This window comes from Rhineura floridana, chromosome 3, assembly GCF_030035675.1.
Source record: "Rhineura floridana isolate rRhiFlo1 chromosome 3, rRhiFlo1.hap2, whole genome shotgun sequence".
In the NCBI taxonomy this organism is placed as follows: domain Eukaryota; kingdom Metazoa; phylum Chordata; class Lepidosauria; order Squamata; family Rhineuridae; genus Rhineura; species Rhineura floridana.
In genome coordinates this window covers 229,313,946-229,457,274 of record NC_084482.1, presented here as the reverse complement: position 1 = coordinate 229,457,274, position 143,329 = coordinate 229,313,946, and the positions used below count along the sequence as shown (strand labels likewise).

Here is a 143,329-nt window from a genome sequence, read left to right as displayed (position 1 = left end):
AGCACATGTCTTCTTTCTATTATTTGGGCTGATTGCAGGTGTTGCCACCACTCCCCATATGCTCAGAGGCACATGTTTCCAAATTCGTTCAAGCTACACAGGAAGTGGATTGGACTGTGAAAGACCAACCCAAATGGTGTTTGCATTTTGACCAATTTGTAGGGCAGTCCAATATCTCAGAGAAGAGTTCAGGTCTCCTGCTCCCCTGGTGCATTCACTATAGCTGCCCAATTTCCCTGCTTTTGAAAGTTTGATAGAAATCGCTGTGCGCTATAGGTACGTTCTTAAACCACAAGGTTTTTTTGCCAACTAGTGAATTTCCCTGCTTTTTAATCTGGGAGGTAATTAATGGGATCCTGTGCAAGTTTGCTGAAAATGGATTGATCATTTGCATGCTTATTGAGTTCAGTGGGATTTACTCCCCTGCAATTATGCTTAGGATAGGTGAAACTGACCACAGGGGATGGGGAAGGGAGGGGGAGGAGGGAGGGGAAGAAAGGCAGAGGGGAGGACTGGGATGGGAGCAGGCAGGAGGGGGAGGGGAGAAGGACAGATGTGATCATTTGCATATTTATTGAGTTCAGTGCGATTTACTCCCATGCAATCATGCTTAGGGTAGGTAAAACTGACCGGGGGGAGGGATGGAGGGCTGAAGTGGGCAGGGGAGGAGGAAGAAGGAAGAGGGGAGGGGAGGAGGAAGGGAGAGGAAAGGGAAGGAGGGGAAAGGCAGGTCTGATCATTTGCATGATTATTGAGTTCAATTGGATTTACTCCTATGCAATCATGATTAGGATAGATAAAACTGACCATTGGGGAGGGGGAGGGGAAAGAGAAGGAGCATATTGGAGGGGGGCAAAGGAAGGGGGAGTGGAGGGCAGGTTTGATCATTTGTATGCTTATGGAGTTCAATGGTATTCACTTCCGTGCAATCATATTAAGATAGGTAAAAAGGAAGGGGAGGGAAGGGGCAAGAGGGAGGGGATAGGAGGGAGAAGGGAGGGAGGGTTTGGTCATTTGCATACTTTTTGAGTTTAGTGGGATTTATTTCTGTGCAATCATGTCTGAAAATGGAAATGTACTGTCTTCCAGTCAACTGGAGTTATGGCAACCCTTTGAATAGGGTTTTCATGGTAAATGGTATTCAGAGGTGGTTTTACAATTGCATTCCTCTGAGGCTGAGAAGCAGTGACTGGCCCAAGGTCACCCAGTGAGCTTCATAGCTGTGTGGGGATTCAAACCCTGGTCTCCCAGGTCATAGTCCAACACTGACTTGGGGGATGAGCAGGCAGGGGGTACGCGATTGGGTGGGTGGGTACCAGGCAGAAGGGAAGGCTAACCAAGAGGTCTCTTGTTGCAAGAACACCTGCACTTGGCTGACTTTCTCTTCTCCTAAAGATACAGGATCAGTCTCAGGCCCCGAACCTGGCAACCCTACCTCCCACCCAAATTTAAACCAAAGCTGTCCCTCGCCACATCCACACCAGGCCTCCATTACACTTGGGCAGTCATGGCTCCTCTCACAGAGTCCTGGGAATTGTAGCTAGTAAAGGGTGCTGAGAGTTGCTAGGAGACTGGAGCTCTGTCAGGGGATTGGAGTCTCCTCTCAGCACCCCTCACAAACTACATTTCCCAGGATCCTCTGGGGGAAGCCATGACTGTCTTACATGAAATCAAAGTCTGGAGTGGCTGTGGCCCCCTGATTAGCCAAGCCCAGCAGCTGTGAGTCTGGGTTTTAGAACTCTGACAGTTGGTTCTTACTGAGCATGCCTGACACTATCATAGGGCTCCAGCCAAAATTTATTAAATTAATTAAAAATCAGCCAGGCATTTTTTCAACTTTTCAACTGCACTAGATGAAGGTCAGAGTATGGGGCAAGGTCAGTATTAGGATTACAGGTACTCCGTGAACATGGCTGATTTTTTAATGAAATTCAACATATTTTGAGAACTCTGAGAGAAAAAAGTCCAAAAGGGCTCTGGGTTTTTTTTCTCTCTCTTTAGCCTTTCAACTCTTGATTCTCTCTGACTGTTTTATGTATCACCATGAAAATGGGGAGTACTGTTAAGCAAGCGTTTCTGAGTTCAGGACTATAAGATTTGTAAGGTTTTGTTTTGAAATGAGCTCATGGGAAGCATCAGAATGGCTTGGGGTGTATTTTCAATTTAACATTGTGGAAGGTGAAAAATCCACACTGGCTATAGTATACAGCCACTCTCGTGGCTGTATAATACAAGGAAGATGGAAGCAATACACTGAAGAACTGTATAAAAGAGATGCAAGGATGACAGATTCATTCACGGAGGAACCATATGATGAAGAACCAGAAATTGTAGAATGTGAGGTAAAAGCTACTCTTAAAATACGTGGAAGAAACAATCACCAGGAACAGATGGCATACCAATAGAGTTGCTACAAGCTACTGAGATGGTATCTGTCCAAATGTTGAGAAAAATCTGTCAAGAAATATGGAAAAGAAAACAATGGCCCACAGACTGGAAGCGTTCAATATATATAACCAACTCTAAAGAAAGATGATCTCAGGTAATGCAGTAATTTTTGAATGATTACCATAATATCCCATGCAAGTAAAGTAATGCTCAAGATTCTACAACAAACACTACCGTATATGGAGCAAGAAATGCCAGATGTCCAAGCTGGATTAGAAAGCGAAGAGGTACCACATATCGTATCGCAAACATACATTGGATAATGGAACAGAGCAAGGAATTTCAGAAGGAAATCACCCTGTGCTTTATAGATGATAGCAAAGCCTCTAACTGTGTAGATCATGAAAAACTATGGAATGCTTTAAAAGAAATGGGGGTGCGACAGCATCTGACTGTCCTGATGTGCAACCTATACTCTGGACAAGAGGCTACTGCAAGGACAGAATATGGAGAGACCCATTGGTTCCCAATAGAAAAGGGTGTGAGACGGGGGTGTATTTTATAACTCTATCTATCTATCTATCTATCTATCTATCTATCTATCTATCTATCTATCTATCTATCTATCTATCTATCTTATATTAGATCTATATACCCCCCTTCCTCCCAGTAGGAGCCCAGGGATGCAAGGAAAAATGCTAAAGACACTTTAAAACATCGTAAAAACAGACCTTAGATTATATTAAAACAAAACAACGTTAAAAATTTAACAACGTTAAAACATCTTTTAAAAAGGGTTAAAACATATTGTTAAAACAAATATTAAAAAGCATTTCTAACACAGACACAGACTGGGATAGGTCTCAACGGAAAAGGCTTGTTGGAAGAGTAAAGTCTTCAATAGGCAACCTTAAAAAGGTGGCAGAGCAGCTTTTAAACTGACTGAGGGGGGAAACCCGACAGGAGCTAAGGAAGGTCCGGTTTGGAATAAACCTCCCCCCTGGGATAAAGACCAAAGAAATGATGAGATTTTAAAAGGGGTAGGCCTAGAAGTAGGCATTGTGAGAGCAGGGGCACAGGATATCAATTCAGAACGGCAAAATTACCACAGGCCAAACCACAAGTGCCAAAGACACTTGAAGAGAGACACTGCTTACAAGTGCCTGTACGCTAATGCTAGGAGCCTCTGACAAAGATGGGAGAACTGGAGTGCTTGGTCTTAGAGGAGAGCATTGATATAGTGAGCATAACAGAGACCTGGAGGAATGGAGAAAACCAGTGGGATACGGTTATCCCTGGATATAAACTATATCGGAAGGACAGAGAAGGACGTATTGGTGGCGGAGTCGCTCTATATGTGAAAGAAGGCATTGAATGCAGCAAGCTCGAAACCCCAAAGGAGGCAGACTCCTCCACAGAATCATTGTGGGTGGTGATATCATGCCCCAGGAGGGATTTAATACTGGGAACAATCTATCGTCCCCCTGATCAAAATGCTCAGGGAGACCTGGAGATGAGATATGAAATTGAGGAAGCATCCAAACTAGGAAATGTGGTAGTAATGGGTGACTTCAACTACCCAGACACAGAATGGCCGCATATGTGTTCCAGTCATGACAAAGAAGCAAAGTTTCTAGATAGTCTAAATGACTATTCCCTAGACCAGTTGGTCATGGAACCGACCAGAGGGACGGCAACCCTGGACTTAATCCTCAGTGGGGACTGGGACCTGGTGCGAGATGTAAGTGTTGTTGAACCGATTGGGAGCAGTGACCATAGTGCTATTAAATTAAACATACATGTAACTGGCCAATTGCCAAGAAAATCCAACATGGTCACATTTGACTTCAAAAGAGGAAACTTCACAAAAATGAGGGGATTGGTAAAAAGTAAGCTGAAAAACAAAGTCCAGAGGGTCACATCACTCGAAAATGCTTGGAAGTTGTTTAAAAACACTATATTAGAAGCTCAACTGGAGTGCATACCGCAGATAAGAAAAGGTACCGCCAGGGCCAAGAAGATGCCAGCATGGTTAACGAGCAAAGTCAAGGAAGCTCTTAGAGGCAAAAAGTCCTCCTTCAGAAAATGGAAGTCTTGTCCGAATGAAGAAAATAAAAAAGAACACAAACTCTGGCAAAAGAAATGCAAGAAGACAATAAGGGATGCTAAAAAAGAATTTGAGGAGCACATTGCTAAGAACATAAAAACCAACAACAAAAAGTTCTATAAATACATTCAAAGCAGGAGACCATCTAGGGAGGCGATTGGACTCTTGGATGAGAAGGGACTCAAAGGTGTACTAAAGAATGATAAGGAGATTGCAGAGAAGCTAAATGAATTCTTTGCATCTGTCTTCACAGTGGAAGATATAGGGCAAATCCCTGAACCTGAACTAACATTTGCAGGAAGGGATTCTGAGGAACTGAGACAAATAGTGGTAACGAGATAGGAAGTTCTAGGCTTAATAGACAATATAAAAACTGACAAATCACAGGGCCTGGATGGCATCCAACTGAGAGTTCTCAAAGAACTCAAATGTGAAATTGCTGATCTGCTAACTAAAATATGTACCTTGTTCCTCAGGTCCTCCTCCGTGCCTGAGGACTGGAAAGTGGCAAATGTAACACCAATCTTCAAAAAGGGATCCAGGGGGGATCCCGGAAATTACAGGCCAGTTAGCTTAACTTCTGTCCCTGGAAAACTGGTAGAAAGTATTATTAAAGCTAGATTAACTAAGCACATAGAAGAACAAGCCTTGCTGAAGCAGAGCCGGCAAGGCTTCTGCAAAGGAATGTCCTGTTTCAGTAACCTATTAGAATTCTTTGAGAGTGTCAACAAGCATATAGATAGAGGTGATCCAGTGGACATAGTGTACTTAGACTTTCAAAAAGCTTCCGACAAGGTACCTCACCAAAGACTTCTGAGGAAGCTGAGCAGTCATGGAATAAGAGACCTCTTGTGGATAAAGAATCGGTTAAGAAGCAGAAAGCAGAGAGTAGGAATCAACGGACAGTTCTCCCAATGGAGGGCTGTAGAAAGTGGAGTCCCTCAAGGATCGGTATTGGGACCTGTACTTTTCAACTTGTTCATTAATGACCTAGAATTAGGAATGAACAGTGAAGTGGTCAAGTTTGCTGACGATACTAAATTGTTCAGGGTCGTTAAAACAAAGAGACATTGCGAAGAGCTCCAAAAAGACCTCTCCAAACTGAGTGAATGGGCAGAAAAATGGCAAATGCAATTCAATCTAAACAAGTGTAATATTATGCATATTGGAGCCAAAAATCTGAATTTCACATATACACTCATGGGGTCTGAACTGGCGGTGACCGACAAGGAGAGAGACGTCGGGGTTGTAGCGGGCAGCCCGATGAAAATGTCGACCCAGTGTGCGGCAGCTGTGAAAAAGGCAAATTCTATGCTAGCGATAATTAGGAATGGGATTGAAAATAAAACAGCTGACATTATAATGGCATGATATAAATCTATGGTGCAGCCACATTTGGAATACTGTGCACAGTTCTGGTCGCCTCATCTCAAAAAGGATATTATAGAGTTGGAAAAGGTTCAGAAGAGGGCAACCAGAATGATCAAGGGGATGGAGCGACTCCCTTACGAGGAAAGGTTGCAGCATTTGGGGCTTTTTAGTTTAGAGAAAAGGCGGGTCAGAGGAGACATGATAGAAGTGTATAAAATTATGCATGGCGTTGAGAAAGTGGATAGAGAAAAGTTCTTCTCCCTCTCTCATAATACTAGAACTCGTGGACATTCAAAGAAGCTGAATGTTGGAAGATTCAGGACAGACAAAAGGAAGTACTTCTTTACTCAGCGCATAGTTAAACTATGGAATTTGCTCCCACAAGACGAAGTAATGGCCACCAGCTTGGATGGCTTTAAAAGAAGATTAGACAAATTCATGGAGGACAGGGCTGTCAATGGCTACTGGCCATGATGGCTGTGCTCTGCCACCCTAGTCAGAGGCAGCATGCTTCTGAAAACCAGTTGCCGGAAGCCTCAGGAGGGGAGAGTGTTCTTGCACTCAGGTCCTGCTTGCGGGTTTCCCCCAGGCACCTGGTTGGCCACTGTAAGAACAGGATGCTGGACTAGATAGGCCACTGGCCTGATCCAGCAGGCTCTTCTTATGTTTTTATGGAAAGATAGCAGAGATGGGGCCTGCCTAATATCTAAGGGGAGGGAATTCCACAGGGAGGTGCCGCCGCACTAAAGGTCCATTTCCTATATTGTGCAGAATGAACCTCCTGATAAGATGGTATCTGCAGGAGGCCCTCTCCTGCAGATCGCAGCGATCGACTGGCTATATAAGGGATAAGGCGGTCTTTCAAGTATCCTGGTCCCCAGCTGTATATGTACACCAAAACTAGAACCTTGAACTTGGCCCGGTAGCAAATGGGCAGCCAGTGCAATTCTTTCAGCAGCGGGGTGACATGTTGGAGATACCCTGCCCCAGTGAGCTGTCTCACCGCTGCATTTTGCACCAGCTGCAGCTTCCGTGCCAATCTCAAGGGCAGCCCCACATAGAGTGCATTACAGTAATCCAGCCTGGAAGTTACCAGTTCTAGGACAACAGTGGTCAGGCTATCCCGGTCCAGAAACGGCCACAGCTGTCTCACCAACCAAAGGTGGTAAAAGGCACTCCTAGCCATGGGAGTCACCTGGGCCTCTAGCGACAAAGATGGATCCAGGAGCACCCCCAGACTACGGACCCACTCTTTCAGAGGGAGTACAACCCCATCCGAAACAGGCAACTGACCAGTTACCCAAACTCAGGAACCACCAACCTACAGTGCCTCCGCCTTGCTAGGATTTATACTCAGTTTACTGACCCTCATCCAGCCCACCACCGAGTCCAGGCAGCAGTCCAGGGCTTGCACGGCCTCTCCCAGTTCAAATGTTACAGAGAAATAGAGCTGGGTATCATCAGCATACTGCTGACACCTCACCCCAAATCTCCTGATGACTGCTCCCAAGGGCTTCATATAGATGTTAAACAGCATGGGGGACAAGATGGTACCCTGCGGCACCCCACAGCACAACTGCCAGGGGGCCAAAAGACAGTCACCCAATGCTATTCTCTGAGAGCGACCCTGGAGATAGGACTGAAACCACTGTAAAACAGTGCCTCCAATACCCATCTCACCAAGTCGGCCCAAAAGGATACCATGGTCAATGGTATGAAAAGCTGCTGAGAGATCAAGTAAGAATGACAGGGTCGCACTCCCCCTGTCCTTCTCCCGATAAACGTCATCCATCAGGGTGACCAAGGCCGATTCAGTCCCATAACCAGGCCTGAACCCAGACTGGGATGGGACAAGAGAATCTGTTTCATCCAAGAGTACTTGCAGTTGCTGTGCCACAACCCTCTCAATCCCCTTCCCTAAAAAGGGGGTATTTGCACTGGCCAGTAGTTGTCATAAACCAATGGGTCCAGGGTGGGCTTTTTCAGGAGCAGTTAGATCACCGCCTCTTTCAGGGGGGCTGGAACGACTCCCTCCTGCAATGAGGCGTTGACCACACCCTGGATCCACTTGGTCAGATCCGTTTGGCAAGCTTTAATAAGCCAAGAAGGGCAAGGGTCAAGAAGACACGTTGCTGACCACATCATCGCAAGCACCTTGTCTGTGTCCTCAGGCCGCATCAACCGAAACCGTTCCGAAGAAGTTCCAGCAGACGTTGCACTGGACACCTCATTGGGGACTACAGTTGATGTGGAGGGGGCATCAAGATTGCTATGGTGGAGAGCAACTTTACCCTCAGAGTGCGTAATTGGATGTGCCATAAAGGTGTGCTGTGTGGAGAAAGTGGATAATGCCCTCTGATTTAGTAGGGAACTTACACCTGGCGTGTAGGAAGAGGGAGGGAAGTAGCTCCCACCACTTTGCACCCGTTTCAGGATGAACATCACTCGCTAAACAGATTGTCTGCCGGGCTACCCTAAAAAAAGGAGGGCAGGGCCACGTTTATGCTTTCCTAAATTAAATGGTGACCTTAATTCTAACAGAAAAGGAAACTGGGAGGGCTGGCAGAATGGTATTGAAAGAATAACCTCACTATTCAACTATCATTACCATAAAAAACACAGATTTTCCCACAATGCTGAAGTTGGTTATCATAAATGCATGTTGTTGTTGTTATGTGCCTCCAAGTCGACTACGACTTATGGCGAACATTTTGAACGAGAGCAAAGGGGTGAAGCCTTGCCAACAGCACGCAACTCGGGCCACGTGCTTTGAGCTCTGTGGAGCCAGTTCTGTGGAGTTCTCTTCCCTTTGAAGTGAAACAAGCCCAGACATTATTACGCTTTCCAAGTTTGTTGGAAGGTTTTTGTCCCCCCCCCCGAACAAAGAATTCTTAATTACTGTTTTTATGATCCTTATTAGGTCTTATATTCTGTTTTTTTATACATATAACTGCTGGTTTATAATTCAGTTATATCTTTTTTATATTTTTTTTTTATTTTTCCAGTGAAGTTTGGCTTTTATTGGAAATGGTAAGTTGTTCTGAGGAGAAAGCTCCTCGAAAAGTGAGCTATCATTTTTTAATAAACCAATAAATATGCTGTAGAATGAGTCTTGGGTAAAAAAGGGTTCATATAAAAACCTGTGCAAAACCTGAGCTATTTTCCGAGGAGGGAATATTGTGAGATGTTGGATGAAGGGAAGGAAATTGTGCCCTGATGGGTCCGTCTGTTCCGGATGACATTACACAGGAACGGGGCGGGCGAGGGGAGCGAAGCTTCAGCTCCTCAAAGGGCCCCAACACACAGCTAAGCATGTGAGCATGTGAGGAAGGGCGGGATATAAATTAAATAATAAATAAGTAAATCTACCTGCTGAGGTCTCCTCCTCTTCTTTGGGTTCCTGCATCACCGGATCTTCTCCTTCTTCCCAACAGGAAATGAGGTCTGGTTCTTTAAAAAAAGGAAATCAGGCAAGATTAGTTATTTTTTACCATAAAATATTTGGGCGTTCCAAATCAAATGCGAATGCTCAAAACATTTTGAACGAGAGCAAAGGGGTGAAGCCTTGCCAACAGCACATGACTCGGGCCACATGCTTTGAGCTCTGTGGAGCCAGTTCTGTGGACTAGATGGGCCACTGGCCTGATCCAGCAGGCTCTTCTTATGTTCTTATGTTCTTATGAGTTCCCTTTGAAGCCCAGACGTTGTTATGCTTTCCAAGCAGCTTACCGTTTCCAATAAAAGGGGGTGGAAAAAGGTGGATGTCATTCAATATAACAAGCGGTTGGAGGGAGGTCCCCAGAATGACAAAAGAAAAAGATAAAAAGTCACAATTTTATTCCGTTTATGCAATTAAAATGTGTAAAAAGCCCAACGCGTTTTGGCTAATCAAATCTAGCCTTCATCAGGGGCTGAAAGAGATGGATATACATTGAAATTACTTAACATGCTATTCAAAATTGTAACTTAGAGTTTTAGTTTCCTTTGGAAGGAAGCGTGTATATTAAATCCAACATTAAAAGCGGTTACAATTATTAAGCGATTTTGAACTCTATCAGAGACCAATAAATATGCTGTAGAAACCAATCAATATGCTGTAGAATGAGTCTTGGGTAAAAAAGGGTTCATATAAAAACCTGTGCAAAACCTGAGCTATTTTCCGAGGAGGGAATATTGTGAGATGTTGGATGAAGGGAAGGAAATTGTGCCCTGATGGGTCCGTCTGTTCCGGATGATATTACACAGGAACGGGGCGGGCGAGGGGAGCGAAGCTTCAGCTCCTCAAAGGGCTCCAACACACAGCTAAGCATGTGGGCTCCTGCTGGGAGGAAGGGCGGGATATAAATTAAATAATAAATAAGTAAATCTACCTGCTGAGGTCTCCTCCTCTTCTTTGGGTTCCTGCATCACCGGATCTTCTCCTTCTTCCCAACAGGAAATGAGGTCTGGTTCTTTAAAAAAAAAGGAAATCAGGCAAGATTAGTTATTTTTGACCATAAAATATTTGGGTGTTCCAAATCAAATGTGAATGCTCAAAACATTTTGAACGAGAGCAAAGGGGTGAAGCCTTGCCAACAGCACATGACTCGGGCCACATGCTTTGAGCTCTGTGGAGCCAGTTCTGTGGAGTTCCCTTTGAAGCCCAGATGTTGTTATGCTTTCCAAGTTTGTTGAAAGCTTTTTGTCCCCCCCAAAAGAATTCTTAATTACTGTTTTTATGACCCCTACGATTAGGTCTTATATTCTGTTTTTTATATATATATAATTTTTCTGGTGAAGTTTGGCTTTTATTGGAAACGAACGGTTGGAGGGAGGTGCCCAGAATGACAAAACAAAAAGATAAAAAGTCACAATTTTATTCCGTTTATGCAATTAAAATGTGTAAAAAGCCCAACGCGTTTTGGCTAATCAAATCTAGCCTTCATCAGGGGCTGAAAGAGATGGATATACATTGAAATTACTTAACATGCTATTCAAAATTGTAACTTAGAGTTTTAGTTTCCTTTGGAAGGAAGCGTGTATATTAAATCCAACATTAAAAGCGGTTACAATTATTAAGCGATTTTGAACTCTATCAGAGACCAATAAATATGCTGTAGAAACCAATCAATATGCTGTAGAATGAGTCTTGGGTAAAAAAGGGTTCATATAAAAACCTGTGCAAAACCTGAGCTATTTTCCGAGGAGGGAATATTGTGAGATGTTGGATGAAGGGAAGGAAATTGTGCCCTGATGGGTCCGTCTGTTCCGGATGATATTACACAGGAACAGGGCGGGCGAGGGGAGCGAAGCTTCAGCTCCTCAAAGGGCTCCAACACACAGCTAAGCATGTGGGCTCCTGCTGGGAGGAAGGGCGGGATATAAATTAAATAATAAATAAGTAAATCTACCTGCTGAGGTCTCCTCCTCTTCTTTGGGTTCCTGCATCACCGGATCTTCTCCTTCTTCCCAACAGGAAATGAGGTCTGGTTCTTTAAAAAAAAGGAAATCAGGCAAGATTAGTTATTTTTGACCATAAAATATTTGGGTGTTCCAAATCAAATGTGAATGCTCAAAACATTTTGAACGAGAGCAAAGGGGTGAAGCCTTGCCAACAGCACATGACTCGGGCCACATGCTTTGAGCTCTGTGGAGCCAGTTCTGTGGAGTTCCCTTTGAAGCCCAGATGTTGTTATGCTTTCCAAGTTTGTTGAAAGCTTTTTGTCCCCCCCAAAAAAAATTCTTAATTACTGTTTTTATGATCCCTACGATTAGGTCTTATATTCTGTTTTTTATATATATATAATTTTTCTGGTGAAGTTTGGCTTTTATTGGAAACGAACGGTTGGAGGGAGGTGCCCAGAATGACAAAAGAAAAAGATAAAAAGTCACAATTTTATTCCGTTTATGCAATTAAAATGTGTAAAAAGCCCAACGCGTTTTGGCTAATCAAATCTAGCCTTCATCAGGGGCTGAAAGAGATGGATATACATTGAAATTACTTAACATGCTATTCAAAATTGTAACGTACAGTTTTAGTTTCCTTTGGAAGGAAGCGTGTATATTAAATCCAACATTAAAAGTGATTACAATTATTAAGCGATTTTGAACTCTATCAGAGACCATTTAAGACATATTATTTTTCACTCTGCAAACCTATACGTAATTGAAACAGGATCCCTAAGGAATGAGAGTCAGCAATTACTCCACAACCACGAATTCCAGCTGAAAGTAGTTGAGATAAACTATATTTTTCTCGGCAGCTCTCAATAAACACACTTACCAGAATCAGCCTGATGAACGCGTTACTGACTACTTGTATTCCTTTGAACAAGACCAACGTTATCATCATTTTGAAAAAAATTGAAACAAGCATGTAATAACAACATAATGACAGAAAAACGTTTGTTCTCCCCCCAAAAAATAAAACTGTATGTTACAATTTTGAATAGCATGTTAAGTAATTTCAATGTATATCCATCTCTTTCAGCCCCTGATGAAGGCTAGATTTGATTAGCCAAAACGCGTTGGGCTTTTTACACATTTTAATTGCATAAACGGAATAAAATTGTGACTTTTTATCTTTTTCTTTTGTCATTCTGGGGACCTCCCTCCAACCGCTTGTTATATTGAATGACATCCACCTTTTTCCACCCCCTTTTATTGGAAACAGTAAGCTGCTGTGTGGAAGAAGCTCCTCGAAAAGAAAATGGAAATGGACTGCCTTCAAGTCGATCCCCACTTATGGCAACCCTATGAATACGGTTTTCATGTTAAGCGGTATTCAGAGGTGGTTTACCATTGCCTTCCTTGAAAAGTGAGCTACACATTTTCAAATAAACCAATAAATATGCTGTAGAATGTGTCTTGGGTTTAAAAAGGGTTCATATAAAAACCTGTGCAAAACCTGAGCTGTGTGGCTTTGCCAGATAATATCTGTGCTGATGAGCTTCTAGCTCCCTTTGATGCAGGGCTTAATGAGAAGCAAGGCCCACTTTTCTTCAGAGGGGCTCATTTTTACAACTAATGCTGAATTTGGCTTCAGGCAGGTGCAGCTTTGCAAGATCTCAGCTGCATGACTGCGAGACAGGGACACTCTTGCAGAGCATGCATGGCCTCGCTTTTACTTTGGGCTTCAAGGAAATAAAATCCAAGAGCTGGAGAGGTATGAAGAAGCCCTCTTCGACTGTCTGCCCCCTTTCTTAAAGGAAGGACCAGCCATCAAGTAGTCTGCAGGATCCACAACCAGAAAAAGGAGTCTGTGGTACAAATAGTCCCTGACAACGCAAGCAAGTAACCAAAAGTACACACACCACAGAGAATGGGAAGAAGAATCCGGTGCTGCTGCAACTATTAGCTATTCAAATTTTAATAGTCTTTAACTTGGAAATTAAGTGACAAATATACATGTTTGGGACAGAAGCTTTAGGTTTGAATGTTTGGGGCTCCTGCATTCCAAAATTCTTCTTAAGATCAATGGTCCACAGCCCTGCCCAGAATCCTTGGAGGGATGGGACCATTTCATCCTTCGCAACCGAAGGTCTGTGGATAAAGAGAAACTCTGAGGAATGAGATGTTGTGTGATTTTTAGGTGCAGAGGAATGGAGAGAGAAAAACCATGAGAAAAACTGGTAGCCTAATGGGTCAGTCTGCCCTGGATGACATTATTCAGGAACAAGAGGGGTGGGGGGGGGAATCTTCAGTTCCACAAAGGGCCCCTCAGCACTACCTGCTGATGTCTCTGCCTCCTCTTCTTTGAGACCCTGGATAAGTGGATCTTCTTCTTCTCCTCCTTCCCAACAGGAAATGAGGCCTAGCTCTTTCAAGGAAACACACAAGTTACTTTCGGCTACAAAACTAGCTGGGTCTCCTTCAGACTGTCAGGATCCGGAAGCCAAGCAGATATTTTAATTTGGGGAATCTCTCAGTGGACGGAAGGGGAACTTCCACCTGATGGCCAACCTTCCTCTTTACAACATGAGATGAGCTTGATCAAACCAAAGTTCTATCTAGTCCAGCATCTCCACAGGGCCTGAATCGATGTGTATGGGAATCCCACAATCAGTCCTAATAATACTAATACAATTTATATCCTGCCCTTCCTTCCAAAGGGAATCCAGGGGGGCAAATAAATGATGAAGCACCAAAATCACTTTTAAAACAAAACATCTTAAAGAAACAAGGAGGACAGAAGGCCACAGACATCCTGACTTGTAGCCCTTGAGAGCCTTCTCTTCCATGCATTTCTCCAGCTCCCATTCAAGCCATCCGAGATGTCCACCAGGAGAACTCACCGCCTGATGGGCGACTCTCCCCTGTATGACATTACTCAGGAACAGAAAAATGCTTCCATCCCCAAACCAAAAGAGACTCCACAGCACAGCTAAGCACCAACCTGCTGAGGTCTCCTCTTCTTCTTTGACGACGTGGATAAACAAACTTTCTCCTTCTTCCTTACAGGAAGCGAGATCTCGTTCTTTCAAGGAAACAGACAAGAGAAGTTACTTTTAACCACAACATAAAAAGTCAGGGATTCCATATCAAACAATTTCTACAAACTTAAAGCTAAGAGGAGGAAGAATTTTGAATTTCAACATTTTGATTTTTAATTCTGGGAGCGGGACAGGAAGAACCCCACTTAGAATCGAGGTAAAAGGATGAGATCCCTTGCCACTGTGGATGTAAATAACCCCAATAAATGCCACACCCATTCAGAAGTAAGCCCCACTGAGTCCAATGGGACACCCTCCCTGGTAAGTACATTTGGGCTTGCAGATTAAATTATACCAGGTGTAGGGATCCTGCGGCTCTCCAGATGTTATTGTACTCCCATCACCCATAATCATTGGCTATCCTTGCAGGAGCCGATGAAATTTGCAGTTTATCAACATCTGGAGGGCCAAAGGTTCCCCTCCACTTTTTAGGGGGTCACCATATTATTTTATATTAAAGGGCTGGGGCCAAGGGTAAGGAGGGGTGCAGTCCGAGGAAGAAAGGGAGGGAATAAGGGCCTCATTGATACCCTGTCCTCAAGACCCCCCCCAAAAAAGCCTGGAGCCAGCCTGGCCCATAGGGGCCAACTAGACACACATGGGAGGCCCTCAAGGCAGAGAGCAAGGCAAGAGTGCATCTCCTGCTGCTGTCCCCGATTCTGGAGGTGGCCCATAAACATCAGGACTGGTGGCGCTTGAGAGCTTTCCCTTCCATTTATTCATTTATTCATTTAGATTTATATCCCACCCTTCCTCCCAGTAGGAGCCCAGGGTGGCAAACAAAAACACTAAAAACATTCTGAAACACATAATTAAAAACAGGCTTCAAAATATATTAAAACAAAAACATCTTAAAAAGTAATTCCAACAGACACAGACTGGGCATGAAGCCATTTTTCTTAGCCCCTTTTAAAACCATCCGAGATGTCCACCAGGAGAACTCACAGCCTGATGGGTGACTCTCCCCTGGATGATATTACTCAGGAATGGAAAAATGCTTCATTTCCGAGACTAAAAGAGGCTCTCCAGCACAGCTTAGCACCAACCTGCTGAGGTCTCCTCCTCTTTGGGAACTTGGATAAGAAGATCCTCTCTGTCTTCCAAACAGGAATTGAGCTCCGATTCTTCCAAGGAAACAGACAGGACAATTACTTTTGACCACAAAATATTCAGCCATTCCAAGTCAAGCCATTTGCAGCTAAGAGGAGGGATTGTTTGTTAACTCCTGCACCCCCTGAAGAGGACAGGGCTGTGTGGTCCCAGCAGGGTCAGCCTGGCACTTGGGAACATGCGCTCACTGGATATGACACCCAACCTGAACTGCCTGTTGGGGACGGCACGGTGGACCTTAGCCAGCCCAGCTGTTTTCATTTGAACAACATCATCTCGTCACAAAGAGAGTGAAAACCAGCCCTGGGAGCTTCGCCCTCCTCCTCCTCCTCCAAAAGGGAGCCAAGGCTGTGCTTCCCATTTACACTTCTGGAGGAAACCTTTCTCCATGCAGATTAAGAGTGAAGCCACCGCAAGATATTCGAGTAGCCAGAAATGCTCCCATAAGCTTTTCAGTGTCGTGGCTTGAGAATGTATATGCAAATATCAATGCTGGCTTCAGGAAGAGACAGAAAAGGGCCAGAGTATATGGTTTGGATCTCTGGAAGGGAAATGATGGTGTGTTGCATATAAATAAATGCTCCCTTCCTAAATACATTTTCTCTGAAAAACGTCCTGTTGATTTTGATGGAGTCAACTTTGACGCGAGCATGTTCGGGATGGCAGCTTAATTTTAACTTCCAGTTTATGATTCAGTTATAATTTGCATATCGAAAGGGCTCCAGCAATCGGGGTGGTGCCTTGGGGTGTGAGAAATTTGTCAGAGAGTGTTTCTCCCCCCACCCCCTACTCCCCATAATCCATCTCTGGTACCAACCATGCAAATGCTGAATTAGACAAGATAGGCAAAGGCACATAAAGTGAAGGTCTAAGTCAGTGGTTCCCAACCAAGGGGCCGTGAACAGTAAAGAAATGAATTATTTTTTTTAAAAAAAGTCTTCACTCCCTTGACACTGTCTGCTTCCTGCTACCGCTGCAGACAACACCTCCCCCTTGCTCCAAATGAGAGGGGATGCCTTTTCCTGAAGTGCCAGAGCATCTTCCACACGCACTAAGGGCAGGCATCTGCCTATAAAATACAAGCAGATGCAAAAGGACGCTGTGGGTGGAGCTATCAGGAAGAAGAGGGGACTACTATCACTGATTCATGTCTCCTTGCACTGCCGCTACTGGCAACGCCCTTGCTTAGAATGAGAGGAGAGGGCTTTTTGTGAAGCAAAAAGAAGCAAGCCTGCAAAGAAAGGCTGCTTTCCCCCTTCCTTCCTGGCAGCCAGCCTGCCCCGTGGGGTGAGGGGGTCACAATTTTTTTTCAGCTCATAAAGGGGGTCCCATGCTCATAAAGGTTGGGAACCACTGGTCTAAGTCATAGTATGATTCTGAAAAATATATGTAGAAAGGAATGATGGAAAGTATAGTCTATGGCTGAGTACAGAATAATGTCCAATTTCCAATGCACCTGCAATTTTCCACACAGAGTGTGATGTGAACTGCTAGCTCTGTAGACATGATGCACATACACTCCCAATGACAACACAGCAATAAAAGGCAGAGGTGTGCTAATACAGAAATGTAAAATGCAAGGATAAAATGCACAACACATCTCAAATAATTTGCCAAACGCGTTTCGACTTGAAGCAAGTCTTTTTCAGTGGAATCTATTTGGAGAGCTTCTCCAGAGAATCTTCCTCAACCGAAACACACAACAATATGCGGAATGCAGCAACATTCTTGAAGGAACTGCACTAGGGCTGTCTTGAGAACTGGCAAGGACTTCAACTCCAACGCATGAGGGCAGGATCCAGGCGGGCACCAGTCCTGCTCACAGACTTGATTCTGCAAGCTGCCACCTCCACCTCTTCCTAGGCCCCAAAGACATAAACTGGGCAGAGGGAGGGAGGGAGAGAGGACTCTCCCAAGCTCCAACAGAGCAACAATTCCCACTGTAGAGTTTGGACTACAGCTCCCAGAATCCCTGATAGGGAACTGACTTTCCACTCCACGCATCATTGGCGAAAATGCCCTTCAACATCTGTCAGTCATGAAAACGTGTCTCCTTACTGAAAGAGGCTCCAATCTCATAATTCTCCTCCATGGCTTTCCTGTGCGGAGCGCTGTGGCCCGGATCCAGGAGATCCACTCCTCCTCCGTGAAATGCACAGCTGCCGCCTCCTCCTCCTCCTCCTCCAAGGTCACCGGACCCTGCAAGAAGAAAATGCCCTCTGCTCAAGAGACGGCCTCTTCCACACAGACCATTGCATCCAGCTTGAAAGGGGAAGGGGCAACAGGGTGTGCTTGAATCATTCACAGCATTCAAAGAGCTCCTCCCATGTGTCAGAGTTGGATACTGAGGCAAGGGCCCAGTAAGGATCCGGCCTGCACAGCCAGAAAGGTTTCCCACAGCTGGTTTTGAAACTGGAGGGCTGTGGACGCCGTAAGCAGAAAGGGCATTTACCTTGACCCATTCCCCAAAAGAGCAAAACTTTAGCCTTAAATCCAGAACTTCTCTACACAGCCATTTAGGTAAAGGACATTTGCCTTGGGTTCAATTCTCAGCAGCATCTCAAGGCAGGGTTAGGAAAGGCTCCCTGCTTGAAAACCGGGACAGCAGCAGGAAGGCAAAGAGATGATTGTCCTAAGAGAGAGAGAGAGAGAGAGAGAGAGAGAGAGAGAGAGAGAGAGAGAGAGAGAGAGTCTACAATGGGGGGGTAAGGTTTAAGGAGATCCCAAGAAGAGGCAAAGTTCATTTGAGGGAAAGGGTAAGCACTGAGCTGGGGGTTCGACTGGATGGTCTTTTAGGCCCCTTCAACTCTATGATTCTAAAAAAAGTGTGTTTCCTCCTAGGAACTACCGCAGTGCAGAAATGGGCTCACAGGAACACACTGTGGACAGAATGAACAATAAAACAGGCCCCGTTTGTATGTGGGGAAAATATTGCTCACTTATTTGCTTGCTTACTCTTTTTTTTTTGGTCTGCTTTCTTCTCCAAGGCGTTTGGGGGGAGGGGAACACCTGCTCCTGCTCCCATTTTGTCCTCACACAGCAGCCCAGTGAGGTAGGCCGCCTTTCCTAGCCCAGACACCCGGGGGTTTCCTCTGCCCCAGAGCGTCTCTTCCCACTCTCACTCCTGGGGAGAGGGCGCTTCAAAGGGGATCATGCAATGGAAGCGCTGCAGCTGTTCGGCCCCCAATGTTGCAGCTGGGTTGCATGCATGCGACTCCCCCCCATGAATTCCCGGGGGAGATGTAGGGGGAGGATCTCCCCCTCTTTCCAGCCCCCAAATGCAAACTCCTGACCCTTTCTCAGCCCCACTGCTGCACCTCTTTCTTTGTCTTGTCCTCTCCGCGATCCAGCCTCCTTCCTCCTCCTCCTCCTCGGAAATCAATCAAGCCTGTTTGCTTCCCTGCTTCACTCCCTCCCATTGTCAAGACAACATCCTGCCTCTCTAGGAAACAGAGCTCACTTCCTTTCCCCGCTGGAGGACTGAATCCCAGCGGCGCTCTGGGCAAACGTCTTGCAGGCTCTGCCCCTTGCCCAAATCCAGGGCGCAGGCGCGGAGGCTCCTACTACGCCCTGTCGCCAAAGCGCTTTTTGCGAATAGCGTTTCCATGGTTTCTCCCCTGCATGCATCCTTTGATGTGACCGTAGCAGGCTTGAAACAGGATTACTTATATCTGTAAACACACACGAGAATAGGGAAGGTGCCCTCCAACTGTTAAAGTACCTGCGGAGGGTAAATGAACATCTTGCAATAATATACAGTGAAGTGAACGCTGTAAGTCCTTTAAGACAAATTATATTTATTTTTCTTGGTTTTTATTATGGATCAATAAACAAAGCAAGTCAAGTCAATTTATTGCTGTCTGGCCATAGGCCTCAGACCAAAAATACACTTTAAAAACAAGTAAAATCATGAATGTTACTGTTATTACATACAATACCTTTATAAATAAAACCTAGGTGGCGAACCCTAAATCGACTATATATTTCCTTCGCAACTTCTGCGCTGCTAAGGCAAATAGAGCAACCCTATAAGTGATGCCTGGGTCTCTGAAAGAAGAAAGATAATGCGTGAAGGTATATCATCAGGCACATGAATCAGTACCTCGTCCAGGAATTTGGCTCGGGGCTGTTTGTAGAGGGAGCATTTTAACAGGTAATGTGGTAGATCCTTCACCTTGGGAGCTTTACAAATGCAAAGTCTTTGGGCTCGGGGGATCCCATTGTAGCGGCCGGCCAGATAAACTGTGGGCATTGACTGGAATCTCAGGGCTGTGTAGGCGTGAGGCAGGTTTACTGAAGTGAGAAAATCTAAGTAGTTTGCTTTTGTTTGGTCAGTTTTAAAGAGGTTATACCATGGTGAGAAGTTGGAATTTGCTAATGTTAGTCTGTCTAGCCAGGCTGTGTGAAAAAGGATGGCCTCCTTGAAACTGATTTTATTAAAGGACTTCCCGGAAGTGAGTGCTCAGCTGGTGACTGTCTCTGAGAGATCTCTGCCTCAGAGGAAGCTTTTTTCAGGTTAAAAGCCAGTTAAAAGGAAACTTTGACTCGCTTAAATGTTCTCCAAGGTATAGGAGAACCGATCAGATTTTCCACAAGACTTCGTTGAGCTGTCGGCGGCTGGAATTGATCAGGAAATCCCTGAGATAAGAAGGCATGCCGAGCGGCTGAAGACGGAGTCAGGATTTCCATGCAAGCTGTACTGGAAAAAAGCGAAGCGGTTTTTTTCCTCTTAAAAAAACGTCCTTAACCAGCGAGCCTACTTCTGTCTAAATCTTATCATTTGGCTTAAATTACTACAATAAAAGGGATTTGTTTACGAATCAGCAACTGAGAAACCTGGGTGAGTCATACTTTTTCTCTTTTAAATATAATTAAGGAAGAAAGAAAATGTAAACAACTTATATATTTTTTTTATGACAAAAAGCTGGCCTGAATTTGGAGTTTTAAAGTTTAAAAACGGATGAGAGGTAATTATTATTTGATGGAAATATATTTTGGACTATTTTTCTCCTTGGACTATTTCTTTTTGGACGAATCTGCTGTTCGTATATGTTACTAATTGCTTGGTGTTGGGAACCAGAATTGTTTTGCATTCTTGGACGTAGATAAGAACTGTGCTGTGCTGGCTGGACTATAATAACAGGCCTGGAATATTAACTCTTTTGTTGGTGGAGGAAAAAAAAAAAAAGAAATAGACTGCCTCTAGGTTTTGGAACAGTGGTTAATATCAGAAATTAAAGGCTTCTTTTGAAAATGACAACTAAAAAAGCAACTAAGGCCCAGGAGTGAAGAGGTTCTATTGACCCACAGGAAGGGGCTATACCCCCAGATATGTTTCAAAAAATAATGGAAGGGATTAATGATATAAAACAGGAAATGAAAACTGAATTGATAGATATAAAAGACTATATTAAAACACAAGTGGATGAGATTAAAGGGACAATTGGGCAAATAAAGGAGGATGCAAAAAATACTAAAGAAAAGGTACAAATCTTGGAGAATAGAACAGATATATTAAATCTGGAATTAGAAAAAAACTTGGACTATTTGGCTGTGACTGAAATGAGAAATAAAGAACATTGTTTGAGACTCCGTGCAATCCCTGAGGAAACAGGTGAAGACATCAGAGATAAAATTGTTAATGCTTTAGTAAAATTTCTGGATTTGAATGAAGATCGGATGGAATTTGAAATAGACAAAGTTTATAGAATTAATTCCAGATATGCAACAATGAAAAAAATTCCAAGAGATGTGCTTGTTCATTTTATAAAGAAGACGACCAGAGATATGGTATTACAGCAACACTTTAAAAATACCTTTAAAATTGATGGTAAGGAAATACTGGTGATGAAAGAAATTCCTATTAGACTTTTACGTAAGAGAAAAGAATATGCTTTCCTTACAGAAAAACTTAAGCAATGCAAAATTCAATTTAGATGGGATGTTCCAGAAGGAGTGATCTTTACATTCAGACAACAGAAATATAGATTGAATACTGTTCAAAAAGCAAGGGACTTCTTGAGAAAAGCTTCAAAAGACAGGGAAGAAGATAAACTCAAAGATATGGATATAATTCCTGGGAAACAAAGTCAACAAGGATATGCAGAGGAGGGGAAGGAAGATGATGGATTAAAAGGAGCATCAGGCACATTTTAAAATACACGCTTAAAGATGGATTACAAATATCTAACTTGGAATATAAATGGAGCCAACACGGCGCAGAAGAGAAAGAAAGTGTTTCATTATTTGAAAAAATTAAAATTGGATATAATTTGTTTACAAGAAACTCATATTAAGAAGAAAGATTCCAAATATTTGATTTGTAAAAATTTGGGTGAAGAATTTATTTCAGCTGGACCAAAAAAAAAAAAACGGAGTTGTTCTTTACATTAACCCACAATTGCTTCCTAAATTGGTATTACTGGATGATAGTGGTAGATTTGTGGGGGTTGAAATTACTTTACAGGGTACAAACATTTTGATAGTGGGTATTTATGCCCCCAATGAAGATAAAACAAGGTTTTACACAGGACTTATGGAAAAATTGTCAGAGTTTTCATATGATCATTGGTGCGTCATGGGTGATTGGAATGGGGTAATCTCACCAAAAATTGATAGGCTTTCTGAAAAAAATATCAAAGAGACACAGGGTAAATTACCGAAGATTTGCTTTGAACTGATGGAACATTTAGAATTGGTGGATACCTGGAGATATATAAATGATAACGCAAAGGAATTTACTTATTTTTCAGAAAGACACAAAACATTCTCGAGGATTGATATGATTTGGATGTCTAAAATTCTAGCGAAGGATATTTTTAAAATGGATATATTACCAAAAACTTTTTCGGACCACAATCCTGTGATATTAACTTTAAAAAAAAAAAATCTTGGATTTAGATGGAGACTAAATGAATCTTTATTACAGAATGAGAAAGTAGTACAAGAATGTATGAAGAAATTAAAAGTTTTTTGAACATAATTTACATAAAGGAACAAGTGAAAATATCGTTTGGGATACAAGTAAGGCATTTATGAGGGGATATTTTATTAAATGTAACTCTGAATTAAAAAAAAAGAAACAACAGAAAATGCAATTAATTTTGGAAGAAATAAAACAAAAAGAGGAAGAATTGAAAAAGAATCCAACTAAAGTTTCTATTGTAAATCAAATTAAAATGTTACAGAAACAAGTGTCAATGTTGACAGTTAGAGAAATTGAAAGGAAACTAAATTTTGCTAAACAAAGGACTTTTGAATTTGCAAATAAACCTGGGAAATGGTTAGCATATAAATTAAGAAAAGAACGTCAAAAAATATTATTTTAAAGATACAAGAAGGAGATGAGACGCTGACAGATAATGTAAAAATCAAAAAGATTTTTCATCAATATTATTCAACATTGTACAAGTGTCAGGAAATTCCATCTGAAAAAATAGAAGAGTATATATCTAAACAGAATTTGCCTAAAATTACAGACTTTCAGAGACAAGCTATTAATGGCCCTATTACGTCAAGAGAGATATCTGAAGCTATAAACAAAATTAAATTAGGAAAGGCGCCAGGACCAGATGGGTTATCTGCAATGTATTATAAATGTTTGGAGGAAGAACTCTTGCTACCTTTACAGTCTACAATGAATTTTATTCTGCAAGAGGGAAAGATACCGGATAGTTGGAAAAATGCTAATATAACATTAATACCTAAAGAGGAGCAAGATTTAACTAAAACAAAAAATTATCGGCCAATATCTCTATTGAATAATGACTATAAATTTTTTACAATGATCTTGGCAGAAAGATTGAAAATAATATTGCAACAATTTATTCAGGAAGATCAATCAGGGTTTTTACCTAAAAGACAATTACGTGACAACGTCAGGAATGTCTTGAATGTGTTGGAATATTTAGAACAACGAAATGATAAACAAGCAGCTTTGATTTTTTTAGATGCTGAAAAAGCATTTGATAATTTGAATTGGAAATTTATGTTTCAGGTTTTGGAGCAAATGGATTTTGGAGACAATTTTATAAAATGGATTAGATCGATTTATACATCTCAGAAGGCTCAGATAATTGTTAACGGAGATTTAACGGATTCATGTGAAATACAAAAGGGTACAAGACAGGGATGTCCATTATCTCCCCTTTTATTTATTCTGGTCTTAGAAGTGCTGCTTAGAGATATAAGGCAAGATAAAAGGATTTTGGGATTAAAGATAAAAAAAGAAGAATATAAATTGAGAGCATTTGCTGATGATTTGATAATTGTACTAGAAAACCCTTTGGAAGGAATTAATATATTGATGGACAAATTAAAAGAATTTGGACCGTTAGCAGGATTTAAGATCAACAATCAAAAAACAAAGATGTTGGTGAAAAATTTAACTTTAAGGGAACAGAAAGAGTTAATGGAGAGATTTTACAATAGAGAAAAAGTTGAAATATTTAGGTATCATTATGACAAATAAAAACTCAAAGTTGTTTCATAATAATTATGAAAAATTATGGACAGAGATTAAGAAAGATTTGCTAAAATGGGATAAATTACAATTGTCATTAATGGGTAGAATATCTGTGATAAAAATGAATGTATTACCGAGAATGATGTTTTTGTTTCAAACAATACCTGTAATATCCTCTGATTTACCTTTTAAACAATGGCAAAAAGATATCTCTAAATTTGTATGGCAAGGAAAAAAACCAAGAGTTAAATTTAAATTACTACAAGATGCCAAAGAAAGAGGAGGACTGGGATTACCAAATCTGAGACTTTATTTTGCTGCCTGCTGTCTAGTCTGGATAAAGGAATGGATCTTATTGAGGAATAAAAGAATATTGGATTTGGAGGGCCATAATTTGAAGTGGGGATGGCATGGATATCTATGGTATGACAAAGTAAAAGTAAATGTAGACTTTAACAATCATTTTATAAGACGTCCTCTGTTGAAAATATGGAATAGATATAAACCAAGGTTTTATTCGAAAATACCATTATGTGTCTCAAGTCAAGAAGCGTTTTACAGAAGAGAAATGGCTGGAAAAGAGAAATGGTTAACTTATCAAGAACTATTAGAAAATGTACATGGAGAATATATAATGAAAGAGAGAGAACAACTGACAAAGGAAGGATATAGTTTTCAATGGTTTGCCTATTTACAATTGTTAGAAAGATATAAAATGGACAAGAAAATGTATGGGTTTGAAATAAGTAAATCTGATTTTGAAATAGGATTGTGTACAAATGATGAAAATATAATTGCGAAAATGTATAAACTCTTACTGAAAATGGATATGGAGGAAGAACAAGTAAAAGAGTGTATGGTAAAGTGGGCAAAAAAATTTGGTTATAACATACAAATGGATCAATGGGAAAATATGTGGAAAAAAGGCTTGAAATTTACATTATGCTATAATCTTAAAGAAAATTTCTATAAAATGATGTACCGTTGGTACATGACTCCAGAAAAGTTGTCAAAAATGTATAGTAATGTTTCTAATGGTTGTTGGAAATGTAAACAACAAGAAGGATCATTTTATCATATGTGGTGGCTGTGTAAAAAGGGAAAATCATTTTGGGCACAGATAGGTAGGAAGATGCAAAAAATTCTAAAGATAAATATTCAGTCAAAACCAGAATTTTTTTTATTGGGTTTTATGGATAAACAAATAGAAAAGAAATATGGAAGAATAATATTATATATGATTACGGCAGCAAGATTATTATATGCACAAAAGTGGAAAATGGAATCAACACCAACAACGGAAGAATGGCTATTGAAATTAATGGACTTAGTAGAAATGGATAAATTGACATGTCTACTTAGAGAAAAATCGACAGATACATTTCTTAAGGAATGGAAGCCTCTCTTAGACTTTTTGTTGAAAGATCAAAATAAAATGATATTGGGATTTGACGATTAACTAAGACAGCCTATGGAGAAAAGTGATCCTGTATGTATACATTAAGGGACAGGTTTGATGTATATTATATACTTATAGCTGATCTGCGACAAATCGGAAGTCAACTATTTTATTTTATTTTTTTGTTGTATTATGTTTTTTGACTTTGTTTTGTTTGTCTTTTGAAAAATTTGAATAAAAATTATTAAAAAAAAAAAAAGAAACTGATTTTATTAAAAAGGTCTTTTATCGCTTTGCTGTCAATATGGTAAAGTTGACAAATTTTCGTGAGTTGGGCAGACCAAAATTTGTCCGACCATATTTCTGGTGTACTGATTTTTAAAGTTTGAGATGGGGGGGGGGGTTGGATATCCGCTTTCCAAAAATTTATCAAGGTGGAGTGGATCATTGCTCTGACTGATGGGATCCCAGTTTCTGACCGGATTAGGGCCACTGGGGTGGATGAGGGGAGAAGCAAGATTTTTTTAAGAAATTTGTTTTGTGCTGTCTCTAGGAGATCAAGAAGTGGATTTTCCCATCCCCAGATTGGGGCTCCATATTGGATCATCGGTATGACTTTAGACTGGAATAGTTTTAGGGCGGGGGAAACTAGATTGCCCCCTGTTGTTCGATAGAAATTCAGGATAGATCCACTTACTCTAAGTGCGGCCAGGTTTGTGTGTTCAATGTGTTTCTTCCAAGAGAGGGTGTCGGAAAAAAAAATACCTAGGTATTTAAAGGTCCGACATTGCTCAATTGGATGACCATTTATTGTCCATTTATGTATTGGTGACCTTTTGCCAAATACCATGATTTTTGTTTTGGCACAGTTTATTTGTAGATTTTCAGTGGCGCAGTAAGATGAAAGCCTTGCCACGGCCCTCCTGAGCCCATTGCGGGTTATTGATAATAGGGCCATGTCATCTGCGTATAAAAGTAGGGAAACTTTCCTTGGGCCCAGGGAAGGAGGAAAAATATCCATTCCTGATACTGCCGTTACTACGTCATTTAGATAAAAATTAAATAGAAAAGGTGCCAAAGGGCAGCCCTGTTTGACTCCTTTTGTTATTGGGAAAGGATCTGTTTGGGAACCTGTGGGGCCCACTCTGACTCTGGCATTGGTGTTGGTGTATAATGATCTATCAGAAATAGTAAACGTTCGTCTATGTTTGATTATTTGAGTTTTACCCATAGTCTGGTTCTGTCAATTAAGAACATAAGAACATAAGAAGAGCCTGCTGGATCAGGCCAGTGGCCCATCTAGTCCAGCATCCTGTTCTCACAGTGGCCAACCAGGTGCCTGGGGGAAGCCCGCAAGCAGGACCTGAGTGCAAGAACACTCTCACCTCCTGAGGCTTCCGGCAACTCGTTTTCAGAAGCATGCTGCCTCTGATTAGGGTGGCAGAGCACAGCCATCATGGCTAGTAGCCATTGATAGCCCTGTCCTCCATGAATTGGTCTAATCTTCTTTTAAAGCCGTCCAAGCTGGTGGCTACTACTGCATCTTGTGGGAGCAAATTCCATAGTTTAATTATGCGCTGAGTAAAGAAGTACTTCCTTTTGTCTGTCCTGAATCTTCCAACATTCAGCTTCTTTGAATGTCCACGAGTTCTAGTGTTATGAGAGAGGGAGAAGAACTTTTCTCTATCCACTTTCTCAATGCCATGCATAATTTTATACACTTCTATCATGTCTCCTCTGACCCGCCTTTTCTCTAAACTAAAAAGCCCCAAATGCTGCAACCTTTCCTCGTAAGGGAGTCGTTCTATCCCCTTGATCATTCTGGTTGCCCTCTTCTGAACCTTTTCCAACTCTATAATATCCTTTTTGAGATGAGGCGACCAGAACTGTACACAGTATTCCAAATGCGGCTGCACCATAGATTTATACAACGGCATTATGATATCGGCTGTTTTATTTTCAATACCTTTCCTAATTATCCCTAGCATGGATTTTGCCTTTTTCACAGCTGCCACACACTGGGTCGACATTTTCATCGTGCTGTCCACTACAACCCCGAGGTCTCTCTCCTGGTTGTTCACCGCCAGTTCAGACCCCATGAGCGTATATGTGAAATTAAGATTTTTTGCTCCAATATGCATAATTTTACACTTGTTTATATTGAATTGCATTTGCCATTTTCCCGACCATTCACTCAGTTTGGAGAGATCTTTTTGGAGCTCTTCACAATCCCTTTTTGTTTTAACAACCCTGAACAATTTAGTGTCATCAGAAAACTTGACCACTTCACTGCTCACTCCTAATTCTAGGTCATTAATGAACAAGTTGAAAAGTACAGGTCCCAATACCGATCCTTGAGGGACTCCACTTTCTACAGCCCTCCATTGGGAGAACTGTCCGTTGATTCCTACTCTCTGCTTTCTGCTTCTTAAACAATTCCTTATCCACAAGAGGACCTCTCCTCTGTTTCCATGACTGCTAAGCTTCCTCAGAAGTCTTTGGTGAGGTACCTTGTCAAACGCTTTTTGAAAGTCTAAGTACACTATGTCCACTGGATCACCTCTATCTATATGCTTGTTGACACTCTCAAAGAATTCTAATAGGTTACTGAGACAGGACTTTCCCTTGCAGAAGCCATGCTGGCTCTGCTTCAGCAAGGCTTGTTCTTCTATGTGCTTAGTTAATCGAGCTTTAATAATACTTTCTACCGTTTTCCAGGGACAGAAGTTAAGCTAACTGGCCTGTAATTTCCGGGATCCCCTCTGGATCCCTTTTTGAAGATTGGCGTTACATTGGCCACTTTCCAGTCCTCAGGCACGGAGGAGGACCCGAGGGACAAGTTACATATTTTAGTTAGCAGATCAGCAATTTCACCTTTGAGTTCTTTGAGAACTCTCGGGTGGATGCCATCCGGGCCCGGTGATTTGTCAGTTTTTATATTGTCCATTAAGCCTAGAACTTCCTCTCTCGTTACCACTATTTGTCTCAGTTCCTCAGAATCCCTTCCTGCAAATGTTAGTTCAGGTTCAGGGATCTGCCCTAGATCTTCCACTGTGAAGACAGATGCAAAGAATTCATTTAGCTTCTCTGCAATCTCCTTATCGTTCTTTAGTACACCTTTGAGTCCCTTCTCATCCAAGGGTCCAATCGCCTCCCTAGATGGTCTCCTGCTTTGAATGTATTTATAGAATTTTTTGTTGTTGGTTTTTATGTTCTTAGCAATGTGCTCCTCAAATTCTTTTTTAGCATCCCTTATTGTCTTCTTGCATTTCTTTTGCCAGAGTTTGTGTTCTTTTTTATTTTCTTCATTCGGACAAGACTTCCATTTTCTGAAGGAAGACTTTTTGCCTCTAAGAGCTTCCTTGACTTTGCTCGTTAACCATGCTGGCATCTTCTTGGCCCTGGCGGTACCTTTTCTGATCTGCGGTATGCACTCCAGTTGAGCTTCTAATATAGTGTTTTGAAACAACTTCCAAGCATTTTCGGGTGATGTGACCCTCTGGACTTTGTTTTTCAGCTTACTTTTTACCAATCCCCTCAATTTTGTGAAGTTTCCTCTTTTGAAGTCAAATGTGACCGTGTTGGATTTTCTTGGCAATTGGCCAGTTACATGTATGTTTAATTTAATAGCACTGTGGTCACTGCTCCCAATCGGTTCAACAACACTTACATCTCGCACCAGGTCCCAGTCCCCACTGAGGATTAAGTCCAGGGTTGCCGTCCCTCTGGTCAGTTCCATGACCAACTGGTCTAGGGCATAGTCATTTAGAATATCTAGAAACTTTGCTTCTTTGTCATGACTGGAACACATATGTGGCCAGTCTATGTCCGGGTAGTTGAAGTCACCCATTACTACCACTAGAATGCTGCCGCTAAGTCTACAAAGGCTACATATAGACGCTTTGTCGGGCCATGCATTGACCTTTTTGCTAGGAAGGAGAGGGTGGCACAGTGGTCTATTGTGCTATGTCCTTTCCTAAATCCAGCTTGTTCTGGATGGATAATTCAATTGGCCTCCTCCCATTCTTCTAATTTCATCATTAAGAACTTTGCGTAAAGTTTGGCTCCGATGTCTATTAAACTTATTGGACGGTAGTTATGCAGATCTGCATGATTGCCCTTTTTATAGATTGGGATTATTATACTAAGATTCCATCCAGCAGGAAGTTCGCCAGTGTCATTTATTTGGGCAAAAAGTTTTGCTAGAATCGGTGCCCACCAGTCTGGAAAGTTTTTAAAAATGTCTGGGGGTAACATGTCTTCGCCAGGCGCCTTCCCTTGTTTGAGGGAAGAAATTAATTCTTTCACTAAGGATGCTGCGACTGGGGGCCAAGGAGGCGATAGTGGCTTCTGCCACGGGAGAAGGGAAAAGTAAGGGCATTTTTGTTTGTGATTTTGGGAAGCGTAATGGTCGAGCCATTGTAATGCTGTGATCTGACAAGGCTCCTGTGGGTGGTTTACTCCCCTAGTTACAAGTTCCCAAAATCTCCCCTCATTTTTGTCTTTGACAGTTTGGGCAAGGGATAACCAGCCAGCTCTTGCAAATGCGTGCTTTTTCTGTTTTAGTAACTGCTTGTAGTTTGATCTTAGACTCACGAGTGTTGCCCGAGGATGGTTTGTCGGGTCTCTTAGTGCCCCCCTCAATAAACAAAGCAGTACAGAAAACAAAAGAAAAAAACAAAAAAGAACGGAAGAGATAAGAAATACAGAAATACCCCAGACAACCGTTGCCCCAACCCCCTCCCTCTGCATTATACTAGAATTTCAGCCATCAAATATATTCAAGAGAAATCAATTAAACTATTTCAAGGAAACCATTATCTGTTGAGCTGCTGCTGACAATTAACAGTGTAAATCATGTTCTGAAGCATACACAATACATGTGAGAAGGATCCTGGAACTGTCGTTGATCACAAGCTGAATATGAGCCAACAGTGCAATGTCGCTGCAAAAAGGGCAAATGCTATTTTAGGCTGCATTAACAGAAGTATAGTTTCCAAACCATGTGAAGTATTAGTTCCCCTCTATTCAGCACTGGTTAGGTCTCATCTTGGGTACTGTGTCCAGTTCTGGTCTCCGCACTTCAAGAAGGATGCAGACAAACTGGAACGGGTTCAGAGCAGGGCAACAAACATGATGAGGGGACTGGAAACAAAGGCCTATGAGGAGACACTGAAAGAACTGGGCATGTTCAGCCTGGAGAAGAGAAGACTGAGGGGAGATACGATAGCACTCTTCAAGTACATGAAAGGTTGTTACACCGAGGAGGGCCGGGATCTCTTCTCAATCATCCCAGAGTGCAGGACACGGAATAATGGGCTCAAGTTGCAGGAAGCCAGATTTCGACTGGACATCAGGTAAAACATCCTAACTGTTAGAGCCATATGACAATGGAGCCAATGACCTAGAATGGTAGTGGGCTCTCCTACCCTGGAGGCCTTCAAGAGGCAGTTGGACAGCCATCTGTCGGGAATGCTTTGATTTGGATTCCTGCATTGAGCAGGGGGTTGGACTTGATGGCCTTAGAGGCCCCTTCCAACTCTACTATTCTATGATTCTATACATTTGCACCAAATGGCACTGGATGTCTCTGACTGCTCTCCTCCTTGTAGAAAACGCAGGTCGTGGGTATTCTTCTTCATCAGAGCAACAGTGTGGATATTCCTTCGCCAGCTTGCAAAGTCCAACCCTTCCAGGTCTCTCCATCGTTGAACAACTGTTTGCCTCGCAGCAATCAGTAATAAAGATACTAAGTCCTTAAAGGTAACAGTCCGATTTCGCCCCTCGTATAACGATAACCAAAACAGTTCCCCTGAAAATGCAACACTTTCCTTGTGGACCATCATCCTGAAAGACTCAATGCGCGGTCACGTCCTCCAAAGGTGGAAAGAGGTACCCTTAAGTCAGCATCCCCTCTGACAGTGTGAGCTAAAAGTTGATACCATTCAACAGAGCTGTACTGGAATACAATATCACCTATAACAAATTTAGGCGGGAGGGGGGAAAGTCTCCTGTAAAGCCACTGATACTGACTTAAGAGGTTTAGCAGACCAAAGGGCACCCCATTGCTAATCCTCTATTTGTATTTATTTATTTATTTATTAAACTTATATACCGCGCCATAGCCAAAGCTCTGTGGGCGGTGCACAAGACTAACATCAAAATACAATAAACACATATTAACAATTTAAACACATTAAAAGATTTAAAATGTTTTTTAAAAAATAAAACAATTCCAACACATACTAAAACATATTAAAATGCCTGGGCGAAGAGGAAAGTTTTAACCTGGCGCCGGAAGAAGTGTTGGCGCCAGGCGTATCTGCTTAGGGAGACTGTTTCATAAGTCAGGGGCCACCACTGAAAAAGCCCTTTTTCTTGTTGCCACCCTCCAAGCTTCCCTATGAGTATCTGTAGATCATCCCCCCAAAGTCTTTTAGTCGCACACGGGGACCCCATTTGGGGTTCTAGCATTATTTTATAGTTTTGTAACGCTATCCTCTTCCCACTAAGACCACTGTCCATTATTACTCGTTCAAATTGGGTGATTTAAGTAAATGTATATACTCAGGTTAAACAAATATCAGAACGTAAGTACATGAGAGCCCTGCTAGAACAGGCCAGTGGCCCTTCTAGTGCAGCATCCTGGTCTCACAGAGGCCACCAGAGGCCTCAATGGGAAGCCCACAAGCAGGACCGGAAGGCTAGACCACTCTCCCCTTCTGCAGTTTCCAACAACTGGTATTGGGAAGCATACTGCCTTGCCTATAGAGGCAGAACAGAGCCATTATGGCTAGTAGCCACTGATAGCCTTATTCTCCATGAAGTTTGTCTCATTCTCTTTATTTAATTAGTATTTGTTAAATCTATATCTCACCCTTCTTCTCAAAGAGAGCCCAGGGCAGCAAAAAAATTATAAAACACTAAAAACCTCTTGAAAATTGTTGCTACGTGCCTTGAAGGCGACTACAACTTATAGCCACCCTATGAATCAGCGACCTCCAAGAGCATCTGCCGTGAACCACCCTGTTCAGAACTTGTAAGTTCAGGTCTGTGGCTTCCTTGATGGAATCAATCCATCTCTTGTTTGGCCTTCCTCTTTTGTCTTAATATTGTTGCTTCCTCCCTGCTAAAACAAGATGAGCACAGCACATGCCTTGTTTCTTTTATTTGGGCTGATTGCAGGTGTTGCCACCAATCACCATATGCTCACAGGCAACAAAAGGTTTTGCTTTTGCAAAACTGAAGACTTGTGATTGTCATAGAACATCCCAGGCTGCTTCAGGCTAGGAGGGGCATTTCTCCAGGGAAGAGGGAGTCCAAAACTTCTTCAGAACTGGGTCATCCAGACGTTCCATGTTCAGGGGCCCTCTTGATCGACCTGGTCTTCTGCAGGGCCCTCCTGGGCACTTCTACTGAGTGGACATTTGGCCGTCCGGATGTTGTTGAACTAAAACTCCCATCAGCCCCAGGAAGTATGGCCAACGGCCAGGGAGGAGGAGGATTGGAGTTGTAGTTCAGCAACGCTTGGGGCTTCCCCCACCTGCTTCTAATCAGTTAGTACCCATGTGGCATTTCCTATTTCCAGTTGCCCCTCCCACTCTGAGGTCTGGTCTCTCTCTAACACCCACCCCCAGCCCCCACTTAATGCCATGATATGGCCCTCCCCCATCTCACCACTTTGGAGGGAGGCCATCTCAGTGTCAATCTTGTTCCCTCACCGCTACGCAGCCCCTTGCAAGTCTGTGTCCTTTGCAAAGAGTTTCCTCTCCTTTTGTTCTCCTGAAGTTGAAAGAGGATATTGAACAGCACCAGACCCAGGAACAATCCCTGGGAAGCCACACTTGATGCATGATACGGACACATGACATGCACCTTGCTGGCACCCATTGACCCGCTCCCCTGCCTCAGTTTTATACCCATCCTCTCTCAGCCTTACCCTGACTGATTCAAATTGTCCCAAATGTTCTTGCTTTGTCATGTGTGATATGAGTCCAGCCTGGAAACCTCCGTTTGGTTCAGGAACTTGCATGGTTTGCAAGGCAGGCTTCCTCCCTGAACGGTTTGCCTTTATAATGTGCAATATGTATTCAGAGCTTCACAGAAGATTAAAACCACTGAAGACACATCCTCAAAATCTGAATTTTATTCATTGTTTTTGGAAACATGGCGCATGTCTATGAACAACAGAGTTTGGATTGTGCAGATGCCACCTGGAATATTTTGCAGGAGAAAAGAGAGCCTTCTCTTCAGACAGACATTTCTGTACCTGGATGAATATGATATTGGGGCCTGTAGACAGCGATGGATCAAGCACCTGAGGTCACTGCAGTGTAGCTCACAGAACTGAGCAAACCTCTCTCCAAAAACTGGAGATGGGGGTGATTGTGGTGTGGATGAATTGCCACACTTTGTTGCAAATGTGGCTGTTGGCACAGGGTCTCCTTGTGCCCTGCAGATGCCCTCAATGCAAGGCAAGAAGCCCCCTCCCCTCCAACTCTCCAGAATATGACATACCCGCCTCTGACAGGGCCAGGAGGAGACCTGCACCCCTGGGCATCAGATGGGGAGAGCCCATGACTGGGGAGTGTTAGCACCCCAAGTCCAAGCCAAGGAATCTGCCCTGGACACTGTGCAGCCTCATCACCCGAGCAGAGGGTCTCGCTTGCATCGTCCTGCAGATGGAAAGAGCGGGAATTAACCCTCCTAGGTCAGGGTTCTCACAGGGGTGTGCATTCTGTACCTGATATTGCATAGACAAGATAGCATCCTAAAACGTTTAATCTTTGGTTGTAGAAACTAATACATTTCTGCTCTAATAAATGTGGCATGAGGCTTTAAAAAGTGGAAGTGCCCACTAAAATCTGAGACGTTGCAGGGGGGGTTGTGAATGGGAACAGTACAATGCCCCTCAGAGGCCCTCATCCTGTCCTATGGCAAGCAGAAACCATCTTTTTAAAAGTATGGCATATCTGAGTTCTTTGGCTGATGCTGAAATACACCAGCGTGGAGTTCCCCAGATGCACTGATGCCACATCAGCCTTCGACTCTCTGTTGCTCTTTTGATGCCAGTGGGGTGCTTTGGGGAGGGCAGAGCAGGCCAGGTGAGCACATGGGCAAGCAAGTAGCAGGTCCTTCCAGCTGACTGAAGAAACAAAGTCTTGGGAGATGCATTTCAGGGCACTGCAGAGAAACCGTCAGGAAAGGGCTACCTGTCTCCTTCTTGGTTATCTGGAAGGGAACGAGAGGGGCTGGTTAGCTGGGAGCCATTTCCTCCTTTGGGTGCCCCTCTGCAGTCTTGCTCTAGTGGGATCAGGTGTCTGGTGTAGCATGTGGCACCCAGAGAATAGAATATGTCTCTCTCTTTTTTTAAAAAACAATGTTTAAGATAAGTTTCTAGACCTTGTGGCTGCAGAGATCCCTTTTCTCCTCCAGTTTTTATGGCTAACATTCCCCACCCTGTCTTTCTAGTGGATAGACATCCCTCCACCACTGACTATCTCTGTATAAAATCTCCCTTTTCAGTCACATGGCACGTCTGAAAAAGCAAAATTCTTTGAAGCAGAAAAAGGTGTGTAAAAAAAGTAAAGTCTCCTTCCTCCCCCTACAGCTGGCAAAAACAGAGTAAATTGTGCAAAAGAGGAAACATGTTGAAGTTGCTCAGATCTTTAGAATGTATTTCTTATGAGTTCAGAATCTAGATTTCTGATTTTCAAAGCAGGGAGAAGGTCAGATCTAGCTTACGCCAGATCTTCTCCGTCCTCCTCTCGGGGAGGCCCCAGTGCTCTACCTGGCAGACGTAGAAGTCCCCCTGCTCCAGGACAAAGGTGAGGTAGGAGAACTTGTGGAAGGTGTTGTCCAAGCTGGGGTAGAACTCCGTCTCCTCCATGCCCTGCGAGACCACCTCATTGTTCTTCAGCCAGGTGATGTTCAGCACCGGGGGAGAGAACCGGTCCACGGAGCAGATGAGGATGTTGGGGTCCCCCAGTTCCACCGGATTTCTAGGGCACACCACTGTTGATGAAGGAGCGACTGTGGAAGAAGATGGATAGTGGACATCAGTGAGCCTGGAACTGTTTTCAAGGTGGCGGGGCTCTAGACTAGTGGGCAGGTCATGTCATGATGACCTACTTTCAGGTCCATTTTTACATCTGCTTATTTAATGGGTTAAATAAATAATAAATCTGTCATATTCTAGCACTGTCACAATGATAAATACACTTGAAGATCTTTTGTAAAACATTATAACTTTTCCATTTCTTACTTTAAAATAAAGATGTATGAAATGAAAAATGAAATGGACTGCCTTCAAGTTGATTCCGACTTATGGTGATGCTACAAATAGGGTTTTCCTGGCAAGCGGTGTTCAGAGGGGGTTCACCATTGCCTCCCTCTCAGGCTGAGAGGCAGTGACTGGCCCAAGGTCACCCAGGGAGCTTCATGGCTGGGTGGGGATTCGAAAGCTGGTCTTATTTTATTTTATCTTAAAATTAATTAAAAGTACAATAAATTAAAATAAATAAATAAATATATCAGAGAATACATTTTAAAGAACGATAAAATAAATGAAAACATCTTAAAATATGCAATAAATAAATAAAATAAAGATTTTAAAATAAATAGTATAGTTGTGTTTCTTGTATTCTGTTATTTATTATATTTAATAACAACTCTGTCCCCTTGACAGATATTCCCACTATTCTACTGTCATACGTAACTGGTGGCTTTGTACCATACATTCCAGTCCATCGTGGCTCCTGATCAGCCAAGCTGGCCAGGGACATCCCAGGATGTGACAACACGTTCCTTTAACTATCACCATGATGCAAGGCCAAGTTTGGTTCCCCTTAGAGTGACTGGAAGTTCTGTATGAAATTCCACTTATAAGTACACTGCTATAGAGAAAAGGTTACTTTTAAATCACCATATTGGTGAAAGCCACACAGTATAGACAGTGATTAGGGACCACAGTTAGGGAAAGGGTAATTCTGAGCCAGCCACTCTCCATCAAACACAGAGGGATGAAGAAAGGCAGACCACCCCAGAATACCTCTCACCTCGAGAACACAGTTACATCGATGAAGTAAAATTACACACATCATGCTATTCTAAAAATCAGTATCAAACCCAGATTTTATGTCCCTTCCACTTTGATTCTGTTATGAAGACTTGCCATATCTCTACAGCATTCCAAACCAGGAATCTCTAATAATCTGTTTTCCCAAGACCAAATAGTGAAAAATACATTAATGAAAAGATTATACACACAAAATACTCATTAAGGGTAGTCACTCACAGTGAGGTGAACGTGACCCTTGCCTGATAACCAGGTTTCACCCACAGGATTCTAGGATGTTATGATCCTCTGGATATATTTTCTTAATTTTATATATCTACATAAAAGCAAACGTATAAACTAAAAGGGTATGTGAATTCTCCATAATCTTAACTAAACCCCTCATTTTTACCATGGGAAGAGCTAATCAGCTCCCCCAGCACTAGTCACTTTCCTCACTTGCTCATCAACAATATGACATTAATCGTACGCACATACTTCCTTCGCTGTCATGATTTGGCCAGTGCAACTGAATTCCTTTTCTGTGATCGGAAAGCCTGTGGCCTTCTTTGTTTGATTCCTTAGCTCCTTGTGATCTTATTATATTTCATAAAGCTGTACCTTTCACATCAATGTTTATATGTGTGAATATATAAAAATCCATTTCCCCTCCTCACTCTCCAGGGCCCAAATTGCTTGGGACCAGGATGCTTGAGGGGTCCTCCATCAAGAGCAACTCCAGTTTGGGTTCCTTCTGGAATACAAACAAAAGACCCCGAACTGGAGTTGCTCTTGCCCCACTTCCAACAGGTTCAACAATCCATCCCTCTGCGCAAGGAGCTAGAGAGAGTGAGGGTCCCCCAGCCAGCTAGGCTTGCCTACTTTTACCTGTGCTGTTCTCTGCCTGACTTCCTTCCATGGCAAACTAATATGCTCAGGGAAGCTGACCCGTCCCTCCTTCGTCTTCTTCTTCGACTGTCTGAGAGAGAGGAGACGCCTTTGTCTCTGGTCTCTCTCTCCTGAGCCACGAGGGCAACTCCCACGTCTGGGCGTTGAGCCTCCAACTTAGTTAGAACTAGGTATGCCTTTCCTATCTACTACGTATTTCTAGAAATAAAGGAGCCTTTCTTGTTTTACTGAGTCTTAAGTCTCAGTGATCCATAAACCTTCTTTATACTTTTTACCTAAGAAGACTGTCTGTTGTTTATTTAACTAGTGTACATAAGATGAAGGTGGGCCTGGCTATTCTCAGTTCCGCTCCTGCGTCTACACTTTGCTAAGAAATAGGACTACAAACCGTTCCTATTCCACTGAAACCAAACAGATGGTGCCCGCGATGATGCCCAGAATGCCAACGGCCAAGCCCAGGGCACAGAGCACATTCTCCATCATCTCAGGGATGGGAGATGGCGCCTTGGAATCTGGGGGTGGGTGGCGGTACAAAGAGACAGGAGAGGGGGAAGGATGGGCTCTGTGCATCTCCCCACCACCTGATCCCCAGCTGAGGGGTGGTTGTCCCACCAATCCCAAAGTGCCATTCATTACTCAAGTTCCTGCCAAAGAAAGGCGTCCCAAAAGCTGCCCATAAGCAAATCCCATGTTATTTTTTAAAAAACAAAAAAATTACAAGTTTCTAAGCCTTCAGAAACACTAGGAAAATTCAAACGAGAGGCACTATCTACCTCCTGAAACCCCAGAAGGGGGCTGAGCACCTTACCGTGCCCCACAGCTGGCAGGAAAAGTGCAAGGGTCCTTAATTTCCATAAATTACTCTGATTTTTTAAATTTTTTTTTACATCCAGAGAGAAGCCCAAAGAGGCTCCTGTGCGCTTACGCCAGATCTTCTCCGTGCTCCCCTTGGGGAGGCCCCAGTGCTCCACTTGGCAGACGTAGAAGCCCCCTTCCCTTACCTTCCCTAAGGGAAGGTAGGAGAAATAAGAAAAGGTACTTTATTTATAGAAATACATAGTAGATAGGAAAGCCATACCTACTTTGTTTCACTTGCATCAGGTACCGAATCAGTCGGTAGAGGTTCAGAAGGTAGGCCTCTGGGTTCAGCTCCAACTTTCTTGCGCTGTGACACATGTCCAATTGTGTGCACCTTGATGGCAGAACGGGCCATCAGAGTCACTAGATATGGACTTTGCCACCAAGAGTGGGATGACCAGGCTCCGTGAGGGGCTCTGAAAAGGCCTCTTTGACCTATGAATGCAATGTTCTAACAGCATCCATTAATACATAGCAGTACTTCAACAAGGCTCCATCCGCTAACTTTAACGTGGAAGGATGAGAGAGAAAAGGTGGTGAAAAGGGCATGCACGTGGGCCATGCCTCAAAATCTCTTCTGGAGACAATCCATGCTCACAGTTAGCAGTGTTGGGAGTGTGGCAAGAGCCACTGATGAGTTGTTCTTGCTGATGTTAATATAAGGGAGAGAGCGTGAGGGTCCTCCAGCTGGCTAGGCTTGGCTACCTTCACCTGTGCTGTGCTCTGACTTGTCTTCCTTCCGTTGCAGACTGATTTGTCTCAGGGAAGCTTATCTGCCCCTCCTCCTTCCTCCCTCTCTTCTCCAACTATCTGGAAGAGCAGAGACGTTCCTCTCTCCCTCCTGAGCCACGAGGGCAACTCCCACGTCTGGGCGTTGCGCCTCCAACTTGGTTAGTTAGAAGTAGGTATGCCTTTCCTATCTACTATGTATTTCTAAAAATAAAGTAGCTTTTCTTATTTTACTAAGTCTGAAGTCCCAGTGATCTAAATGCAGGGTAAAAGCCATCTCGTTGTCCTGAGGCGCAACCTATACTCTGGACAAGAGGCTACTGTAAGGACAGAATATGGAGAAACTGATTGACTTGAAGGCACATAACAACAACAACTGCTTCTTGTTATGTAAAATAACTTTGTATCTAAATAATAAAGCAGAGTTTAACAGCGGTCTGAAATGCTTGTCTCTCTCTCTCTTTTACCTTTTATGATTGGCAACTATTTCACTAATAATTAATTTCCCAGCATCAAACAGTTTAAAATATCAATCATGGGTTACATGCTCATTTGCTTCCGAACAATATACCCATTAATTAAAGTTAATCACACACACAGTCCTGTTTGCTTCATTTCATGAGTTGAGAAGTTCAAGCTGAACTTGCTTCTCTATGAGACTAGATTTTAGGGTCTCATAGGACTGGGCCTTTTTGCTTAGTTCCTTGTGATTTTATTATATTTCATAAACATATGCCTTCTAATCTCTATGTTTATATGTGTGGATATATAAAATTCTCCATTATAACCACACGCAGAATATCACTTTCTGCCAACATGATCATGATTTTCATGCTTCCTGTAACTATTCTATTGATAACATGATCCATTCTTCTGCCTTTGCCAATTCTGCTGGTCATCAGGTATGGGATTGGAAATACCTGAATGATTGGGGAGTCTGTTTTCGGAACAGAACTAGCAACCCTCATGATCCAGGTGGTGGTGTTCCTTGGCAGGAAATGGCTGGTCCCTACTACCAAAGGTTCCATAAGTTCAACCATCGAAAACATAGTCTTTCCCCCTTCAACAAAGGCCCATGGGAAGCTCTAGTAGGACATGATTGGGTCTGTGGAAATAAAGCCTATGAAGTATTGCCAAAATATTGGATTGGCTCCTGCTATGTTGCCTGGCTTATACCAGCTGTCAGAATCACTCAGGTACCCCCCAGGTGGTAGAATCAGGAACAAGAGAGCCTCACCAATCAGAGAAAAAAGAGAGAAATCAAACCCTGCTCACCAATCTGCACAATGGAACATAGAAAACCGCAGGCACTTAAAGATGGGCTGAGTAATAGAGTGGTCTTTCCTGCCCTTGGCTGGCACGGCCGCCATAGGTTCTGGAGTATTGAGACTTCAATCTGGTGGAAATTCTTGCAAATGAGATCAAAGAAGCTCTTCCTGTGGCCTCTAAGGCTATAAAGACCCCTCTGGCAACCCAAACCCAAGTAAGGAAAACGGTTCTCCAAAACAGGATGGAGGTGGACTATTTCCTCGCTACGGACTGAGGAACTTGTGCCATCCTTGGGAGCAAATGTTGTTCCTACATAAACAGTTCAGCTGGAGAGATTGAATCCCATGCCAACTCCATAATAGATCATGCTGAGCAAATAGCAGCAGTAGCTTATGTTGACCGGAGTAGCGATTTTGATTGGTGGGGATGGCTACCAAATCCAGGTGGATGGCTAGGAGGCCTAGGAAAAAATCTGCTAAAATATGTTATAATGGGATAATGTTTGCTTGTGCTCATATATGTAATAATCCAGTTGGTGTTATGTTGTATTAGATGCTGTGTGGCAAAGACTACTAAGTCCATCACAAAAACTGATGTTCGAATGATGCACATGGAGGTAACAATGACAGAGGATCTAGAGGAAGTAGATAAAGTAATACATGAAATGTCCTTAATTGAATATTGAATCTGGCAGCTAGAAACTGCCAGAGAGGGAGATATGATGGGGAAAAAGTGGACAACTGAGAGGCCATTTTGGCTTCTGCAGCCACCTTGGACTCAGCATCCATCTTGGGTGCTCACCCAACTCTGTAAAAGCAAAAATGTCTCTGTCTCTGCAAAGGAAAAACTGACAGGCCACAAAGATACAGGTGAAGGGAAGAGGAACAGTGTGTGGTTAAGCTAAGAGAAGAAGACTCCCCATAAAGATCCTGTTGGTAGCCCAGCTTCCCCGTATGGATACTCTGATGCAAAGAAAGAGTTGAACTCTGTTTAAAGCTTTTTCCACAATCAAAGCATTTATACATCTCTTCCCTTGTACAGATCCTTTGATGTGCCTAAAGATAGCCATTCTGACGAAAGGTCTTTCAACACTCCAAGCATGTAAAATGTTTGTTGCCTGTATGCATTCTGTGATGCAAAGTAAGGTGGCCACTCTGACTGAACATAAGAACATAAGAACATAAGAAGAGCCTGCTGGATCAGGCCAGTGGCCCATCTAGTCCAGCATCCTGTTCTCACAGTGGCCAACCAGGTGCCTGGGGGAAGCCCGCAAGCAGGACCCAAGTGCAAGAACACTCTCCCCTCCTGAGGCTTCCGGCAACTGGTTTTCAGAAGCATGCTGCCTCTGACTAGGGTGGCACAGCACAGCCATCATGGCTAGTAGCCATTGATAGCCCTGTCCTCCATGAATTGGTCTAATCTTCTTTTAAAGCCATCCAAGTTGGTGGCCATTACTGCATCTTGTGGGAGCAAATTCCATAGTTTAACTATGTGCTGAGTAAAGAAGTACTTCCTTTTGTCTGTCCTGAATCTTCCAACATTCAGCTTCTTTGACTGAAGCTCTTTCCACAATCCAAGCATTTATAAGGTTTGTCCCGTGTGAGTTCTTTGATGTGAAGTACGGTGGCTACTCCGACTGAAGCTCTTTCCACACTCTAAACATTTATAAGGTTTGTCCCCTGTATGAGTTCTGTGATGCAAAGTAAGGGTGCTACTCCGACTGAAGCTCTTTCCACACTCTAAGCATTTATAAGGTTTGTCCCCTGTATGAGTTCTTTGATGCGAAGTAAGGTTGCTTCTCCACCTGAAGCTCTTTCCACACTGCAAGCATTTGTAAGGTTTTTCCCCTGTGTGAGTGCTTTGATGCACCAGAAGGGTGCTACTGTCACTGAAGCTCTTTCCACACTCCAAGCATTTATAAGGTTTTTCCCCTGTATGAGTTCTGTGGTGTGAAGTAAGATGGCTACTCCACCTGAAGCTCTTTCCACACTCCAAGCATGCATAAGGTTTGTCCCCTGTGTGAACTCTTTGATGCACCGTAAGGGAGCATCTCTCAATGAAGCTTTTTCCACACTCGAAGCATTTATAAGGTTTGTCCCCCATGTGAGTTCTTTGATGTGAAGTAAGGTGGCTACTCTGACTGAAGCTCTTTCCACACTCCAAGCATGCATAAGGTTTGTCCCCTGTGTGAGTTCTTTGATGCGAAGTAAGGTGGCCACTCTGACTGAAGCTCTTTCCACACTCCATGCATTTATAAGGTTTGTCTCCTGTGTGAGTTCTTTGATGTGAAGTAAGGTGGCTACTCCACCTGAAGCTCTTTCCACACTCCAAGCATTTATAAGGTTTTTCCCCTGTGTGAGTACTTTCATGTTTAGTAAGGGTGCTCCTGTCACTGAAGCTTTTCCCACAATCGAAGCATTTATAAGGTTTGTCCCCTGTATGAGTTCTTTGATGTGAAGTAAGGTGGCTACTCCACCTGAAGCTCTTTCCACACTCCAAGCATGCATAAGGTTTGTCCCCGGTGTGAACTCTTTGATGCACCGTAAGGGAGCATCTCTCACTGAAGCTTTTTCCACACTCCAAGCATTTATAAGGTTTTTCCCCTGTGTGAGTTCTTTGATGTTTAGTAAGGGTGCTCCTGTCACTGAAGCTTTTCCCACAATCAAAGCATTTATAAGGTTTGTCCCCTGTGTGAGTTCTTTGATGCGAAGTAAGGTTGCTTCTCCACCTGAAGGTCTTTCCACACTGCAAGCATTTATAAGGTTTGTCCCCTGTGTGAGTTCTGTGGTGTGAAGTAAGGTGGCTACTCCACCTGAAGCTCTTTCCACACTGCAAGCATTTATAAGGTTTGTCCCCCGTGTGAGTTCTTTGATGTGAAGTAAGGTGGCTACTCTGACTGAAGCTCTTTCCACACTCCAAGCATGCATAAGGTTTGTCCCCTGTATGAGTTCTTTGATGCGAATTAAGGTGGCTACTGTCACTGAAGCTCTTTCCACACTCCATGCATTTATAAGGTTTGTCTCCTGTGTGAGTTCTTTGATGTGAGGTAAGGTTGCTACTGTCACCGAAGCTTTTTCCACACTCAAAGCATTTATAAGGTTTGTCCCCTGTGTGAGTTCTTTGATGTGAAGTAAGGTGGCCAGTGCACCTGAAGCTCTTTCCACACTCCAAGCATTTATAAGGTATGTCCCCTGTATGAGTTCTTTGATGCGAAGTAAGGTGGCTACTGTCACTGAAGCTCTTTCCACACTCCATGCATTTATAAGGTTTATCTCCTGTATGAGTTCTTTGATGTGAGGTAAGGTTGCTACTGTCACTGAAGCTTTTTCCACACTCAAAACATTTATAAGGTTTCTCTCCAGTGTGAGTTCTTTGATGATGAGTAAAGGTGCTACTGCACCTGAAGCTCTTTCCACACATGAAGCATTTATAGGGTTTATGCCCTGTGTGAGTTCTTTGATGCACTGTAAGGGCGTTTCTCCACCTGAAGCTCTTTCCACACTCCAAGCATTGATAAGGTTTGTCGCCGGTGTGAGTTTGTCTCTCCTCTTGTCTCTTTGCTCCATCTTGACTCCTCAGTTTCTGCCCCTGCAGCTGCTCATCTTTTTCCAGTGATACTTCAGATGTTTCTCCCTCAGCCTTGACACCCCAGATGTATCCTGAGGGAATGAAAAGAAAAGGAGATAAAATGCTGTGGAGAAATCCTGTGAATATATCATGATTTGTGCTATGAAAACATATCTCTTGGAGCTCTGTTGATATCATGTTTGACTGTCAAAGGTCGAGGCCTTGTATGGAGTTATTTTAGCAGTGCTTGGTAACAGGTTGTGAGAAGAGATGTAGAGAGAGACAATTTTAACAAAAATCTGTGCTCTTGTTCCTCCACGTAAGGTGGACAGTCCAGTACTTATGCACAGCTAGAATGTCCAAACCTAGGATGGATCCTATCTGAGAGGAACTGTTGAGTGTTGTTGCAGAATCATTCCCCGAGGTTGAAAGGGGTTAACAATGTAAGGCCACACAGCTGCAGCATATCAGTTGGCTGGGCATAAAGCCCAGAAGCACTGAACAGTTTGTGTGGGGGGTAATAGGAGATAAGCTGTGTTCGTTGGTGTGTTGGATAAAGGTATTTGTTATTTGCAAACAACTCTGGACTGTGATTCTTTTGCTGAAGGGCGTGGTACTCCGCACTGTGTCCTGTGCAACAAGGGCAGCTGGCCAGTTGGTTCAGGGCATTAGAGCGCAACAAGGGTTATGGGCCCAGCTTACTACAAGCTCTGAAGCTCCACAGGTTCCAGAGGAAGCAAGAACCAAAGGAACAAGGTCTGCGTTACCTACAGCTGAACAGAGGCGAAATGGCAACGTCTGGAAGCTCGTCAATACCCTTGGAGAGACTGAACAACTCCAACTACGCTTATTGGCGAGTAAAGGCAGAGATGCTTCTCGTGAAAGAGGGTGTGTGGAAAACCGTGTCTGAAGACAGTCCCTCAAGACCCCCACCAGAGTGGATAAGAGCAGAGGAAAAGGCAAGAGCTTTGCTCATATTATCTTTAGAAGACTCTCAGTTAATTAATGTGAGAGGACTAACTACTGCAAAAGATGTTTGGGAAGCCCTTAGACGTGCAAACACAAGGGATACAGCAGGCAGCAGAGTTTTACTCGCGAGGAGGCTGTATCAAGCTCGTTATAAAGAGGGCGAGGCAATGCAAACACTCCTACAGAAAATGCTGAGGTTATTTGCAGAGTTAGAGGACTTAGATGTGCACCACACGCCACAACAAAAGATGTACATAATTCTTTCAACTTTGAATGAGTCATGGGATGCAGTCATAAGTGCGATTGAAACCTTACCCGACCGAGAGCTGGATGTAAATTACTTGACTACAAAGCTGCTACAAGAGGCTGAGCGGAGACAAGAGAGAAGCAAGCAAGGCAGCAAAGAAAAGAAGGAACAGACTGAAGAAGGTAGCAGGGCGTATGGGCAGAGACGGTGTTACAAGTGTGGTTCCCCTTCCCACCTACGCAGACAAGAAAAGCAGAAAGAGTTCTGAACCATTTGCAGTGCATGTCGTGAGTGGAAGAAAGACGCAAGAAGAAAACAGCACGTTGTGGGTCCTTGATTCAGGATCAACAGCCTTTCTCTCAAAAGACGCTGAACTGTTTCAAAAACTTACCCCTGCAAAACAGCAGAACGTTTTCCTAGCAGATGGAAGCAGCAGGAAAATTAAAGGGATAGGGGCAGTGTATTTTGCTTGTCTGAATACTTTAGTTACAAATGTACTGTATGTGCCAAGTTTGGAACGAAATATTATGTCAGTAATGAGATTGAATGACATGGGGTACAATGTATGTTTCAATAGCAGAGAGTGTGAAATCAGAAAGGAAAATATATGTGTAAAGGGAAAGGTGCACAACGCATTATTCATGATTGAAAACAAGGAAGTGAAAAAGGTTAATGTAATTGAAAACAAATACCCATATGAGCAATGTATTCACAATTACCATAGCAGGTTTGGGCATGTAAGTTTTGGAGCATTGGTTAAAACACAAAAACACAGTGCAGACTTGCAATTTAAAAGCTGCCCTGCATATATAAGCTGTGAAATCTGTAATGAATGGAAAGCCACAGCTGCTCCAATAAACAAGGAAAGGAGAAGTAACACCCAAAGACCATTTCAATTGATGCATATGGATTTAGCAAGACCATTTAAACAAACAAAGGAACAAGCCAAATTTTACTTTGTCCTGGTGGACGACTTTACAAGGTTCTCATTTGTTTATTTGTTAAAGAACAAAGCTGAGGCTGCTGAAACGCTTAAACACCATATAGCATGGGTGGAGGCAAAGTATAAAACACGGATAGCAGGAATTAGATCAGACAGAGGAGGAGAGTTTCTGTCTGAGCAACTGCAGAGGTTTTTCTTTGCGAAAAGAATTAAGTATGAAATCACAGCACCTCAGCAGAACAGAGTAGCTGTAAGAAAGAGTGAGTATTTGCAGAATACGGTTACCAAATTCTTCCAAGCTACACAGGAAGTGGATTGGACTGTGAAAGACCAACCCAAATGGTGTTTGCATTTTGACCAATTTGTAGGGCAGTCCAATATCTCAGAGAGGAGTTCAGGTCTCCAGCTCCCCTGCTGCATTCACTATAGCTGCCCAATTTCCCTGCTTTTGAAAGTTTGACAGAAATAGCTGTGCGCTATAGGTACGTTCTTAAACCACAAGGTTTTTTTTGCCAATTAGTGAATTTCCCTGCTTTTTAATCTGGGAGGTAATTAACGGGATCCTGTGCAAGTTTGCTGAGAATGGATTGATCATTTGCATGCTTATTGAGTTCAGTGGGATTTACTCCCCTGCAATTATGCTTAGGATAGGTGAAACTGACCACAGGGGATGGGGAAGCGAGGGGGAGGAGGGAGGGGAAGAAAGGCAGAGGGGAGGACTGGGATGGGAGCAGGCAGGAGGGGGAGGGGAGAAGGACAGATGTGATCATTTGCATATTTATTGAGTTCAGTGCGATTTACTCCCATGCAATCATGCTTAGGGTAGGTAAAACTGACCGGGGGGAGGGATGGGGGGCTGAAGTGGGCAGGGGAGGAGGAAGAAGGAAGAGGGGAGGGGAGGAGGAAGGGAGAGGAAAGGGAAGGAGGGGAAAGGCAGGTCTGATCATTTGCATGATTATTGAGTTCAATCGGATTTACTCCTATGCAATCATGATTAGGATAGATAAAACTGACCATTGGGGAGGAGGAGGGGAAAGAGAAGGAGCATATTGGGGGGGGGCAAAGGAAGGGGGAGTGGAGGGCAGGTTTGATCATTTGTATGCTTATGGAGTTCAATGGTATTCACTTCCGTGCAATCATATTAAGATAGGTAAAACTGACCATGGGGACGAGGAAGGGGATGGGGAGGGAGGGGCAAACGAAGGGGAGGGAAGGGGCAAGAGGGAGGGGATAGGAGGGAGAAGGGAGGGAGGGTTTGGTCATTTGCATACTTTTTGAGTTCAGTGGGATTTATTTCTGTACAATCATGTTTGAAAATGGAAATGTACTGTCTTCCAGTCAACTGGAGTTATGGCAACCCTTTGAATAGGGTTTTCATGGTAAATGGTATTCAGAGGTGGTTTTACAATTGCATTCCTCTGAGGCTGAGAAGCAGTGACTGGCCCAAGGTCACCCAGTGAGCTTCATAGCTGTGTGGGGATTCAAACCCTGGTCTCCCAGGTCATAGTCCAACACTGACCTGGGGGATGAGCAGGCAGGGGGTACGCGATTGGGTGGGTGGGTACCAGGCAGAAGGGAAGGCTAACCAAGAGGTCTCTTGTTGCAAGAACACCTGCACTTGGCTGACTTTCTCTTCTCCTAAAGATACAGGATCAGTCTCAGGCCCCGAACCTGGCAACCCTACCTCCCACCCAAATTTAAACCAAAGCTGTCCCTCGCCACATCCACACCAGGCCTCTATTACACTTGGGCAGTCATGGCTCCTCTCACAGAGTCCTGGGAATTGTAGCTAGTAAAGCGTGCTGAGAGTTGCTAGGAGACTGGAGCTCTGTCAGGGGATTGGAGTCTCCTCTCAGCACCCCTCACAAACTACATTTCCCAGGATCCTCTGGGGGAAGCCATGACTGTCTTACATGAAATCAAAGTCTGGAGTGGGTGTGGCCCCCTGATTAGCCAAGCCCAGCAGCTGTGAGTCTGGGTTTTAGAACTCTGACAGTTGGTTCTTACTGAGCATGCCCGACACTATCATAGGGCTCCAGCCAAAATTTATTAAATTAATTAAAAATCAGCCAGGCATTTTTTCAACTTTTCAACTGCACTAGATGAAGGTCAGAGTATGGGGCAAGGTCAGTATTAGGATTACAGGTACTCTGTGAACATGGCTGATTTTTCATGAAATTCAACATATTTTGAGAACTCTGAGAGAAAAAAGTCCAAAAGGGCTCTGGGTTTTTTTTCTCTCTCTTTAGCCTTTCAACTCTTGACTCTCTGACTGTTTTATGTATTACCATGAAAATGGGAAGTGCTGTTAAGCAAGCGTTTCTGAGTTCAGGACTATAAGATTTGTAAGGTTTTGTTTTGAAATGAGCTCATGGGAAGCATCAGAATGGCTTGGGGTGTAATTTCAATTTAACATTCTGGAAGGTGAAAAATCCACACTGGCTATAGTATACAGCCACTCTCGTGGCTGTATAATACAAGGAAGATGGAAGCAATACACTGAAGAACTGTATAAAAGAGATGCAAGGATGACAGATTCATTCACGGAGGAACCATTTGATGAAGAACCAGAAATTGTAGAACGTGAGGTAAAAGCTACTCTTAAAATACGTGGAAGAAACAATCACCAGGAACAGATGGCATACCAATAGAGTTGCTACAAGCTACTGAGATGGTATCTGTCCAAATGTTGAGAAAAATCTGTCAACAAATATGGAAAAGAAAACAATGGCCTACAGACTGGAAGCGTTCAATATATATACCAACTCCAAAGAAAGGGGATCTCAGGTAATACAGTAATTTTTGAATGATTACCATAATATCCCATGCAAGTAAAGTAATGCTCAAGATTCTACAACAAACACTACCGTATATGGAGCAAGAAATGAGAGATGTCCAAGCTGGATTAGACAGCGAAGAGGTACCACATGTATCGCAAACATACATTGGATAATGGAACAGAGCAAGGAATTTCAGAAGGAAATCACCCTGTGCTTTATAGATGATAGCAAAGCCTTTAACTGTGTAGATCATGAAAAACTATGGAATGCTTTAAAAGAAATGGGGGTGCCACAACATCTGACTGTCCTGATGTGCAACCTATACTTTGGACAAGAGGCTACTGCAAGGACAGAATATGGAGAGACCCATTGGTTCCCAATAGAAAAGGGTGTGAGACAGGGGTGTATTTTATGTCTGTCTGTCTGTCTTATGTTAGATCTATATCCCCCCCTTCCTCCCAACGTTAAAAACATTTTTTTTAAAAGTGTTAAAACATCTTTTAGAAAGGGTTAAAACATATTGTTAAAACAAATATTAAAAAGCATTTCTAACACAGACACAGACTGGGATAGGTCTCAACTGAAAAGGCTTGTTGGAAGAGGAAAGTCTTCAAAAGGCCACCTTAAAAAGGTGGCAGAGCAGCTTTTAAACTGACTGAGGGGGGAAACCCGACAGGAGCTGAGGAAGGTCCGGTTTGGAATAAACCTCCCCCCTGGGATAAAGACCAAAGAAATGATGAGATTTTAAAAGGGGTAGGCCTAGAAGTAGGCATTGTGAGAGCAGGGGCACAGGATATCAATTCAGAAGGGCAAAATTACCACAGGCCAAACCACAAGTGCCAAAGACACTTGAAGAGAGACACTGCTTACAAGTGCCTGTACGCTAATGCTAGGAACCTCTGACCAAGATGGGAGAACTGGAGTGCTTCGTCTTAGAGGAGAGCATTGATATAGTGAGCATAACGGAGACCTGGTGGAATGGAGAAAACCAGTGGGATACGGTTATCCCTGGATATAAACTATATCAGAAGGACAGGGAAGGACGTATTGGTGGCGGAGTCACTCTATACATGAGAGAAGGCATTGAATCCAGCAAGCTCGAAACCCCAAAGGAGGCAGACTCCTCCACAGAATCATTGTGGGTGGTGATACCATGCCCCAGGAGGGATTTAATACTGGGAACAATCTATCGTCCCCCTGATCAAAATGCTCAGGGAGACCTGGAGATGAGATATGAAATTGAGGAAGCATCCAAACTAGGAAATGTGGTAGTAATGGGTGACTTCAACTACCCAGACACAGAATGGCCGCATATGTGTTCCAGTCATGACAAAGAAGCAAAGTTTCTAGATAGTCTAAATGACTATTCCCTAGACCAGTTGGTCATGGAACCGACCAGAGGGACGGCAACCCTGGACTTAATCCTCAGTGGGGACTGGGACCTGGTGCGAGATGTAAGTGTTGTTGAACCGATTGGGAGCAGTGACCATAGTGCTATTAAATTAAACATACATGTAAATGGCCAATTGGAAAGAAAATCCAACATGGTCACATTTGACTTCAAAAGAGGAAACTTCACAAAAATGAGGGGATTGGTAAAAAGAAAGCTGAAAAACAAAGTCCAGAGGGTCACATCGCTCAAAAATGCTTGGAAGTTGTTTCAAAACACTATATTAGAAGCTCAACTGGAGTGCATACCGCAGATCAGAAAAGGTACCGCCAGGGCCAAGAAGATGCCAGCATGGTTAACGAGCAAAGTCAAGGAAGCTCTTAGAGGCAAAAAGTCTTCCTTCAAAAAATGGAAGTCTTGTCCAAATGAAGAAAATAAAAAAGAACACAAACTCTGGCAAAAGAAATGCAAGAAGGCAATAAGGGATGCTAAAAAAGAATTTGAGGAGCACATTGCTAAGAACATAAAAACCAACAACAAAAAATTCTATAAATACATTCAAAGCAGGAGACCATCTAGGGAGGCGATTGGACCCTTGGATGATAAGGGAGTCAAAGGTGTACTAAAGAACGATAAGGAGATTGCAGAGAAGCTAAATGAATTTTTGGCATCTGTCTTCACAGTGGAAGATCTAGGGCAGATCCCTGAACCTGAACTAACATTTGCAGGAAGGGATTCTGAGGAACTGAGACAAATAGTGGTAACGAGAAATTCTAGCCTTAATAGACAATATAAAAACTGACAAATCACCGGGCCTGGATGGCATCCACCTGAGAGTTCTCAAAGAACTCAAATGTGAAATTGCTGATCTGCTAACTAAAATATGTAACTTGTCCCTCAGGTCCTCCTCTGTGCCTGAGGACTGGAAAGTGGCAAATATAACACCAATCTTCAAAAAGGGATCCAGGGGGGATCCCGGAAATTACAGGCCAGTTAGCTTAACTTCTGTCCCTGGAAAACTGGTAGAAAGTATTATTAAAGCTCGATTAACTAAGCACATAGAAGAACAAGCCTTGCTGAAGCAGAGCCAGGATGGCTTCTGCAAGGGAAAGTCCTGTCTCAGTAACCTATTAGAATTCTTTGAGAGTGTCAACAAGCATATGGATAGAGGTGATCCAGTGGACATAGTGTACTTAGACTTTCAAAAAGCTTCCGACAAGGTACCTCACCAAAGACTTCTGAGGAAGCTGAGCAGTCATTGAATAAGAGACCTCTTGTGGATAAAGAATTGGTTAAGAAGCAGAAAGCAGAGAGTAGGGATAAATGGACAGTTCTCCCAATGGAGGACTGTAGAAAGTGGAGTCCCTCAAGGATCGGTATTGGGACCTGTACTTTTCAACTTGTTCATTAATGACCTAGAATTAGGAGTGAACAGTGAAGTGGTCAAGTTTGCTGATGATACTAAATTGTTCAGGGTCGTTAAAACAAAGAGAGATTGCAAAGAGCTCCAAAAAGACCTCTCCAAACTGAGTGAATGGGGAGAAAAATGGCAAATGCAATTCAATATAAACAAGTGTAAAATTATGCATATTGGAGCCAAAAATCTGAAATTCACATATACGCTCATGGGGTCTGAAGTGGCAGTGACCGACCAGGAGAGAGACCTCGGGGTTGTAGTGGACAGCACGATGAAAATGTCGACCCAGTGTGCGGCAGCTGTGAAAAAGGCAAATTCCATGCTAGCGATAATTAGGAATGGGATTGAAAATAAAACAGCTGACATCATAATGCCATGGTATAAATCTATGGTGCGGCTGCATTTGGAATACTGTGCACAGTTCTGGTCGCATCATCTCAAAAAGGATATTATAGAGTTGGAAAAGGTTCAGAAAAGGGCAACCAGAATGATCAAGAGGATGGAGCGACTCCCTTATGAGGAAAGGTTGCAGCATTTGGGGCCTTTTAGTTTAGAGAAAAGGCAGGTCAGAGGAGACATGATAGAAGTGTATAAAATGATGCATGGCGTTGAGAAAGTGGATAGAGAAAAGTTGTGCTCCCTCTCTCATAATACTAGAACTCATGGACATTCAAAGAAGCTGAATGCTGGAAGATTCAGGACAGACAAAAGGAAGTACTTCTTTACTCAGTGCATAGTTAAACTATGGAATTTGCTCCCACAAGACGAAGTAATGGCCACCAGCTTGGATGGCTTTAAAAGAAGATTAGACAAATTCATGGAGGACAGGGCTGTCAATGGCTACTGGCCATGATGGCTGTGCTCTGCCACCCTAGTCAGAGGCAGCATGCTTCTGAAACCCAGTTGCCGGAAGCCTCAGGAGGGGAGAATATTCTTGCACTCAGGTCCTGCTTGTGGGCTTCCCCCAGGCACCTGGTTGGCCACTGTGAGAACAGGATGCTGGACTAGATAGGCCACTAGCCTGATCCAGCAGGCTCTTCTTATGTTCTTATGGAAAGATAGCAGAGATGGGGCCTGCCTAATATCTAAGGGGAGGGAATTCCACAGGGTAGGTGCCGCCACACTAAATGTCCATTTCCTATATTGTGCAGAATGAACCTCCTGATAAGACGGTATCTGCAGGAGGCCCTCTCCTGCAGATGGCAGCGATTGACTGGCTATATAAGGGATAAGGCGGTCTCTCAAGTATCCTGGTCCCCAGCTGTATATGTACACCAAAACTAGAACCTTGAACTTGGTCCGGTAGCAAATGGACAGCCAGTGCAATTCTTTCAGCAGCGGGGTGACATGTTGAAGATACCCTGCCCCAGTGAACTGTCTCACCGCTGCATTTTGCACCAGCTGCAGCTTCCGTGCCAATCTCAAGGGCAGCCCCACATAGAGTGCATTACAGTAATCCAGCCTGGAAGTTACCAGTTCTAGGACAACAGTGGTCAGGCCATCCCGGTCCAGAAACAGCCACAGCTGTCTCACGAACCAAAGGTGGTAAAAGGCAGTCCTACGCACGGAGGTCACCTGGGCCTCTAGTGACAAAGATGGATCCAGGAGCACCCCCAGACTACAGACCCACTCTTTCAGAGGGAGTACAACCCCATCCAAAACAGGCAACTGACCAGTTATCCAAACTCGGGAACCACCAACCTACAGTGCCTCCATCTTGCTAGGATTTACTCAGTTTATTGGCCCTCATCCAGCCCACCACCGAGTCCAGGCAGCAGTCCAGGGCTTGCACGGCCTCTCCCAGTTCAAATGTTACAGAGAAATAGAGCTGGGTATCATCAGCATACTGCTGACACCTCACCCCAAATCTCCTGATGACTGCTCCCAAGGGCTTCATATAGATGTTAAACAGCATGGGGGCCAAGATGGTACCCTGCGGCACCCCACAGCACAACTGCCAGGGGGCTAAAAGAGAGTCACTCAATGCTATTCTCTGAGAGTGACCCTGGAGATAGGACTGAAACCACTGTAAAACAGTGCCTCCAATACCCATCTCACCAAGTCGGCCCAAAAGGATACCATGGTCAATGGTATGAAAAGCTGCTGAGAGATCAAGTAAGAATGACAGGGTCGCACTCCCCCTGTCCTTCTCCCGATAAACGTCATTCATAAGGGTGACCAAGGCCGATTCAGTCCCATAACCAGGCCTGAACCCAGACTGGGATGGGACAAGAGAATCTGTTTCATCTAAGAGTACTTGCAGTTGCTGCGCCACAACCCTCTCAATCACCGCCCCTAAAAAGGGGGTATTTGCACTGGCCAGTAGTTGTCATAAACCAATGGGTCCAGGGTGGGCTTTTTCAGGAGCAGTTAGATCACCGCCTCTTTCAGGGGGGCTGGAACGACTCCCTCCTGCAATGAGGCGTTGACCACACCCTGGATCCACTTGGTCAGATCCGTTTGGCAAACTTTAATAAGCCAAGAAAGGCAAGGGTCAAGAAGACACGTTGCTGACCACATCATCGCAAGCACCTTGTCTGTGTCCTCAGGCCGCATCAACCGAAACCGTTCCGAAGAAGTTGCAGCAGACGTTGCACTGGACACCTCATTGGGGACTACAGTTGATGTGGAGGGGGTATCAAGATTGCTATGGTGGAGAGCAACTTTACCCTCAGAGTGCGTAATTGGATGTGCCATAAAGGTGTGCTGTGTGGAGAAAGTGGATAATGCCCTCTGATTTAGTAGGGAACTTACACCTGGCGTGTAGGAAGAGGGAGGGAAGTAGCTCCCACCACTCTGCATCCTTTTCAGGATAAACATCACTCGCTAAACAGATTGTCTGCCGGGCTCCCCTAAAAAAAGGAGGGCAGGGCCACGTTTATGCTTTCCTAAATTAAATGGTGACCTTAAATCTAACAGAAAAGGAAACTGGGAGGGCTGGCAGAATGGTATTGAAAGAATAACCTCACTATTCAACTATCATTATCATAAAAAACACAGATTTTCCCACAATGCTGAAGTTGGTTATCATAAATGCATGTTGTTGTTGTTATGTGCCTCCAAGTCGACTATGACTTATGGCGAACATTTTGAACGAGAGCAAAGGGGTGAAGCCTTGCCAACAGCACGCAACTCGGGCCACGTGCTTTGAGCTCTGTGGAGCCAGTTCTGTGGAGTTCTCTTCCCTCTGAAGTGAAACAAGCCCAGACATTCTTACGCTTTCCAAGTTTGTTGAAAGGTTTTTGTCCCCCCCAACAAAGAATTCTTAATTACTGTTTTTATGATCCTTATTAGGTCTTATATTCTGTTTTTTTACACATATAACTGCTGGTTTATAATTCAGTTATATCTTTTTTATATATTTTTTTTATTTTTCCAGTGAAGTTTGGCTTTTATTGGAAATGGTAAGTTGTTCTGAGGAGAAAGCACCTCGAAAAGTGAGCTATAATTTTTTAATAAACCAATAAATATGCTGTAGAATGAGTCTTGGGTAAAAAAGAGTTCATATAAAAACCTGTGCAAAACCTGAGCTATTTTCCGAGGAGGGAATATTGTGAGATGTTGGATGAAGGGAAGGAAATTGTGCCCTGATGGGTCCATCTGTTCCGGATGATATTACACAGGAACGGGTGGGCGAGGGGAGCGAAGCTTCAGCTCCTCAAAGGGCTCCAACACACAGCTAAGCATGTGGGCTCCTGCTGGGAGGAAGGGCGGGATATAAATTAAATAATAAATAAGTAAATCTACCTGCTGAGGTCTCCTCCTCTTCTTTGGGTTCCTGCATCACCGGATCTTCTCCTTCTTCCCAACAGGAAATGAGGTCTGGTTCTTTAAAAAAAAGGAAATCAGGCAAGATTAGTTATTTTTGACCATAAAATATTTGGGTGTTCCAAATCAAATATGAATGCTCAAAACATTTTGAACGAGAGCAAAGGGGTGAAGCCTTGCCAACAGCACATGACTCGGGCCACATGCTTTGAGCTCTGTGGACCCAGTTCTGTGGACTAGATGGGCCACTGGCCTGATCCAGCAGGCTCTTCTTATGTTCTTATGAGTTCCCTTTGAAGCCCAGACGTTGTTATGCTTTCCAAGTTTGTTGAAAGCTTTTTGTCCCTCCCCCCAAAAAATCTTAATTACTGTTTTTATGATCCCTATGATTAGGTCTTATATTCTGTTTTTTATATATATATTATTTTTCCAGTGAAGTTTGGCTTTTATTGGAAACGAACGGTTGGAGGGAGGTGCCCAGAATGACAAAACAAAAAGATAAAAAGTCACAATATTATTCCGTTTATGCAATTAAAATGTGTAAAAAGCCCAACGCGTTTTGGCTAATCAAATCTAGCCTTCATCAGGGGCTGAAAGAGATGGATATACATTGAAATTACTTAACATGCTATTCAAAATTGTAACTTAGAGTTTTAGTTTCCTTTGGAAGGAAGCGTGTATATTAAATCCAACATTAAAAGCGATTACAATTATTAAGCGATTTTGAACTCTATCAGAGACCATTTAAGACATATTATTTTTCACTCTGCAAACCTATACGTAATTGAAACAGGATCCCTAAGGAATGAGAGTCAGCCATTACTCCACAACCACGAATTCCAGCTGAAAGTAGTTGAGATAAACTATATTTTTCTCGGCAGCTCTCAATAAACACACTTACCAGAATCAGCCTGACGAACGCGTTACTGACTACTTGTATTCCTTTGAACAAGACCAACGTTATCATCATTTTGAAAAAAATTGAAACAAGCATGTAATAACAACATAATGACAGAAAAACGTTTGTTCTCCCCCCAAAAAATAAAACTGTATGTTACAATTTTGAATAGCATGTTAAGTAATTTCAATGTATATCCATCTCTTTCAGCCCCTGATGAAGGCTAGATTTGATTAGCCAAAACGCGTTGGGCTTTTTACACATTTTAATTGCATAAACGGAATAAAATTGTGACTTTTTATCTTTTTCTTTTGTCATTCTGGGGACCTCCCTCCAACCGCTTGTTATATTGAATGACATCCACCTTTTTCCACCCCCTTTTATTGGAAACAGTAAGCTGCTGTGTGGAAGAAGCTCCTCGAAAAGAAAATGGAAATGGACTGCCTTCAAGTCGATCCCCACTTATGGCAACCCTATGAATACGGTTTTCATGTTAAGCGGTATTCAGAGGTGGTTTACCATTGCCTTCCTTGAAAAGTGAGCTACACATTTTCAAATAAACCAATAAATATGCTGTAGAATGTGTCTTGGGTTTAAAAAGGGTTCATATAAAAACCTGTGCAAAACTTGAGCTGTGTGGCTTTGCCAGATAATATCTGTGCTGATGAGCTTCTAGCTCCCTTTGATGCAGGGCTTAATGAGAAGCAAGGCCCACTTTTCTTCAGAGGGGCTCATTTTTACAACTAATGCTGAATTTGGCTTCAGGCAGGTGCAGCTTTGCAAGATCTCAGCTGCATGACTGCGAGACAGGGACACTCTTGCAGAGCATGCATGGCCTCGCTTTTACTTTGGGCTTCAAGGAAATAAAATCCAAGAGCTGGAGAGGTATGAAGAAGCCCTCTTCGACTGTCTGCCCCCTTTCTTAAAGGAAGGACCAGCCATCAAGTAGTCTGCAGGATCCACAACCAGAAAAAGGAGTCTGTGGTACAAATAGTCCCTGACAACGCAAGCGAGTAACCAAAAGTACACACACCACAGAGAATGGGAAGAAGAATCCGGTGCTGCTGCAACTATTAGCTATTCAAATTTTAATAGTCTTTAACTTGGAAATTAAGTGACAAATATACATGTTTGGGACAGAAGCTTTAGGTTTGAATGTTTGGGGCTCCTGCATTCCAAAATTCTTCTTAAGATCAATGGTCCACAGCCCTGCCCAGAATCCTTGGAGGGATGGGACCATTTCATCCTTCGCAACCGAAGGTCTGTGGATAAAGAGAAACTCTGAGGAATGAGATGTTGTGTGATTTTTAGGTGCAGAGGAATGCAGAGAGAAAAACCATGAGAAAAACTGGTAGCCTAATGGGTCAGTCTGCCCTGGATGACATTATTCAGGAACAAGAGGGGTGGGGGGGGAATCTTCAGTTCCACAAAGGGCCCCTCAGCACTACCTGCTGATGTCTCTGCCTCCTCTTCTTTGAGACCCTGGATAAGTGGATCTTCTTCTTCTCCTCCTTCCCAACAGGAAATGAGGCCTAGCTCTTTCAAGGAAACACACAAGTTACTTTCGGCTACAAAACTAGCTGGGTCTCCTTCAGACTGTCAGGATCCGGAAGCCAAGCAGATATTTTAATTTGGGGAATCTCTCAGTGGACGGAAGGGGAACTTCCACCTGATGGCCAACCTTCCTCTTTACAACATGAGATGAGCTTGATCAAACCAAAGTTCTATCTAGTCCAGCATCTCCACAGGGCCTGAATCGATGTGTATGGGAATCCCACAATCAGTCCTAATAATACTAATACAATTTATATCCTGCCCTTCCTTCCAAAGGGAATCCAGGGGGGCAAATAAATGATGAAGCACCAAAATCACTTTTAAAACAAAACATCTTAAAAAAACAAGGAGGACAGAAGGCCACAGACATCCTGACTTGTAGCCCTTGAGAGCCTTCTCTTCCATGCATTTCTCCAGCTCCCATTCAAGCCATCCGAGATGTCCACCAGGAGAACTCACCGCCTGATGGGCGACTCTCCCCTCGATGACATTACTCAGGAACAGAAAAATGCTTCCATCCCCAGACCAAAAGAGACTCCACAGCACAGCTAAGCACCAACCTGCTGAGGTCTCCTCCTCCTCTTCTTTGACGACCTGGATAAACAGACTTTCTCCTTCTTCCTTACAGGAAGCGAGGTCTCGTTCTTTCAAGGAAACAGACAAGAGAAGTTACTTTTAATCACAACATAAAAAGTCAGGGATTCCATATCAAACAATTTCTACAAACTTAAAGCTAAGAGGAGCAAGAATTTTGAATTTCAACATTTTGATTTTTAATTCTGGGAGCGGGACAGGAAGAACCCCACTTAGAATCGAGGTAAAAGGATGAGATCCCTTGCCACTGTGGATGTACATTACCCCAATAAATGCCTCACCCATTCAGAAGTAAGCTGCACTGAGTCCAATGGGACACCCTCCCTGGTAAGTGCATTTGGGCTTGCAGATTAAATTATACCAGGTGTAGGGATCCTGCGGCTCTCCAGATGTTGTTGAACTCCCATCACCCATAATCATTGGCTATCCTTGCAGGAGCTGATGAAATTTGCAGTTTACCAACGTCTGGAGGGCCAAAGGTTCCCCTCCACTTTTTAGGGGGTCACCATATTATTTTATATTAAAGGGCTGGGGCCAAGGGGAAGGAGGGGTGCGGTCCGAGGAAGAAAGGGAAGGAATAAGGGCCTCATTGATACCCTGTCCTCAAGACCCCCCCCCAAAAAAAGCCTGGAGCCAGCCTGGCCCATAGGGGCCAACTAGACACACATGGGAGGCCCTCAAGGCAGAGAGCAAGGCAAGAGTGCATCTCCTGCTGCTGTCCCCAGTTCCGGAGGTGGCCCATAAACATCAGGACTGGTGGCCCTTGAGAGCTTTCCCTTCCATTTATTCATTTATTTATTTAGATTTATATCCCACCCTTCGAGTAGGAGCCCAGGGTGGCAAACAAAAACACTAAAAACATTCTCAAATGCATCATTAAAATCAGGCTTTAAAATATATTAAAACAAAAACATCTTAAAAAGTAATTCCAACAGACACAGACTGGGCATGAAGCCATTTTTCTTAGCCCCTTTTAAAACCATCCGAGATGTCCACCAGGAGAACTCACAGCCTGATGGGTGACTCTCCCCGGATGATATTACTCAGGAATGGAAAAATGCTTCATTTCTGAGACTAAAAGAGGCTCTCCAGCACAGCTAAGCACCAACCTGCTGAGGTCTCCTCCTCTTTGGGAACTTGGATAAGAAGATCCTCTCCGTCTTCCAAACAGGAATTGAGCTCCGATTCTTCCAAGGAAACAGACAGGACAATTACTTTTGACCACAAAATATTCAGCCATTCCAAGTCAAGCCATTTGCAGCTAAGAGGAGGGATTGTTTGTTAACTCCTGCACCCCCTGAAGAGGACAGGGCCGTGTGGTCCCAGCAGGGTCAGCCTGGCACTTGGGAACATGCGCTCACTGGATATGACGCCCAACCTGAACTGCCTGATGGGGAGGGCACGGTGGAACTCAGACAGCCCAGCTGTTTTCATTTGGACAACATCATCTCGTCACAAAGAGAGTGAAAACCAGCCCTGGGAGCTTCGCCCTCCTCCTCCTCCAAAAGGGAGCCAAGGCTGTGCTTCCCATTTACACTTCTGGAGGAAACCTTTCTCCATGCAGATTAAGAGTGAAGCCACCGCAAGATATTTGTGTAGCCAGAAATGCTCCCATAAGCTTTTCAAAGTCGTAGCTTGAGAATATATATGCAAATATGAATGCTGGCTTCAGGAAGAGACAGAAAAGGGCCAGAGTATATGGTTTGGATCTCTGGAAGGGAAATGATGGTGTGTTGCATATAAATAAATGCTCCTTTCCTAAAAGCATTTTCTCTGAAAAACGTCCTATTGATTTTGATGGAGTCAACTTTGACGCAAGCATATTTGGGACGGCAGCTTAATTTTAACTTCCAGTTTATGATTCAGTTATAATTTGCATATCGAAAGGGCTCCAGCAATGGGGGTGGTGGGTGGGGGAGTGAGAAATTTGTCAGAGAGAGTGTTTCTCCCCCCACCCCCTACTCCCCATAATCCATCTCTGGTACCAACCATGCAGATGCTGAATTAGACAAGATATGCAAACGCACATAAAGTGAAGGTCTAAGTCAGTGGTTCCCAACCAAGGGGCCGTGAACAGTAAAGAAATGAATTATTTTGTTTTAAAAAAAGTCTTCACTCCCTCGACACTGTCTGCTTTCTGCTGCCGCTGCAGACGACACCTCCCCCTTGCTCCAAACGAGAGGGGAGGCCTTTTCCTGAAGTGGCAGAGCATCTTCCACGCGCACTAAGGGCAGGCATCTGCCTATAAAATACATGGCAGATGCCAAAGGACGCTGAGGGTGGAGCTATCAGGAAGAAGAGGGGACTACTATCACTGATTCATGTCTCCTTGGACTGCCACTACTGGCAACGCCCTTGCTTAGAATGAGAGGAGAGGGCTTTTTGTGAAGCAAAAAGAAGCAAGCCTGCAAAGAAAGGCTGCTTTCCCCCTTCCTTCCTGGCAGCCAGCCTGCCCCGTGGGGTGAGGGGGTCACAATTTTTTTTCAGCTCATAAAGGGGGTCCCATGCTCATAAAGGTTGGGAACCACTGGTCTAAGTCATAGTATGATTCTGAAAAATATATGTAGAAAGGAATGATGGAAAATATAGTCTATGGCTGAGTACGGAATAATGTCCAATTTCTAATGCACATGCAATTTTCCACACAGAGTGTGATGTGAACTGCTAGCTCTGTAGACAAGATGTACATACACTCCGAATGACAACACAGCAATAAACGGCAGAGGTGTGCTAATACAGAAATATAAAATGCAAAGATAAAATGCACAACACATCTCAAATAATTTGCCAAAAGCGTTTCGACTTGAAGCAAGTCTTCTTCAGTGGCATCTATCTGGAGAGCTTCTCCAGAGAATCTTCCTCAACCGAAACGTACAACAATATGCGGAATCCAGCAACATTCTTGAAGGAACTGCACTAGGGCTGTCTTGAGAACTGGCAAGGACTTCAACTCCAACGCATGAGGGCAGGATCCAGGCAGGCACCGGTCCTGCTCACAGACTTGATTCTGCAAGCTGCCACCTCCGCCGCTTCCTAGGCCCCAAAGGCATAAACTGGGCAGAGGGAGGGAGGGAGGGAGAGGGAGAGAGGACTCTCCCAAGCGCCAACAAAGCAGCAATTCCCACTGTGGAGTTTGGACTACAGCTCCCAGAATCCCTGATAGGGAACTGACTTTCCACTCCACGCATCATTGGCGCAAATGGTCTTCAACATCTATCAGTCATGAAAACGTGTCTCCTTACTGAAAGAGGCTCCAATCTCATAATTCTCCTCCATGGCTTCCCTGTGCGGAGCGCTGTGGCCCGGATCCAGGAGACCCACTCCTCCTCCGTGAAATGCACAGCTGCTGCCGCCTCCTCCTCAAAGGTCACCGGATCCTGGAAGAAGAAAATGCCCTCTGCTCAAGAGACGGCCTCTTCCACACAGACCATTGCGTCCACCTTGAAAGGGGAAGGGGCAACAGGGTGTGCTTGAATCATTCACAGCATTCAAAGAGCTCCTCCCACGTGTCAGAGTTGGATCCTGAGGCGAGGGCCCAGTAAGGATTCGGCCTGCACAGCCAGAAAGGTTTCCCACGGCTGGTTTTGAAACTGGAGGGCTGTGGACGCCGTAAGCAGAAAGGGCATTTACCTTGACCCATTCCCCAAAAGAGCAAAACTCTAGCCTCAAATCCAGAACTTCTCTACACAGCCATTTAGGTGAAGGACATTTGCCTTGCATGCAAAGAGTCCTGGGTTCAATTGCCAGCAGCATCTCCAGGCAGGGCTAGGAAAGGCTCCCTGCTTGAAAACCGGGACAGCAGCTGCCAGTCAGTGCAGACAATACTGAGCTAGGTGGACCAAGTCAACATAAGGCACCTTCCTCTGTTTCCACAAAGCTCACAAAAACACAGCCAATTTTCAATAATATCATCCCTGACCACTCTTCCCAGTTCCTGAAGCAAATGACTTTCTGATGATTACTTTATAATGAAATAAAACTGGCCTCTTCTCTAAAGTGAGCAGCTGGGGTGCAAAGCGGGAGGCTGACACCACTCTTGCCTACCTTGCAGGGCTGCAGTTTGGACGACTGAGATGAGCTTATTTGCTGGCCACACGTTTATTCAGACCTTCCTCCAAGGGCCCCAGAGTGGGAAATGTAGGTTGATTTCCCCTCCCCAAACTTCAGCAGCAGCAACGATGTTGTAAAGTCAGGAAGGCAAAGAGATGATTGTCCTAACGTGCGTGCGTGCATGTGTGTGTGTGTGTGTGAGAGAGAGAGAGAGAGAGAGAGAGAGAGAGAAGAGAGAGTCTACAATGGAGGAGTAAGGTTTAAGGAGATCCCAATAAGAGGCAAAGTGCATTTGTGGGAGAGGGTAAGGACTGAGCTGGGGGTTCGGCTGGATGGTCTTACAGGCCCCTTCAACTCTATGATTCTAAAAAAGGTGTGTTTCCTCCCAGGAACTACCGCAGTGCAGAAATGGGCTCACAGAAACACACTGTGGAGAGAATGAACAATAAAACAGCCCCCGTTTGTATGTGGGGAAAATATTGCTCACTTATTCGCTTGCTTACTCTCTTTTGGGGGATCTGCTTTCTTGTCCAAGGCGTCGGGGGAGGGAACACCTGCTCTTGCTCCCCTTTTGTCCTCACACAGCAGCCCAGCGAGGTAGGCCGGCTTTCCTAGCCCCGACACCCGGGGGTCTCCTCTGCACCAGGGCGTCTCTTCCCACCCCCACTCCTGGGCGCTTCAAAGAGGATCGTGCAATGGAAGCGCTGCAGCTGTTCGGCCCCCAATGTTGCAGCTGGGTTGCATGCATGCGACCCCCCCCCATGAATTCCCGGGGGAGATGTGGGGGGAGGATCTCCCCCTCTTTCCAGCCCCCAAATGCAAACTCCTGACCATTTCTCAGCCCCACTGCTGCACCTCTCTCTTTGTCTTGTCCTCTCCGCGATCCAGCCTCCTTCCTCCTCCTCCTCCTCGGAAATCAATCAAGCCTGTTTGCTTTCCTGCTTCACTCTTATCTCCCTCCCTCCGTCCCTCCCATTGTCATGACAACATCCTGCCTCTCTAGGAAACAGAGCTCACTTCCTTTCCCCGCTGGAGGAATGAATCTCAGCTGCGCTCTGGGCAAACGTCTCGCAGGCTCTGCCCCTTGTGCAAATCCAGGGCGCAGGCGCGGAGGTTCCTGCTTCGCCCTGTCGCCAAAGCGCTTTTTGCAAACAGCGTTTCCATGGTTTCTCCCCTGCATGCATCCTTTGATGTGACCGTAGCAGGGAGAGGCGACTGAAGCTCTTTCCACACTTGGAACAGGATTACATATATCTGTAAACACACACACACACACACACACCCCTCCTTGCCTTCCTGACCTTACAACATGAGGGGGAGATTGAAGCACACCCTGTTGCCCCTTCCCCTTGCAAGGTGGACGCAATGGTCTGTGTGGAAGAGGCCGTCTCTTGAGCAGAGGGCATTTTCTTCTTGCAGGGTCCGGTGACCTTGGAGGAGGAGGCGGCAGCAGCTGTGCATTTCACGGAGGAGGAGCGGGTCTGCTGGATCTGGGCCAGAGAGCTCCGCGCAGGGAAGCCATGGAGGAGAATTATGAGATTGGAGCCTCTTTCAGTAAGAAGACACGTTTTCTTAACTTAAGAGAGAGAGAGACAGAGGGAAGGTGCCCTCCAACTTTTAAAGTACCTGCGGAGGGTAAATGAACATCTTGTAGTAATATACAGTGAAGTGAACGCTGTAAGTCATTTGAGTCAATTTATATTTATTTTTCTTGGTTTTTATTACGCGCTTTTTTCACTGTCCAACTTTCACATCCACACACAGAGGTCGGGAATACCATGGTCTGCATGATCCCGACTTGGTGTTCAGTGATACATCTTTGCATTTGAGGACATTTTTTCTAGTTCTCTCATAGCTGCCCTCCCCAGTCCTAGCCTCCTTCTGATTTCTTGACTATTGTCTCCATTTTGGTTAATGACTGTGCCAAGGTATTGATCCTTGACAAGTTCAATGTCCTCATTGTCAACTGTAAAGTTACATAAATCTTCTGTTGTCATCATTTTAATCTTTTTGATGTTCAGCTGTAGTCCTGCTTTTGTGCTTTCCTCTTTCACTTTCATCAGCATTCGTTTCAGATCATTACTGGTTTCTGCTAGTAGTATGGTATCGTCTGCATATCTTAAATTATTGATATTTTCCCTCCAATTTTCACATCTCCTTCACCTTGGTCCAATCCTGTTTTCCGTATGATATGTTCTGCGTATAGATTAAATAAATAGGGTGATAAAATACACCCCTGTCTCACACGCTTTCTGATAGGAAATCAATCAGTTTCTCCATATTCTGTCCTTACAGTAGCCTCTTGTGCAGAGTATAAGTTGTTCATTGGACAGTCAGCTGCTGTGGGACCCCCATTGCTTTTAAAGCATTCCATAGTTTTTCATAATCTACACAATGAAAGGCTTTGCTGTAATCTATAAAGCACAGAGTGATTTCCTTCTGAAATTCCATTTTCTGTTCCATTATCCAACACATGTTTGCAATATGATCTGTGGTACCTCTTCCCTTTCTAAATCCAGCTTGGACATCTGGCATTTCTCTCTCCATATAGGGCCAACTTATCCATTAGGCACAGTAGGCACAGTGCCTAGGGCCCATGATACATTTAGGGGCCCATAAAAATGTTTTAATTTATTTTAAAATCAGAAGAAAAAAATAAACTTTTAGGGTCGAACAAAATGTTTTACTATTTTTCTCACATCAGAAAAAAATGAAACTTTTAGGGCCCACAAAAATCTATTAATTTTTGCCTAAAACAGAAAATAAAATAAAATGTTGAAGTATTTACAGTTATATAAAAATAATTTTTAATATTGATATTGTTATGGTGGGAGGGGCCCACGAAAGTCATAATGTGGCCCTGGCTCCATATATGGTAAGAGTCTTTGTTGTAGAATCTTCACATTTCATGAAATACTAGAAGCCAAATACTTTGTTGTTCATGCCAAAAAGGCAAAGGCCAGTCCCCAAAAGATGCCAGAGCAGGTCAATTCTTAGGGATTAGCTCCGTTGGGCAAGTGGCGAGAGCCCCCGGATGGTCCTGCCAGATCTGGCCAGTGGCTCATGTAGTCCAGCGTCCTGTTCTCACAGTGGCCAACCAGGTGCCCCAATGGGGAGTCTGCAAGCTGGACGTGACCTCAAAGACGACGCTCTCCTTCTGCAGATCCCAGCAAATGCGATTTGGAAGCGTTCTGGCTAGGCTGGCCCACCTTTACCTGTGCTGTTCTCTACATGACTTCCTTCCATTGTAAACTGATATGCTCAGGGAAGCTGACCTGCCTCTCCTCCTTCTGCCTTTCCTCTCTTCTCTTCTCTGACTGTCCAAGAGAGAGGAGACATCTTTGTCTGAGCCATGAGGGCAACTCCCAAGCCTGGGTGTTGCACCTCCAACTTAGTTAGATAGAAGTAGGTATGCCTTTCCTATCTACTACTTTTACACTCTGGTCCTCAGAACGCAATAATACCATCAATAGCCCGCTGTAATGAGTTTGCGAGACATTTCCAAGACAAGATCATGAACATCCGCCGGGACCTTGACTCCAATATTGTAACAGTTGAACCTAATGAGGTGTCCAGAGCACAGCCTTGTCCTGTTTTATTGAATTTCAGTTGGTACAGCTCGAGGATGTGGACAAGGTGCTTGGACAGGTGCGGGCGACCATTTCTGCTCTGGACCCTTGCCCCTTGTGGCTAATAAAAGCTAGCAGGAATGGAACAGCCGGATGGGCCAAGGAGGTGATCAATGCCTCTTTATGAGAGGGAGTGGTACCACCCTGCCTGAAACAGGCGGTGGTGAGACCGCTCCTAAAAAAATCCTCCTTGGACCCTGAAAACCTTGACAACTATAGACCGGTAGCAAATATTCCATTCCTGGGCAAGGTTTTAGAGCGTGTGGTCGCTCGCCAGCTCCAGGCTCTCTTGGACGAAACTGATTATCTAGATCCATTTCAATCGGGCTTTCGGCCGGGGTTTGGTACAGAAACAGCCTTGGTCGCCCTGTATGATGACCTGTGCCGGGAGAAAGACAGAGGGAGTGTAACTCTGTTGGTTCTCCTGGATCTCTCAGCGGCTTTTGATACCATCGACCATGGTATCCTTCTGGGGCGTCTTGCGGATTTGGGAGTTGGAGGCACTGCTTGGCAGTGGCTGCGCTCCTATCTCGAGAATCGTCTCCAGAAGTTGGTGCTTGGGGAGCATTACTTGAATCCCTGGGTACTCCAATATGGGGTCCCGCAGGGTTCAGTTCTGTCCCCCATGCTCTTTAATACCTATATGAACCCGCTGGGTGAGATCATAAGGAGATTTGGAGTGCGTTTCCAGCAATATGCTGATGATACGCAACTCTACTTCTCCTTTTCATCTTCTTCAGGTGAGGCTGTTGATGTACTAAACCGCTGCCTGGCCGCGATAATGGACTGGATGAGAGCTAACAAACAGACTCAATCCTGACAAGACTGAGATGCTGTTGGTGGAGGGGCTCTCTGCCCAGATGGATGATGTCCGACCTGCCCTAGATGGGGTTACACTCCCCCTAAAGGAGCAGGTCCGTAGTTTGGGGGTCTTATTAGATCCGCTCCTGTCACTGGAGGCTCAGGTAGCCTCGGTGGCACGGAATGCGTTCTACCAGCTTCGGCTGGTGGCCCAACTACGACCCTACCTGGACAGGGAGAACCTCGCCACAGTTATCCATGCTCTGGTAACCTCTAGATTGGATTACTGTAATGCACTCTACGTAGGGCTACCTTTGAAGACGGTTCGGAAACTTCAGCTGGTGCAGAATGCTGCGGCCAGAGTTCTTACTGGGACAAAGAAATTTGACCATATAACACCTATTCTGGCCCAACTGCACTGGCTACCAATATGTTTCCGGGCCAGATTCAAAGTGTTGGTTCTTACCTATAAAGCCCTAAATGGCATCGGACTGCAATACCTGGCGGAACTCCTCTCCCACTATGTATCTACCTGCTCGCTGCTCTTGACGTCAAAGGCCCTTCTCCGGGTTCCAACGCATAGCGAGGCCTGGAGAGCAATAACTAGAACTAGGGCCTTCTCAGTAGTGGCCCCCGAATTATGGAACGACCTCCCTGATGAGATACGCCTGGCTCCTTCTTTGTTATCTTTTCGGCGCCAGGTAAAGACCTACCTCTTTGCCCAGGCTTTTTAAATTTTAAATTTAAATTTTAAATTTCAAAAGTTAATTTTAATTTTTTTGTTGCAATCTTGTTTTCACATATGTTTTATAGTGTATTTCATTTATAGTCACTTGTATTTTAACCTGTTTTTATTGTTGTACACCGCCCTGAGAGCTTATTGCTAAAGGGCGGTATAAAAGCACAATTAATAAAATAAATAATAAATAAATAAATACTATGTATTTCTATAAATAAAGGAGCTTTTCTTATTTTACTAAGTCTGAAGTCTCAGTGATCTCTTTTTTTTCATTAATTTTTATTCAAATTTTCAAAAACAAAACAAAAAAAAGAACAAATCAATAACCATTACAATAAAAACTATCGACTTCCGATTTGTCGTAGATCAGCTATAGGTCTGTTATATAACAAACCTGTCTCTTAACAAAATTATACAATCACCTTCCTCCAGTGGTTATCTTAATTGGTATCAAATCTCATTAACATCATTTTATTCTTTCCACAAAAAGTCAAAGAGAAGTTACTAATCCTTGAGATATATATCTATCAATTTTTCTCCAAATAGACATGTCAATTAATCCATCTCTTCAGGTCTACTAAGTCCAGTAATTTCAATAGCTCTTCTCCCATTCTCCCATTATCAGTGTTGATTCCATCTTCCATCATCCATCTTTGCACACCCAATAATCTTGCTGCCATAGTCATATAATAAGAGTCTGATAGGAATTTCTTTCACAAATATTTCCTTGCCATCAATTCTGAATGTATTACTGAAATGTTGTTGTAAAATTGTATCTCTGTTCCTCTTTTTTACAGAATGTACTAGCACATCTCTTGAGAGTTTTTCCATTGTCACATATCTGGAATTAATTCTATAAACTTTCTCTATTTCAAGTTCCATCGAATCCTTCCAATCCAGAAATTTTTTCGAGCCGTTGATATCTTTATCTCTAATCTCTTCACCAATTCCTTCAGGGACAGCGCTGAATTACTGAACAGTAATTTTTGTCTTTAGGATCCATCACAACCATAAAATCCAAATCTTTTTCCAGGTCCATATTTGATAAATCTATTCCAATCTCCAGGGCTTGAACCTTCCCTTTGATCTTTCTTTCATCTTCTTTTTCTTGTCCAGTTATAGAATCCTGAATTTCTTTCAGCTCCTGTCTCATTTTGCCAAATCCAATTTTCATCTCTTGTCTGTTCTGTCCCAGCTCTTGTTTGGTTAGCTTAATCTCATTCATTATTTTCTGAAACATATTTAGAGAGAGAACCCCTTCCTGAACATCCAGGGTCTCAGCCATCTTCTTGATTGTCATTCTTAAAACCAAAAGAACAAAACCCCTTCAATTCCAATATAGTCACTATTCTCAAGCCAAGAACAGTTTATTTCTTTTTCCAGTCACAAATGAGTTAATCTTCCAAGCCAGACGACATCACCCTCTAGACAGCACGAACTGCCTTTATCTCTTATACGTCCAAAACAAATTTAGTTCACAGCGTCCAAATGATTAGTGGCATAGAGAATAAGCAGATTCGCCAAAAAAAAGTAGACCAGAAAAAAATAGTCCCAAACATGTAATATTCAAATATCAAATAAATCAAAAAAAAATTTCTCTTTAGATTAGATGCCTCTCATCCGTTTATATCTTTATAATGCCAATTCTGTGCCAGCTTTTTGCAATCAAAAACAAAGATAGGCTATTTCGGTTTCTTCCTCCTTAATTCCGTATAAGAAAGAGAAAGTTATAACTCACCCAGGATTTCTTTGTTGCTAATTCTTTGACAAATCTCTTTTTGCTTTAACGATGACAAACTGATAAGAAATAGACAGGAGGATGCTTGCCTGTTAATTTCCGTTTTTCTTTGGAGAAAAAAAAAACGGCTCGCTTAATCAGTTAGAGCTTTGATTGTAGTCCCTGGCTACGTCCGGCGCTGCTGGCTTCCTTCTTTCATAGGCAATCCTAATGAATTCCAGTCCCCAACAAACACAAAGAAGCTTTGTGGGTGATCTCTACGTTTCTCCCTTGCCTGAGAGAAAATTTTCCCCAGTCAAAAAATCTGACTGGTTTTTAAAACTGAAAAAGCTTCCTCTGAGACGGGAGCTCGTCCCAGAGGCAGCACAGGCAGAGCGATTCCTCCTGGGAAGTCCCTGAAGTCTCCGTGATCTCAATGCAGGGTAAAAGCCTGCTTTCTTAGGCAAACACACACGCTGGCACACATGCAGCTCAGACCGTTAACAATCTCTGCATATATACAAATTTACATACCAGAAATATCACAAGCAGGGAGATTTTGTATAGTTTGCCTACAAATAGTGCCCCCACCATCCCAATTCTAATACCTTCCAGTCTGAAGCTGGGGAAATTTCTTGTATTTTAAAGAGGAAAGTGATAGACCCAAGTTAGTTAACTAACCCTTGGGACAGCAAAGGTCAGTTCCTCCCAAGTCAAACGTCATTATCCAACCTCATGTTTTTTCATTTGAGATATTTATTGAACGATTAAAGAGTAAAGTGAGTGAGAGAAATATTGGGCTGCACAGAAATAAAAGATAAGAGGAAAATTCCTAAAATTAGTTGCACGCAAGAGTTGTTGGCAGAGTTAGGATGTAAATCAGCAACTGCAGAAATCCTCTGACTGTGGTCTGTATCTGACATGCTTAAATGTAGTGACATATTACAAAAATCTTGATTTCTTTTGCCTTGTATTGTTAAGTTCCCTCCAGACTTCTCTTGTTGTAGCCCTGTCCCTTGTGCCCAGTGCCACCCTGGCTCAGTGCGACCCCGGTGCGTTGGGGGGGCTGATGGTGAGTGCACCGTCACCTCGCTCTCTTCCGGTCCCCACCTGCTTACTTGCCACCTGGGTCAGGGGCCCAAACTGCCTTACAGTGGTCTACTTGGGAGTAGGAGGACTGCCAGCCTCTTTCCCATCTTCCGCATGGGAGCATCTCCCAGTGGGTCTAAGCCAGGGGTTCCCAAGCGGTGGTCTGTGGACCAGCAGTGGTCCATGAGCTTCATTCAGGTAGTCTGTGGCATGTTCACATTGAACATTCATACTGATTTTTCATTATATTTTATCGTATTACATTTTGAATTCTATGGAAATGAAAGAAGTCATAAAAATAAGTGCATTACACTTGCTACAACAGGCTGAGGGATCACGAAGTGCTCTGCCAAGACCATCAGTCATTCTCAAGTGGTCTGTGTGTGGGGGGATTAGGAGCCCCTGGCCTAAGCGGCAGGGAGGGAGACCCCTGACAAACAGTTGAGCTGGAGAGATTGAATCCTATGCCAACTCCGTAATATCTTATGCTGAGAAAATAGCAGAAGTAGCTTATGTTGACCGGAGTAGCGATGTGGTTGGTGGGGATGGCTACCGGATCCAGGCGGATGGCTAGGAGGCCTAGTAAAAAATCTGCTAAAATATGTTACAATGGAATTATGCTTGCTGGTGCTCATATATGTAATAGTCCAGTTGGTGTTATGTTGCATTAGACGCTGTGTGACAAAGATGACTAAGTCTACCACAAAAACTGAAGTTTGAATGATGCACATGGAGGTAGCAATGACAGAGGGGGAGGATCTACAGGAAGTAGATGAAATGTCATTAATTGAATATTGAATTTTGTAGCTACAAACTGCCAGGGAGGGGGATATCATGGGGGAAAACTGGGCAACAGAGAGCTGTTTTTGCCTCTGCAGCCACCTTGGCCTCAGCATCCATCTTGGATGCTCACCCATCTCTGGGAAAGCAAAACCCTCTGCACAGGAAAAACTGACAGGCCACCAAAATAGCAGGTGAAGGGAAGTGGAAGAGTCTGTGGTTAAGCTAACAGAACAGCATTGTCGGGGGTCTGAAACTCCCCACAGAAATCCTGTTGGTAGCCTGGCTTCCATGTATGAATCCTTTGATGCACAGAAACAGTTGAACTCTGCTTAACGTTTTTTCCACACTCAAAGCATATATACATCTCTTCCCTTGAACAGATCCTTGGATGTGCCTGAAGGTAGCCATTCTGATCAAAGGTCTTTCAACACTCCTTATTTATAAGGTTTGTCTCCTGTATACATTCTGTGATGCGAAGGGTGCTACTCTGACTGAAGCTCTTTCCACACTCGAAGCATTTGTCTCCTCTGTGACTTCTTTGATGCAAAGTAAGGGTGCTACTGTGACTGAAGCTCTTTCCACACTCCAAGCATTGATAAGGTTTGTCCCGTGTGAGTTCTTTGATGCGAAGTAAGGTTGCTATTGTCACTGAAGCTCTTTCCACACTCCAAGCATTTATAAGGTCTGTCCCGTGTGACTTCTTTGATGCGAAGTAAGGTTTCCACTCTGACTAAAGCTCTTTCCACACTCCAAGCATTTATAAGGTTTGTCTCCTGTGTGAGTTCTTTGATGTTGAGTAAAGTTACTACTCCACCGGAAGCTCTTTCCACACTCAAAGTATTGATAAGGTTTGTCCCCTGTGTGAGTTCTTTGATGCGAAGTAAGGTTGCTATTGTCACTGAAGCTCTTTCCACACTCAAAGCATTTATAAGGTTTGTCCCCTGTGTGAGTTCTGTGATGCAAAATAAGGCTATCACTCCGACTGAAGCTCTTTCCACACTCCAAGCATTGATAAGGTTTGTCCCCCGTGTGAGTTCTTTGATGCGAAGAAAGTTTGCAACTCCGACTGAAGCTCTTTCCACACTCAAAGCATGTAAAAGGTTTGTCCCCTGTATGAGTTCTGTGGTGCAAAGTAAGTTTGCCACTACTCCCGAAGCTCTTTCCACACTCCAAGCATTCATAAGGTTTGTCCCCTGTGTGAGTTCTGTGATGTGAAATAAGGTGGCTACTCAGACTGAAGCTTTTTCCACACTCCAAGCATTGATAAGGTTTGTCTCCTGTGTGAGTTCTCTGATGCGAAATAAGGCTGCTACTCCGACTGAAGCTCTTTCTACACTCTAAGCATGTAAAAGGTTTGTCCCCTGTGTGAGTTCTGTGGTGCAAAGTAAGTTTGCCACTACTCCCGAAGCTCTTTCCACACTCAAAGCATTCATAAGGTTTGTCCCCTCTGTGAGTTCTTTGATGTTGTGTAAAGGAGCTACTCCACCTGAAGCTCTTTCCACACTCCAAGCATTTATACGGTTTGTCTCCTGTGTGAGTTCTGTGATGCAAAATAAGGCTGTTACTCCGACTGAAGCTCTTTCCACACTCCAGGCATTTATGTTTGTCTCCTGTGTGAGTCTCTCTTCTTGTCTCTTTGCTCCATCTTGACTCCTCAGTTTCTGCTCCTGCACCTGCTCCTCAGCTTTTTCCAGTGATACTTCAGATGGTTCTCCCTCAGCCTTGACCCCCAAGATGTATCCTGATGGAATGAAACAGAAAGGAGATAAAATGCTGTGGAGAAATCCTGTGGATATATTATGATTTGTACTTTGGAAACATATTTCTCGGAGCTCTGTTGATATCAGAATTTAACTGTCAAACCTCGAGGCCTTGTACGGAGTTATTTTAGCAGTAGGTGCTTGGTCACAGGTTGTGAAAAGAGACACAGAGAAAGACAATTGTAACAAAAATCTCTCTTGTTCCTTCATTGAACGTGGACAGCCCAGTACTTACGCACATCTGGATTTTACAAACCTAGGATGCAACCTGTCTAACAGGAACATGACTCTTTCCACTGCCCAGAGGGCAGCTCGCATGCCCGCCCTCCCTCCCAAAATGTCAGCCCCTGTTACCTGCAACACGAGATAGTGCTGGAAGATGAGACCCCCACGACAGATGACACTCACCGAGCTACTGGGGAAGAACAACGGACAAGTACGAGTAGCGCTGTGACTAAAGTCGCAGCTGGGTCAAAGCTGAAAGGAAGCCCAGAGGCTGATGCGCACAGATGTGAAAGGAGAGTCTGGAGTTGTGTGACGTACACAAAAGGAACATGGAATGTGAGAAGCATGAACCAGGGAAAATTAGAATTGTCAAGCAAGAAATGGAACGTATCAACATTACAATACTTGGCATAAGTAAATTAAAATTTTCAGGCAACTACAAAATATTTTATGCAGGAAATGAGAAATTAAGAAGAAACGGGCTTGCGCTAATAGTGAGAAGTGACATAGCAAAAGCAATTAGGAGCTATAATGCCAAGTCTGAGTGAGTGACATCAATGAGATTAAACGGGAAACCTATTAACATAACCATCATCTCAATCTATGCTCCAACGGCAAACACAGAAGAAGCGGAAATTGAGAGATTTTACGCAGAAGTACAGGAAAAAATTAAAGGGTAATTTAGACCAAGGGTAGGGATGTTGAATAATCAACAGAGAAACACCCTGACTGACCGATTTAAATTAAAAGGAAGTTGGAAGCAATACACTGAAGAACTGTGGAAGACAGAAAGAAAATTCAAAGGGACCTTGATAGGCTGGAGCATTGGGCTGAAAACAACAGAATGAAATTCAACAGAGATAAATGCAAAGTTCTACACTTAAGAAAAAGAAACCAAGTGCACAGTTACAAGATGGGGGATACTTGGCTCAGCAATACGACATGCGATAAGGATCTTGAAATTGTCATTGATCACAAGCTGAATATGAGCCAACTGTGCGATGTGGCTGCAAAAAAGGCAAATTATTTATTTATTTATTTATTTATTTTATTTTATTACATTTTTAGACCGCCCTATAGCAATAAGCTCCCAGGGCGGTGTACAGCATAATAAAACAGGTTAAAATACAAGTACACAATAAAACATAATTAAAAATTTTCAATTTTAAATTCAAATTTTAAAATCTTTAAAATTTTTAAAATACCTGGGCGAAGAGGTAGGTCTTTACCTGGTGCCGAAACGATAACAAAGAAGGCGCCAGGCGTATCTCATCAGGGAGGGCGTTCCATAGTTCGGGGGCCACCACTGAGAAGGCCCTAGCTCTAGTTATCGTTCTCCGTGCCTCCCTATGCGTTGGGACACGGAGAAGGGCCTTCGACGTCGAGCGCAGCGACCGGGTAGGTACATAGCGGGAGAGGCGTTCCGCCAGGTATTGCGGTCCGATGCCGTTAAGGGCTTTATAGGTAAGAACCAACACTTTGAATCTGGCCCGAAAACATATTGGTAGCCAGTGCAGCTGGGCCAGGACAGGTGTTATATGATCAAATTTTTTTGTCCCAGTAAGAACTCTGGCCGCAGCATTCTGCACCAGCTGAAGTTTCCGAACCGTCTTCAGAGGTAACCCTACGTAGAGTGCATTACAGTAGTCCAATCTAGAGGTTACCAGAGCATGGATAACTGTGGCAAGGTTCTCCCTATCCAGATAGGGTCGTAGTTGGGCTACCAGCCGAAGCTGGTAGAACGCATTCCGTGCCACCGAGGCTACTTGAGCCTCCAGTGACAGGAGCGGATCTAATAAGACCCCCAAACTACGGACCTGCTCCTTTAGGGGGAGTGTAACCCCATCTAGGGCAGGTCGGACATCAACCATCTGGGCAGAGAGCCCCCCCACCAACAGCATCTCAGTCTTGTCAGGATTGAGTCTCAGTTTATTAGCTCTCATCCAGTCCATTATCGCGGCCAGGCAGTGGCTACATTAACAGAATATGCTATATTAGGCTACATTAACAGAATATAGTTTCCAAATCATGTGAAGTATTAGTTCCCCTCTATTCAGCACTGGTTAGGCCTCATCTTGAATACTGCATCCGGTTCTGGTGTCCGCACTTCAAGAAGGTTGCAGACAAACTGGAACAGTTTCAGAGGAGGGCAACAAGGATGATCAGAGGACAGAAAGAACGCCCTACGAGGAGAGACTGAAAGAACTGGGCATGTTTAGCCTGGAGAAGAGAAGACTGAGGGGAGATATGATAGCACTCTTCAAGCACATGAAGGGTTGTCACATAGAGGAGGGTCAGGATCTCTTCTCAATCGTCCCAGAGTGCAGGACACAGAATAATGGGCTCAAGTTGCAGGAAGCCAGGTTTTGACTGGACATCAGGAAAAACTTCCTAACTGCTAGAGCCATACGACAATGGAACCAATTGCCTAGAGAGGTCTTGGGCTCTCTGACACTGGAGGCATTCAAGAGGCAGCTGGACAGCCATCTGTCAGGAATGCTTTGATTTGGATTCCTGCATTGAGCAGGGGGTCGGACTTGATGGCCTTATAGACTCCTTCATCTCTACTATTTTATGATTCTATGAACTCTGTAAAAGAGATGCAAGGCTGACAAATTCATTCATGGGGGAACCATAGGATGAAGAACCAGCAATTTTAGAATGTGAGGTGGAAGTTGGTCCTTAAAATACTTGGAAGAAACAATCACCAGAAACAGATGGCATACCAATAGAGTTGCTACAGGCTACTGAGACTGAATCTGTCCAAATTACTCCTGCAACTCTTGGCCCACCAGCTGACATTGCTGTATTTTAGATATGCAGACAATACCATACTACTAGCAGAAACCAGTAATGATTTGAAACGAATGCTGATGAAAATTAAAGAGGAAAGCACAAAAGCAGGACTACAGCTGAATGTCAAAAAGACTAAAGTAATGACAACAGAAGATTTATGTAACTTTACAGTTGACAATGAGGACACTGAACTTGTCAAGGATTATCAATACCTCTGCACAGTCATTAACCAAAATGGAGACAATAGTCAAGAAATCAGAAGAAGGCTAGGACTGGGGAGGGCAGCTGTGAGAGAACTAGAAAAGGTCCTCAAATGTAAACATGTATCACTGAACACTAAAGTCCAAGCTGGTTTTAGAAAAGGAAGAGGTACCACAGATCATATCGCAAATACACGCTGGATAATGGAACGGAGCAAGGAATTTCAGAGGGAAATCACCCTGTGCTTTATAGATTACAGCAAAGCCTTTGACTGTGTAGATCATGAAAAACTATGGAATGCTTTAAAAGAAATGGGGGTGCCACAGCATCTGATTGTCCTGATACACGATCTATACCCTGGACAAGAGGCTACTGCATGGACAGAATATGGAGAAACCGACTGATTCCCTATCAGAAAGGGTGAGAGACCGGGGTGTATTTTATCACCCTATTTGTTTAATCTGTATGCAGAACATATCATACGGAAAGCGGGATTGGACCAAGATGAAGGAGGTGTGAAAACTGGAGGGAGAAATATCAATAATTAAAGATATGCGACGATACCATACTTTAAAATATATTAAAACAACATCTTTAAAAAAATTTTAAAGATATCTTTAAGAAACATTTTTAAAAGCTTGACTTCCGGGAAGGCTGACTTCGCTTGTGCCTGCTTTTTGAGACGGGCTCCCGTCACAGAAGAAGCTTTTTCAGATATAAATCAGTCAGAACATTTTTTTTTTGACTGATGAAATTTCTCCCGGGCAGGGAGAAATGTAGAGATCAACCTCAAAAGCCTGTTTTTGTTGGGAGGACTGGATTTCATTCATTTATGAGAGAAGGTTCAGCCAGCAATGCCAGACGGACTTCCGAACAAGCTCTATCTGATAATGCGACACGTTTATCTTTTCTTCAAAGAGAAAACGGACTAACAGGCAAGCACCCTTCTTTCTATTATTTTTTTTTACTTGGTTTAAATTGTTGCAGCAAAAAGAGATTTGTCAAATGAATCAGCTTTAAAGAACTTCTGGGTGAGCTATAACTCTTCTCTGTTATTCACGAAATTAATAGCTTATCTCTGTTTCTATTGCAAAAAGCTGTCCTGGAAGTGCATTCTAAAGATATAAACAGAAGAGGGATTTCTATTCCGAGGAACATTATACTGTCTGGGACTATTCTCTTTTTGGTCTATTTTATTTTGACGAATCTGCTTCTTCACGACGCCACAAACTGTTTTGATGCTGGGAACTAAATTTGTTTTGTATTCTTGAACATAGAGAGATAAGGCAGGCTGCTCTGTTTATACTGTGATGTCATCAAGCCTGGAATATTAACTCAATTGTTGCTGAAATAAGAAGTGGTTCTTCTTTATTTTTGTTTTGTTTTGTTTTGTTTTCGTGGTTTTAAAAAATGGCAATCAAGAAAGTGGCTGAGAATCTGGAAGTAATTATGTTTCAGAAAATAATGGATGAGATTGAGATAACGAAACAAACCCTGCGACAGGGTAGTAAGGAGCTGAAAATTGAACTGAGCAAAATGACGCAGGAGCTTAAAGAAATAGGGGATCCTGTGAGAGAGGAGAATGAGATCAGAGATGAGAAAAGAAAAAATAAAGGGAAGATACAAACCCTGGAGATTGGAACAAATGTGGAATTGGAAAAAGATCGGGAGTTTATGGATATTAGAAATAAAATCTACTGTTTGGAATTCAACGTTGTCTCTGAAGAAATTAATGAAGATATTAGAGATAAAGTTATCAATGGCTTGGATAATTTTCTGGACTGGAATGACGTGATGGAGCTTGATATAGAGAAAATCTATGGAATTAACTACAGCCATGTGACAATGGAAAAACTCTCAAGAGATGAGCCAGTGCATTTTGTAAAAAAGAAGAACAGAGATATGATTTTACAACAATATTTCAGCAACATATTCAGAATTGATGGCAAGAAAAAAATATTTGTGATAAAGGAAATTCCCATCAGACTCTTATTATATGACTATGGCTATGACAGCAAGATTATTATGGAATACTGATAATGGAAGAATGGACACTGAAATTACTGGACTTAACAGGACTATTGAAGATGGAAGATGGAATTAATATTGATAATGGAAGAATGGCTATTGAAATTATTGGACCTAACAGATTTGATGAGATGGATTAATCGATATGTTTATTTGGACTATGGCTATGACAACAAGATTATTATTATTATTAACGAGAAGGATTAATTGACATGCTTATTTGGAGAAAAATTGATAGATATATTTCTTAAAGACTTGAAACCTCTCTTTGACTTTTTGTGGAAAGAATAAAGTAATGTTTATGAGATTTGATGATTAATTAAGATTACTGGAGGAAAGTGATTTTATAATATAATCTAAGAGACAGGATTGTTATATATTGTAGACCTATAACTGATCTGCGACAAATGGGAAGTCAACATTTTATTTTTCTGTTTAATTATTTTTGTTTTGTTTTGTTTTTTGTCTTTGAATGTTTTATGATTTTGTTTTGTTTGTTTTATGAAAATTTGAATAAAAATTATTGTAAAAAAAAAAGAAACATTTTTAAAAGCATTATTATTACTATTATTACTATTGCTAACTCGTGGACATTCCAAGAAGCTGAATGTTGGAAGATTCAGGACAGACAAAAGGAAGTACTTCTTTACTCAGCACATAGTTAAACTATGGAATTTGCTCCCACAAGATGCAGTAATGGCCACCAACTTGGATGGCTTTAAAAGAAGATTAGACCAATTCATGGAGGACAGGGCTATCAATGGCTACTAGCCATGATGGCTGTGCTCTGCCACCCTAGTCAGAGGCAGCATGCTTCTGAAAACCAGTTGCCGGAAGCCTCAGGAGGGGAGAGTGTTCTTGCACTCGGGTCCTGCTTGCGGGCTTCCCCCAGGCTCCTGGCTGGCCACTGTGAGAACAGGATGCTGGACTGGATGGGCCACTGGCCTGATCCAGCAGGCTCTTCTGTTGTTGTTGTTGTTGTTGTTCTTCTTCTTCTTCTTCTTCTTCTTCTTTCATATGGAAAGTGGAATTGGACCAAAATGAAGGAGGTGTGAAAACTGGAGGGAGAAATATCAAAAATGTAAGATATGCAGATGACACCATACTACTGGCAGAAACCAGTAACAATTTGAAATGAATGCTGATGAAAGTTAAAGAGGAAAGCACAAAAGCAGGACTACAGGTGAAAGTCAAGAAGAGTAAAGTAATGACAACAGAAGATTTATGTAACTTTACAGTTGACAATGAGGACATTGAACTTGTCAAGGATTATCAATAACTCAGCACAGTCATTAACCAAAATGGAGACAATAGTCAAGAAATCAGAAGAAGTCTTGGACTGGGGAGGGCAGCTACAAGAAAAGCTCCTCAAATGCAAAGATGCATCACTGAAAACCAAAGTCAAGATCTTTCAGACCATAGTATTGAAAAGAATAATCAACTCATTTGAAATGTGGTGTTGGATTAGAGCTTGCGGGTACCATGGACTGCGAAAAAGACAAATAATTTGATGTTAGAACAAATTAAACCAGAACTATCACTACAAGCTAAAATGATGAAACTGAGGTTATCAAATTTTTTGTATGAGGGAGGAGGACTCTCCCAGGACACCCTCCACCGTCCCAAAATCCAATACCCCACCCAGGGCAATTGACTCTGGCACGATATCCTGCTCTGCCAAGGCTGTGCCTGCTCACAACAGCCCTGCAGGGTAGTAGACTGCCACCACCCTTTATACACCCTGAGCCAAGGGGAAACTCCAGAAAACATGCCAAGGATTACAGACAGCAAGAGCCAAACAGACAGTCCTTGCTCTGAAGCCTTTAGCCAAAATACCGAATTCACACAGTAGTCATGGTCAGTGGCCAATGTACCGGTTCAGAGCCAACCCTCTCCTGAATGAACACACACTGGTAAATAGAAATAACTTCATTAAAGAATAAAAGAGGTGCACAGTTACAACAGCAAAATAGTTCCTTAATATCAACACCCAAAGGGGCAAGGTAAAACAGAGGGAGTTTAGTCCCAACAGAAAAGAAGAAAGCCATCTAGCCTAGTCTCTCCTTACACACAGGTAGACAGTTGCGCAGCCCCCTCTCCTCAGAGAGAGGAACAGGCAGGAGAGTGGATGCAAAATGGAAGCTCAACTGGCAGCATCAAGTAGGCATGATGGGACCCAGCAGAGGAAAGCAAGCCAAGGTTTGAGCCCCATACTTATGGCAAACTGCCCAGCAACAGGCTGATTCCAATTAACCAATCAGGAAATTTCTTCATGGAAAAAGGGCCCATCCGTCTCCTGGCCAAATGGAACATCCTCCCTAAAACTTCAAGGGCTGTACGACCTTGATGGAGCCTGGCTTCTATGGATAAGGGAGTGTTAGGATGGGCCTCTGATTATCCACAGTTGGGAAATAAAACTGCCAACTCACAGCTCTAATACAGAAACCAAATGTTAACCTGTTAAGATCCCACATTAACAAATGAACCCCCACAATTCTTTGCTACACGACCATCTTGAATTCAGGTTTTCATGCTAGTTTGGACACATAATGAGAAGACATGAGTCACTTGAAAAGACAAGAAGGTTGGGAAAAACAGCAGGGAGTAGAAAAAGAGGAAGGCCAAACAAGAGACGGATTGATTCCATAAAGGAAGCAACAGCCTGGAGTTACAAGATCTGAACAGGGTGGTTCATGACATATGCTGTTGGAGGGCGCTGATTCATGGGGTCGCCATAACTGGTAATGTACTTGAAGGCACATAACACACACACACCTGCACTGAGTTCAGTGTGAATTGATCCAAGAGAGCCCAGTGCCCCGGAAACCTATGTGGGAGGAAATATCCTTAAATGGTGGCCTGTGATATGCAGCCTTTGTGCCTCATCCACCAACAGGAAAAAGCCTGCAGTGGACCAGCCAAACAGCTTTACACCTGAGAGGACCAACATCTGACTTAGGATCAGGTAGATATTTGAGCTAAAACGTGGCTTCCCCACTACCAAGTAAAAGGATTTTGAGGTGCAAAGGAAAAGCTGACTCTTCAGACTGGTGGCAGCAACAGGTGGAGAGCTTTGGTTTTAAGCCTTAGAGTAAGTTAAAGAGGGCTCTGGCTGGGAAGCGCAGGGTGTGCTGTCCTAGGATCGCAGAAATATCAGTACTAAATTGCCCCCCCCCCGAGTCTTCCTGTCTGGGAAAAGGTGGTGTAGGAAGTGATGGCAGCTCTACCGGATAATCAGAAATGCATAGTGGATGGCCATCTCCTGAATCTCCTGCATCATCTCCTTGTACAGGCTCTCTAGTCTGGATCCAGCTGAGCCCGTTCCTCCTGGGTGAAGTGCAAGGACACTTCCTCAAATATGTACCTTCTCCCAAAGACTTGCTACCATATGGACTGGCAAATGTATTACAATTTGAAAGCCAAAAGGACACAGAAGGTAACCGGGAAATCAGAGGCCTATTAGCTGTTCCAGGAAAAGTAGTGGTAAATATTATTAAAGACAGAATTACCAAACATGGAGTGGAACACAGCAGTCATGAGATACGAGGAAATACGCTCTCATACATCAGTAAGTGTTCAAAGATCAGAAAGGAGAAAGCAGGAATAAATGAATAGTTCTCCCAATGGAGGGATGTAAGAAATGCCCCCGACAATCATCAGGATTAGGACCTGTGTTTTTAAACTTATTTCTAAATAACATGGATTTGGGATGAGAAGCGAGGTAATCAGCTTTACTGTTGATATCAAGTTCAGAATTAACGATCAAATTGAGAATATCCCAAGGTATCACCAAGAAACAGAATTGCTATGAAACTTGATATCCATTTATAGTCTATGTGAATCAAAAGAACATGGTAGAGAGCCACCACATTACGCTCGAATCTGGAATGCCTAACATTGTATGTGTGTTAATTTTGTCTTTTTTGTTTTAGTATTTATTAGTTCATAGACAATTATATTTATTTTTTATTTATTTTATTTAGTTTAATTTATATACCACCCTAAGCCTGAAGGCTCTCTGGGCGGTGTACAAAAAGATAAAAACAAGCACAATATATAAATACAATAAATCAAAAAACAAAACAAACAAACAATAACAAACCAAACAACATCCAAAATACGGAAATGCTGTTTAAAATACACTTTAAAATGCCTGGGAGTATAAAAAGGTTTTCACCTGGCGCCGAAAAGATAGTAGCGTCGGCGCCAGGCGCACCTCATCAGGGAAACTTCCACAGTTCGGGGGCCACTACTGAAAAGGCCCTGGTTCTAGTCATCACCCTCCAAGCCTCTCAATGGGATGGTACTCAGAGGAGGGCCTTAGATGTTGAGTGTAGTGTACGGGTAGGTTCATATTGGGAGAGGCGTTCCACCAGGTATTGCGGTCCCATGCCGTGTAGGGCTTTATAGGTCAAAACCAGCACTTTGAATCTAGCCCGGAAACAAATAGGAAGCCAGTGCAGACGAGCCAGAACAGGTGTTATATGAGCGGACCTTCTGGTCCGCGTCAACAATCTGGCCGCTGCATTCTGGACTAGTTGTAGTTTCCGAACAGTCTTCAAGGGCATTCCCACGTAGAGCGCGTTGTAGTAGTCCAATCTAGAAGTTACCAGAGCATGAACAACTAAAGCGAGGTCATCACTGTCCAGATAGGGACGTAGCTGGGCTACCAATCGAAGATGGTAAAAAGCATTCCGTGCCACCGACGCCACCTGGGCCTCAAGAGACAGGGAAGGATCGAAAAGAACTCCCAAGCTACGAACCTGTTCCTTCAAGGGGAGTGTAACCCCATCAAGAACAGGATGAACATCCACCATTATAGGGGCTTTAAAAACTCATATTGATATATGTATGTGTCCCATAATTGTTTTTTTACATTTATCTTAAGAATTTTCTTATCTCTGTTATATATGGGCTTTAAATTCAATATTCTGCAGGAAATGGGAGGGGAAGTTTCAGCTTTGTTGTAGTTATATAATTTTTCTTTTTATGTCACGGAGTATTCGTGTTTGGAGGCTGTAATTAATGTTTAAATCTGTATAAAAATAATAAAATTATTTTTTTTAAAGAAATTAAAATAAAGAGGGATTGTGAGGAACTCCAAGAGGAACTCTCCAAGCAGGCTTGGCTATTAAAGAGCAAATGCAATTAAATGTAAGCAAGTGTAAAGGGATGCACAGAAGTGAAAAATCCTAACTGAACTGGTGGTGACTGACAGCAGAGAGACCTTGAGGTCATAGCGGATGCCCCAGTTAAGATGCTGATGTTATAGCTATGAAATTGGTGGATTAAATGTGAGGGATCATTAAGACACAGATTGAAAATAAAACTGCCAATATCGTAATGCTATTATACACTTCTAAGATGTGATCCTACTTGGATGCTGTCTTCAGTTCTGGTTGCCTGACTGCAAAAATAGCATTCTAGGGGTGGAAGCAGTAGAGAAATGGGAAACCAAAATGGTCAAGGGTCACAACATTTGGGGATTTTTGCTGTAGAAAAAAAGCTTAGAGGACACACGATAGAAGTGTAAGATCACACCAGAAATTTAAAGCACATGCAGCACAAATCTAAAGCACATGGCTTCCCCCAACGAATCCTGGATAATAGTTTTTCCTCACTGCGCTAGATTCCCAGCACCCTTCATAAACTACAACTCCCAGGACTCTTTGGAGGAAGCCACATGCTTTCAATGTACACTGTGGATGTGCCATAAAGGTGTGTGGTGTGGAGAAGCTGGATGACACCCTCTGATTTAGCAGGGAACTTACACCTGGTGCAGGAAGAGGGAGTGGAAGTGGCTCCCACCAATTTGCATCCTTTTCAGGAAAACGTCACTTGCTAAACAGTTTGTCTGCTGGGCTATCCTAAAACAAGGAGGGCAGGGCCACGTTGTAAAATATATTAAAACAAAACGTCTTAAAAAGTAATTCCAACAGACACAGACTGGGGACGAAGCCATTTTTCTTAGCCCCTTTTAAAACCAGCCGAGATGTCCACCAGGAGAACTCACCGCCTGATGGGTGACTCTCCCCTGGATGATATTACTCAGGAACGGAAAAATGCGTCAATTCCCAGACCAAAAGGCGCCCCGGAGCACAGCTAAGCACCGACCTGCTGAGGTTATTCCCTTCAGTATTGAATCAGAATGGCAGTATTGAAAGTGTAGCCTCTCTATTCAACTCTCGCAGCTGAAGCAAAGGAAAAAGGAGGACACGTGAAGAAGCGGCCCATTGAGCGCACTGGTGTCTCCTTAGCTTTGTTCTAACGGTCAAGCTTCCACATCTGCAAAGCTTAAGGCCCTGAAATCCATCACCAAAAGCACCGATGTTCCCCGGGCAGAGCTGCAGCCTCCGATCTGGAGGCTCTGTGGGGAGGGGCGCTTAAGGGGATCCTCGCCCCCTTCCCCCTCCCCTCCTTGCCTACCTTTGGCTCCAGGCTCCCCCCGCGCAGCCCCGCTCGCCAACATCGCCGCGCACGAAGAGGGGCTCCTCCGGCGCTCCCAGCCTGCAGTTCTGGCAGGGAGGCGGGCAGGAAAGGGACGTCCCTCCTTTGCGCTCCTGCCTCCTCCTGTGTTAACCCTTAAAGTGGCTGAAGCTCCTCGGCTGCTTCGCACGGACAGCGAGCGGGGAGGCGGAAGCCCCTTTCCCGCCGGGGATGCTTCTCTGCAGAACATCAGGGGAGTGGTGCTTGGAGTCTACTACTGACCACCCAATCAAAGACGAAGACGAAAAAGGAACTTTTGAAAAGCAAATTGCCAGTGTTTTGAGGAGACATGATGTAGTACTAATGGGGGATTTCAATTATCCCGATATCTGCTGGGAGACAAATTCTGCCAAACGCGGCCCCTCGTATGTAGTTAGTTTAGCAGTAGGTGCTTGGTAACAGGTTGTGAAAAGAGACACAGAGAGAGACAACTGTAGCAAAAAAACTGCTCTCTTGTTTCTCCATTTAAGGTGAACAACCAAGTATTTATGCACAGCTGGAATTTACAAACCTAGGATGGATCCTGTCTGACAGGAACATGGCCCTTTCCACTGCCAGAGGGCAGCTGGCATCCCGTCCTTCTCTCCCAAAGTGTTAACCCCTGTTACCTGCAACACGAGATAGTGCTGGAAGATGAGACCCCAGGTCAGAAGGAACTCATCAAGCTACTGGGGAAGGACAAGGGACAAGTACGAGTAGTGCTGTGACTAATGATGCAGCTGGGTCAAAGCCAAAAGGAAGCCCAGAGGCTCATGCGCACAGATGCGAAAGGAGAGTCCAGAGTTGTATGACGCACACAGTAGGAACATGGAATGTGAGAAGCATGAACCAGGGAAAGTTAAAAATTGTCAAGGAAAAAATGGAACGCATTAACATTACAATATTTGGCGTGAGTGAATTAAAATGGATGGGAATGGGACATTTTCAGGCAACTACAAAATATTTTATGCAGGAAATGAGAAATTAAGAAGAAACGGGGTTGCTCTAATATTGATTGATTGGTTGATTGATTGATTGATTGATTGATTGCATTTGTATACCGCCCCATAGCCGAAACTCTCTGGGCAGTTTACCACAATTAAAAACATTAAAAACAAATACACAAATTTAAAAACACATTTTTAAAAAGCAATTTAAAAACACATGCTAAAATGCTTGGGAGAAGAGGAAAGTGTTGACCTGGAGCCGAAAAGATAACACTATTGGCCCCAAGCACACATCACCACAACCATTCCATAATTTGGGGGCCACCACTGAGAAAGCCCTCTCCCTTGTTGACAGACTCCCACCTTCCCTCAGAGGAGGGCCTTGGATGTTTATTTTATTTAGTTAGTTAGATAGTTATTATTTTATTTATACCCCAGCCTTCCTCTATGCGCTCTATGTGGGGCTGACCTTGAGGTTGGTCCGGAAGCTGCAACTGGTGCAAAAGGTGGTGGCGAGACTGCTCACTGGGTCACGGTATCGCCAACATGTCACCCTGCTGCTGAAAGAACTGCACTGGCTGCCCATTTGCTACCGGGCCAAGTTCAAGGTTCTAGTTTTGGTGTACAAAGCCCTGTACAGTTTGGAACCAGGATGCCTGAAAGACCGTCTTATCCCTGATATACCCAGCCGATCACTGCGCTCTGCAGGTGAGGGCCTCCTGCAGATACCATCTTATCAGGAGGTCCGTTCTGCACAATATAGGAAACGGACCTTTAGTGTGGCAACACCTACCCTGTGGAATTCCCTCCCTTTGAATATTAGGTAGACACCATCTCTGCTATCTTTTCGGCACCTTTTGAAGACTTTCCTCTTTCAACAAGCCTTTTAAGTTGAGACCTATCCCAGTCTGCATCTGTGTCAGAATTGTTTAATATGTTTTTTAATAATGTTTTTAACCCTTTCTTTAAGTTGTTATTTAAAAAATGTTTTTAATGCTGTTTTTGATTTAATTTATTTTAAGTTCTGTTTTTTATGGTGTTTTAAAGTGTTTCAGTGCTTTGTTTGCCGCCCTGGGCTCCTGCTGGGAGGAAGGGCAGGATACAAATAAAATCAATCAATCAATCAATAATTTAATTTGTATCCTGCCCTTCCTCCCAACAGAACTCTTGATTCTCTCTGACTGTTTTGTGTAGTACCATGGAAATTGGGAGGGTTGTTAAGCAAACATTTCTGAGTTCAGGACTATGAATTTTGTACGGTTTTGTTTTTAAATGAGCTTATGGGAAGCATCAGATTGCCATGGGAGGTATTTTTGATTTAACTGGCTGGATCATGTGTTAATATCTGCCTGCCTGCTCTCAAATTTGTGGTCAGCAGACATAGTGCCAAGGACAGTGTCAGACCATTCAATGGTTGGTGCCGGGAAGGGAGTAAGAAGGCAGACATTGCTGATCTTCTAACAAAAATATGTACCTTCTCCCAAAGAGTTGCTACCATATGGACTGGCAAATGTATTACAATTTGAAAGCCAAAAGGACACAGAAGGTATCTGGGAAATCAGAGGCCGATGAGCTGTTCTGGGAAAAGTAGTGGAAAATATTATCAAAGGCAGAATTACCAAACATGGAGTAGAACACAGCAATCATGGGATACGAGGAAATGCGCTCTCATGCATCAGGAAGTGTTTAAAGATCAGGAAGGAGAAAGCAGGAATAAATGAATAGTTCTCCCAATGGAGGGATGTAAGAAGTGCCCCCCCGCCAATCATCAGGATTAGGACCTGTGTTTTTAAACTTGTTTCTAAATAACATGGATTTGGGTTGAGAAGTGAGGTAACCAGCTTTACTATTGATATCAAGTTCAGGGTGATTAAAATAAAGAAGGATTGTGAGGAACTCCAAGAGGAACTCTCCAAGCAGGCTTGGGTATTAAAGAGGAAATGCAATTAAATGTAAGCAAGTGTAAAGTGATGCAGAGAAGTAAAAAATCCTAACTGAATTAGTGGTGACTGACAGGAGAGAGACCTCGAGGTCATAGCGGATGCCTCAACTAAGATACTGATGTTATAGCTCTGAAATTGGTGATTTCCATGTGAGGGATCATTAAGACACACATTGAAAATAAAACTGCCAATATCATAACGCCATTATACACATCCAAGATGTGATCCTACTTGGAATGCTGTCTACAGTTCTGGTTGCCTGACCGCAAAAATAGCATTCTAGGGGTGGAAGCGGTAGAGAAATGGGCAAACAAAATGATCAAGGGTCACAACATTTGGGGATTTTTGCTGTAGAAAAAAAGTGTAGTGGAGACAAGATAGAAGTGTATGATCACAGCAGACATTTAAAGCACATGCAACACAAATGTAAAGCACATGGCTTCCCCCAGCGAATCCTAGAGAATAGTTTTTCCTCACTGTGCTACATTCCCAGCACCCTTCATAAACTACAACTCCCAGGACTCTTTGGAGGAAGCCATTTGCTTTCCATGTACACTGTGGATGTGCCATAAAGGTGTGTGGTGTGCAGAAACTGGATAACACCCTCTGATTTAGTAGGGAACTTACACCTGGTGTAGGAAGAGGGAGCGGGAAGTAGTGCCCACCAATTTGCACCCATTTCAGGAAAAATGTCACTCGCTAATCGTTTGTCTGCCGGGCTACCCTAAAACAAGGAGGGCAAGGCCACGTTTCTGCTTTCCTGAATTAAACGGTGACCTTAATTCCAACAGAATAGGAAACTGGGGAGGGCTGGTAGAATGAAGGTAGTGAAAGAAGAGCCTCACTATTCAACTATCACAGCTGAACCAAAGGACAAAGGAGGACACATGAAGAAGCGGCCCATTTAGCGCCCCTTTGTCGACTTAGCTCTGTTGCAACTATGAAGTGCCTGCATCTCCAAGCTTAAGGCCGTGAAATTCATCATCAAAGACACAGATGTTGACACAGCGCTGAAGTTGGTTCCCAGTTCCCAATTTGCTTGAAAGTTCAAAACACTACGGAAGAAAAGTTGACATCTACAGCAACATCAAGCCAAAGTTAACATGTCTCTGAACCCCAAAATATATGTTGGGGAGCCCTGTAGGATATATCACTGTGATCGGGGGACTCTCCCCGTCAAGGCTAACAATACGTTTATGCAACCAAAATAATCAGGCTTCTGATATTACCATAAATACATAGATGTTGTAAAATCATAAAAATAAGTAACTGGGGGTGCCCATCCCAAGATCTGCTCTGGGCCAGGACAAATCATACACCCCAAGAAAGGGGAGGATGTCCTCTACAAGAAGCCAGTGCATCCTTCCTGGCCCAGAGCTTTTGCTGGGCGCGGTGCATGAATATTGGCATCTATGCACAACCAAAATGGACAAAAAGAGGCAGAGAGAAATAAGTAACTGGGGATGCCCACCACAAAATCTGCTCTGTCCAGGATGCATCATACACCCCTGGAAAGGGAAGGGTGTCCTCTATAACATACCAGTGTGTCCCACCTGGCCCAGAGCTTCTCTTCGGCGCAGGGCACGAATAAGGGCATCTACAGAAAACCAAAATGGACAAAAAAACTCAAGAAAAAATATGTAACTGAGGGTGCCCACCCGAAAATCCGCTCTGGGCCAGGATGAATCATACACCGCTGGGTGAGGTCATTAGGAGTTTTGGAGTGCAATATGCTCTATTTCTCCTTTTCATCTTCTTCAGGTGAGGCTGTTGATGTACTAGACCGCTGCCTGGTCGCAGTAATGGTCTGGATGAGAGCTAATAAACTGAGACTTAATCCTGACAAGACTGAGATGCTGTTGGTGGGGGGTCCCCTGACCAGATGGTTGATGTCCGACCTACTCTAGATGGGGTTACACTCCCCCTAAAGGAGCAGGTCTGTAGTTTCGGGGTCTTATTAGATCTACTCCTGTCTCTGGAGGTTCAGGTAGCCTCGGTGGCACGGAATGCGTTCTACCAGCTTCGGCTGGTAGCCCAACTACGACCCTATCTGGACAGGGAGAACCTTGCCTCAGTTATCCATGCTCTGGTAACCTCTAGACTGGATTACTGTAATGCACTCTATGTAGGGTTACCTTTGAAGTCGGTTCGGAAACTTCAGCTGGTGCAGAATGCTGCGGCCACAGTCCTCACTCGGACTAAAAGATCTGATCATATAACACCTGTCCTGGCCACACTGCACTGGCTACCAATACGTTTCCGGGCCAGATTCAAAGTGTTGGTTCTTACCTATAAAGCCCTTAATGGCACCGGACCGCAATACCTGATGGACCGCCTCTCCCACTACGAACCTACCCGTTTGCTGCGCTCGATGTCGAAGGCCCTTCTCCGGGTTCCAACTCACAAGGAGGCCCGGAGAGCAACAACGAGATCTAGGGCCTTCTCGGTGGTGGCCCCCGAACTATGGAACGCCCTCCCTGACGAGATACGCCTGGCACCTTCTTTGATATCTTTTCGGCGCCAGGTAAAGACCTACCTCTTTGCCCAGGCATTTTAGTTTTAGTTCTAGTTTTGGTTTTGTGTTTAATTTTAATGTTATTGTTAATTAGTTGTATGTTCTATTTTTGTCTTAATCTGTTTTAATGTTTTTATATTTACATGTTTTACCCACATTCGCTGGTTTTAATGTGGTTTTATCATATTGTACACCGCCCTGAGAGCCTGTTGGTATAGGGCGGTTTAAAAGTGTAATTAAATAATAATAATAATAATAATAAAAATAATAATTGCTCCCAACTCCACAGTCCTGGAAAGGGCTGTAAATGTCTTTTTAAATTGGAAACTCTCGTAGGAGCATTTTTATCGCTGCCTGAATATGCGCTGATCTCGGCATCACAGCATTTGTCTTCATCTGGGTCCTGTGTCATACACTGACACACAAAATGTTTTCCATCCTGAGTTATGGTGAAATGCTCAACTACAGCTGACATCATGGGAAGCTCCTATGACATTTTGAATTGACATTTTAAAAAATTTGTCAATCAAAATTTATTTTGAAGCCGGATTCGGAGTCGGTACATTTTAACTGACTCCAACTCCACCCAAATTGCTTCTGACTCCCACAGGTGCCCCTAGGCACCAGGAAGCGGGGAAGTTGCCCCGGGCCCCGCGCTTTGGGGCCCCCCACGCATTCTGTGCTTGGCGATTTGCGCCCCCACTCCCCACCTCAAAGAAACAAACAGAAAGGCAAGCATGGCGGAGCTGCCTGAAGAAAACTACACCTCCCATCAGCTCCCGAGGAGGCCCTCTCTCTGGCGTCATGCAGCATCCCCTCTTCTGCAGTCACTACACGGGGATTTCCCCTGCTCTCTCTTCGCTGGTGACACGCAGCATCCCCGCAGCCAATGGGCGTGGAGGGGCCCCCCTGCAGCAGAGCGCAGCAGAAAGACGCCCTCGGATCCTTCAGGCAGGAAGGGCGGGCAGGCAGGGAGGCATGGCCCTAAACAGCAGGGGGAACCCATTTGAGAATGACACAGGGAATCCCTTCCAGGTGCCTCCGTCCCACTCCGTGTGACGCTCGTTCCGGGGTAAAATGGGCGCTTACCTCGGTGTTTGATGCATACCGAGGTAACATGGGTCATTCTTAGTTTGGACATTAAACTCTGCTTCCTGCAACCCGTCTCCTGCCCGTCTTTTTACGATGCCTGTGCCTGCCCTCGCTTGTTAGTTCACCTCGGTTTTAAGCAGAGAGGTTCAGCCTCACCTTCCCCGGTAAGTCAGGGGTGGCCTTTGGCTTGTAAGCTGTTGGTTGTCCTTCCTCCTGTTGCTGGGATTGCTGGGTGCTGTTCGCTCTCCACCCACTTTTAAGGAATAAATCAGGGCTTTAAGGGGGAAGCTCAGTGGTAGAGCAATCTGCCTTGCACGCCAAAGGTTCCAGGTTCAGTTCCCGGCATCACCAGGCTTGGCAGGAGCAGACTGCCTGTCTGAAACACTGGAGAGCTGCTGCCGGCCAGTGCAGACAATACTGAGCTAGATGGGCCAAAATTCTGGCCTAGCTATAAGGCAGCTTTCTGTGTTCCTATTTAAGTCAGCCCTTGAATCCAGAACATTGAGGACTGGAATCTTGCTTTGTAGCTCAGTTGGGTGGAGCGTCTGCCTGGCATGCAGAAGGTCCCAGGTTCAGGCCCCAACATCTCCAGAACTGACACAGGAGCAGCTAGTCTCTGCCAGACTGCCACTTATGAGAGCAACACCTTTACCTAGAAAAGGCTGTAGAGACGGAAGGTGCATCTATGACACAATGTCATTTCTCTCCCTGTGCTAGATTTGAGAGAGACTTTATTCCGATAATCTTTTGCAAACCGCTCTGAGAGCCTTTGGGGCTATAAAGCAGGACAGAAGAATTATACTTAAGTGCCCTTGAGAAGTGAAAAGGGGCAGGCAGCGATACCACATCGGGCAGCCTACAAGCCAGGCAAAGGACTTCCCTCCCCTTCTAGTCTTTTCCACAGCATCTGGGTCTGACAACATAGGATGAAGGAACAGGAAAGGGGAAAAAAATCTTCTAAATAAATCGTATTCACATGTCCTTTTCTCGCCTAATTTAATTTAATTAAGTTGTCCGTCCTGGCCACACATGCCCAAATCCTATTTCCTCCCAAAGTGCTGCACCCTCATCCCCCTTCCTATATTTTATTGTAAGTAAGCCAAAGCAACTGTCAATGAAATAATCGCATATTCTTCCCATGCCTCCATCCTCCCTCTCTCCGTTGTCCCCCTGGGTCTGTCTTAGATTGTCAGTCTCCCCTTGAGGTTTGGACCTGTTATCTCTGTTCTTTGTACATGCGTATATATTTCATTGACTCCACTTCTGTCCACGTGGTGAGGAGTGGTACTTCCGTTGCTCACCCATGAGGGCCCCCGATCTCTTCTGTGTGGAAAATACAGGCATGGAGTACTTCTACATGTCCACCACAAGCAAGACTGTTTTGCTTTGGGGAAGGTGAACAGAGCTTTTGGACCTTTAACAGCTGCAGTGACAGGCAGCCATTCAATGGGTGAAGATTTTGTGCAATTTCTATGCTGGGTGAAAGCTTGACCTGTTGAATATATATAAATAGAGAGAGAGAGAGAGACAGAGAATGGGGGGGCAACTATGCTTTTGCCCTGGGCCCCACACATGCTAAGGCCAGGCCTGCCGACTCCGACTCCACAACTCGGACTCCACATCCCTGCTCCGCACTTCCCTCAGAAGTGGCACATGGAGAAAGGCCTCCGATGAAGAACAGAGTCCAGGTTGGTTCATGTGGGGCGGGGCAGTCCTTGAGGTATTGGGGTCCTCTACCAAACAAGGCTTAATAGGTCAAAACCAGCTCTTTAAACTGAGCCTGGAAACTAATTCGTAGCCACAGCAAAGGTCCTGGTCCTCTCTTTGTGGGGCTGCACCTTACGTTTGGTCCAGCAGCCGTGGCTTGTGCAAAAGGCCACCCTTTGCCTGCTGGCTGGAGCCACCAGCTGCAGACATGTCACACCACAACTCCAAGATCCACACCCACAGGCTGCAAATTGGCTACCAGCCCCGAGGGCCAAGTTCTCTTGCTGGCCCAGAAAGTCCTCAACAAGTTGGGACGTGGTTGCACGAAGGGGTCCTTTTGCCCATAGAAGCAGATCTCCCAGTGGGGACAAATGGGGGCAGGGCCTTTTCTGTTGTGGCACCTACTTGGTGGAAACATCCAACCACACAATCAAAGTAAGGCTGAGTTTTTAATGCCTCCTGGAAAGGTGTTTGTTCACTCTCAGGCCTTTGCTGGGCACTGATGCATTGAGCAGCCCATGGAGAGAGTGTCCAACTGCTATGATCCGTGCCGTATTGATTGACTTTTAATGGCCTGTTGTGCTGCCTTGGCATTTTGAATGAAGGGTGGCATAAAATTGTTTGACATAAGTAACCAATCAAAGCTGGGAAGACACTATAGGTATGACAGAAAGTAACATTTATACAGATAGAAAAGTTGTACCGAAATGGGCAGATTTCTTCCCCAGTACTGATAAAAGTGGCACTCCTATGAGCACTAACTTTCAGGGAAGAAAACAGTTCAAAGACTGAGGGAGGTTCAAAATATTTTTATTGGTACAACTCAGAAGAAATCATGTCAAGGCTGTGAAATCTGCTGCTAGATTGAAGTGGGTCAAGGGCAGAGGGTGGTTAGTGGTTGCCATAAAATAGCTGGATATTTACAGAGCAATTAACAAATTACCAGCTGTCAGCAGAGGGGGGGGAGGAGGTCTGTCTCTGGAAATTGGGCTCATCCTTGGGGTCTGGGGGAGGAATGCAGAGTCCTTCCCCCACAATCATCTAGAAAGTGGGAGCTTCAGACTTGCAGCATTTGTCCAGGAGTGGGTGGCCAGACATTGACTCCGGATCCGAAGGGGAGGGAGACGGCCAGGCAGAAAGAGGGCTTACCCACAAGCGTCCCCTGGCCCTCCTCAGATGCTGCCGATCAGTGCAGACATTATAGTAAAGGCAACATCGAACTAGGCTGATCGTGAGGCAATTTCCTTGTAACCCAGAGAGCTGGTGGCAGCCGTATCAGTCCTCAAGAGCAGCCAAGACTTTTGCAGCCCTTGAAAGTGAACTTTTTGCAACTCAAGGGCCGCTTCCCTTCTGGGTAACCTTCCAGGGGCCAGATGCTAGAAGTGGGCGTGGCCAGAGGCAAAAGTGGGTGGAGCACAGAATGCAAATTTAACCTTTGAATAGGAGGATGGTTTGCCCCTCCCCCTCCCTCCTCCAAAGAAAGAGTAGCCATTATCGGGGGGGGGGGAGGGGGCTCCAGCCAGGCAGAAGTTCTCAGGGAGGGGGCAAAGCGAGGCTAGTGAGGGGTGTGGCCTGTGGAGGGGGGATGGTGGCTAAAGGAGAGCTTCAAGGGCCAGACAGAGAGGTCTGGATGGCCGCATTTGACCTCCCCCCCAGGCCTGAAATTCCCCTTCCCTGCTTTAAAGACTAAAAGTCCTTATGGGATCGAGTAGATCCTTTGTTGTTTTAAGGGACAGTTCAGGCCCCACCCCCAGCAGGGAGTGCACGAGACTCTAGATCTAGAAGACATGTGCCAGAAAGATCAGCCAGGCTTACAGAGCTGGAAGAAAACACCAAATAGGACCCCCCTTTCCCTTCTCCCCCCCTAAAGGAGACATGAAAGGCGGAAGACATGTGGGGCTCTGGAGGGAGTGGCTTTGTCTCTGCGAAGGGTCTTCTCCAGCCCCTCTGTCACCTCCAAAAGTCTGCGTCTTCAGAGCAAGGACAGGCAGACACTCGCCGAGGGAGGGGACAGAAAAGTGCTCCTCCACATCGGGGGATCCCCACGGAGCAGCGAAGTCTAACTGATGAGCGCTGGAGGCCAAGGAGAGAGAGAAAGAGAGATACTAATCAATTGTGGGGTGAGGAGGGAGGACAATCCCTGGCGGGCTTTGGGGCAACCCTCAGATGTGGGGCCAAAAGAGAATGTCAAGAGGCTGAGTGTGCGTGAGGGGGGCAGGGAGGGGGTCAAGATCCTTGCCGTGATCCCCTTTTCCCAAAACAACTCCTGGAGCAACAAAAGAGTAGTTTGCTTATTTACTGTAAAATATGGATCTGACGCTTTCCAAGGAAAAGTCTGTCCAAATCACAGAAGAAAAACTAGGGAGTTTAAAAGAAAATCAGTACTGCACAAGACGAAAAACAAAAACAGCTTAATTCAGGGATAGCCAACCTGGTGCCCTCCGGCTCTTGCTGGACTACAACTCCCATCATCTCTCCCCACTGGCCATGTGACTGTGTGTGTGGGGGGGTCCCTAATCCACCTGAGGCAAGATGTGGGGAGTGTCGGGTGAGGCACTGAGCTGGCAAGGGAGGTGGAATGGGGGTCCTTGACTGGCTTCCCAGCAGAGAGAGGGGTCAGAAGAAGGTCCTTCTCCAGATGGACCGCAAAGGGGGCAGGACACCCGCCTTCCCCTGAGGGCCGAATACCCGCCCTGGACTCTGCACTGGCCCCTGCGAAGGAGCTCTGCCTGATACCCTGCGAGGTGGGAAACTCTCCTGCAGACCCACTTCCAGGAGGCAAAAATGGAGTATGTGTGGGGGGGATTGGTTTTTCAATTGAAGCCCCCTCCTGCCCCATCTAGAGTCTGTGGGTGAAAAAGCAAAGCCCCCCCAGGAGCTGGGGAAAGGGAGGGAGGGTGAGGGGGGAAGAGCGGAGAGAAAAGTTACCTGCAGGCTGAGGGATGGATCGCCCTGGGGGGGGAGGAGAGAAAGACTCAGTCAGGATGGAATAGCCCCCGTCCCCGAGAACACCCTCCCCACCCCAGATCAAAACAACACCCTCAAGGGACAACTGTTGTGTACAAAATAAAGCTCTCCCACTTCCGTCCTGTTACAGAGTGTGAAAGAGGACGAAATGGAGACCATCCGTGATGTGGAGGGTGAGCAGGATAGAACCATGTCTCCCCAAATGACAAAAACTAGAGCGGGGAACATCTTGCCCTATCACCTCCCCACCCACCCCCAACGCCCACAATCACACGAATCCCTCCCATTTCCCTTCACCTGCACCCTTTGGACCAGCCATGGGTAACACAACGGCCCTTCGCTCTGCACGGAGGGAGCATTGGTCAGCTGCTGCAGTGAGATTTTTGGTCAAGTGGGCAGGAAAATGGACCTGAAGAGTTCATCACATGGACCCTGAGAGAGAAAGGCATCCAGAACCAGAAGCAGCGTTCTGTTATTCCCAAGTATAAAAGGACTGAACGAGTGTCAAGAGATGCAGCATGTGATTCTGACTCTGTTTAGGCTAAACTCTGCCCACGTCTTAGACACCAAGAGGGACCTCCTAGGAGTGGAGAAGGAGCAAGGACAGGAGGGGAGTCTAGAGCCAAGCCCAGTTCCCCCCAGATTCAGGACCCCCCATCAGACCCCCACCTCCCTCATCACCTTTCTTGTTCTTCAGGTAGAGGGTGAGTCCGGTTGCCACAAAGACCAGCCCCAGCACGATCCCCACTATCCCCGTCCACATCTTGCTCTTGGCGGAGTCCGACTGTGGCTCTGGAGACACAAAGGAAAGAAAGCCTTGACTGAGGAAAGGCAGGCCTGGGATCAGACCACAAGGGGAGCATCCTTAACCCCCATGGAGGCCTTGGCCCAGGAATGCCCCTTTCCAAAAGAGTCTGCCTCCACTCCAGGAGATAAGGAAGATGGATCAGGGCTGTCCTACCCCACTGCACGGTGACGCGGCCCTCGAAGCTGGTGTGGTCCACCTGACAGGCATAGACGTCTCCGCGTTCTGGCTGCGTCTCCAGCATCACCTGGATCTGGAAGGTCCAGTCCCCATTCCGGGTGACGTCTGTGGTCCACACTCTGGTCTCCTCCTTCCCGTTCCTGAACCACTTGATCTCGATCTTTGGAGGGAAAAAGCCGGCCACGGTGCAAATCAGCAAAGTGTTGTGCGATGAGGAGTCATCCTCTGTGGGTGTGATCTTCACCTTGGGCTGGACTGTTGGAGGGGGAGAGAGAATATTTGTGAGGGGGCTTCAGAGACTGACAGAGGGGTAGACCTGCAGACTTCAAGGGAGGGAGGGAGGGAGGGAGGAATATTGAGAGCATCTTCGATCCATCATCCCCAGTAGACACTCAGTGAATCCTTCCCTCCTAACACCATAACCAACCTGTTTGTTCTCTGTAATATTTTTTAAGGGAAAGGCAGAAGGAATTATCATGCCCCAGCTTTCCTTGGTGGCCAGACTAAGAGTCAGATAATATGTGATGCTCACTTGTCTATAGCTTTTCTGGAATTTTTAAAATATCTACACACAAACACACACACACACACTTCAGCCATGTGGAGGAGGCTGCAGTTTCAAGCAGAAGACTGCTGAGGGAGGGGCTTAAGTCTTTCTCTTTGCTGTTGTTTTTAACTGTCTCCTGTGGCCACTTGTATGATTACTGTATTGTATTGTCTGTTGTTTACTTGTACATTGCTGTGAGAGCCAATGCCAAAGTGTTGTCTTGAAATATTTTTCCCTCTCTATAATAGACATATTAAACTGTTGTCACGCTGTAGTGATATTTCAGCCTCTAGGGGGTGCTCTCACTTCCCCTCCTCTTCTCCCCGCACCCATTGAGCAGTCTGTTCTGTTGGTAGGTGGCAGGGAAGGGCAAGGAAAGAGCTGATGTGGTTGGGGGTGGAATGGGGGGAGGTTTCTTTTCTGAACAGAAGAGAGGAGCAGCTTCAGAAATGGGGTTGCAAAGGTGAAAAGGGGACTTAGTAGTTGCGTGGGGTGAAGATCTAGGGGACTACCATGGGGGAACTGGGGGTGGGGAAACTGCCTGGACACCCTCTATAAATGCACAGGATCGAGGGTCCTCATGTTCTCCCTTTTGTCCGGAGGCTGTTCAGATCCCTTATACATCCAACATGGTCATCTAAGCTTGCATGTTTAGGGACAGCAATCATATGAATAGGCAGGCTACTGGTTGGAGATCCCTCTCAAGGATCCTTGGGATTTGGGAGATACCAGGAAAAATATTGGGGCATAAACAGTGGAGTAGTTTAAACATTTATTTCTTAAACACTTTTAGCTAAATGTATATAGTTGGCCGTACCACATAAGTCAGAATCATACAAGTTATATTGTGATACTTGTGAATCAAATGTTACATCACAATTAGTCAAAATCAAATAAGTTACATTTCTGTATCAGTACTTCATTATATCCAGAAAAAACTGAATTGTCTCACCCAATATGTGAGATGAACCTCAGACCTGCAACCAGTATCTTCGACCAGGCTAAAAAGCCCTGGTGAAATGCCTTGGATTTCTTGCCTTTTTATAGCCCTCTGTGTTATCTGGAAGTATCATCTTTGCTTGCTACGTGGGCTACTCCAGGCAAGCCTCAGAGAAGTGTTAGTTGAATCTTGTCCCACTGGTGGGGTAGCAAGAGGAAATTGGTTGTGCTGGCTGCATGCTTAGATTCCTCCTGCTAGAGGCGATCACTCGGCCGCCATCTAGAGGAAACACCTTCCCAACAGTCTTTTCTAAAAGTCAGCTGAACACACCCCGAGGAGCTTCACCCAGCTGTGGCTGGCTTTATTCCCGGCTACCTTTATCTCTTATTTATTTTTACACTTGGCAGATTGCTTAGAAAGTGAAATGCAAGCCAAGATATGGGGGGGGGGGAACAGCCCAAGTCTTGTCTAGGTGAATAAACCCTAGACTGCATTTTAGATCAGGAAGGGCATATGCCATATGGTATATACTGACTCATGGCAGGGGCGTCATTAGGCAGGGGCAGGGGGTGCAGACTGCACCTGGGTGGCACCGAGAGGGGGGTGACACCCAGAGCCGCGCCTAGCTCTCCTTTTCCTGGTGGCACCCACCGCCAGGGCCAGTTTTAAAGCGTGGCCATGTTGGGCACTGGCCCGAGTGCCCCGGAGCTACAGGAGCCCCTGAGGGGCTCTTCGGTCCCCTTCTGTGATCTGTGCACCCCCTGCACCCCCGTGCAGCCCCCCAACCTGTCTACCGTAGTCTTTACCATTGCCCTTAATTAAGATGGCGGCCACAGTTTCCCTAAGATACTGAACCCACTGCCGCCATCTTAGTTGATGGCAGAGATGTGCGTGTGTAGCAAGCACATGTGCCATCAACAAAGATGGCGGCGGAGGCTTCATTCCCCTTAGGGAAACTGCGGCCACCATCTTTATTAAGGGCAATGGTAAAGACTACTGTTGAGAGGTAGGGGGCTGCACGGGGGTGCAGGGAGGTTGCACGTACGTGCATGCACACACCCCCACCCACAGGGGGCCAGGGCAAGCTGATGCGCAAAGTCCCCCGCATGCCTGGAGCCAGCCCTGGGTGACACCATGAGTTATCACACCGGGTGACACCAACCCTGGTGATGCCACTGACTCATGGCTTCCTCCAAAGAATCCTCGGAGGTGTAGTTAGTGCTGAGAGTTGCTAGGAGAGGCTCTGTTCCCCTCACAGAGCTTCAATCAATGCAGCTGACTGTTAAACCGCTCTGGCCACTGAAGCTCTGTCAGGGGCATAGGAGACTCCTCTCAGCACCCTTTACAAACTACACTTCCCAGGATTCCTTGGGGAAAGCCATGACTGCATCAAGTGAAATAAACGTCTGGTGTGGGTGTGGCCCCCTGATTAGCCAAGCCCAGCAGCTGTGAGTTGGTTCTTACCGAGCATGCCTGACATTATCATTGAGTTCAATGTAAAATTTCTTAAATTATTTAAAGTTCAGATAGGTTTTTTTTTTTTTAACTTTACAACTGCAGAACATGAAAATCAGAGTATGGGAAAAGGTCAGGAAGAGCATTACAAGTACTCCGTGAACAGGGCTGATTTTTAATTAATTTCAACAGATTATGAGAAACCTGACAGAAAAAAGTCTAAAAGGGGTCTGGTTTCCCCCCTCTCTTTTTACACTTTGAACTCTTGATTCTCTCTGACTGTTTTGTGTATTGCCATGAAAATTTAGAGAGTTGTTAAGCAAGTGTTTCTGAGTTCAGGACTAGAAGTTTTGTAAGGTTTTGTTTTGAAGTGAACTTATTATTTATTTTTTTATTACATTTATACCCCACCTTTCTTTCCATGATAGAAACCCAAGGCGGCTTACATACAGTTCCCAGGCAGTCTCCCATCCAAGCACTGACCAGACCTGACCCTGCTTAGCTTCACCAGGGTGCTGGTCTCATGTGCCTTCAGACCATATCCTGGGAGCTTATGGGAAGCATCAGAATGGCATGGGGGGTATTTCCAATTTAACTTTGCGGAATGCAAAAAATCCACACTGCCTATAGTATACAGCCACTCTCATGGCTGTATAAAAGAAAGCTTGCTAGATCAGGCCAAAGATTCATTCTTATGCATATAAACATGCAAATGAAAAGCACTTTGGGGACCAATTTATTGGGCCGAAATATGGCACATACATTTTCATAACATTAAATAAACAAAAACTGGTCCAGCACCTTCTTCTCACTGCAGAGACCAACTAGATGCCCCAACTGGAAGTAGGACAGGAATGCAAAAGCCTCATCTCCTGCTCAGGTTTCCCAGCGAGTGGGATTCAGAGATGCCTCTGATCATGGAGGAAATACAATCAGCCATCTTGACTGGCAGCTTTTACCTCTTTTCAGCAGCCGCTAAAATCATTTTTCTTTAGGCAAGCCTATCCAGGCATGTAGAAGCTATTGTGTTTTTAAATCTGTTTTTAACTCATTGTTGGTTTCATTATTTTGAATGTTTTTAAATACCTGTCTTTAACTGTTTAAATTCTTTCTGTAAACTGCTTTGATATTTTTTACAATAAAGCTGTATATAAATGTTGTAAATAAAATACTGTTCATAAATACACTTTGGAGTCACTGTGGCCCTTGAGTTCCTCTTCACACTTTTAGGAATAAAACTGTTAAAACTGGAGGGAGAAATATCAATAATTTAAGATATCCAGACGATACCATACTACTAGCTGAAACCAGTAATGATTTGAAACGAATGCTGATGAAAGTGAAAGAGGAAAGCACAAAAGCAGGACTACAGCTGAAAGTCAAGAAGACTAAAGTAATGACAACAGAAGATTGTGTAACTTTAAAGTGGACAATGAGGACATTGAACTTGTCAAGGATTATCAATACCTGGGCACAGTCATTAACCAAAATGGAGACAATAGTCAAGAAATCAGAAGAAGGCTAGGACTGGGGAGGGCAACTGTGAGAGAACTAGAAAGGTCCTCAAATGCAAAGATTTATCACTGATGGATGTGAAAGTTGGACAGTGAAAAAAGTGGATAAGAGAAAAATCAACTCCTTTGAAATGTGGTGTTGGAGGAGAGCTTTGCACATATCACGGACTGCAAAAAAGACAAATAATTGGGTGTCAGAACAAATTAAACCAGAACTATCACTAGAAGCTAAAATGATGAGACTGAGGTTCTCATACTTTGGACACATCACGAGAAGACACGATTCACTAGAAAAGAGAATAATGCTGGGGAAAACAGAAGAGAGCAGAAAAAGAGGAAGGCCAAACAAGAGATGGATTGATTCCATAAAGGAAGCCACAGACCTGAACTTACAAGACCTGAGCAGGGTGGTCCATAAGTCTGATCAACTTGGAGGCACATAACAACAACCAACAATGATCTGGTTACAGGTGTGGTGGTTAGTTTTGCCAACAGCAACAGCACATGTTTTTACCCCCACTTTAGTCAGGCGCAAAGTTGGCAGAAATACATCTGGTTTATGTTGCAGGCTCCTGAGATACATATGGGAGCCTATAGCTGGGCAGTGGGGGCAGTTGAGTGGGTGGGGGCGAAGGGGGTTTCTGAGAAAGAGGAAGGGGATAAATAAAATGGAAGGGAAATTGTGAGACGATATGGTGAGTAACTTGGGTTTTGCTGGTGGTGGTATAATTAAATGGCAGTTTATTATTTTTAAAAATGTTTGATTTTTGCTGTGTAACATTAAATGTTAGAGGATTAGGGAATATTATTAAGAGACGGAGGATCTTCCCACTCTCAATATTGGCAAGCTCTGTGGATTTTCGGTTACAATCTATCTGTAGAGAGCCTGATGGAAGATATAGTTTTGCTAGTGGATTGTTGGAGGGGAGGTTATTCACAGTGGCATCACTGGATGCTCCAAATACACGTCCATTCTCTTTTTTATGTAGAATTCTTTAAAAATTAACCAAATTTGCAAAAGAAACCAGCGTTATGATAGGGGGAGATATGAACATGGTCTGCGATGCAAATATACATCTATCCACAAGGGGGCAGAGAGGAACTGTAAGAGAGAGAAATCAATTATTACAACTATTAACACGATTTGATTTGTCTGATGCCTGAAGACAGGCCAAGCCGGGGATCAGTGATGATTCATATTTTTCTTCCAGGTATAAACCTCTTTCCCGGCTGAATCATGTATTAATATCTGCCCCCTGCTCTCACATTTGTGGTCAGCAGACATAACTTGAACCAGAATGGAACCAGACTGCTGGCACTTAAAATTAAAAAGGTGGCAGAGCAGCTTTTAAACTGACTGAGGGGGGAAACCAGACAGGAGCTGAGAAAGGTCCGGTTCGGAATAAACCTCCCCCCTGGGATAAAAACCAAAGAAATGATGAAATTTTAAAAGGGGTAGGCCTAGAAGTAGGCATTGTGAGAGCAGGGGCACAGGATATCAATTCAGAAGAGCAAAATTACCACAGGCCAAACCACAAGTGCCAAAGACACTTGAAGAGAGACACTGCTTACAAGTGCCTGTACGCTAATGCTAGGAGCCTCCGAACCAAGATGGGAGAACTGGAGTGCTTGGTCTTAGAGAAGAGCATTGATATAGTGAGCATAACCGAGACCTGGTGGAATGGAGAAAACCAGTGGGATACGGTTATCCCTGGATATAAAGTATATCGGAAGGACAGGGAAGGACGTATTGGTGGCGGAGTCGCTCTATACGTGAAAGAAGGCATTGAATCCAGCAAGCTCGAAACCCCAAAAGAGGCAGACTCCTCCACAGAATCATTGTGGGTGGTGATACCAGGCCCCAGGAGGGACTTAATACTGGGAACGATCTATCGTCCCCCTGATCAAAATGATCAGGGAGACCTTGAGATGAGATATGAAATTGAGGAAGCATCCAAACTAGGAAATGTGGTAGTAATGGGTGACTTCAACTACCCGGACATAGACTGGCGGCATATGTGTTCCAGTCATGACAAAGAAGCAAAGTTTCTAGATATTCTAAATGACTATGCCCTAGACCAGTTGGTCATGGAACCGACCAGAGGGACGGTAACCCTGGACTTAATCCTCAGTGGGGACTGGGACCTGGTGCGAGATCTAAGTGTTGTTGAACCGATTGGGAGCAGTGACCACAGTGCTATTAAATTAAACATACATGTAACTGGCCAATTGCCAAGAAAATCCAACACGGTCACATTTGACTTCAAAAGAGGAAACTTCACAAAAATGAGGGGATTGGTAAAAAGAAAGCTGAAAAACAAAGTCCAGAGGGTCACATCACTCGAAAATGCTTGGAAGTTGTTTAAAAACACTATATTAGAAGCTCAACTGGAGTGCATACCGCAGATCAGAAAAGGTACCGCCAGGGCCAAGAAGATGCCAGCATGGTTAACGAGCAAAGTCAAGGAAGCTCTTAGAGGCAAAAAGTCTTCCTTCAAAAAATGGAAGTCTTGTCCAAATGAAGAAAATAAAAAAGAACACAAACTCTGGCAAAAGAAATGCAAGAAGACAATAAGGGATGCTAAAAAAGAATTTGAGGAGCACATTGCTAAGAACATAAAAACCAACAACAAAAAATTCTATAAATACATTCAAAGCAGGAGACCATCTAGGGAGACGATTGGAGCCTTGGATGATAAGGGAGTCAAAGGTGTACTAAAGAACGATATGGAGATTGCAGAGAAGCTAAATGAATTCTTTGCATCTGTCTTCACAGTGGAAGATCTAGGGCAGATCCCTGAACCTGAACTAACATTTGCAGGAAGGGATTTTGAGGAACTGAGACAAATAGTGGTAACGAGAGAGGAAGTTCTAAGCTTAATGGACAATATAAAAACTGACAAATCACCGGGCCCGGATGGCATCCACCCGAGAGTTCTCAAAGAACTCAAATTTATTTATTTATTTAGTTTAATTTATATACCGCCCTAAGCCAGAAGGCTCTCTGGGCGGTGTACAAAAAGATAAAAACAAGCACAATATATAAATACAATAAATACAATAAATAATAAAAAACAAACAAACAAACAATAACGAACCAAACAACATCCAAGATACGGAAATGCTGTTTAAAATACACTTTAAAATGCCTGGGAGTATAAAAAGGTTTTCGCCTGGCGCCGACGCTGCTATCTTTTCAGGGAAACTGTTCCACAGTTCGGGGGCCACTACTGAAAAGGCCCTGGTTCTAGTCATCACCCTCCGAGCCTCTCGATGGGATGGTACTCGGAGGAGGGCCTTAGATGTTGAGTGTAGTGTACGGGTAGGTTCATATTGGGAGAGGCGTTCCACCAGGTATTGCGGTCCCATGCCGTGTAGGGCTTTATAGGTCAAAACCAGCACTTTGAATCTAGCCCGGAAACAAACAGGAAGCCAGTGCAGACGAGCCAGAACAGGTGTTATATGAGCGGACCTTCTGGTCCGCGTCAACAATCTGGCCGCTGCATTCTGGACTAGCTGTAGTTTCCGAACAGTCTTCAAGGGCAGCCCCACGTAGAGCGCGTTGCAGTAGTCCAATCTAGAAGTTACCAGAGCATGAACAACTGAAGCGAGGTCGTCACTGTCCAGATAGGGACGTAGCTGGGCTACCAATCGAAGATGGTAAAAAGCATTCTGTGCCACCGAGGCCACCTGGGCCTCAAGAGACAGGGAAGGATCGAAAAGAACTCCCAAGCTACGAACCTGTTCCTTCAAGGGGACTGTAACCCCCATCAAGAACAGGATGAACATCCACCATCTGAGCAGAGAAGGCACTCACCAACAGCGTCTCAGTCTTGTCTGCATTGAGCTTCAGTCTGTTAGCTCCCATCCAGTCCATTATCGCGGTCAGGCAACGGTTTAGCACGTTAACAGCCTCACCTGAGGAGGATGAAAAGGAGAAATAGAGCTGCGTGTCATCAGCGTACTGATGACAATGCAGCCCAAAACTCCTGATGACCGCACCCAGCAGCTTCATGTAGATGTTGAAAAGCATGGGGGACAGTACCGTGAAATTGCTGATCTGCTAACTAAAATATGTAACTTGTCCCTCGGGTCCTCCTCCGTGCCTGAGGACTGGAAAGTGGCAAATGTAACGCCAATCTTCAAAAAGGGATCCAGAGGGGATCCCGGAAATTACAGGCCAGTTAGCTTAACTTCTGTCCCTGGAAAACTGGTAGAAAGTATGATTAAAGCTAGATTAACTAAGCACATAGAAGAACAAGCCTTGCTGAAGCAGAGCCAGCATGGCTTCTGCAAGGGAAAGTCCTGTCTCAGTAACCTATTCGAATTCTTTGAGAGTGTCAACAAGCATATAGATAGAGGTGATCCAGTGGACATAGTGTACTTAGACTTTCAAAAAGCGTTTGACAAGGTACCTCACCAAAGGCTTCTGAGGAAGCTTAGCAGTCATGGAATAAGAGGAGAGGTCCTCTTGTGGATAAGAAATTGGTTAAGAAGCAGAAAGCAGAGAGTAGGAATAAACGGACAGTTCTCCCAATGGAGGGCTGTAGAAAGTGGAGTCCCTCAAGGATCGGTATTGGGACCTGTACTTTTCAACTTGTTCATTAATGACCTAGAATTAGGAGTGAGCAGTGAAGTGGCCAAGTTTGCTGATGACACTAAATTGTTCAGGGTTGTTAAAACAAAAAGGGATTGCGAAGAGCTCCAAAAAGACCTCTCCAAACTGAGTGAATGGGCAGAAAAATGGCAAATGCAATTCAATATAAACAAGTGTAAAATTATGCATATTGGAGCAAAAAATCTGAATTTCACATATACGCTCATGGGGTCTGAACTGGCGGTGACCGACCAGGAGAGAGACCTCGGGGTTGTAGTGGACAGCACGATGAAAATGTCGACCCAGTGTGCAGCAGCTGTGAAAAAGGCAAATTCCATGCTAGCGATAATTAGGAAAGGTATTGAAAATAAAACAGCTGACATCATAATGCCGTTGTATAAATCTATGGTGCGGCCGCATTTGGAATACTGTGTACAGTTCTGGTCGCCTCATCTCAAAAAGGATATTATAGAGTTGGAAAAGGTTCAGAAGAGGGCAGCCAGACCTTCTGCCTGCAGGAAGAGGAACATTGCGCTGCCAGGGAGGGAGAGCCCCTCGTCATCTGCTGCTGCTGTGCTGCTTCCCCTGGCTGTCACCACCACCACCCTTCCTGCTGGACTGCTGCTATTAACAGCTGCCACGCCCTGCAGGACCAGGTCCCAGGTACTCAGCCAGCTGTGGCTAACCTTTTCCACCTGTCCCTCCTTGGAGGAATATATAGGCTGGCTGGCTGAGAGGCCTGGGAGACCTTCTGCCTGCAGGAAGAGGAACATTGTGCTGCCAGGGAGGGAGAGCCCCTTGTCATCTGCTGCTGCTGTGCTGCTTCCCCTGGCTGTCACCACCACCACCCTTCCTGCTGGACTGCTGCTATTGTATTTTATTGTATTTTAATGCTATTTAATTACTTGTTCTGTTGAGTTTGCTATTTATTTCTATGTTTTTGTATTTTATGCTGTTTTACTCTTATGTACACCGCCCAGAGAGCCTTTTGGCTTTGGGCGGTATAGAAATTAAATTAAATAAATAAATAAATAAATAAATAAACCAGAATGATCAAGGGGATGGACTTCCCAGGAGGATCCCTACGCCTGTGCAGCCTCTGAGACGAGCTCCGTCTTGGATGAAACTTATCCAGTTTAAATTCAGTCAGAAGGCTCTTTTCTGACTGGGAATAATTTCTTCCGGATAAGGAAGAAACATGAGATTTCCCACACAGCTTTGCTTTGATTGTTGGAGTCTGGAATTCGTCAGAATTGTCTGTCTTCCAGCAGCTCAGCCAGAGTGAGGATTTTTATGCTAGCTCAGCTGGATAAGTGACCCGTTTTTTTTATACGGATTAACAGGCAAACATCCTCCTGTCTACATTCATCATTTTCTTATCTATACAGCTAAAGAGATTTGTCAAAGTAACAGCAATTGAGAAACCTAGGTGAGGTAAGACTTTCCTTTTTTTATTCACGGAACTAAGGGGGAAGAAAATATAAATAGCTTATCTTTTTTTTATTGCAAAAAGCTGACATGGAAAATAGCATTTTAAAGATTACAACGGACGAGAGATTTCTGATTGGGAGAGATAAGAAATCTTTTTGATTTATAAGACTTTTGTGTAATATATGGCTGGGACTATTTTTCCTGATCTACTTTTTTTTTTGACGAATCTGCTCATTCTCTCTGCTACTAGTTATTTGGACGCTGTGAACTACAGCCGTTCTTACACTTCCGGGCAGATAAGAGATAAGGGCTGTCTAGCGTGTGACGTTAGTTGGTTGGAAAGATTAACTCCTTTGTAACTGGTTAAAGAAATAAGCTGCTCTTTGTTTGGGACATTGAAAATTGAAGGAGTTTTGTTCCTTTGGCTTTAAGAATGACAATTAAGAAGATCATGGATGTACAAGAAGGGACTTTATCTCTAGACATGTTTCAGAAAATAATGAATGGGATTAACTCAATAAAACAAGAACTGAGAAATAATAGACAAGCATGGAGAATTGAATTTCATGAAATGAGACAGGAGCTGAAAGAAACTCAGGATTCTATGAGAAAGGAGAATAAACATAGATCTGGAAAACAAAAAAAGGATGAAAGAGAAATTAAAGGCAAGGTTCAAACTATGGAGATTGGCTTAATTATGGACATGAAAAAAGATCTGGATTTCCTGGCTGTGATGGATCCTGGAGACAAATATTACAGTTTGGAATTCAGCGCTGTCCCTGAAGGAATTGAAGAGATTGGAGATAAAGATATTATCGGTTCAAAAAAATTCCTGGACTGGAAGGATTTGATGGAACTTGAAATGGAGAAAGTTAACAGAATTAATCCCTGTTTTGTGTCAATGGAAAAACCTTCAAGAGATGTACTAGTGTATCATGTGGAAAAGAGGAACAGAGATGCGGCTTTGCAACAATACTTCAGTGATACGTTTGGATTTGATGGCAAGAAAATATCTGTGATGGAGGAAATTCCTATCAGACTTTTATTATATGACTACGACAGCAAGATTTTTGGGTGTGTGAAGATGGAAGATGGAAGATGGACCCAATATGGATAATGACAGAAGAGCGATTTAAAATTACTGGACTTAGTAGATTTGATGAGTTGGATTAATTGATAAAAAAATTGATTGATATATATCTCAAGGATTGGAAACTTCTCTTTGACTTTTTGTGGAAGATTAAAATGATATGATGTTAATGAGATTTGAAACCAACTAAGATAACCGCTGGAGGAAGGTGATTTTATAATCTATTAAGAGATAGGTTTGTTATATATTATAGATTTATAGCTGAATTATAGCGATTTGAAATTACTGGACTTAGTAGATTTGATGAGTTGGATTAATTGGCATGTTTATTTAGAAAAAAAATTGATTGACATGTATCTCAAGGATTGGAAACTTCTCTTTGACTTTTTGTGGAAGATTAAAATGATATGATGTTAATTAGATTTGAAACCAACTAAGATAACCGCTGGAGGAAGGTGATTTTATAATCTATTAAGAGATAGGTTTGTTATATATTATAGATTTATAGCTGAACTATGACAAATCGGAAGTCAATATTCTTTCTTTTATATATATATATATATATATATTCTTTTTGTATTGTACTAGTTATTGATTTGTGTTGTTTTCTTTTTGTATTCTTTTGGTTCTGAAAATTGGAATAAAAATTAATTGAAAAAAAAAACAGAATGATCAAGGGGATGGAGTGACTCCCTTACGAGGAAAGGTTGCAGCATTTGGGGCTTTTTAGTTTAGAGAAAAGGCGGGTCAGAGGAGACATGATAGAAGTGTATAAAATTATGCATGGCATTGAGAAAGTGGATAGAGAAAAGTTCTTCTCCCTCTCTCATAATACTAGAACTCGTGGACATTCAAAGAAGCTGAATGTTGGAAGATTCAGGACAGACAAAAGGAAGTACTTCTTTACTCAGCGCATAGTTAAACTATGGAATTTGCTCCCACAAGATGCAGTAATGGCCACCAGCTTGGACGTCTTTAAAAGAAGATTAGACAAATTCATGGAGGACAGGGCTATCAATGGCTACTAGCCATGATGGCTGTGCTCTGCCACCCTAGTCAGAGGCAGCATGCTTCTGAAAACCAGTTGCCGGAAGCCTCAGGAGGGGAGAGTGTTCTTGCACTCGGGTCCTGCTTGCGGGCTTCCCCCAGGCACCTGGTTGGCCACTGTGAGAACAGGATGCTGGACTAGATGGGCCACTGGCCTGATCCAGCAGGCTCTTCTTATGTTCTTAAGTTCTTATGTTCATAACGCCAAGGACAGTGTCACGCCATTCAGTGGTTGTAGTGGTACTTTGACGTTTGCAATTCACTCCCGCGCATCCAATCTGGAGGTTAAATCCAAATTTAATGGCCTCTCAAGACTCAGTTCAAAATATAACAACAGCATTAAAGGAACATTTTGAAGTCAACATAACTCCAGATATAGCACTTACCACAGTTTGGGATCCTACGAAAGCAAAATCAGAGGAGTATGCATAGCAGAAGAAGCAAAGAAGAAGGAAAATTGCAGATCCTATTAGGTTTCAGTTATTAAAAGATATCTTGAGTCTGGAACAGCGTTATAAACAAAGGGGTTCTAGAGTGATCTTGCATATATTAGAGATCCAACGTAAAGAACTTGAAGACTTGGAAACTAATAAAATGGCCACTTCTTTACTGCATGTTCAACAACAGTATTATGAGGCAGGGAATCAACATTCTAAAGTATTATCTAATGCATCAAAAAGAAACAAAATTTAAATAAAAATATATTCTTTAACAAACAAATCAGGCAAAGTGATATGTGATTGGGAAAATATTAATTTAAGATCACTTTGCCTGATTGGTTTGTTAAAGAATATATTTTTATTTAAATTTTGTTTCTTTTTAATGCATTAGATAATAGTTTAGAATGTTTATTCCCTGCCTCATAATACCGTTGTTGAACATTTTAAATAAAAATATATTCTTTAACAAACCAATCAGGCAAACTGATATGTGATTGGGGAAAGATTAATTTACAATTTGTGGGCCTGCCCCCGAATTCAGATTTTTGGGGGGGAGGTCCACAGAGAATTCTCAAAATTACAGGGGAAAAGATTGTATGTTCTGCTGAGTTATTTCTATTATCCATATTTGAAGATCAGAATGTGAATATTAAATTTAAGAATTGATATATTCACTGCTTCTGGTGGCACGTGAGACGGTGGTTCAAAGATGGAAAGAATTAAAAGACTTGAACAGATTGGCATGGATAAACAATGTATGGAAGATTGCCTTACTAGGGAACATTACTTGTTCACTTCACCTCTCTCGAGGATTGGAAAAGACAGACAACTTCAATGCTATATGGTGGAACTTTATTACATATGTCTCAGAACATGATTTACAAGGACATTTGTCGGCCGCAGCAAAAGTTATATGGTTAAGCTAAGAACTCTTCCTTTTCATGGAATGGTGAATCATGTAATTAATTCTGCCCTTCTCAGGGGGATTGAGGGTGGGAGGGAGGGGGGGTATAAATAAAATAATCAATAAAATGAATAATAGCCCCCAACACCTACAGAGGCTGCTTGAGCTCTATGGAAGAGGGGGAGATCAGTGTTGGCAACGAGAATTGTTTTTCTCACCAGACCCACGCCCCAAATCCACCAGAATCTGACCTTGACCCACTAGACACCATGTTTGATAACACATTTGACACCGTTGTGAGGAATTGCTTAACAAGGTGGATGACAGAAGTTTAAAGTCCTAGCAGTCATTGGTGTGTTGTATTTAAGTTTGGAACTGCAGGTAGAAATGTGTGTGTGGGTTTTAGATCTGAGAGAAGTACGGAGATTTTGCATTCCTAGGTGGGGTGTGTGTGTGGGGGGGGTTGGCTACTCTGAGAACAGGATGCTGGAGTAGGTGGGCCTTTGCCTGATCCAGCCTTCCTGTGATGATGATAAGATGTACTGTTTATACAAAGGTCCCTCATTGGTGAGGCAGGTGCACTCTGTGCATGCTCAGGCCTTTTATTTCTGAGGCTTATAGTTCCTAATCATGTCTCCTTTGGTGGTGCTTAGCCTGCCCCACACTTTGATTGGGTAGAATAGGGGCTGCACATTTTCCTTCTCAGTCAGTCAACTGGCAAGGACCTCCTTGTTCTCTATACCTTTAAAACAACAAGCCCACCAGAGGATCAGGAGACTTGACTTAATTTTTTTCTTCTCTGTCACTGGCTCCGTGTGTTGCGTTGGGTAATTTACTCTGGTCTCCTTTCAGTCAAAGAGGCAGCCAGCTAGCCGTGGCTTACAGCAGAAAGGAAATAATAGTCAAGTGGCACTTTAGAAACTATGCACAGAAAAAGAAAAGCAAACAATGGAAAATACAATATCCAAAAGTAGAATTTTGGCAAGACAGTTTCATGAAATACATAATAGCGGGGGGGGGGGGATGAAATGGAAGAATTTGTGAAAAACAGCAGATGCTGACCATAAAGTGTTTGACATCCACCAGATTTCCCACTAGCCACTAAAATTTGCCACCAGTCATGTGCGTGAAAACACTACATTTTAGTGGGGAAATCATTAAATTGACTCCAATGGGAGAGATGCTCTGCAGTGCAGATCAAAAGAGGTCCTTCCCGCCTCGCCTTCCTCCAACTGCAAACCCTTCCAACTCTTACCTTTGCTGTGTTTACGGAGGAGAACTTCAGGGGCCACATCCCGTCCCATTCTGGCCCTCATCCCTCCTGCCCCCTTTGCCTCCCCTGACATGATCGGGTCAGAGGAGACACGATAGAAGTGTATAAAATTATGCATGGCATTGAGAAAGTGGATAGAGAAAAGTTCTTCTCCCTCTCTCATAATACTAGAACTCGTGGACATTCAAAGAAGCTGAATGTTGGAAGATTCAGGACAGACAAAAGGAAGTACTTCTTTACTCAGCGCATAGTTAAACTATGGAATTTGCTCCCACAAGATGCAGTAATGGCCACCAGCTTGGACGTCTTTAAAAGAAGATTAGACCAATTCATGGAGGACAGGGCTATCAATGGCTACTAGCCATGATGGCTGTGCTCTGACACCCTAGTCAGAGGCAGCATGCTTCTGAAGACCAGTTGCCGGAAGCCTCAGGGGGGGAGAGTGTTCTTGCACTCGGGTCCTGCTTGCGGGCTTCCCCCAGGCACCTGCTTGGCCACTGTGTGAACAGGATGCTGGGCTAGATGGGCCACTGGCCTGATCCAGCAGGCTCTTCTTATGTTCTTATGTTCTTATGTTTCTCACACTCAAACTTCTTATTAGCAAAATGCAAAACTTTGTGTCCTCCTTCTGCCGGGGTGACTTTGCCCTGCCCCCTCTTTGGATGCCTAAACTGCATTTCACAAAGCAAACCTGAAGTTTGAAGTTACTGTAATGCTGGAAATTTGGGGCCGAGAGAAAATTTCATTTCGGGGGCAGAATTATCATATGGGGGGCAGAATTATCATATGGGGGGCAGAATTATCATATGGGGGGCAATGCCCTCATTTGCCCCCCTGTCGTTTCCCCCTTTCCTGCCTCCCCTCCCCTGATCCCCCTCCCCCTCCCATTCTTCATCTGGTTCCAGGTGCGGAGGGAGGGGGCAGAGCCAAGGGGGTGGGGTGGGGGAGCTTCCGGAAGGGGACAGCCTTCGCCCCCCACTTTTGGGTCTCCCCAGCCCCCTTCTAGACTCACTCAGCGGCCTGCTCGCATGAAGGGCGTGCCGACCTTTCCCCAGTTGCGCCGGCGGCAGAAGCGCCAGGTGTCCCCCGGCTCCCCCACTCACTCTTCCTGCGGGAGGAGAAGCCCTCAGCGAGGACGCCGTAGTTGTGCCGACAGACCTCCACGATGGCCATCGCGCTGCGCAGTCTGGCCTTGTCCTTGTTCCAGGCTTCGACGTTGCGCTCGGTCAGCTCGGCCACGGCCACGACCCTCCCTCGGTCGCTGTCGAAGTAAAAGAGCTCCTGCCGGTCCCAGAAGTAGCGGTCCAGGTAGCGGATGCGCTGCAGCGTCCCGTTGGCGGAGGCGGAGAAGTGGCACTCGCCCTTGTTCTGGAAGAGGAAATGCTCTGGGGGGGGAGAGATGGGGAGGGGGTCAGGCGGGGGCAGAGGCGGCTGTTCTCCTGGCGAGGCGGAGGAAGGGCCGGAGGGGCGAGGCGAGGGCCGGCCGGAGGGGCACGTCCCTCGGGAGGGATCCTTCCGCTCCCCCCTCTAGAAAAGTCTCTTTTCCAGCAAGAGGGAAGAAGGACGGGGGGGGGGGGAGGCAGAGCAGCGCTTCCTTTCTTTCCTTTCTTAAAAAAAAAGTATTAAATTCCGGTTTTTACCTTTGCCTACACTAAGTGCTCCCCAACAAAGCAAAAAAGGAGAAATGTAAAGGGAACAAAAGTACGAAACATTCTAGAAGAAGGAGGATTGCTCTGACACGACTGGAGCTAGGAAAAACACATGTTGCGGAAACCTTGAGGGGGGAAGTATGGAAAAGATGGAATGATTTTTTTAAAAACTTTGATTTTTCTCAGGCTGGGGATTTCCAGTTTTCCCCTTTGGGAGCGATACGTATTTTCGCCCCTGGGAGCAAAGTTAATAGAAATGGGGCCTCCACTTTTGTAACTCCCCCGCGGAGAATCGCTCAGAGATTTCTTGACATTGTTTTCCCTGTCATTTCCTTTATGAAATTGTTTTCCACAAGGGTTCTACTTTGGCACAGCTCCACAAAACATGAACAAACTCTTCTACATCTCCAACAGCACAACTTTGGATAAAACGTATTGCTTAGCCTGGGTGGTGTTAAGCACTATTGGTCAATTGCTTTAAAGAACTTTCCTTTCAGATTCGGACTTGATAATGCAATTGGGATGTTCCTAAATAGCCAACTCTGCTCTTCTTCTGATATGGGCAAATGAAATTTCTCTAAATATGAACTCCATTTGAAACTTCCATAAAATACAAGGAAGGGAGATATGAAGATCACCTGCCTTGGAAGTCAGATCAACCTGACTTACCAAACAACAACCTTGTAGTTCAGAGAAGATTCAAACAGTTAGCTAGGAAGTTCAGAACTGATCTTCTGCTCTTTAAGAGGCACAACAATGTCATTGAAGAGCATCTTCAGAAGGGCATAGCTGAAGAAGTCACCCATAGGTCTTCACTTGAGACAGGCAAGGTGGTCTACTGTCTTCTTCTTTGTGCAGTCATCCGGGAGGATGAGGCTACCACAAAACAGAGTAGTGTTTGATGCCTCGTCCCATGAAAGGGGGTGTCCGTCACTTAATGACTGTTTACTAACTGGACCCAATCTGAACCCAGATTTGTTTGGTCTTCTAATCAGGTTCCACCAGTACAAGGTAGCTTTCACTGCAGAGATTGCAAAGGCTTTTCTTCAGATCTTAATAGCAAGTGAAAATCAGGATGCAGTAAGATTTTTGTAGATGGAAGAACCACTAAACTTTGATCAAGAACCAGAACTAAAGATCCTGAGAATGACTCGAGTGTTATTTGGTTTATTGCTTTTTGCTTGCTGCTACCATAAGACCTCATTTGAAACACTATCAGAAGGAACATCCAAACATCTGCCAGATGCTTGATTAATGCCTGTATGTTGATGACTCATTGCCATGAAGGCCAGAGAATTGCTTTCAACACCTGGAATGGACCTCCGGAAGTGGAAGACCAGTTCTAAGGAACTGCAAACATTTTGGCAGAACAAGGAGAATGAACCCAACTTACAGCTGGAAGAACAAACTTTAGGACTTTCATCATTAAAGGTTTTAGGTCTGACATGGAAGACCGAGGCAGATGAGTTCATATTTGAGATTCATAACCTGCTATCCTATTTCAGTGACTCATACAACTACTGGAGATGAACTCAGTAAAAGGTGGAAATATCGACAGACATTCATGAATCCGTTTTGGAAAAGATGGCGACAAGAATATCTATTGATCAGCTCATCGCAATGAAAGCTGAACTCACAGTAAATGACATAGTTTTGATTCATGAGGATAAAATGCGCAAATACAGGTGGAAGATTGGTAGAACTGAAGAAACGTTCCAAGGACGTGACAATAGAGTCTGTGCATGTGCAGTTCGACTTCCATCTCGAGCGATTCTGAGAATGCCAATGCAACTATTATATCCATTAGAACTTGAAGAAGAGGATGAGCTTGCATGAAGTTCATTGGGCCAGAGGATGCTGAAATTGTTTGTGGTCTCTTTAAGGGGAATGGTTTGGGTGTAACACAGAGAGAAGCCTCAAGGGGTATCTTTTTATGAAACTCCCATTGAATAGTATGAGAAGTGAAAGCAACTAGGTTTCCCCGCCTCTTTCTCTCTCCTTTTTCCTCACAGTTTGTAGAAGCAGAGCTTAGTTTTGTTATAAGCCAAGTCTGTCAATCAATCAATATAATCAGTGTCAAAGAAGTCAAGCCTCCAAGGACCATTTTTCCTGTTAAGAAGGCCTTAGCAGCTTTTGGAATACTGTATACCTGTAACCGATTAAAAGTATTTTGAATGGCTGGTTCTGGTTGTGTTAAAGCTAATGCTGTATCATCTGCATATAACACTATTTCAAATTCCTCACCGCCATTTTAGGATTTTGTTATTTCCTGATTATTTCTTATTAAAATTGCTAAAGGTTCCAAAAAATAGCGAATAATAATGGTGAGAGTGGACATCCTTGGTGAATATCTCGCTCCTGCAAGATAGGTGTTGATACTTGATTGTTAACAATATTTATTTATTTATTATTTATTTATTTATTAATTCTATTTCTATGCCACCGTTTGGCCAAAAGGCCCTCAAGGCGGCTCACAAGGTTGTGGCTCTGCAGGACACTACGGCTACTTGTTTCCCTGGCACTCCTCCAAAAAGCTCCTTAGAATGGTGCAAGTTAATTCCCTCCCATTGGAAGGGCAAAACAACAACAAAACAAAAGAGAATAAACTACCAACCCCACCACTTCCTGCCCTGCTTGCCCCAGATCTCTGCCCCCATCCCTTCTCCTCCAAGAAAGTGCTCTATGCTTTGCAATCCCCACTCCCTTTTTCTTATATACGCCACAAAATTTCACAGCTGGAGCTTAAGCAAATTGCTTATTAGAACTACAAAGGATTTATAGTTTTAAAGTAGTAGTGGTGAGCCTTCTCCTTGATATGCTGGTTATGTGTGTGCAGAAAGTAGGAAAAATCTGCAGAACTTGGATTCTAAACCAGACTCGCTTGATTCTATCAGGGTGGCTCAACCCAGTTTGGATCATGAGTCTACTTGTAGTTAGAATCTGCAGATATGCTGAGGTGGTCTGAGAACTCCAATGCTACCTCTACCTAATTTTTTTTAATGGTTTCCTTTTAGAAAGCTCCAGCATGCAGCCTTTCAGCCAGTCACAGCCTACAGCAGCTAGCACAGGGGGCTTCTTGCCACCATGCACGTTGACCAGAACAGAGGGGTCCCCTTGTGAGAGATGGGACCCGAAGACTCTCAGGCACTCCAAGGGAATTGTATGGGGAAAAAACTGGGGGAAGTCAGTTTTTTTCTCTACAATTGCCCCTGAAAGTGAGAGAAAACCATCGAGTCCCGTTGCTCCCAGGGGGGCTTGCTTTATTTTATTCAAAAATGCAGTATAAAGTCATTCCTCCCACTAGCTGCTGTAGGCTGTGAGTTGCTGAAAGGCCTCTGGAGCTTTGTAAAAGGATTTTTAAAAGGGCAGATTCAAATACTTTTGCAGTGAGTTTTTGATATAATAAATCTATCCAAGATTTGAAAGTTCCTCCCAAGTTCTTTTCTTGAAGAGTTCTAACCAGAAATGACCATTCCACCCTATCAAATGCTTTCTCTGCATCTAAAAACATAAATACATTCTATGCAATTGACTAGTTTTTTGACATTATGTTGTAATTTCCTGTTTTTTCTGAATCTTGTTTGGTCTGGTTTAATATAATTTGGTATGATGCTATTAAGCACTTTTGCTATAATGGAAGTCCAAATGTTTGCATCTTGGGTCAGAAGCGACATTGGCTGATAGGCAAGCCAGGGTCTTTCTCTGGCTTTGGTATAACTTCTGATACGTTTGTCTCTAGGCTTCTTAGGTCTTGTTCTGTGACTTTGGGCATGTGAGAGGAAAGAGGAAATTTCCATTACAGGAAAGCTCTTTCTAACTCAGGTTTTATTTTACATGTTAGTTTTCAACAAATTAAGAAAATCAACCTGCACTCCATTACCCCCATGGAGAGATAGTGTAGCACAGTGGTTAGAGAGCTGAATAGCGACCTGGGAGTCCCAGGTTCAAATCTCCCATACTAAGTGGTCTTATTTATTTATTTATATTTATTTATTAAACTTTTATACCGCCCGACTAGCAGAAGCTCTCTGGGCAGTGAACAACAAAAATACTAAGATACACAATATAATACAATAAAAACATATAACAATAAAACAAACTAAAATCAATTACAACAAATGAAAAATCAATAGCTTAAGTTAAAATGCATTGGGAAAGAGGAAGGTTTTACCTTGGCGCCGAAAGGATAGCAGTGTCGGCACCAAGCGTACCTCCTCGGGGAGACTGTTCCACAGTTCGGGGGCCACCACTGAGAAGGCCCTAGATCTTGTCACCACCCTCCGGGCCTGTCTATGAGTCGGAACCCAGAGGAGGGCCTTCGAAGCAGAACGCAGTGAGCGGGCGGGTTCATATCGGGAGAGGCGTTCCGACAGATATCGTGGTCCCATGCCGTATAAGGCTTTATAGGTTAATACCAACACTTTGAATCTGGCCCGGAAACATATTGGCAGCCAGTGCAAGCCTGCCAGAACAGGTGTTATGTGATCGGACCGCTTGGTCCTTGTCAACAATCTGGCAGCCGCATTTTGTACTAGCTGCAGCTTCCGAACTGTCTTCAAAGGCAGCCCAACGTAGAGCGCATTGCAGTAGTCCAAACGCGAGGTTACCAGAGCATGTACTGCCTCTCAGCCTAACCTACCCCACAGGGTGGTTGTGATGACAACATGGGGGAGGGGCAGACCCATGTACACCCCCTTCAGCTCTTGGGAGGAAAGTAGGGGGTATTAATGTAAACATATATCAATATAGGAGGGGGGATGCTGTCACTGAGAGAGAGTGGCTTGCGACAAGGTAGTCCAGAGTAAGAGGTAGCAGGTGAGTCTGGTTTGGAACCCCCCAACCCCAAATTTCCCAGGCAGCACACACTCCGGTTCCAGCAAAGGTCATTCTGCTCAGATGCCCCCCCCCAGGAGATTTGGAGGGGCGACAGCATCTGGCCTGGCTTCCCCCCCACCCTTTTTGCTTCTCTCCCAACCCACAGGAGAGTTCTGGGGAACTTCAAGGCTTCCTCAGAGATAGGTCAAGATGAACCATTTGACCAGACACATAGGTGGGGTAGGGGACCCCTGACCCCCTAAAATGTTTCTGGCTGCCCTAAATATTTTTCCAAAAAATAAATAATGAAATTTATTTCAGAAAATAATTCTGGACACTACTTTTTTGTGTGCCCCCTTGAACCTTTAGGCTGGCTCCATGCCTGGGGGAAACAAAGACTGCCTCAGAAAGGGGTGAGTTTCCATCCTTTACAGCTTTTGAAGCGGAGGCTGGATTCCCCCTCCCCCTGGGACGCTGGAGCAGTGGATTCCCTGCAGTATCTGTGGGTTGGACTGGATGACCTTTGAAGTCCCTTTCAGGACTGAAAGAGGAATAAAAGTGACCCTCTCTCTTTCAGGGCAGCTTCTGAGTAAAGGGGGGAGCTTTAAGCCTGCAGTTGATGATTGTGAATAAGGCCTTTGGGGCAACTGTGGAAGTCTGGAGGAAGGTGTGGGGGAGCCCGGAGGGGGAGGGAGAAGTGGGTTGGGTGGGAATGTGAGCCTGCAGGGACCTCGCCCAGGGACTGGAGCACCTGGTCTGCATGCAGAGGGTCCCTGGTTCAGAGGGATCTCTGGGAAGGAGGACCCTTCTCTACCGTAGACCATGGGTAGGCAGTCCTGAGCTAGGCAGGCAGACGGCTTGACTCCTATGACCCCAAGTGAATGTGGGGGGGGGGCTTAGGTGATTAGGGGTGGGATTCCGGGGTGGGGAAATAGGGCCGGAGCCGTCTAAAGGTTCACTGGGGAGGGGTTTTTTGGTAATAAACAGTTGTTTTTTGTAGAAAACGATTGCAGAGGAGGGGCACCGTAGGCCTCCCCCCTGCTATGGGTCAGGGGGAGGTTGATGTAGGTAGTCAGGTTCAGGTCCCTTGAAGTGGGGAGGGCTCTGTCCCACTTTCACTCATTACTGAGAATGGGCAAGAGGAAGACGTTGGGAGATTACAGAGATTCATTTTATGGAGTTGCTAATTTGTTACGGCGTATCTCTTTGTGGGACCCTTTGGCCGCGAAGGGAGGATCGCTCTGCCCTCGGCTCTCCTGTCCTGGGGGGGTCCTGGGGGCTTTTTAATGGGGCAATATTGGGGCTTACTGGTAAGCCGCCTTGGAAGGATTTATAGCCTGAATGGCGAGATATAAATAATTGCAATAAATGAGCTGCCCCCCTCCTCCACCAGCCCCAGCAGGAGCCCCTTTGCTGCTGCCCCACTGATGGGGGTCTCTGGAAGGACTTTCCTCTTACTCCCCCCCACCTGGGATCTCTGCTCACCTGGCGGCTCCTCCACGCCCAGCACCTCCGGAGGGGAGACCAGCACCGCCAGCACTGCCGCCCCAAGGAGGACCCCCAAGTCCAGTGCGCAGGAGCCCCCCATCATCTCGCAGCCGACTCCGCAGTGGGACTTTCTCCGCTCAGCCCCGGGAGAAACTCTGCCCAAGCCCCGCCCCTCCACCCTGGGAATTGGGCAGGGACCAATGGGGCTCCGATCCGAGGCGGCGTCATCGGTCGCCAGGCAGGGGAGACCAGAAAACGTCCCTTTCAGGCACTTGTCAAGAAAAGGGCAAAACTGAGTTTTATTTGCGCTCTCTGCTCTTCCTACATTTGCGAGGTGTGCAATTTCCCCCTTAGCTTATTCTGATGTATTCCTTATTATTTATTCCGCGTTCATAAATACGTCACTGGGAGCCTGCCAGACAACCTGACTGAAGGGTGGGCTAATCGGAGGCTGTGACCGTTTGCTAAGCGCCCCCTTATCGGAACCCCCCCCCCAGAGATCCCCTCCCAGCCTCCACTCCAGGAGCCACTTCGGGGTGGGGGGGTGGGGGGTGCTTTTGCTCTGCCCTGTTCGTAAGACCTGCGTGGTTTACTCTAGAAGGGCAATGCGTGGCTTTTGGGGGGGGGGATGAAGTTTCATTTTTCTGTTTCTTTTTTGAAATATATATTTGTTTGCTCGATACGTTAAAATTTTTTTTGCTGTATTTATATTTTGCCGGCCTCTGGCTTTAACCAATAAAGTTTTATTCACACATGAAAAATCCATAAGAGTAAGGACGATTCGGGGGAGCGCTTTGCTCAGAGGGTAGAACCAGCCCCCCAGCCCACCAGTCCAAAGAAACAACTCCGCATCCAGTCTTCCTGCTTTTAGTCTGCAGCCCATTCCCTGGAGGAACCCCCCTTGGACCAGAGGGCAGAACCAGAGTCCCCCCTATAATCTCCCCCCCCATAACTTCCCCATCCTCCGGATATCTTTCTATCTCCCGGTGAGGCTCCTGCCCAGGGAGTTTCACCCGGCAACAAGCTGGTCTTTGCCAGGGCGCTTCCTCATTGGCTGAGGTTCCGCGGCGCGCCTCCCCTCCGCCAAGGCCACCCCCGGGCACCACCGCCCCACAGCCACTTTGGGGGCGGGCAGGCAGGCGGAGGCTGCAGCTGAAATCCCTTCTTTGACTCGCTCCGGAGACTCCTCGCTCCCTCAACCATTTCCATCCATCCCTCCCCTAGCCCGGGAAGAAGAGCTGCCACGATGATGGGCACAAGAGGAGCCCTTTGCCTCTGGGGGTGCCTCTGGGCCGTCCTCACCGTGCCGCGGGCCGGAGCCCTCACAGGTCAGGCAGGGGGCGCGTGGGTATGCCAGGGAAGGGGGCATGGGAGGGAGTTCTGCCTCTGGGGGTCCCTTGGGCAGAGGGAGGAAGGATCGAGGAAAGATTGCAGGGGGCAGAAGAGGAGAGAGAAATGGGACCTTTCCCCCCTGAGTCCAACAAAAGGCGCCGCCCCCACAGACCCATCCTCAGGCCCGCCAAGATAGGGGGTCTCCCCCCCTCCAGCACCCCAAATGGGGCCAGCAGCTCAGATGGACCCCAAGTCTCTGAGGCCGCAGTCCTGATTACTCGCTTGTCTGGCAGGAAGCCCCGTTGAAGGGGCCATCTGGCCCAGCAGCCTGTTCTCACGGTGGCCAACCAGGGCTCCTCATGGAAGCCCAAAAGCAAGCAGGACCCCAGTGCGGGAGCAGCACTCTCCCCCCTCAGGTTGCCCTCCACAGGTATTTGGAAAGAAACAGGCTCACCGTAGCCATCGTGGCTAGGAGCCATTGGTGGCCCTCTCCTCCATGAATTTGTCTAATCCGCTTTTAAAGCCATCCAAATTGGTGGCCCTCACTGCTGGACTCTCCCTCCTCCAAGGAGCTCAGGGTAGAGTTACTCCCCTTTTATCCTACTCACAACAACCCTGAGAGGTAGGATAGGCACCTGGGGATGTTGACTGGTCTCTCCAATGATCCATCTAAGTCCACTTTTCTAACTGCCACGTTGGTCCTGCACTCAGAGTCCCCCTGCCTCGCCTTCTGTTACGGCTCTGAAATGAGATTAATCTAAAAATATATAGAGGGGATGTGGGGGTGTATGAGAGCAGAAGAAAGGGGCCACCAGTCCTTCTTTCCCTGCAACTGGAGATGTTCTGGGCCATTTGAATGAGGGTCCCCCAGAGCCCTCCCCTGCTCATTCTCTCTCCCACCACCCCTGCAGTGGAGGACACACTGGTGGAGCTGGACTTCTTCCAGGAGAGCTTCCCTTCAGAGCAGAAGTCTGGCGAGTTCCTGCTGGAGTTCAACGATGAGGAGATCCTGCACGTGGACTGGGCCCAGAAGCAGAATGTCTGGAGGCTGCCGGACTTCCAGCGCTTCACCGACTTTGAGGTGCAGGGGGCCCTGGCCAACATTGCTGTCATGAAGAACAACATGCAGGTCCTCATCCAGCGCAGCAACCGCACCCGCGCCCAGAACGGTACAGCGGGGGGGGTGACCCAGAGGGGTGGGAGGGATGAACCGGTGTGGGGTATCCTTGTGGCTTCTGTGGCAAAACCCTTCTGCCTTTTCCTCTGCCTCAGAAATTCTTCCTGAGGAAAACAGCCCATCGCAGGGGGGTAGTCATCCAGGGTCACAGGGGTCATAGACCTCTTCCTTTTTTGGGAACGGGGCATGAGGCTGAAATAAGCCCCCCCACCCCAACTACCTGTCGCATCATTGTGAATGCCACATGCGCTGTGCGCACAAGCCGGCCTTCACCCATGATGACAGCGGGGGAGTCTTCCCCTTAGGGGCTCCCCAACCACCTTCTTGGGTGATAGCAGACATGTGCGCACGGTGCATGGTGCATTGGCACTGATGCAATTATAAGACAGGTAGGTGGGGTGGGCGGGTTTATTTAAGCCCCACACTGTCTGTCTTGGAGGATGGGGTTCCTGGGAGCTCCCCCTTCATGATCCATGGCAGCTGAATGCTGCAACCTGACACTGCTGTGGATCACAGAGTAGGACCCTCACTGTCCCACCCTAAGGACGGGCCCCTATGGGCCACAGGGCCCCTCATCTAGGGCCCAACCTGACCGCCTCTTGGTGCTGGCCCTGCCTACCTACAAACCAATCAGCATGAAAGGGGAGCAAGTCAAGTGAGTAGACTGGTCCTTTCTTGCTGATTGGAGGCAATCAGAGTGCGAGGAGGTGAGGCAGCCCCCATGGAGAGAGATTTGGGGTGGGGGCTGGAGAACCTGAGCTCACAGCTGTTTTATTCTGGTTCCAAAGCTCTGGAATTGCAGAAGAGACGATGAATCCTGGGGGTGAGTCTGTCAGGGGACATGGCGTAACTGTCGTGAAGGGACCCTGCGTTGTGAACTGGCCCCTACCCCACTGAGCCCGTGCTTTACATGTTGCTGTGTGGAATTGTGTGCTTAATTTTGTTTAAAGCAGCACCACAGCAGCAGAGTAACAGCAGATGTTGAAATGCGAGTGTGCCAGCGTGTGCGTGCATTTACCTAAGAAAACAGGTTTTTACCCTGCATCAGCATCACTGGGACTGGAGACTTATTAAAATAAGAAAAGCTACTTTATTTATAGAAATACATAGTAGATAGAAAGGCAAACCTAGTTCTAGCTAACGAAGTTGGAGTCAGCCCCATGCTTGGAGAGAGCAGAGACAAAGGGATGTCTCCTCTCTCCCGGACAGTCAGAGAAGGAAGGAGTGGGAAGGGCGGAAGGAGGAGGGGCAGGTAAGCTTCCCTAAAGTTCCCTAGAGAGTTCTGGACCCACCTCCCATCAGGGCTGAATGACAGGCTCTGGCACCTTAGCCCTCCTGGGTTGGGCCTCACCTACATGGGCTAAGTTGGAGGCCATCATTTCTTCAGAGATATTCCTGGGTCTCCATGCGGAAGAGGACTGTCAGGTTGTGGACATAGACACGGGGTGGAGGGTGGAGTTGCTTAGAGAAAGATCTTTCATGCCAGAGACTGCCTGAAAAAGTGGTGGATTCTCCTAGAGCTAGACGTTTTGAAGCAGAGGCTGAATGGCCATCCACCAGGGAGACTGCAGGGGAGGACTACCTGCATTGACGGGGTTGGACTAGATGATCTCTGAGGTGCTTTCAGTAGGGCCTCCCCTCTGGCTCAGCTGAAGCTACTCAGCTAGGGAAGGACATAAAAGGGAGTTCCACAGCGTGGCTCCCTAGGAGAGGCATCAAGGATCAGGAATGGCCGGCCTCAGAGGGGATGCCACATGTGACCAGGGACTGCCAAGGTCAGGTGACATGGTGGCCACTCAGAAAGGAATGAGTCTCTGGAGGACACACAGCATTGATCTCTAGCCTTGCCCTCTCCTTCCTCAGTGGCTCCTTCGACAACCGTGTACCCGGAAGACCCCGTGGAACTGGGGGACCCCAACGTCCTCATCTGCTTTGTGGACCGCTTCTCTCCCCCGGTGCTGAACATCACCTGGCTGAAGAACAACGAGGTGGTCTCGCAGGGCGTGGAGGAGACGGACTTCTACCCCAGCGTGGACAACACCTTCCGCAAGTTCTCCTACCTCCCCTTCATCCCGGAGCAGGGGGACTTCTACGTCTGCCAAGTGGAGCACTGGGGCCTCCCCGAGGGGAGGACGGAGAAAATCTGGCGTAAGTGCACAGCGGCATCATCAAAAAACCCAGATTCTGAGCTCATAAGAAGCAGGATCTGGAGATAATTTATGCAGATTAGGGACTCTTGCACTCTGACATAATTTATTCTGCTTCTGCCACCTGTGGGGCACAGTAAGGTGCTCAGTCCCCTTCTGGGGTTTCAGGAGGTAGATGGTGCCTCTCATCTGAATTTTCAAAGTGTATCTTAAAGCTTAGAAACTTGTGCTTTTTCCTGGTTTTGAGACATTAGATATGGGATTTGCTTATGGGCTGCATTTGGGAGGGCTGAGAGAACAAGTAGACACAGAGCCCATTTTTACCCCTCTCCTGTCTCTTCCCACCCTCCAGATTCCAAGGCACCATCTCCCATCCCTGAGACGATGGAGAATGTGCTCTGTGCCCTGGGCTTGGCCGTTGGCATTCTGGGCATCATCGCTGGCACCATCCTCTTCTTCAAGGCCATGAGGATGAACGAGGGCAGCGTTCGCAGGGGCCGCAGGTGAGTTAAATCCATTGCATTTTTTAAATTCCAGTGAGGCCAACATTTTGGGGGAGGGGTTTGCTTTGCCAGAGCAGGGAGGTGTGGGGGTGGGGCCATCTTGTCGAAAAGGTGCTCAGATCTCAGTTCTGGCCTTTCGGTCCGTTGGGTCACACCTGAGCCAGGTATCAAAAAGGGGCACTTTACTAGTTTCGAGACAGGGACCTGAGCCCAATCCTGTCTCCATATCACCTGGAGCCTCAGTCTGATCACAGGCATCCCTACAACAGCATGTATGACAACAGTGTGCTCTGGTTTTAAGTGCGCACATTTAAAAAGCCAGTGCAAATATTGCCAGGATAGTGACCATCTGCTGGCCCCGAGGGAGGAGACGAAGGCTCCCAGCTGACCAGCTCTCTCTCGCCTTCCCTTTCAGATGATCCAGGGGCAGAGGGCTGGTTCCCTTCCTGGCAGCCGCTTCCAAAGGCCCTCTGGGCTCATGGCCTCCCCCAAGACTTTCTGCTGCCGCCAATCAGTTGGAAGATCTGCTACAGGGTCCCTCTCTGGCTCACTTGGCCAGCTCTGCAAACTTTTCTTTCCTGACATCCGTAAGACCTAGAAAGTTATGAGATTTTACAAGGAAATATAATTATTTTAGGATGCTCAATTTCGCATGCAATACCAGGCACAGAATGCCCTCCCCCGTGAGGACCATGGCCCAGGAAGGGTTCATGATTCCCTGCCTTTTTAGCTGCAGGGGGACTGCAGGAGAGCCCCTCTGCCCAGGGGTGGGGGGTTTAGGGGCTGCAGAGTGTCCTGGGCAAATTCCTTTACTGAGATTTGGGATGCTCCTTCTGCGTCTCTTTTCCAAAGCTCCCCAGTCTGGGGGGAGGACGTGGACTTGCAGGCAGAAGTTGCCTCTCGCCTCCTATCAGCTGTGATGTTCAGGTGGGCAGCTCTTCTTCGCTGATCTTCGGGGGGGGGCTTCCTACCTTGCACTGAGGGCATCTCAAGGCTAAATGAGACCCGGTGCCAACAGCTGAAGCAATTCATTCCGCCCCCTGCCCCAATAATTCACTCCCATCTCCACTTTTTGGAGAGACTCTTACTCAGTTCTTGAGGATTGCACTGCAGCGTGATACTTCCCTCAGGTGTCTGAATTGTCACCATCTTCACTGAGTCAGCCTCATCACGAAGGATTCCTCCAGCTTGCTTGGTGAGCTTCCAGCTGCAAAGAGGCCCCAAAATGTTACTCTCATGCGCATAAAGGACCCTCAAGGCCACATCTGCCTGACTGAGGAGAGGGGAGGACCTTTGTCTTCTTCCACACAATCTTCCAGATGGCATTTGCAATCCAAACTCTCCTTTCAATACATGCTCCCCGCTTTCCAAAACAATGAATAAATTTTACATATTGATTTCTTTCCACTGGTTTTTATCTTCCTTTAAGCTCTGGGTATTTTCATCTCTTTACACAGCATAAAGGCAAACAGTTAGGGAAACATGTTGCTCTGCAGGCAGAGTCCCTGCCTGGTGCCACCTTGTTCATGGGGCCCAATTCGGGGTGGGATGAGGAGGGGGGATGCAGAGATGGTGCCTTCACGCCCTGCTCTGGGCTTCTTGGTCTGCCCACTGCTGGGAAAGAGACATCAGAGCACAGGGACCCTCTTCTGTCTGATCTGGGAGGGGGGCTCTTCTTATTTTCAGTGCCTACGGTGGGTTGTGTGAAGCTCCAAACACCAGTCCCAGAGGAGCTGTGAGTTGGGGCACAAATCATCCATCATTGGCCACAGAGGAGAGAAATAGAAACTCCCTCTCCTAAAATGCATCAGTAGAGCCAAGCACCAGCGCTTCCCCAGATTGGAGTGGAAGCATGCAGAGAGACAGAGACACCTCCAAATCCAGAGTGGATTAATGAAAGGCTTCTGCCAGAGGGAACAACCCTCCGAGGAGATGAAGTGTGTCTGCATTTCAGATCGCACAAGGCCAGGGTGCAGCCCAGAGCCAGGCCAGACCTCCATGAGGAGCTGCCTATGTGGCCTGGGATGTGCCCTGAAACCCTCAGGGAAGGCGTCACTCTTGCCTGGCACCTTTCCTTGGTCTTGTCCTTCTTCAGGGTTAACTATTCTCCCTGTCCCAAACACCATGAGAGCGAGTCTCCAGGCGATACGTGTGTGTGTGTGTGTGGGGGGGTGCCTATGCATCTTTTGCAGCAACAATGCTTGTGCGCAAACATTAATGTGATGCACAACGCCCAGGCTGCTCTTTCACACCTTGCAGGTGCTGAGGTCTCTCTCGAACTGCTGACAATACAGCGTAGGACAATTGTGACTTTTTTCCAGATGAGAGCAAACATTCTTCTGGATTGAAACATGGGATTCAACACATTACTGGGGGGTGGCACAGGGGTGTTGCCTGTGCAAGACTCTGGGGCACAACACCATGGCCCCTGATGGCCACAGGGCTGGCTTGCAAGTTTTGAAGTAAGTGAAGTAACACACATTATACGTACGTGGACCAAGTTTCCATGCAAATCTATATTTGCAGCAACGTTGATGTTAAAGGTGGTCCAAAATGGTATTTAACTCCTGTTTCTATTTTATTTATTTTATTATTTAATTGATATCCCACCCTTCCTCCCAGCAGTGTTTTGTTTTAAGATGCCTTCAAGTTGATTTTGACTTATGGCGACCCCATGAATCAGTGACCTCCAAGAGCATCTGTCATGAACCACCCTGTTCAGATCTTGTAAGTTCAGGTCTGTGGCTTCCTTTATGGAATCAATCCATCTCTTGTTTGGCCTTCCTCTTTTTCTACTCCCTTCTGTTTTTTCCAGCATCATTGTCTTTCCTAGTGAATCATATAATGAGAAGGGGAAGTCTGTCAGATATAAACTGGGGGGGTGGGGTGGGCTATGCTTTGCAAAGCTGTTCTGCACCTTTTCTCTCCCCCTTGCCTGCAGAAATGCTCCCCTATCCTGCAACAGCCTGGGATGTAATAATTATAATAATAATAATAATGCACTGACTATCAGCGGCTCTCCAGAGTTCCAGGCAGGGCTCTTTCCCAGCCGTATTTGGAGATGCTGGACCCTGACCCTGAGACCTTTGGCTCTGCCACCGAGTTCTGGCCAGTCCCCAAAAAACAAATAGCACCTTTCTTTTAAGAAAGCAACACATTTGACAGAGTTTCCAGAGAGGTAGCCGTGCTGGATTGTTTCAGCAAAACCTGCAAGGAGTCCTGCCACACCTTAAAGCCTCCACACATTTATTATGGAAATAAGCTTTTGGAGGAGAGCTCACTTTTTAAAAAAAATTACAGGGGCTGGTGGAGAAGTCCAGCAGCGACCGAAGCAGGCTGCAGTGACTGTGTGAATTAAACCGGGTCTGGCATTCCCTTCCTGGAATTAGAGGCTTGCAAAGTGTTGCGGTTCTCTCAACTTCTTTCTTGCCCTCTCACCCTTCCCCTGCAGTTTGCCTTTCTGAACCGTCCAGGCCGGTCAACCAGGCCGTCTCCTGGGGAGGAGCAGAGGAAGTTTAACAACTGCTGTCAGACATAAACGGGGGTGGGGGTGGGGTAAGCTTTGCAAAGCTGTTCTGCACCTTTTCTCTCCCCCTTGCCTGCAGAAATGCTCCCCTATCCTGCAACAGCCTGGGATGGTCCGTGATGAGAGCAACAAGTGTTGGTTGTTGCAAATGTTAGGCCTTCCCTGCCCAGCAACTGATGACCAGGCAGCCTCAGAGCCTGTGATTGGCAAGGATCAAGCCTCCACCCCAGGAAAGTCCCCAGCCAGACCCAAGCGGGCACCCACATGGCCCTGATCATGTGACAAGAAGAAGACTTTTCTTGCGGATCAGTTAAGATCAGCAGGAAGCAGAGAGTAGGAATCAATGGGCAGTTCTCCCAATGGAGGGCTGTAGAGAGTGGGGTCCCCCAAGGATTTGCAGTGGGACCTCTTGTGCTTTTTAACTTGGGGGCAGAGAGGGGGCCAAGTTTGCTGATGGCACTAAATTGTTTAGGGTCGTTAAAACAAAAAGAGACTGGGAATTCACTCCATACTGAGCGAATGGGCGGTAAAATGCAATTCAGTGTAAAGAACTGGGCATGTTTAGCTTGGAGAAAAGAAGACTGAGGGGAGATAGAATAGCACTCTTCAAGTACATGAAAGGTTGTCACACAGAGGAGGGCCGGGATCTCTTCTCCATCATCCCAGAGTGCAAGACACGGAATAATGGGCTCAAATTGCAGGAAGCCAGATTTCGACTGGACATCAGGAAAAACTTCCTAACTGTTAGAGCCACACGACAATGGAACCAATGACCTAGAGAGGTAGTGAGCTCTCTGACACTGGAGGCATTCAAGAGGCAGCTGGACAGAAATGTGTTGGTTATGCTTTAACTTGGATTCCTGCATTGAGCAGAAGGTTGGACTTGATGGCCTTATAGGCCCCTTCCAACTCTACTATAATTCTATGTCTGGGCAAAAAAATCTTAATTTCACATATACGCTCATGGCGTCTGAACTAGCAGTGATTGACTGGGAAGGAGACCTTGGGGTTGTAGAGGATAGCCTGATGCAGATGTTGACCGTGTGCAGCAGCTGTGAAAAAGGCAAATTCTATGCTGGGGATCATTAGGAAAGGGATTGAAGACAAGAATGCCGATATTAAATTGAAAATTTATCAAATTTTATAAAGTATGGTGCAGCTGCATTCGGAATGCTGTGTACAGTTCTGGTCACTTCACCTCAAAAAGGACATTGTGGAGCTGGAAAAGGTTCAGAAAAGGGCGACCAGAATGATCAAGGGTTTGGAGTGACTCCCCTGTGAGGAGGAAAGGTTGCAGTGTTTGGGACTTTTTAGTTTAGGAAAATGGCAGGTCAGAGGAGACATGATAGAAGTGCATGAAAGTATGCATGGTGTGGAGAAAGCGGGTAGAGAAGAGCTTTTTTCCTTCTGTTATACCACTAGTACTCCTGGACATCCAATGAAGCTGATTGTTGGAAGATTCAGGACAGACAAAAGAAATAACTTCTTCACAGTGCACAATTAAACTATTGAATTCACTCCCATAGGAGGCAGTGATGACCCAACCTGGAATGTCTTTAAAAGAGGCATTAGGCAAATCCGTGGAGGAAAAGGCTACCAGGGGCTACTTGTTGGAATTCTATTGAGTTGCATAGCAGAGCAGAGAGTTTTGAGCGAGTTTACGTGTGTGTGTGTGTTTGAATCTTTGCTAAGATTCTACCTTCCCTGCAAATTAGTCAGACAGAGACTTTAAGCTGTAAAATAAGAAACAACTACTTTATTCTGGAAGTACATGCTTGATAGGAAAGAGTCCTATATCTAGCTAACGGGCTATGTTGGAGCAGTCTCATCCTGGTTGAGAGGGAGAGACAAAGGAAAGATGTCTGCTCCCCTCTCGAGAGAGAGAAGAAGGAACTGGGAGGCGGGAAGGAACTGTGATCAACATCCTTTGCTTATCAGCCTAGCAGGAGGGGGAGAGACGGCAGGGATCAAAGGGCATCAAAGGGCAGGTATAGCCTGGCAACCAAGAGGTCTCCTCCCTAGCTACCCTTTTTAACCCCATGCAGCCTCAACCCACCAGTTGGAGTTGAACCTCATACATTCCAACACTACTGGCCACGATGGCTCTGCTCCGCAACCAGAGGCCGCTTGCTTCCAAATACCAGTTGCTGGGAATGGCAAGTGGGGAGAGTGGCTCTGCTGTCCTGCTCAGGTCCCGCCTGTGGGCTTCCCATTGGTGAATCTGGCTGGCCACTGGGAGACCAGGATGCTGGACTAGATGGCCTTCTTATGTCAACACCAGCAAGAGAAAAGACACAGAGCGGCCCACCTCCCCTCCTCAAAACCACCAGATTTCCCTGAGATTGGAAAGATAGGGCAGAGAGAAAGGGAGAACTTGCAGAGAACCTTCCAAACCCACCAGGGATTAATGAAAGTCTTCTCTGGGGGGGGGGGGCTGGAACAAGCCCAAAGAGTTTCAGGAAAGTCCCCCTGCTCTCTGGTGTCTGTACCTGGTGGTTGCCCCTCCCATTATTTTGTCCCCCTTTTCGTGTGCCTTGTGGGGATGTCCTGCTGGGGAGGGGGCGCCTGGGCACCCTTTTAGTGCCAGTGCTGGTGAACAAGGTCTCTTGTGAGCAGTTGGCGACTTCGCGCAGGGGCTCCGAACAGCAGGTGGGTCGATCCCCCTCCCCGCGTCCTCCCGAGGAGGAAGTCTGGCCAGCGTTGCTCAAGCGAAGCAGGGCGGAAATGGGGGAAGGGCGGCCTTTGCAGGCTGTTTTGCGAGAGAAACGCTCCTCCGGACGTGCAGCAGCCTGGGACGGCCAGACACGATCGCAAGTCTTGGTTTCTGCAGCAGCGACGCCTTCCCTGCCCGGCAACTGATGACCAGGGAGCCTCGGAGCCCATGATTGGCAGGGATCAAGCCCCACCCCAGGGAAGTCCCCAGCCAGACCCAAGTGGGCGCCCCCGGGCCCTGCTCAGGTGGCAGCGGCAAGGCCACCACAGCCCAAAACAGCTTCTGCTTCCTCAAGGAAACCAAAATCTCCTCTCCCCCCCCCCCCCGCCGCTTTGGCACGCGCTGCAAAACATCAGGAGAGGAGAGTAAGTCACCAGGAAGCTGTTTCCATGACTTTCACTTCTTATCTCAGTAACTAAACCGGGTCCACCCCCACCCAGATCGAATCCTGCACACACGAGCAGCCCCCCACACACACACCCTGTAGACAGATATTTAAAGAAGAAGAGGAGAATGAGGCTACACAGCTTGGAAGCCTTGCGTGACTCTGCTGAAGCTACTCTTGGGTGAACGAAATGCACTTTGTGCATGTTCAGGGGCACTCTCCTATGACCGCTGCTGGGATGTTTGCTCAAAAATCTAATTCTAGCAGGAGGTTCCAAGGCTGACGCTTGGCAAGCTTTCGCTCAGATTAAGCCTTGCTGGCATCTCGCAGCTGATCAACAGAGGAACCGGACTGCAGTGGTGTTGGAATGAGACAACTACGCTCATAGTTACCTGAGCAGGCTTCTTTGTTCTCTGTCTGCGTTGTGAGGCCCTGTCTCAGCTCTCACTCAGAGAGAGGTCTGTGTACATTAGCTGCAAATGAGCCTCACCTTTTCCCGCTGTCCTTTCCCAGGGGCCTTAACAGATTTGTTGCAACGGCTGTGTAGCTCTGCCGCCTTCCAGTAAGTGAGAAATGCCACAGACGGGCAGAGAAAAGTAGGATGATGGAACAGCCTGCACAGCAAACAGCTCCCGGGAAAAGACGGGGATCCAGAAGGAACGGTAGCCAAAAAGGGGTCACCAGAGACAAGGGCCTTTTACCAACAAGTCATACTCAGTCTTGCTCAGTATCCTCTACATGCCTACGGGCAGTGGCTGCCCAGGGTTTCAGGCAGCCCTGCCTGGAGAGTAAACCAGGCCATAATAATAATAATAATAATAATTATAATAATAATAATAATGCACTGACTATCAGCGGCTCTCCAGAGTTCCAGGCAGGGCTCTTTCCCAGCCATATTTGGAGATGCTGGACCCTGACCCTGAGACCTTTGGCTCTGCCACTGAGTTCTGGCCAGTCCCCAAAAAACAAATAGCACCTTTCTTTTAAGAAAGCAACACATTTGACAGAGTTTCCAGAGAGGTAGCCGTGCTGGATTGTTTCAGCAAAACCTGCAAGGAGTCCTGCCACACCTTAAAGCCTCCACACATTTATTATGGAAATAAGCTTTTGGAGGAGAGCTCACTTTTTAAAAAAAATTACAGGGGCTGGTGGAGAAGTCCAGCAGCGACCGAAGCAGGCTGCAGTGACTGTGTGAATTAAACCGGGTCTGGCATTCCCTTCCTAGAATTAGAGGCTTGCAAAGTGTTGCGGTTCTCTCAACTTCTTTCTTGCCCTCTCACCCTTCCACTGCAGTTTGCCTTTCTGAACCGTCCAGGCCGGTCAGCCAGGCCATCTCCTGGGGAGGAGCAGAGGAAGTTTAACAACTGCTGTCAGATATAAACGGGGGTGGGGGTGGGGTAAGCTTTGCAAAGCTGTTCTGCACCTTCTCTCTCCCCCTTGCCTGCAGAAATGCTTCTCCTATCCTGCAACAGCCTGGGATGTTCCCTGATGAGAGCAACAAGTGTTGGATGTTGCAAATGTTAGGCCTTCCCTGCCCAGCAACTGATGACCAGGCAGCCTCAGAGCCTGTGATAGGCAGGGATCAAGCCTCCACCCCAGGAAAGTCCCCAGCCAGACCCAAGCGGGCGCCCACAACCCCTGCTCAGGTGACAATGGCAAGGCCAGGCCTGGAAACCCCCACTGGCACAGGCCCAGCGAGGGTGGAAAGCAGGACTTGCAGCGACAGGCCTCCCTCGTCGCTGCGAGAGCTCAAAACAGCTTCTGCTTCCTCAAGGGAACCAAAATCCCCTCTCCCTCCCCCACTCTTTGGCACGAGCTGCAGCATCAGGAAAGCAGATTAATTCACCAGGACGCCGTTTCCTTTACTTTCACTTCTGATCTCAGCAACTGAACCAGGTCCACCCCCACCCCCACCCCAAGTCGGATCCTGCACACATGAGCAGCCCCTCCACCCTGGGGGCTAATCTTTCCTAGAGCCTGGAGGCTTCTATGGGTCGTTCCATGGGTTTATTGAGGCTACTTCACAGTGAAGGAAATGCACTTTGTGCATGCTCAGGGGCACTCTCCTAGTATCACCGCTGATATATTTGATCAAGAATTCTAGGAGGGAGCTCCAAGGCTAAATATCGGCAAGCTTTCACTCAGATTAAGCCTTGCTGGCACCTCGCAGCTGATCAACAGAGGAAGTAGACCACAATGGTAGGTGCCACAGGCAGGCAGAGAGAAGCAGCATGAACTGCCTGAAGAACAAACAACTCCTGGGGTTAGGTGGGGGTCCAGCCTCACCACTTAGCAGAATAAATGGCAGCAAAAAAGGGGGGCACTGAGCTGCCTTATATCTAAGCTCAGTATTGTCTACACTGACTGGCAGCGGCTGTGTAGGGCTTCAGGTGGGGGACATTCCCAGCCCTGCCTGGAGATGCCGCCGTTGGGGCTCGAACCTGGGACTTTGCCCTCAAAGCAGGTGCTCTGCCAGTGAGCTGTGGCATTTCCGTGATAAGCAAATAACGACTGAGTCCTGCCACACCTTGAAGCCTCCACACATTTACTATGCAAATGACCTTTTGGAGGAGAGCTCGCTTTTTAAAAGATTCACAGGAGTTGGTTGAGAAGCTCAGCAGCAACCAAAGCAGGCGACAGTGACTGTGTGAATGAAACCAAGTCTGACATTCCTTTCCTATAATTAGAGGGTTTCAGGGGGTCTTAGAGCCTGTACCTTTTTGGGAGCAGGGTCCCAACAGGGTCCCAATGTCTCCAGCATCCTACAAGCCAATCAGCATGAAAGTTAACCACTTAGAAGAGTCTTCTAAAATGCTTTCTTGTCCTTTCCAGCAAATTGGAGCCAATCAAAGTGAAAGGAGATGAGTTAGCAATTGAGAAGACTCTTCTCAGTAGCTAACACTCTCCTCTTTCATGCTTATTGATTCCTAGGTATTATCAAAGGTCTCATTCGCAACCCCACAGCAAAAAAAAATGAGGAGGGGGCACGGCTGTTTTACATGAAGGGCCGCTGCACTTCTGAATTGGCCACTACACTGCTGTTTGCAGATCCATCCACTTCTTCCTGCTCTGCAGTTTTCAAACAGTTGCCCCCTTCCCCCCCCCCGCTGCAGTTTGGCTTTCTGAACCACGCAGACCAGTCAACCACGCAATCATTGGGGGGGGGCAACCTGGCGAGCCTCCCTTGCTTTGTGTCAGGGCCTTGGAGCGCGAAGGAGGCTGCCGGTTGGCGCTCTGTGCGTTCCTGTGCCGCCTTGGGCTCCCAAGGGTGCCCTGCAGTCGCTTCCCAGGCGCCCCCCACTGAACGTGGAAGGGAGGAGAGAGGACCCTCAACAGCCCCCTATCGCTTCTCTCGCGCATCTGCAAAGCAGAAGGCGCAAGGCGGGAGGGCGCAGGGGTGACTCAGGGTGGGCTCCGAACCTCCTTCCGGGCTTCTTAATGACAGAGAGGAGGAACGTGAAACCAGCCAGGCTCCCCTTCCCACCACTGCGGTTGCACTCCTTCTCCCCCCCTCCAGGCCCCTCTTTCCAGGAAGAGCCCTACTTTTCTGAGAAGAGCTCCTCCCACCACACCATTTCTGCCCAATCCGCTGGCACGGGGAGGCTAGCATCACCAGTCGCCGGTAGACTCGACCTGCGCAAAGCAAGGCAAGAGGACTCTGGCGGCGCCTGGACTCAGGATCCCTCCTCAAAGGAAGGAGCTGCTATGTACATTTGTATAGATATTAGCAGAGATCGCCAATGGTCTGAGCTTGGAGTGGGCGGTGCGTGCGTTTACCTGAGTGGCAGCCTTTTACCCTGCATTTAGATCACTGAGACGTAAGAGTAAAACAAGAGAAGATACTTTATTTATAGAAATACATAGTAGATAGAAAGGCAAACCTAGTTCTAACTAACTAGCTAAGTTGGAGGAGCAACGCCCAGACTTGGGAGTCGCCCTCATGGGTGAGGAGAGGGAGCAGAGACAAAGGGGTCTCCTCTCTCGGACAGTCTGAGAGGAAGACAAAGGAAGGAGGGGCAGAGAAGCTTCCCTTAAGTCGAGTATCAGTCTAGAGATGGAAGGAAGGCAGTCAGAGCATCACAGGTAAAGGTAATCCAGCCTCTCCATCTGGAGGACCCTAAGTCTATCTCCCTCCTGGAACACAAACAAAAGAACAGAACAGGCGTTGCTCTTGCCCCACAACAAGAGCGTTGGGCTGATGAGGAATGCCCACCTGCACATGCACTCACGCCCCATTGGCACCCCAGCACTCTGCAAGCCTCTCTGGCAAGCCTGCAGGAAGGTGGGGAAAAAGCGCCTTCCAGGCTCTGGCTCCAGAGCATGAAGTGGGAAGTCTGGCCTGGCTGCCCAGAGACCCAGGGCTGGAGTGGCAAATTCAGAAGTGCAGGCCTCCTAAGAGTATAGATAATTCTGGCCAGGTTTGAATGCTGCTTTCTGCTTCTCTGCCGCTGTCGCCCTTGGACTGCCCTTTCTCACTGTCAGAGATAGTGCTTGAATTACTGGATTGGGCGTCTGCACGTTTCTCTTCTCTCATCAAACCACTTGATGATGTAGATGGGATGCTATCCTCAGGATTCAGGGCCTCTTCTGCAATGACAGAACTCTCACTCTCCACTAAGTGGTTCTTTGAAGTAGGAACCAATAGGAACTCCTTTCACTCTGATTGGCTCCAATCAGCAGGAGAGAACAAGGAAGAAAGTTAGAAGACTCTTCTCAGTGGCGAACACACTCCCCTTTGATGCTGACTGACTCATAGGACGCAGGAGACATATGAACCCTGCAGGGACCTGGATCCCAATAAAGGAAGGGGGTCAAAGACCCCCCAGACCCTGGATGACCACACCCTGCCCTGCATTAACCTTCCAGCGGCACTGTGGCTTTTGGTCAAGCCCCACCTGGGGAAGTGGTGCTAGGGGCCAATTCCCAATGGGGGCATCAGGAAAAAACCTCGGTGGGAGGCACCGAAAGGGCAAGTATATGTCTAGTGATGACAGGAGTCCGGCAATGGGGGAGGAGCTCTGTGCCCCCCCCTGTGGATCCGGCCCTGCCAATTCAGTTATAGTATTTGGCCCTTGAGGGTCCAACCGAATCCCCCTCCATTCTGCTGCTATTCTGGGGAGGAGGGAGAGTCCCCGAATGGCAGCAGCAACAGACTGGACCCCTGATCGCAGCTGGCACATTCCATTTTTAATGCTCGCCCCCACCATGTGTACAATAAAAAACCCTCCTTGCAAGTAGGAAACCAGGGCAAGCGCCACCTTTTGGCCCGCAACCTCTCTCCTTGGCGTGCCAGATTTCTACTTGCAGGGGTCTCAGCCCACTCCCCCCGTCATTCTGGTGTGCGTGCAGATTCCGCCTGGGCTGGGAGGGAGGGGGACTCTTCTGGGAGTGCACGGTGAGGCGGTGATAGGGGGACTCCTTCCTCCCTCCCCCCCGCTGTGGGTCTCTTCAGCTACGCAAGCTCGGCCCCCCTGGGTCCCTCCACCTAGATCCCCCCTCCCTGTCTCCAGCCCCCTGGCACTCCAGGCAGGGCATCCTCCCCTGACCCACCTCCTTCCTCCCACCCCCGCTGGCCCCGGCGGGGACTCTGCAGCGTAGAGGCCGGGGTTGGGGGTTGGGGGAGAGTTTCGCTTCCCCACGCGCGGAACTTCACGCTCAGCAGTTTCAGGGAACGGAAAGGGGGAAGCTGGCGCCGATCCAGGCAGCTGCGCCCACCCCGAGCCAAGCGGAACCGTTTCCACCACCCCTCCGAAGTCCCCCCTCCACCCCCAGCAGCAACGGCGTAGCAAGAATGGCCTTTTCTTGGGAATGGCAGAGCTGAAGAGGTAAGCCTAACATGGGGGGGAGCCCCACAAGCATCCCCCACAGGGGAATAGGGCACCAATCCCTTATTCAGAGAGGGAGAGAGGAGATTTCCATGGGTGCTTTCTCTTTCTCCCCATGCTCAAGATCTTGCTGGTTGCCACTTATGGGATCACGAATGAACCCCCCCCCCTTGTCATGCAGCTGGGCTCGCTTGCTAGAGCCATCTGGGGGGCTTGGATGCACACCTGGCCTACCTCACAGGTTATTGTAAGGACCACCAGGGACTGCCTGTGAAGTGCTCTGAACATTCAAAAGTGCACTCCATACATATGCTGAACCTTATTAGGACATCACGACGCTGAAGTTGGTTCCTAGTTCCCAGTTCCTTTTTGCTTGAAAGTTCAAAACACTAAAAAAGAAGTTGACAGCTGCAGCAACTTGAAGCCAAACTTCACATGTCTCTGAATCCCAAAATATGTGTTCGGGTACCCTGTATGATATATCGCTGTGATCGGGGGACTCTCCCCGTCAAGGCTAACAATACGTTTATGCAATCAAAATAATCAGGCTTCTGAAATGGTCATAAGTGCATAATGAGGTCATAAAATCATAAAAAAATAAGTAACTGAGGGAACCCACTTCAAAATGTGCTCTGTGCAAAGACAAACCATACACCCCAGGAAAGGTGAGGGTGTCCTCTAAGAGGTGCCAGTGCGTCCCGTCTGGCCCAGAGCTGCTGCGAGGCGCCAAGGGGACACATAATGGTATCTACACACAATCAAAACGGACAAAAAGAGGCAGAAAAAAATAACTGGGGGTGCCCATCCCACAATCTGCTCTGGACCAGGACAAATCATAAATCTAAATAAGAATCTAAATAAGAATCATAGAATCGTATAAGAAAATCTAATAAGGATGTATCATTGAACACTGAAGTCAGGATCATTCAGACCATGGTATTCCCGATCTCTATGCATGGATGTGAAAGTTGGACAGTGAAAAAAGCTGATAAGAGAAAAATTAACTCGTTTGAAATGTGGTGTTAGAGGAGAGCTTTGCGCATACCATGGACTGCAAAAAAGACAAATAATTGGGTGTTAGAACAAATTAAACCAGAACTATCACTAGAAGCTAAAATGATGAAACAGAGGTTCTCATACTTTGGACACATCATGAGAAGACCCGATTCACTAGAAAAGACAATACAGAAAAACAGAGGGAAGTAGAAAAGGAGGAAGGCCAAACAAGAGATGGACTGATTCCTTAAAGGAAGCCACAGACCTGAACTTACAAGATCTGAACAGGGTGGTTCATGGCAGATGCTCTTGGAGGTCCCTGATTCATAGGGTCGCCATAAGTCGTAAACAACTTGAAGACTCATAACAACTGCTTGGAAGGGAATCCTGGACAAGGGCGCCCTCCTCTGTGCAAAATCCTTCACTGTCTTGGGGCGGGCCCCGGTTTTGTCAGACTTCTCTCAAGCAGTCAGGGGGAGGCTCTGGAATGGGGAGGTGCTGCGTCCTGGGCAACACAGATATGAAAGCACACACCTCCCTTCCTGCCCCAGGTCTGTTGGCGTTGTGAAGGTGACATTGGGAGAAGCCCCCCACCCATCATCATTCTCCTCTCTTCTGGCCACTAGGGGACGCTCCTTCCCACTAGCGTGGATGGTTAGCGTGTTTTAGTTCAGAATAATAAACCCAGGAGAACATGGTTCAGCTGATTTACATGGAAGGCAACATATGTTTACACCTAACGTAAACATAAACCCTGTGGGCCTGTAAAAAACCCTCTGAGGCTAATTCTGTCCCCATATTTATTCAGGTAAGGCAATCGCAGGACCTAGTAGTCTGTCAGCTGCAACGCCAAGGCTCGTCTCACTTGCGCATCTTCCGTTGCTACATGTGTATTCCACCGTCTGCCAGCAATGCCCTTCTATGTGCATTCTACCTCGGACAAGAAGGCCAGTCTGCGTGCAAAAGAATAAATGGACCCAAACCTGACATCAAAAGAGGTCACTTTAGGAAACTAATGGGGGATCGTTTCGCTGTCCTGGGTCTCTCTGCTGTTGACCTGAAAACATCACCATTCTTTAACAAATGGGCTTCAAAGGGAAATTCTAGGATGAAATTGCTGAACAATAATTTATAATCAAGCTGAATTCCTTTTTACTAGGGGCTGGTTGAGATTAGGAATGTCTCCCCATGACAGGCATTGCAATGACCACCATGCTGAATTTTCATTTGAAAATGAAGATGCGTACTCATTTGAGCTTTATGTAGAAATGTTTTTATTTACAATTTTTCCTGTTTTATGAACCCATGTTATGTGTGTGGGTGTGTATATCTTGTTGTTGTTATGTGCCTTCAAGCCGACTACAACTTATGGCGACCCTATGAATCAGTGACCTCCAAGAGTTTTTCCCAGCATTATAGTCTTTTCGAGTGAATCAGGTCTTCTCATTATGTCTCCAAAGTATGATAACCTCAGTTTCGTCATTTTAGCTTTAGTATAACATCTTTATACATGTTTTGAGCAAAGGGGTAGAACAATTCTGATCAATTTGCAGATGACACAAATTTCAGAGAAATTGCTAAAATAATAGAAGACAGAATCAAGCTGCAAAATGATCTTCACAGATTGAACGCTGGGCTGAAACCAGCAAGGTGAAATTCAACAAAGGTAAAGTGCGGAGCCCTGGGTTTAGGTACCAAGAATCAAAGGCACAAATTTAGGAAAGGGGAGACTTGCCCTGGCAGCAGAACACATGAAAAGGATCTGGATGTCTTAGCTGATGTCAAACAGAGACATGAGACAGCAGAGTGGTAGGTTGCATTTGGGGAGGGGAGCCCAGATCACAAGAAATAACGATAATTCCACCCTATTTTAAGCAGGTAAGATCACATCTGGAGCTGGCCTCCCAGCTGTGCAGTCACAGGCCTCACATTTTAAGAGTGGCATTGGCAGATCGGAGTGTATCTACAGGAGGGCAAACAGGAGAGGGAGGGGTGTGGAAACCACAAAGAGGAACGGTCAAAAGAGTTGGGTAGATTTAGCCTATGCTCCCACCTTTCCCAACCTTTGGGAGCCCAGATGTTGCCAGACTCCATCTCCCGTCACCCTAGCCAGCATGGCCAGTGGTCAGGAACAACGGGACTGTAGTCCAGCAACATCTGGGCACCCAAAAGTTGTGAATGACTGGGAGAAGAGAAGATGAAGGGGAGAAGCTCATTCTCTTTGGCTCCAGAGGTTAGGCGACTACAACCAAAGTGTGGATATTGCAGGGAATCAGCTTTCTGGCTAAAGATTAGGATAAATTTCCTGTCTGACAACAAAACAGACAGCCTTAGGAGGGGGTGGGCTCTCCTTCACTGGAGATATTTAAGCCCAGGCTGGGTGGACATCTGTCAGGGATATTATAGCTGCCTCCTGCATTGCAGACCCTATTCAGCTGAGCAAGAGGTTAGAGTAGATGACCTCCAAAGTCCCTTCCATCTCTATGACTCTAACTTAAGAAAACGTACACCACAATAAGGCTGAAATAATCAGAAGTACGCCCAGTTAAACACTGAGAATTACATCTGAGTAGAACACAAAGGGTCAGCCAGCAGCACATCTGAGACTCTGTGGTGTTTGTTTCATTGTGGCTGCATTCTGCAACATTATTATTGTTGTTATTAGTAGTAGTGGTAACATAGAATCATAGAATAGTAGAGTTGGAAGGGGCCTATAAGGCCATCAAGTCCAACCCCCTGCTCAATGCAGGAACCCAAATTAAAGCATCCCTGACAGGTGGCTGTCCAGCTGCCTCTTGAAGGCCTCCAGGGTCGGAGAGCCCACTACTTCTCTAACTCAGTGGTTCTCAAACTTTTTTGGTTCGTGGCGCACTGTAAAACATATAAACATTTTCTGGCGCACCTTGTTTACAAAATTAAAAATATATTAATATATTTTAAACTATGAATAAAAATAACTATACAAATGGGTTTCTTCTCATTTTTAAAATATACTTTCATAATATTTGCAGCACACCTAGTCACCTCTTGCGGTGCACCAGTGTGCCACAGCGCACCGTCTGAGAACCACTGCTCTAGGTAATTGGTTCCATTGTTGTACCACTCTAATAGTCAGCCTAAAATAGCATTTGCCTTTTTTGCAGCCACATCACGCTGTTGGCTCATACTCCGCTTCTGATCAACAACAATCCCAAGATCCTGCTCACATGTCGTATTGCTGAGCCAAATATCCATTATAACTGGGCATTTGGTTTCATTTTCCTAGGTGTAGAACTTGGCTCATATCCCTTTTATATTTCATTGTTTTCAGCCCCATGCTCCAGCCTATAAAGATCCTTTTTGATTTTGTATCATCTGCAAATTTGATAAGCATTCCTTGTACCTCCTCATCCAAGTCATTAATAAACATCTTGAAGAGCACTGGGCCCAGGACCGAGCCCTGCAGTACTTCGCTCGTTACCTTCCCTCAGTTTGAGAAGGAACCATTGATAAGCCCTCTCTGAGTACTATTCTGTAGCCAGCTGTGGATCCACCTGATAGTTGTTCCATCCAGCCCACATTTAGCTGGCTTGCTAATGTGAATAGCATGGGTCAGTTTGTCAAAAGCTTTGCTGAAGTCGAGATATATTATGTCCACAGCATTCCCACAGTCTACAAGGGAGTTACCCAATCAAAAAATGAGATGAGATTAGTTTGGCAGGATTTGTTCTTCATAAATCCATGTTGGCTCCTAGTACTCACTGCATTGTTTTCAAGGTGCTTACAGACTGACTGCTTTATAATCTGCTCCAGAATTTTCCCAAGGATCGATGTCAGGCTGTCTGGTCTGCAGTTCCCTGGTTCCTCCTTTTTGAAGATTGGGACATTAGCCCTCCTCCAGTTATCCAGCACTTCACCCATCCTCCATGACTTCACAAAGATAATAGACAGCGGTTCTGAGACGTCTTCCTTCCTTCCTTCCTTCCTTCCTTCCTTATTTGATTTATATCCCGCCCTTCCTCCCTGCAAGAGCCAGTTCTACAGCCAGTTCCTTCAATACTTTAGGATGCAGTTCATCGGGCCCTCGAGAGTTGAACTCGTTCAAAGTGATTAAGTATTCTTTGACCATTTGTCTACCAATCTCAAGCTCCAATCCTGCCCCTTCAACTCCATGTTTCCCAGGAGGGTCATAGACCCTCTTTTGGGAAAAGACTGAGCCAAAGTAGGAATTTCTGCATGCAAACCAGGTGCACTACCAACTGAGTGACAGCCCTTCCCCCGCGAGCTAAAGTGGAGTTGTCCCCAGTCCAGGCGTTACTTTGCCCCTTCCTTGGTGGTGGCCACAAGCCCCCTCCTCCCCAAAGAAGCCCATAACTCATTTATATCCCAAAGTGCACAAGCACAACACCGGGAAGCTCTTAGCCTGTAGTGCTCCTAAGGGGTCCCTTGATTTTGTCCTTTCCCATGTGGTGAAAGTTCACCCTCCCCCAAATCATTCCTTCTCCCAGCCTCTCCTCTGCCCTCCTTGGGGTCCACTTGCTTAGGGATACAGTGTTGAACACACACCCCTCGACCGAGGTCATCTGTCAGGGCAATCAGGGCCAATTCTGTTGCCAATCCCAGACTGCGATGGGTGCAGGAAAATGTTTCCTCCAAAACTGCCTGCAGGTGAACCGGCACCACTCTCTTGAGCCCCTGGGCCAAAAATGGGGGTATCAGTGACCAGGAGGTAGTCGTGAAAATATTTCAGGGCCGTGGATGGCTTTTTCAGGATCACACACACTATTTCTGTGAGGGACTGAAATGGAGAGCTTTTGCATGCAGGACTGAAGCTATCCCAGGGCTGCCCCTGCCCAGAT

At 45.3% G+C, this 143,329-nt stretch overlaps 4 protein-coding genes across 4 annotated transcripts; 1 reads left to right on the top strand and 3 right to left on the bottom strand.

The window, feature by feature from the left end:
• Window positions 1-33,434: 33,434 nt before the first annotated feature.
• On the bottom strand, window positions 33,435-40,105 carry LOC133381874 (HLA class II histocompatibility antigen, DP alpha 1 chain-like). The gene is made up of 3 exons (XM_061621440.1): window positions 38,358-40,105; window positions 35,101-35,342; window positions 33,435-34,541 (listed from the first exon to the last, which is right to left on the bottom strand). The coding sequence occupies exons 1-3, from the start codon at window positions 38,449-38,451 to the stop codon at window positions 34,347-34,349; spliced, it is 531 nt and encodes a 176-aa protein (XP_061477424.1). The 5' UTR covers window positions 38,452-40,105; the 3' UTR covers window positions 33,435-34,346.
• A 258-nt stretch (window positions 40,106-40,363) lies between these two features.
• LOC133381806 (zinc finger protein 345-like) lies at window positions 40,364-84,589 on the bottom strand. Its single transcript, XM_061621278.1, has 6 exons — window positions 84,503-84,589; window positions 59,368-59,445; window positions 58,225-58,308; window positions 57,559-57,648; window positions 55,192-55,272; window positions 40,364-43,790 (listed from the first exon to the last, which is right to left on the bottom strand). The coding sequence occupies exons 1-6, from the start codon at window positions 84,543-84,545 to the stop codon at window positions 41,713-41,715; spliced, it is 2,454 nt and encodes an 817-aa protein (XP_061477262.1). The 5' UTR covers window positions 84,546-84,589; the 3' UTR covers window positions 40,364-41,712.
• Window positions 84,590-93,539: 8,950 nt separating this feature from the next.
• LOC133381866 (H-2 class II histocompatibility antigen, E-S beta chain-like) lies at window positions 93,540-120,034 on the bottom strand. The gene is made up of 6 exons (XM_061621428.1): window positions 119,885-120,034; window positions 113,039-113,320; window positions 96,674-96,952; window positions 96,394-96,504; window positions 95,674-95,697; window positions 93,540-94,818 (listed from the first exon to the last, which is right to left on the bottom strand). The coding sequence occupies exons 1-6, from the start codon at window positions 119,988-119,990 to the stop codon at window positions 94,805-94,807; spliced, it is 816 nt and encodes a 271-aa protein (XP_061477412.1). The 5' UTR covers window positions 119,991-120,034; the 3' UTR covers window positions 93,540-94,804.
• Window positions 120,035-120,992: 958 nt separating this feature from the next.
• LOC133381870 (HLA class II histocompatibility antigen, DR alpha chain-like) lies at window positions 120,993-126,443 on the top strand. Its single transcript, XM_061621433.1, has 5 exons — window positions 120,993-121,215; window positions 122,131-122,388; window positions 124,260-124,544; window positions 124,896-125,046; window positions 125,462-126,443. The coding sequence occupies exons 1-5, from the start codon at window positions 121,134-121,136 to the stop codon at window positions 125,463-125,465; spliced, it is 780 nt and encodes a 259-aa protein (XP_061477417.1). The 5' UTR covers window positions 120,993-121,133; the 3' UTR covers window positions 125,466-126,443.
• The last annotated feature ends 16,886 nt before the right edge of the window (window positions 126,444-143,329 follow it).

Coding starts and splice junctions, on each gene's coding strand:
- LOC133381866 (XM_061621428.1), bottom strand. CDS start 119,990: ATGATGGGGGGCTCCTGCGCACTGGACTTGGGGGTCCTCCTTGGGGCG. Junction 96,953..113,038: donor CTTCTCCTCCCGCAGGAAGA/GTGAGTGGGGGA, acceptor CCCCTCCAACAG/TCCAGCCCAAGGTGAAGATC. Junction 96,505..96,673: donor CCGCGTCACCGTGCAGTGGG/GTAGGACAGCCC, acceptor TTGTGTCTCCAG/AGCCACAGTCGGACTCCGCC.
- LOC133381806 (XM_061621278.1), bottom strand. CDS start 84,545: ATGTTGGCGAGCGGGGCTGCGCGGGGGGAGCCTGGAGCCAAAG. Junction 59,446..84,502: donor GGGGGAGCCTGGAGCCAAAG/GTAGGCAAGGAG, acceptor TTTCCTTGGAAG/AATCGGAGCTCAATTCCTGT. Junction 43,791..55,191: donor AGAGGAGGAGACCTCAGCAG/GTAGATTTACTT, acceptor TCATTCCCTCAG/GATACATCTGGGGTGTCAAG.
- LOC133381874 (XM_061621440.1), bottom strand. CDS start 38,451: ATGTGTCACAGCGCAAGAAAGTTGGAGCTGAACCCAGAGGCCTACCTT. Junction 35,343..38,357: donor CCTGATGCAAGTGAAACAAA/GTAGGTATGGCT, acceptor CTTCTTCCACAG/TCGCTCCTTCATCAACAGTG. Junction 34,542..35,100: donor GGGACTTCTACGTCTGCCAG/GTAGAGCACTGG, acceptor GTTCCCTTCCAG/ATAACCAAGAAGGAGACAGG.
- LOC133381870 (XM_061621433.1), top strand. CDS start 121,134: ATGATGGGCACAAGAGGAGCCCTTTGCCTCTGGGGGTGCCTCTGGGCC. Junction 122,389..124,259: donor CCGCACCCGCGCCCAGAACG/GTACAGCGGGGG, acceptor CTCCTTCCTCAG/TGGCTCCTTCGACAACCGTG. Junction 124,545..124,895: donor GAGGACGGAGAAAATCTGGC/GTAAGTGCACAG, acceptor CCCACCCTCCAG/ATTCCAAGGCACCATCTCCC.